The 144,179-nt window shown below is 41.1% G+C and overlaps 3 protein-coding genes and 1 pseudogene across 5 annotated transcripts; 1 reads left to right on the plus strand and 3 right to left on the minus strand.

The window, feature by feature from the left end:
• LOC111168209 (elongin-A pseudogene) overlaps positions 1-11,900 on the minus strand; it is an 18,859-nt pseudogene extending 6,959 nt beyond the window's left edge.
• Positions 11,901-29,604: 17,704 nt separating this feature from the next.
• Positions 29,605-69,323, plus strand: KATNAL2 (katanin catalytic subunit A1 like 2). Of its 2 annotated transcripts, none has more exons than XM_089895150.1 (14): positions 29,605-29,771; positions 31,076-31,118; positions 34,810-34,927; positions 36,046-36,144; positions 38,295-38,393; positions 38,603-38,680; positions 41,533-41,631; positions 43,998-44,061; positions 44,257-44,375; positions 49,857-49,948; positions 52,111-52,221; positions 67,602-67,764; positions 68,559-68,661; positions 69,175-69,323. In XM_089895150.1, exons 1-14 carry the CDS (start codon positions 29,699-29,701, stop codon positions 69,312-69,314), a joined length of 1,401 nt encoding a protein of 466 aa, XP_089751276.1. In that variant the 5' UTR covers positions 29,605-29,698; the 3' UTR covers positions 69,315-69,323. The 2 variants fall into 2 exon arrangements, with proteins under 2 accessions (XP_089751276.1, XP_089751277.1); XM_089895151.1 differs by having other exon boundaries at positions 31,079-31,118.
• Positions 69,324-75,536: 6,213 nt separating this feature from the next.
• HDHD2 (haloacid dehalogenase like hydrolase domain containing 2) lies at positions 75,537-114,010 on the minus strand. 2 transcript variants are annotated; one of them, XM_022561799.3, is made up of 7 exons: positions 113,852-114,008; positions 101,717-101,827; positions 99,024-99,232; positions 93,735-93,819; positions 83,031-83,247; positions 81,569-81,632; positions 75,537-76,916 (listed from the first exon to the last, which is right to left on the minus strand). In XM_022561799.3, exons 2-7 carry the CDS (start codon positions 101,815-101,817, stop codon positions 76,813-76,815), a joined length of 780 nt encoding a protein of 259 aa, XP_022417507.1. In that variant the 5' UTR covers positions 101,818-101,827; positions 113,852-114,008; the 3' UTR covers positions 75,537-76,812. The 2 variants fall into 2 exon arrangements, with proteins under 2 accessions (XP_022417507.1, XP_089751273.1); XM_089895147.1 differs by lacking the exon at positions 81,569-81,632 and having other exon boundaries at positions 113,852-114,010.
• Positions 114,011-118,394: 4,384 nt separating this feature from the next.
• On the minus strand, positions 118,395-133,486 carry IER3IP1 (immediate early response 3 interacting protein 1). Its single transcript, XM_089895148.1, has 3 exons — positions 133,323-133,486; positions 120,448-120,549; positions 118,395-119,574 (listed from the first exon to the last, which is right to left on the minus strand). Exons 1-3 carry the CDS (start codon positions 133,411-133,413, stop codon positions 119,519-119,521), a joined length of 249 nt encoding a protein of 82 aa, XP_089751274.1. The 5' UTR covers positions 133,414-133,486; the 3' UTR covers positions 118,395-119,518.
• Positions 133,487-144,179: the final 10,693 nt, after the last annotated feature.

Genomic DNA, 144,179 nt, shown 5'->3' on the forward strand with positions numbered 1-144,179 from the left:
TAAGTATTGCTACCCTGGCTTTCTTTTCATTTTAGTCTGCATGGAATACCCTTTTCCATCCTTTCACTTTCAGTCCATGTGTGTCTTTAGATCTAAAGTGAGTCTCTTGTAGGCAGCATATATACGGGTCTTGTTATTGTGTGCATTCAGCCACTCTGTGTCTTTTGATTGGAACATTTAGTCCATTTACATTTAGAGTAACTATTGATAGATATGTACTTATTGCCATTTTATTAATTGTTTTGCGGTTGTTATTGTGGTTCTTTTTCTTTCTGTCTTCTTTTGCTCTCTTCCCTTGTGATTTGATGACTATCTTTAGTGTTATGGTTGGATTCCTTTCTCTTTTTGTGTGTGTGTATCTATTATGGATTTTTGGATTGTGGTTATCGTGAGGTTTATATATACCAATATATATTTTAAGATGCTGATCTTTTAAGTTCAAATACATTTTAACAATCCTACATTTTTACTCCCCCATGTTTATTGTTTTTGACATCATATTTCCCATCTTTTTGTTTTTTATATCCCTTAAATACTTAATATGGATATAGATGAGTCTAGTATGCTTGTCTTTTAACCTTCCTACTAGTTTTGCATGTGGTTGATTTACTACCTTTATAGTATATTTGCCTTTACCAATAAGATTTTTCCTTTCATAATTTTCCTATTTCCAGTAGTGGTCTCTTCTTTTTCACTTAAAGAAGTCTTTTTAACATTTCTTGTAAAGCTGGTTTGGTAGTGCTGAACTCCTTTAGCTTTTGCTTGTCTGTAAACCTTTTGATCACTCTGTCAAATCTGAATGAAAGCATTGCCAGATAAAGCATTCTTGGTTGTAGGTTTTTCCGTTTCATCTCTTTAAATACATTGCCACTCCCTTCTGGCCTGCAGAGTTTTTGTTGAAAAGTCAGCTGATAGCCTATGGGAGTTTCCTTGTACTTAACTTGTTGCTTTTCTCTTGCTATTTTTATCTCTCACTTTATCTTTAATTTTTGCTATTTTTATTACACTATGTGTTGGTGTGGTCCTCTTTGGGTTGATCCTGTTTGGGAATCTCTGTGATTCTTGGACCTGGATGTCCATTTCTTTTCACGGGTTAGGGAAGTTTTCTACTATTATTTCTTCAGATAAGTTTTCTACCACTTTCTCTCCTCTTCTCCTTCTGGGACCCTATAATGTGAATGTTAGTACCTTGATGTTGTCCTAGAGGTCTCTTAAGCTATCCTCATTAAAATTTTTTTCCTTTTTCCTGTGCAGCTTGTGTGATTTCTACTACTCTGTTTTCCAGCTCACTGATCCATTCCGCTGTATCATCTAATCTACTGCTGATTACTTCTAGTGTATTTTAAAATTTCAGTTACTGTATTCTTTATCTTTGGTTCTTCTTTATGTTTTCTAACTCCTTATTAATAACTTCCACCTTCTCACTCTGCTCACCCAACCTTCTCCTGAGTTCTTTGAGCATCTTTACAGTTACTACCTTGAACTCTTTATTGGGTCGATTGATTACCTCCACTTCACTTAGTTCATCTTCTGGGGTTTTATCATGTTCCTTCATTTGAAACATATTCTTCTGTCACCTGATTTTACCTAATTTGCTGTTTTAATTTCTATATATTTGGTAGGTTGATTATGTTTCCCTGGCCTTGGAGAAGTGGACTTTTGTAGATGTCCTGTGTTTCCCAGCAATGCACTTCCCTCTGGTCACAAGAGCTATATGCTCTAGGGGTGCCCCCTATGTGGGCTGTGTGGGTCCTTCTGTTGTGACAGGCTGACTACTGTGGGTGGTCTGGTATGCCTGGCTGGTTTATATATAGCAATATATATATGTATTAAAAAAAACTGGTTTGTTGTCAGGCCCTGTCTTGTGCTGAAGCTGCTAGTCACTGGTGCGTGAGGCGGGGTCACAGGGCAGCTGGGTACAAGGCCCTGGTGTGTTCTGGGGCTAGTGCTGGTCTGCTGATGGGTGGAGCCAGGTTCTAGGATGGTGGTTGTGGGGCTAGGTGTCCCGGATCCACTAGATGGCCTGCTGGTGTGGGACCTGTTCCTGACACAGCTGTCTGTGGGGGCTGGGGTGTCCTAAAGCTGGTGTTGGCCTGCTGGTGAGTGGGGCTGGATCCTGGGGTTGGGGGGGATCCTGGGGCTAGTGTTGGCCTGCTGGTGGATGGGCCCAGGGCCAAGGGGTTCCCAGGACTAGTGGCAGCCTGCCGTGGGTGAGGCTGAGGCCCATGAGGTCCCGGGGCTAGTGCAGGTTCACTGGTGTGAGGGTTCTGGGGAACAGGACTGAGTCCCGGGGCAGCTGTGGGCTCGGGGGTATTAAGGCAGCTAGCCTACTGGTGGGTGAGGTTTTATCCCCGCCCATCTAGCTACTTGGCCTGAGATGTCCCAGTACTGGTGCTTCCAGGCTGGTAGGTGGGGCCAGTCCCAGCACTAATAAGCTAGAGGGAGGATTCCAGAATGGCATTGGCCAGCAACAGTGTCCTTGTGGTAGAACAAGCTTCCAAAAATGGCTGCCACCAGTGTCTGTGTCCCCAGGGTGAGCTCCAGTTTCCTCCCGCCTCTCTAGGAGGCTCTCCAAGATCACCAGGTGCATCTGACTCAGGCTCCTTTCAAATTATTGCTTCAGCCCTAGGTCCCAGCACATGTGAGATTTTGTGCGCATTTTACAGATGAAGTCTTTATTTCCCATAGCCCTCTGGCTCTCCTGAAAGTAAGCCCCACTGACCTTCAAAGCCAAACATTCTAGGGGCTTATCTTCCTGGTGCAGGACCCCCAGGCTCAGGAGCCTGATGTGGGGCTTGAACCCCTCACTCCTTGTGGAGAACCACTGCAACTGTAATTATCTTCCCATTTGTGGGCTGCCCACCCACGGGTATGGATCTTGACTATACAGCATCTCTGCCCTTCCTACCTGTCTCATTGTGGTTCCTTCTTTATGTCTTTAGTTGTAGAAGAACTTTCCTACTTGTCTTCTGGGCTTTCTCATCACTAGTTGCTCTGTAAATAGTTGTAATTTTGGTGTGCCCATGGGAGGAGGTGAGCTCAGGGTCTTCCTACTCCACCATCTTGGCCGTTCTCTCCTATTTTATTTTATATTATTTATTTATTTATTTATTTATTGCTGTACGCGGGCCTCTCACTGTTGTGGCCTCTCCCATTGCAGAGCACAGGCTCTGGACGTGCAGGCTCCGGATGCACAGGCTCCGGACGCGCAGGCTCAGTGGCCATGGCTCACGGGCCTAGCCGCTCCACGGCATGTGGGATCTTCCCGGACCGGGGCACGAACCCGTGTCTCCTGCATCGGCAGGCGGACTCCCAACCACTGCGCCACCAGGGAAGCCCTCCTATTTTATTTTTAATGACACTAACCTGTTCAAGAAACCATGCCAATTGTTTTGGAGAACATCTCCCTTTCTACAGTTGTCTGATTGTTTCCTCAAGGTTTCACCTGCTGTTCTATCCCTGGTGAGACTGTGGTGTCACCTTACTGTGATTGCAGTCTGATCTCTCCATCATGCAACTAGAAAGTAGCCTGTCCATAATCTAGTTCCATGTTTAATAACAATGGCATGGCACAGCAAGTCCCCTGTGTTTCAGTAGGCTTTATACTTCCCTGAAATACCCAATTCTATAACCAGTTCAATCTCAGGATTTACAACTAATGCCTCCCTTCATGGAACACTGTTCCTGAGCGTAGCTGACCTGTTCTGATTTTGTATTAAGTACAATAAATACCTTCCCTGGATCTGTAGATGCCCCTTCTGGTAGTTCTAGTGCTTTGTCAAGTTGTGCAGCATTTGGAACTTGGGAAGTTTCTTGGTAGAAACGGGAGATAATCAGGAAACAAATTAGAACCTATGGGTATATATATTCAAGCTTTTAAGTGAATATTAGATGCAAGGACTGTAAAATAGCACTATAATGAAAACATTTGAAAGAAGAAATGTGTCCTTTTTAACTGTTTGTTTTTGAGATGGAAAGCTTAATGCAAAATTTAGATCTTATTACAGAAATTGAAACGAGCTCATGCAAATTAATCTCCACTGCACCCATAAAAAAGAAATTAAAAGCACTAATGCTGTTTGTGGTGTATATACAGTAACATTTCCTAAATATCTTCTGGGTCTAAAGCTAGGAACGATATTCAATGTTTCTTTTCCTCAGGCTACAGTATCATAGGATTCGACTTTGGATCTGGTAATGTAGGCGCTTTTGTGGCACAGTAGCCCCACAAAGGAAATGAAGGAAGTAGAAAACAGCCAGATTATTGAAGCAGAGACAAATGAGACACCCCAGTTAGATGCTCACTTCTGGGCCTCCTTTCTTTGGTAGACAGAAACTAATTGAGCATCTAATTGTGTCCATTTCAGGGGCACACCATCTTTTACAGTTTAAATTGACCATTGGTGGTGGCCTATTCTCAGTCTTTTAATTCAGAAGACAATTTTCTATGATAATTTGAATGGCATGAGTAGAAAGGTGTTATAGATCTGGCAAACTTTATACTTTTAATTAACAAATTTATAAGACCGTACTCTGTGTTTCAAGTAACCTCACGCCTTAAATATTTAACACTAGGTGTTTGGATAGAGTTTTCTTATCTCTCCTTAAATTCTGAATTTCCATCAAACTTAAAGAAGTAGCATTATTATTTTAAGGCCTGGGCACCCCAACTATAAGCTGTTTCACAGTCTGCATGGTAAAAAGCCATTTTTGAAGCAACCTCATTATCAAACAATTCTAAGTCACTGAACCAGAGTATCCTTCAGTCCCCATCATTTGCTGTAGAGATCAGGACTGTTTGCCCAACTTTGTGATTCCAGCCATAAAGCCGTAGAAATACTCTTGATTGGAGTTGGGACAGCTATCGTTTTCCAGGAATATAATAAAAACTTTGCACAAGTCCCTCTGATAGATCGTTTATAGCCTTTCAAGAATATGATCAACGTTGCTCAGATCAGCTCAGGATCCGGAAGTCCATCCCAAGAATTAGAGCTTTGCCTTTCTATTCATCCTGATGTACCATGAGTTCACTAGGTCAGTGGTGTTCACTGTTTAAGTGACTCTCCAGGGATTCTAAAAGGAATTTGAGGGAGATTATTCTGACAAATCCTCCAGCTCAAGTTTGGTGAAGGCAGCTGTGAAAGCCAAAGCTCTCCGTATGGATAGTGGACAATAAGACTCCTATGTTTCCCTCCCTCAGTGTATATGCACATGGAGGGAGGGAGGTAAATTCAGGGGGACATGGGAGTAGGAAGTGTAGTGTGGAGGAGGAGCTGCCTTTGGGTGACTTTGTCTGGATCTTTCCCTCCTAGTGAATGGAACACCCAAGGCCAGCATCAGTGTCAGGACATTTCTCACCCCACCCCCATATCTACTGATGGAGGGGAGGGGAGGGAACCCAGATGTCAGAGTGGCTCATCTGCCAAGGTGATGATGGAATTCCTTAGCCTGGAAGTGTTTTGATCTGTGAACAGTTGAACCCAAGCCAATGTGTTTCTTTGCTCTTTACTTGCCAAAGTATTAAGTTAAACAATTCAGAAGTCTATGGATAAAAAATTGAGCCGCTGTGCCCCCATCCCTTTCCTCTACCCAGAGGTAACTACACATCTAGATTTTTATTCCTTTCTATTTCTATGAGTGAAAGAGTGTGGGTATGTATTTCTGTGATTTTTCACCTTACATATGTCTTAGAATTAGGTAGATTTGCATCTGCTCACATAGAAAGATGTTCAAGACATATTATTAAGTGGGGGAAAAAGCAAGATGCCCAACAGTATATACAAAATGATAAAATTTTTTGCAAATTTAAAAGAATTTGTGCATATACATGTTGATATATTCATAAGCCCCTTTCAGAATGATTACATGAGAAATTAACAATGGTGGATAGGGTGAAGAGAAAGACGTTTCTTTTTAAACTTTTTGTACTAATCGAAGTTTTTCTTTGTCAAATTTAATTACCTTTTTTTTATAGGTTTATTGGAGTATAATTGCTTTACAATGTTGTGTTAGTTTCTGTTGTACAACCAAGTGAATCAGCTATAAGTATACATATATCCCCATATCCCCTCCCTTCTGAGCCTCCCTCCCACCCTCCCTATCCCACCCCTCTAGGTTGTCACAAAGCAGCGAGCTGATCTCCCTGTGCTATGCGGCTGCTTCCCACTAGCTATCTATTTTACATTTGGTAGTGTATATATGTCAGTGTTACTCTCTCACTTCGTCCCAGCTTCCCCTTCACCCCTGTGTCCTCAAGTCCGTTCTCTACGTCTGTGTCTTTATTCCTGCCCTGCCAATAGGTTCATCAGTACCTTTTTTTTAGATTCCATGTATGTGCGTTAGCATACAGTATTTGTTTTTCTCTTTCTGACTTCACCCTGTATGACAGATTTTAGGTCCATCCACCTCATTACAAATAACTCAATTTCGTTCCCTTTTATGACTGAGTAATATTCCATTGTATATATGTGCCACATCTTCTTTATCCATTCATCTGTCGATGGACATTAGGTTGCTTCCATGTCCTGGCAATTGTAAATAGAGCTGCAATCAGCATTGTGGTACATGACTCTTTTTGAATTATGGTTTTCTCAGGGTATATGCCCAGTAGTGGGATTGCTGGGTCATATTTTTAGTTTTTTAAGGAACCTCCATACTGTTCCCCATAGTGGCTGTATCAATTTACATTCCCACCAACAAAGCAGGAGGGTTTCCTTTTCTCCACACCCTCTCCAGCATTTATTGTTTCTAGATTTTTTGATGATGGCCATTCTGACTCATGTGAGGTGATACCTCAGTGTGGTTTTGATTTGCATTTCTCTAATGATTAGTGATGTTGAGAATCTTTTCATGTGTTTGTTGCCAATCTGTATGTCTTCTTTGGAGAAATGTCTATTTAGGTCTTCCGCCCATTTTTGGATTGGGTTGTTTGTTTTTCTGATATTGAGCTGCATGAGCTGCTTGTATATTTTGGAGATTAATCCTTTGTCAGTTGCTTCATTTGCAAATATTATCTCCCATTCTGAGGGTTGTCTTTTGGTCTTGTTTATGGTTTCCTTTGCTGTGCAAAAGCTTTTAAGTTTCATTAGGTCCTATTTGTTTATTTTTTTATTTTATTTCCATTTCTCTAGGAGGTGGGTCAAAAAGGATCCTGCTGTGATTTATGTCAAAGAGTTAAACATTACCTTTGATTCACACTTTCTTTCTATTTGGGAGTGGACAGTAAGTGGGTGGAGAGAAAATACAATGTCTTCAAAATCTTTCCTCGTCAGTGTATATAGATCTACTTCGTTCTTTTTATTGGGGCAAAGTGATACATAGTAAGCCTGTATCATGATTTAGTTAACCACTAATAGACATTTTAGAGTATTTCTAATTTTGGAGGGGAATACACATAATGCTGTATTAGACATCCTTGAACATTTATTATTTTGCACATGTGAAGTATTTCTATAATATAGTATAATTGATCTAGCATAAATGGTGAGGTATGGAATTGCGGGGTCAGTGGGCATGTGCATGTTTCCTTTTGCTGTATAAAAGTGTTGTACTAGTTTACATTTCCACCAACTGTATCTGAGTACATATTCTTTCACACCTTGCCAACTATGAATATTATCTGGATAAAAATTTTTAAATTTCTGCGTTAAAAAATTTTGAGATTCTTTTTGAAAGAAGTTTATTTTTTTCCAAATGAACTGAGGAAATATTAACACTACTTAAGATGGTTTCTTCAACTTTTCTGTGTACTGCAAGTTGTGATAAAACCAGAAAGAAAACATAAAGGAAATATCTGCCTAGATGATTTTGTGTTTTCTTTTCTGTCTGGGGAGTCTACCCTGTAGCCACATTGACTCAGCAAGCTTGTTACAGCCAAGTCATCAGAGCAAGTAAAGAAGCATCGTTGCCGCATCCCAAGACATGACCAGGCTCTGCCATCAGGGTGGTGAGGAGGCCCTCACAGCAGTGTGGGTGATAAGCAGCCCCCCCATTTCCATTTTGAATAACTTCAAAATATTGCATGAAATCATTTCTATTTCCAGTCATATCATTTATTTTATATTACTCAAAACATTGCTCAAATTATTTACATTCATTTTAGCCTTTTTCTCCCTAACTCTCCCTGTTTTATGCATTTTAAAACAGTTTTATTGAGATATAATTCATATACCATGCAACTCACCCATTTATTTTTTTATTTTTTACTTTTCTAAGATGATTCTTTTTTTAGATTTTTTTTCTTGGCTGTGCTGGGTCTTCGTTGTGGCATGCAGGATCTTCGTTGTGGCGTGTGGGCTTCTCTGTAGTTGTGGTGTGCGGGCTCTCTAGCTGAGGCACACTAGGGGCTCAGTTGCCCTGCGGCATGTGGGATCTTATTTCCCTGACCACGGATGGAACCCGCGTCCCCTGAATTGGAAGGTGGCTTCTTAACCACTGGATCACCAGGGAAGTCTAACTCACCCATTTAAAGTGTGCAATTCTATGGCTTTTAAGGACAGGGGGTGATGGTTAAGGGGTGCAGAGTTTCTTTTTGGGGTAATGAATATGTTTTTAAATTATCATGGTGATAGTTGTATAAATCTGATCTGGGCTCTACCCAGGTGACCACCTTCAGGAAATTCAGGGCTGTCAGCCAAAGCCAGTGCAGTGTGTGTCGTACTGAGGAGCACAAGCAAAACACTCTCGGCTGTTTTTTCTCAGCATCTTAGTCATAAGGGACCATTTGCATTAGTGCGTGTTTAGATTAGGAAGAGGCATGTGCTTTCAGAGTGAAGGATGGAGGGTCTCTGAACTATATGAACAAAGCAACTAACAGCTGTTAAGTACCCACCAAACACTGACCTGAGGCTGGCAGAGCACCCCACAGTTTGCAAAACACCAGGTGGAAATGGACCTGGTCAGTGTCGAGTGCAGTCCCTCTGGGGATATTCATGGCTTTCATGGCTCTTTAATTCAAATCCTTTTGTTCTCAAAGACCTTTGCGTACAGATGAGATGGATGGGCTTCACGTACAGCAAGACTGTGTTTTTCAGGAATTAAAGGCATAATCTCCTACAAGACGCACTGCTCCTGGTGCCGCAGGGTGACTAACTAACTGAGGTCTAGCCAGTAGTTGCTTTGAAATGGTCACTAAAATTGTGAGATTATGTTTGAGGAATTGTAAGAGACACCATTTGTTGCTATGTGAGCTCCGCTAAGACTGGCAACCGCGGTTGTTTAATTTGGGCAAATTTGGCACAATTTTTGGCAGATTGGAACAGCAGCTTCTCTCTGGTCAGATGTGAATGTGCAGGGGCAGGAGTGGACACTGATGGGAGGGGTTAATGCAGGGGAGGAGTTGATGCAGGGAAGGGCACAGGCCGGAACCAGAGACCTCGGTTCTGAGTCTAACCCCCAAGCATGAGTTTGAGAATGTGGACATTTAGAAACATATCCCATCAGTCTTATTACTGCTTGTTTAATATGCAGTTTTATTTTGAAAACTTGATTTGGACTAAATTTTGTGATGATTGTCATCTTTTTTATTATGTAAGTAGTAATTTGGAACTACCTAAATTTCATGAAGTACTTCCCTTCCTCACACACTAGATGGCACTACAGGCGAGGCAAATCAACTTAGAAAAATAGAGACTGACTACCAAGGCTAGTTTTGGTAAATTAGAAAGGCTTCAGTCTTCACCAAGAGTTGTTGTGTCAGCATCTTCAGAAAGATGAGGGAAAACTGCCAGTGTTGGACATCTTAATAGGATGTCATTTTGTATAGTGGCTTTCAAGTTTTTTTTTACTGTGACCAACTGTGAGACGTCTTAGACTGGGATCCAGTGGACACACACACGCAAACGCAACAAAAGTTTCACGAAGCAATACTAAGCCTTCTTACCTGTTATGCATTCTGTGATAATTCTGTTGCATTGAACTATGCTGCTTGTAGCCCACTGATTTCATGACCTGTAGCTTGACAAAAACAGTTTTCTAGTGGACCTATCAAGAAATACCAGTCTCTGCTTAGCACTTGGCACCATGCCAGGTTCTTGGGGCGCCATGAAGAAATACTTAACTATACTTCTGTTTTCTGGGAAAGAGAAGAGTTAACTTGAGAAGCCTTAGAGAGCAACCCTGTAAGACACTGGAAAATTATGCCCCCAGACTAAAAAAACTGTGGAAGCAGATAATTGAAGTGAAGATATTATGGAATAGCTGGATCATGCCTAAGCTCTTACTCTGATATGAATTTTTTTTTTTTTTTTTTTTTTGCGGTACGCGGGCCTCTCACTGTTGTGGCCTCTCCCGTTGCAGAGCACAGGCTCCGGACGCGCAGGCTCAGCGGCCATGGCTCACGGGCCCAGCTGCTCTGTGGCATGTGGGATCTTCCCGGACTGGGACACGAACCCGTGTCCCCTGCATCGGCAGGCGGACTCTCAACCACTGCACCACCGGGGAAGCCCTGATATGAATTTTTTTGGGGGAAATTACATACTGTGAAACAAAAATAGTCACAAGAAATACATGTGTATTCCATTCATATAACATTCAAAAATGTAGAAACTAAACACTGTTTTTTTTATGGATGTATAGTTGGTAAAAACCATAAAGAAAAAGGGAGTGATGGGCATAAAAGTCAGGATGGAAGTTACCTCTGGTGGGAGGAGGGGAAACGTCCGAAAGGAACAGCACGAGGGAGTTTCTAAGACACCGAAGGTGCTCTGGAGCTTAACCAGGGTGATGCTTGTTATTATTATTAAAAATGAATGGATGTTTTATACATTCTTCTATATGAATGATGTATTTCATAATAATAAAAACATAGCAAAGAAGATTACTGTAATTGCCTTCTTGAGTCTTTAACTCATCTTGGTAAGTTGCTTTCCAGTTTTTTAACTCACTCGGACAAAAGGGGTTTCTTCAAGGACAGAGGTAGAAATGTACCAAAGGTCAGTTTTTAAGAATGACCTGTCATACAGTTTTAAAGCTCTCCAAATGTTATCAGATCTGTCCTTGAGGGCAAATTTGGATTTTAGAAAGAGTGAAAACTGCTGATAAATTGCGTTCTTAAATTTAGTGAGGCACTACTTCAAATAAGAGGACTCTCCAACAGCTGAGGGGTGATTAAGTTATGGTGCATTCTCTGCAGTCATTAAAAGTCATGTCTTAGAAAAGCTTCTAATAACTGGGAAAAATATTTACAAAGTATTGATATTTTTAAGAAGAAAAAGCATAGGTTATCAAAACACATGAGAAGCCTATTTTGTAAGAAGATGGAAACAATGTGACCAAAACATCTAATTTTTTTCTTGTGCCTTTATGCATTGTCCCAGTTTTCTACAGGGCCACATATTATTTTTGTAAATGTGGGCTGGGGAAGACTGTGGTCATTAATCTACATTGAAGACAATTTTAAAAGAGGAGTTTCGGAAATATTTTGAGCAATGGAATAAAAGCATGACCTGCTGAGGTAACTACATTGAAGGGTGACTCCATTTAAATATGTTAAGTCTGATATATTTGTTTAAAAATCAGTTAATAGTTTAAAAAATAGACATTTTTTAGAGCAGTTTTGGTTTCACAGCAAAATTGAGTGGAAAGGGCTTCCCTGGTGGCACAGTGGTTGAGAGTCCACCTGCCGATGCAGGGGACACGGGTTCGTGCCCCGGTCCGGGAAGATCCCACATGCCGCGGAGTGGCTGGGCCCGTGAGCCATGGCCTCTGAGCCTGCGCGTCTGGAGCCTGTGCTCCGCAATGGGAGAGGCCACAACAGTGAGAGGCCCACGTACCGCATAAAAAAAAAAAAAAAAAATTGAGTGGAAAGTATGGAGAATTCCCATATACCCCCTGCCCCACACATGCACGGGCTTCCCCAGTATCAACCTCCTGTGTCAGATGAACCTACCTTGACACGTCATTGTCACTCAAAGTCCGTAGTTTACATTAGAGTTCACTTCTGGTGCACATTCTATGGATTTTGACAAATCTTTAATGACATGTAGGCACCATGATAGTATCATATAGAATAATTTCACTGCCCTGAAATTCTCTGTGCTCTCCCTCCTTCCCTCTTTTTCTTAATGGTTAAAGCAGACGTACAATTTGTCTGATAGGCTACAGAACAGGCTATTCTATTCAAGCCAAATCACGTATATGCCAGAATGACTTCCCCATACCTCAATATGTGAAAATTTCTTGCATTGTAACCTTTTCAGATTGGCTTTTTTTACTGAGTAATATGCATCTAAGTTTCCTACATGTCTTTTCATGGCTTGGTAGTTTATTATTATTTTTTTACTACTGATTAATATTCCGTTGTGTGGATGTACCATACTTTATTTATCCATTCATCTACTGAAGGGCATTTTGGTTGCTTTCGGCAATTATGAATAAAGCTGCATCAGCAGCTTCAGTGTGCAGGTTTGTGTGTAAACCTGTTTTCAACTCTGGAGTAAATACCAAGGAGCGTGACTGCTGGATCATATGGTAAGGGTATGCTTAATTTTGTAAGAAACCACCAAACTGTCTTCCAAAGTGGCTGTACTGTTTTGCATTCCCACCAGCAATAAATGAGAGTTCCCATTGCTCTACATCCTCACCGGCATGTGGTGGTGTTAGTGTTTTGGATTTTCACCATTCTAAGAGGTGTGCAGTGCTATCTTCTTGTTGTTTTAATTTGTCATTCCCTGGTGACATACGATGTTGAGCATCTTTTTATATATTTATTTACCATCCATATATCTCCTTTTGTGAGGTGTCTGTTCATCTCTTTTGCCCATTTTTAATTGGGTTGTTTATTTTCTTATTGTGGAGTTTTAAGAGCTCTTTGTATATTTTTAATAATAGTTCTTTATCAGATGTGTCATCTGTAAATATTTTATCCCAGTCTAAGTCACTATTTTTTGTGTTATATATTTTATTACTTCAAGGATTATAATTTTCCTTTAATCTCCTTTTCTCTTAGACTTCTGAGAACTTGATTTCATTTATTTTAGCCTGAATTCAAAGCAAAACATTAAACTAACAAAAACAACAACAAAATGTGTATAAAACTGTGATAACTAAAATGCAAATTAATGTTTTAAAAAAGCAATAACTACCTTTTGAGTGGCAGAAACCAGAATACCTTTTCGTTGAAAAAGTGGTACTTACTATACTTCCTTCACAAGCTCTTCGAAACACAGGTTGCTTCATTTTCTTTATTTTCTGGCAGTGTGAGTAAAAACTTATTACCGTAAGCAACAAAACTTTATTTGAATCATTTTGGATGGATATCTTTATAAAATAGTGTTTTACCTGCCTACATAAACAGCAAATATTGAACATAACTGACATTGAATCATAAGAGAATAGTGCATTCAAAAAACAAGAACAAGGAAGTTCCTTGGCGGTCCAGTGGTTAAGACTCTGCACTTCCAATTCAGGGGGCGCAGGTTCTATCCCTGGTCGGGGAATCAAGATCCCACGTGACGCATGGTGTGGCAAAAACAAACAAACAAACAAACAAATAAATAAATATGGGGAAAATGGTATATGTCTTAAAAAAAAAAGAACAAGATGTTGTGAAAAAGGAATCAGAGAATAAGAACAAGCTCTTGGAAGTTAAAAATATTATCGTCTAAATAAATTCTGTAGAGTGGTTCAAAGACAAGGCCAAGGAGGTTGCCCAGAAAATAGAAAAAAGAGACAAAGAAAAGGGACACTATAGGAGAAAAAATCTTAAAAGATCAATCCAGGTTATATCCCGTTCAATTAATAGAGGTTCTTAAAAATAAACTGGAGAAAACATAGGGGAGTAATTTATCACAGAAATAATAGAAGACATTTTCTTTTAGATTGGAAGCATGAGAATGTCCAGCTTGACAACGGCCAACACAGTGAATGGAAAAAGGCTGGCACCAACGAGGTTGTATAATTTCAGAACACCAGAGTTAAAAATAAGATTCTAAAAGCTTCCTGGGAATAAAAGATCCTTTACCTGCAAAGGAATAAGAATGTTATGCCCTTTCAAACTATCAAATTTTTAAATAGAATAAAAACACTTTCAGGCATGCAAATTCTCAACCACATTTATCTCCGTGTACCTTTACTTTAGCGGATGTGTGCTTTACTAAACCAAACCAGTGACCAGTAAAGGAGAAGACTCCATTTCTAGGGGATCCACTGCAGGAAAGTGTCAAAGGGAAATCCCTGGATGAGCACCCATGGCAGGCCTAACAGTCAGCAGCCTAGATTGGAGAGGGAGGGTGGAGGCTTCAGGGAAGCCATGGCTGGGGGGAGTGTAAGTAACACATTGTCTGATGTATTTGATGTGTGGAAAGTGATGTGAGGGGCCTTTAGAGGTATGTTGGGATTTGAAAATTAGCAATAGGTATATAGAAAAGTAAACAAATTTTTAACATGAGGCAATTCTTCATTCCAAGGAAAATAATGTTGTCCAGAAATGGTAAAGTAACCACGGTACTTTTTGACTCAGCAACATTATTTACACAGTCATAATAATGTAATCACTGCATACTGCTATAACTGTAAGGGGAGGAGAGGGTGAGAAGTCTGTAAGGCAGCTTACTGCTCATCTACCTCAACAAGAAGTGAATAGTTTAATGTCTAATATTCATATATTATAAAACAGTGATATGTTTAAAAACATGGAGGCAAATATCAGAAGAAACAGCTAAAGTAATTAAGGTTGTTGCCTCTCAGGAGTGGGGGGAGGGGGTAGTGGAGTGGGACAGAGATTACTGTTTTTCCTTACAAATGTATAGTACTATATTACTGAGCCACACACATGCTACAGCATGGATGAACCTTGATGACATTATTGTAAGTGAAATAAGCCAGTCACAAAAGGACAAATGAGTTCCCCCTATACGAGGAACCTGGAATAGGCAAATTCACTGAGACAGGAAGTAGAATGGTGATGGCAGGGGTTAGGGGGATGGAGTTATTGTCTAAAGAATATAGAGTTTTAGTTGGGGAAGATAAAAAGTCCTGAAGATGGATGGTAGTGATAGTTGTGCAATTTGAATATACTTAACGCCACAAAACTGTACACTTAAAAATGGTTAAAATGGTAAATTTTATGTTATGTATATTTTATCACAATGAAAAAGCAACTTAAAATGAAAGAAAATATAGTACTATTTGATTTTTAAGTAACTATGCACTTTTAATTTTATTACATTAATTTTTAGAAAGTTTAGATGAATGCCTGAAAAATTTTTATGTCATCAATGTGTTTGTGCCTAGATTTTATGACATAATTTGGGCCACTCAAGGGCCTTTTTTGCTTTCATCCAGTTCTTACCTGTGTTCTCCTTAGATAAATGTAAGTTATTTTCAAGTAAGGGAAGTATTAGTGAAAGTAAATATTTTCTGAATACATTTCAGGGGAATTTGAGATACCAGGTAACGTAATGTAGCACATTAATACTGTGAATAAAAGTGCAAATTCATCCAGCTTGAATAAGCACATTGTTATGCAGGAATGTCCCCTTTATGGCCTCTGCTCCTCAGTGGATATTCTAAGTGCTCAGCTGCCGGGTCCCCCTGAATGGATTATTGGAATTCATCTCCACGTTTGTGCAGGGTCTGGGTGGGACTCCGAGTGAATTTAAGATGCAGTAGCAGGTCAGTACCTGTGATGGTACATCTTGATTTCTGGCTCATGAGTTTATCATCACTTTCCTTCACCTGGTCCAAATAAACGTGCATATATTTGTTTCTTTGCGGTGATAAGCAACAAAATGCCAGTTAGCTTGGCAGTAAGAAGTTAACTAGTCAAGTGCAATCCCAATCGAAATCACTGTACCTTCAGTTTACAATTGAGAAGGCAGCTCTGAGAAGAAAATAACAATGGAAAACAACTTTATATATCCTTAGAGATGTCAAACTGCCTTCCAGCCTTTAAGTTATGCTTCTTGCTTTTGACAGGTTACATTTACCATCAAGGGTTTATTGCTATAAAAGGAGTGTTATATTTCATTGTCGTCTCACCTACATTTTCTTTTTTGTTCACAGTGCGAGATGAGGACAGAAGCACGACGAAAAAATCTTCTTATTTTGATTTTGCATTATCTAACACAAGAAGGGTATGTTACATTACAAATATTTACAGAGATGATTCCTTTCTTTCTCTGACCTCTGCTTTTCCAAATACTCACTTTTAAAAACAGTTAATAACTTTATTTTTTAGAGCAGTTTTCTATTTCCAGAAAAATAAAACAGAAAGTGCAGGCAGCTCCCATACACCAGCAATACCCCGCCCTGCCCCGTCTCCCCTGTTACTAACATCTTACACTGGTGTGGTACATTTGTTGTAATTGATGAGTCAATATCGATATATTATTATTAGCTAAAGTCCATAGTTTACATCAGGGTTCGCTCTTGTGTTGTACAGTTCTACGAGTTTTGACAAAGGCATAAAGTCACATATCCACCATTGTAGTATCATACAGAATAGCTTCCGTGCCCTAAAATCTCTTGTGCGCTACCTATCCCTGCCCACCCACAGCAACCTAGACACATACTTTTTTTTTTTTTTTTTTTTTTTTTTGCTGTACGCGGGCCTCTCACTGTTGTGGCCTTTCCCGTCGCGGAGCACAGGCTCCCGACGCACAGGCTCAGCGGCCATGGCTCACGGGCCCAGCCGCTCCACGGCATGTGGGATCTTCCCGGACCGGGGCACAAACCCATGTCTCCTGCATCGGCAGGCGGACTCTCAACCACTGCACCACCAAGGAAGCCCCAAGACACATACTTTTATTGTCTCATTTACCTAGATATTTTTCACATTATGCATTTGAAAACTTCATTAACAAAGCTACCCAGTTCATGGGATACTTTCCCTTTCCCATTCAGGTTTGAAGATAGTGTAGGCCATTCAAAGAAGGTTTCCGGGGTCCCACTGCTTGCTGGCTAATGTACATAAAGATAACATTCTTTCTCCCCAGTTTTCCTTCTCTCGGAATAAAAGTATTGCATTTCCCTGGACGACCTGTGCTCAGATCTCTTTCCTGTGCGATGCCCATTCTATAGCTGGCAGGGGGAGGAAATTTGGAATCATTTGAGTTTGGCCATCTACCTCATGTGCGAGCAGTTACATGAAGGCTGCTGATATGCTGGGAGTTGCGAGAGCGAGAGAGACCACCAAGTATCCGAAGGCTACTCTTTAGAGTTTCCTTTCGTTTCAGTTTTCAGCCAGGAAGAAAATATTCAGGTTTCAGGGTTCGGGCTCAAAACTTTCAAGTCAGAGCAGTGGTTCTCAACCTGGAGAACCCCTCAGAGGACATGTGGCAATGTCTGGAGACCTCTCGGGCAGCACACTGGCATCTAGTGGGAGGAGACCAGGATGCTGCTAAACATCCTTCATATGCGCAGGACAGCCCCAAATGTCAATCACGCCAAGATGGAGAAACCCTGCCTTAGAGCAGGAGGAACCAACCAGCTGCTGTATTTTCCCAAAAGTCTGAAAGAGCATCTTTTCCTCTGATAAACATAGTAGCTATCAGTGCACTAGAAGAGCTACCGTAACTAAAAGCCACGTTTGAGAATCTAGCAACCCTAGTGCTGAGGTAGGAAGGAAAGCTGATGAGGGCGGGAGGGTAGGAGGCAGCTGGGACAAGAGTGAGGAGTTGATCCTTGTTTCTTGAGCTGTGCCAGCAACAGCTGTTTTAAATGAATCTAGTGCCTTCTTGAGGGGAATGACCGTTCTAGGGACCTTGAGGAATTTTTTCTGTTAAATTTTAAGGGAAGTAGTATTAGGGTCCCCATTTGAAGAAATCGAGGCTCAGAGGAGTCTAGGAACTTACCAGAAGTCTCCTGGCCCTAGGTGGGGGCACTTTTGAGGCCTGTCTCACCCCAAGAGTCTTCAGGGTCCAATTCCTCTGCTCCAGTGTGGAAGATTTAGTTTTGTTTGAGGGTCACCTCAGGAAAATCAGAATGTATGTGGGGCATATTTTATGAGTTTTTAAAAAAGTGATGGCTTTTTAAAGTCAGAAAATGAAATCACTGCAACTGTACTTAAGCATTCTTTTATTATCTAAGTCATTGAAGGATTTGAATTTTTTTGCCAAAATTTCAGAGGCACTGCATTTTGGGGACCAATTATAACACTGCACTTCTGAACAAACTTTGTTATTGAGTAATCTGATTTATTTTCTCCCCTGGACTGACCACGTAAGATCTTCAATTACAAAATGTGGCCTTTTTCATAATACCTTAACATCACAATTTTGGAAATGGCCCTTTTCTCAGGGTAAATATGACGAACTGTATCATCTTTAACACAAAAACGTTTTTCAGTCCACTTACTTTGAAACAGTTTTATCAGACAGTTCTCTTTTTGGTGTTGGGGATTTAAATTTTATTGAGAAAATGGCTCATTCTTTCCACATCACCACCAGTCCCAGACCAGAGAAATGAGTCCCTCTCCACCCCCCCATGGTTGGCAGGCAGGCCAATCAGGTGATACTCAACTGCTAAATCTCTGTGTCCACACACAGCAAGGGGGTGGAAGAGAGCCCGAGTAGAGAAAGGCTGACTTTGGTCCTGTCTGTGCCTTTTTTTCCCCATCTGGAATATGAGAGTGTTCCTGAAGTTGCTCCTCACTGTTCACCATCCATCCATGGAAAGCAGTTCCAAGGGCAGCATGGAGCTGAGTGTTTGCTCTAAGACAAGGGCTGGCGGGTTGGCGTGGTAGGGGGGCTTCCTGGGTAAGAACACAGACTCAGGAGCCAACCTGCCTTGGTTCAAATGCCCACTCTACTCTTTGCTAACCAGCGACCTCGGGCAAGTTACTTATCCTCTTTGTTCCTCAGTTACCTTGCTTGTAAAATGGAGTAATGGAAGATAGTATTTGTGTCAGGCAGATGTTATGAGGATTAAATATGTGACATGCTTAGAATAGTGCCCGGCACAAAGTAAGCGTATATGAGTCCTTGCTATTTTTACTATGGAGGAGGTAGGAATTGGATTTTATTCTTTTAATACCCAACCTGGTTCAGCAAAGGACTTGAAGCAGTGGGAATGTGGGTTTGGCACATTTTACGTTACCTTTTGATAAAATCTCAGCTCCATTCAAAAAACCCTGAGCTAAATTACCTCAAGGCAGTGTTTTCTAAGTGCGTGGAACACTGAAACAATCGTTCTGCAGAATGTTAATTGATGTAACTTTATTTTTTTATAAATTTATTTATTTTATTTATTTTTGGCTGCGTTGGGTCTTTGTTGCTGAGCACGGACTTTCTCTAGTTGCAGTGAGTGGAGGCTACTCTTCGTTGTGGTACGTGGGCTTCTCATCGCGGTGGCTTCTCTTGTTGCAGAGCACGGGCTCTAGGCGCGCGGGCTTCAGTAGTTGTGGCACACGGGCTCAGTAGTTGTGTCTCATGGGCTCATTAGTTGTGTCTCACGGGCTCTAGAGCGCAGGTTCAGTAGTTGTGGTGCACAGGCTTAGTTGCTCCACGGCATGTGGGATCTTCCCGGACCAGGGCTCAAACCCGTGTCCCTGCATTGGCAGGCGGATTCTTAGCCACTGCACCACCAGGGAAGCCCAATTGATGTAACTTTAAAAGAGCTTTATGGTCAAGTAAGCTTGGCAAACATTGGGTTAAACCGGGTTAAACAGGTTCTCTTATTTCAGGACTTCTCAGATCCTCTGACTTATTAATGTGCAATGGGAATATCTGTGCTAAAGTCACAGTATTCAGGGCTTTGCAAACCAATTTGGCCAAGGAACCCTTTTTTTCCTCAGGCCAACTTTAGGGACTAGTTTTCAATGGAACACTGAGAAATGCTGCCTTCATAGATTAATTGACCCTTTTAAAACCTGAACTCACCTTACAAGACCCCAACCTTGTGAGCATTGTATTAATAGATGTTTGGCAAATGTTATTTGAACAGCCATTAAATAACTTACTAGCGGGTAGATGGGTAGAATAATTAGAAAGCGACTCAGTCGTTTACACAGATAATTCTTGATTTTTATTGTAATGTATTCTGTATTTCAGAAACTGTATCAGAAAGGAGAACTGTAAAAACAAAAAGACAAAAGTCAGATAGATTTCCCTTCTCCTGCAGGTGCTATTATGGCCTCAAGAGTTTCCTATTTACAAAGCATGCATTTACCCTTTTTGCCACAAGATGGCCTCTTGAATCTAGAAACGATGAAAATTATACTAGAGTTGATCATTTTCCTGAGACCTGCTGGGAAAGGGACTCACCAGTGGATTATCAAGATGAAAAGTAAACTATAGGTATTTTTAAGGACATATCAGTGTCAGAAAAGTAGACCTTCCTTTAACGAAAAACTGAGAATTCACAAAGAGGACAGATTATTGTGGATTGGAATAAACAATCAGAGAAAGCTTTGTAGGGAAGGCGATCAGAGCTGGTCTTGAAAAATGTGTAGAATATGGATAGACAGATGGGATGGACAAGGACATTCTAGACAGGGGCACAGAGAAAGAAGGGGCAGGGCGTAAGTGGAACCACTAAGGAAACAGAAAGAGCAGAGTTCAAATGCATGAGGGAGAGTTAGTGAGATCAGACAGTGGAGGGTCATGGCTACAGGTTCTTCTAGGTCTGCATATGCATCTCCTCTGGCCTAAGTCCCTCTTAACAGCCTCCCTGTCTCTCCTACTCTGTCTTTCTCTTTACTGCTCATGCCTCTTTTTGAAGTCTCGTCCTGTCACTCTGTTGGTTAAGAATTTTCAGTGGTTCCACCTGCCAACCCTATTAAGTTCAGACCTCATTCAAGCCCAAACAGTGGAAGAGGAACACAGAAGCACTTCTGTTCCCCTGATCAGTTAATTTAGGAAATATGGGGCCTGCCATCATCTATTCTTTTTTTTTAAACATCTTTACTGGAGTATAATTGCTTTACAATGTTGTGTTAGTTTCTGCTGTATAACAAAGTGAATCAGCCAAATGCATAGGTATATCCCCATATCCCCTCCCTCTCGAGTCTTCCTCCCACCCTCCTTATCCCACCCCTCTAGGTGGTCACAAAGCACTGAGCTGATCTCCCTGTGCTATGCAGCTGTTTCCCACTAGCTATCTATTTTACATGTAGTAATGTATATATGTCAGTGTTACTCTTTCACTTCGTCCCAGCTTACCCTTCCCCCTCCCCGTGTCCTCAAGTCCATTCTCTACGTCTGTGTCTTTATTCCTGTCCTGCCAATAGGTTCATCAGAACCTTTTTTTTTTTTAGATTCCATATATCTGTGTTACCATACAGTATTTGTTTTTCTCTTTCCAACTTACTTCACTCTGTATGACAGACTCTAGGTCCATCTACCTCACTACAAATAACTCAATTTCGTTCCTTTTTATGGCTGAGTAATATTCCACTGTATATATGTGTCACATCTTCTTTATCCATTCATCTGTCAGTGGACACTTAGCTTGCTTCCATGTTCTGGCTATTGTAAATAGTGCTGCAATGCATGTTGTGGTACATGACTCTTTTTGAACTATGGTTTTCTCAGGGTATATGCCCAGTAGTGGGATTGCTGGGTCATATAGTACTTCTATTTTTAGTTTTTTAAGGAACCTCCGTAGTGTTCTCCATAGTGGATGTATCAATTTACATTCCCATCAACAGTGCAAGAGGGTTCCCTTTTGTCCACACCCTCTCCAGAATTTATTGTTTGTAGATTTTTTGATGATGGCCATTCTGACCGGTGTGAGGTGATACCTCATTGTAGTTTTGATTTGCATTTCTCTAATGATTAGTAGTGATGTTGAGCATCCTTTCATGTGTTTGTTGGCAATCTGTATCTCTTCTTTGGAGAAATGTCTGTTTAGGTCTTCTGCCCATTTTTGGATTGGGTTGTTTGCTTTTTTGATATTGAGCTGCATGAACTGCTTGTATATTTTGGAGAGTAATCCTCTGTCAGTTGCTTCATTTGCAAATATTTTCTCCCATTCTGAGGGCTGTCTTTTCATCTTGTTTATAGTTTCCTTTGCTGTGCAAAAGCTTTTAAGTTTCATTAGGTCCCATTTGTTTATTTTTGTTTTATTTCCATTTCTCTAGGAGGTGGGTCAAAAAGAATCTTGCAGTGATTTATGTCATAGAGTGTTCCTCCTATGTTTTGCTCTAAGAATTTTATAATGTCTGGCCATACATTTAGGTCTTTAATCCATTTTGAGTTTATTTTTGTGTATGGTGTTAGGGAGTGCTCTAATTTCATTCTTTTACATGTAGCTGTCCAGTTTTCCCAGCACCACTTATTGAAGAGGCTGTCTTTTCTCCATTGTATATTCTTGCCTCCTTTATCAAAGATAAGGTGACCATATGTGCCTGGGTTTATCTTTGGGCTTTCTATCCTGTTCCATTGATCTATCTTTCTGTTTTTGTGCCAGTACCATACTGTCTTGATTACTGTAGCTTTGTAGTATAGTTTGAAGTCAGGGAGCCTGATTCCTCCTGTCCGTTTTTCTTTCTCAAGATTGCTTTGGCTATTCAGGATCTTTTGTGTTTCCATACAAATTGTGAAATTTTTTGTTCTAGTTCTGTGAAAAATGCCAGTGGTAGTTTGATAGGGATTGCACTGAATCTGTAGATTGTTTTGGGTAGTACAGTCATTTTCACAATGTTGATTCTTCCAATCCAAGAACATGGTATATCTCTCCATCTGTTTGCATCATCTTTAACTTCTTTCATCAGTGTCTTATAGTTCTGCATAGAGGTCTTTTGTCTCATTAGGTAGGTTTATTCCTAGGTATTTAATTCTTTTTGTTGCAATGGTAAATGGGAGTGTTTCCTTAATGTCTCTTTCAGATTTTTCATCTTTAATGTATAGGAATGCAAGAGATTTCTGTGCATTTTGTATCCTGCTACTTTACCAAATTTATTGATTAGCTCTAGTAGTTTTCTGATAGCATCTTTAGGATACTCTATGTATAGTATCATGTCATCTGCAAACAGTGACAGTTTTACTTCTTGTTTTCCAATTTGGATTCCTTTTATTTCTTTTTCTTCTCTGATTGCTGTGGCTAGAACTTCCAAAACTATGTTGAATAATAGTGGTGTGAGTGGGTAACCTTGTCTTTTTCCAGATTTTAGAGGAAACGGTTTCAGTTTTTCATCATTGAGAATGATGTTGGCTGTGGGTTTGTCATGTATGGCCTTTATTATGCTGAGGTAACTTCCCTCTATGCCTACTTTCTGGAGACTTTTTATCATAAATGGGTGTTGAATTTTGTCAAAAGCTTTTTCTGCATCTATTGAGATTATCATATGGTTTTTATCCTTCAGTTTGTTAATATGGTGTATCACATTGACTGATTTGCATATATTGAAGAATCCTTGCATTCCTGGGATAAACCCCACTTGATCATGGTGTATGATCCTTTTAATATGCTGTTGGATTCTGTTTGCTAGTACTTTGTTGAGGATTTTTGCATCTATGTTCATCAGAGATATTGGCCTGTAGTTTTCTTTCTTTGTGACATCTTTGTCTGGTTTTGGTATCAGGGTGATGGTGGCCTCGTAGAATGAGTTTGGGAGTGTTCCTCCCTCTGCTATATTTTTGAAGAGTTTGAGAAGGATAGGTGTTAGCTCTTCTCTAAATGTTTGACAGAATTTGCCTGTGAAGCCATCTGGTCCTCGGCTTTTGTTTGTTCGAAGATTTTTAATCACAGTTTCAATTTCAGTGCGTGTGATTGCTCTGTTTATATTTTCTATTTCTTCCTGGTTCAGTCTCGGGAGGTTGTGCTTCTCTAAGAATTTGTCCATTTCTTCCAGGTTGTCCATTTTATTGGCATATAGTTGCTTATAGTAATCTCTCCTGATCCTTTGTATTTCTGCAGTGTCAGTTGTTACTTCTCCTTTTTCATTTCTAATTCTGTTGATTTGAGTCTTCTCCCTTTTTTCTTGACGATTCTGGCCAATGGTGTATCAATTTTGTTTATCTTCTCAAAGAACCAGCTTTTAGTTTTATTGATCTTTGCTATTGTTTCTTTCATTTCTTTTTCATTTAGTTCTGATCTTTATGATTTCTTTCCTTCTGCTAACTTTGGGTTTTTTTTGTTTTTCTTTCTCTAATTGCTTTAGGTGTAAGGTTAGGTTGTTTATTTGAGGTTTTTCTTGTTTTTTGAGGTAGGATTGTATTGCTATAAACTTCCCTGTTAGAACTGCTTTTGCTGCATCCCATAGGTTTTGGGTTGTCGTGTTTTCATTGCCATTTGTTTCTGGGTTTGTTTTGATTTCCTCTTTGATTTCTTCAATGACCTCTTGGTTATTTAGTAGCATGTTGTTTAGCCTCTTGTGTTGGTATTTTTTACAGTTTTTTTCCTATAATTGATAACTAGTCTCATAGCGTTGTGGTCAGAATAAATACTTAATATGATTTCAATTTTCTTAAATTTATGAAGGCTTGATTTGTGACCCAAGATGTGGTCTATCCTGGAGAATGTTCCATGAGCACCTGAGAAGAAAGTGTATTCTGTTGTTTTTGGATGGAATGTCCTATAAATACCAATTAAGTCCATCTTGTTTAATGTGTCATGCAAAGCTTGTGTTTCCTTATTTATTTTCATTTTGGATGATCTGTCCATTGGTGAAAATGGGGTGTTAAAGTCCCCTACTATTATTGTGTTACTGTCCATTTCCTCTTTTATGGCTGTTAGCATTTGCCTTATGTATTGAGGTACTCCTACGTTGGGTGCATAAATATTTACAATTTTTATATCTTCTTCTTGGATTGATCCCTTGACCATTATGTAGTGTCCGTCTTTGCCTCTTGTAATAGTCTTTATTTTAAAGTCTATTTTGTCTGATATGAGAATTGCTCCTCCAGCTTTCTTTTGATTTCTGTTTGCACGGAATATCTTTTTCCATCCCCTCACTTTCAGACTGTATGTGTCCCTAGGTCTGAAGTGGGTCTCTTGTAGACAGCATATATACAGGCCTTGTTTTTGTATCCGTTTAGCCAGTCTATGTCTTTTGGTTGGAGCATTTAATCCATTTACATTTAAGGTAATTATTGATATAAATGTTCCTAATTACCGTTTTCTTAATTGTTTTGGGTTTGTTTTTGTAGGTCTTTTCCTTCTCTTGTGTTTCCTGCCTAGAGAAGTTCCTTTAGCATTTGTTGTAAAGCTGGTTTGGTTGTGCTGAATTCTCTTAACTTTTGCTTGTCTGTAAAGGTTTTAATTTCTCCATCAAATCTGAATGAGATCCTTGCTGGGTAGAGTAATCTTGGTTGTAGGTTTTTCCCTTTCATCACTTTAAATATGTCCTGCCACTCCCTTCTGGCTTGCTGAAACATCATCTGTTAACCTTCTGGAGATTTCCTTGTATGTTTTTTGTTGCTTTTCCCTTGCTGCTTTGAGTGTTTTTTCTTTGTATTTAATTTTTGATAGTTTGGTTAATATGTGTCTCGGTGTGTTTCTCTTTGGGTTTATCCTGTATGGGACTCTCTGTGCTCCCTGGACTTGATTGACTATTTCCTTTCCCTTGTTAGGAAAGTTTTCGACTATAATCTCTTAAAATATTTTCTCAGCCCCTTTCTTTTTCTCTTCTTCTGGGACCCCTATAATTTGAATGTTGGTGCATTTGATGTTGTCCCAGAGGTCTCTGAGACTGTCCTCAATTCTTTTCATTCTTTTTTCTTTATTCTGCTCCCTGGCAGTTATTTCCACCATTTTATCTTCCAGCTCACTTATCCATTCTTCTGCCCCAGTTATTCTGCTGTTGATTCCTTCCAGAGTATTTATTTTTAATTTGTTTATTTATTTATTTTTGGCTGCATTGGATCTTCCTTGCTGTGCATGGGCTTTCTCTAGTTGCGGAGAGCCTGGGCTACTCTTCGTTGCAGTGTGTGGGCATCTTATTGCAGTGGCTTCTCTTGTTGCGTAGCATGGGCTCTAGAGCGCAGGCTCAGTAGTTGTAGCATGCAGGCTCAGTAGTTGTGGCACAGGCTCAGTAGTTGTGGCTCGCGGGCTGTAGAACGCAGGCTCAGTAGTTGTTGCGCACGGGCTCAGTTGCTCTGCAGCATGTGGGATCTTCCCGGACCAGGGCCCGAACCCATGTCCCCTGCATTGGCAGGCGAATTCTTAACCACTGTGCCACCAGGGAAGCCCTAGAATATTTTTACTTTCAGTAATTGTGTTGTTCCTCACTGTTTGTTTGCTGTTTAGTTCTTCTAGATCCTTGTTAAATGTTTCTTGTATTTTCTCCATTCCGTTTCTGAGATTTTGGATCATCTATACTATCATTACTCTGAATTGTTCTTCAGGCAGATTGCCTATTTCGTCTTCATTTATTTGGTCTTGTAGGTTTTTAACTCGCTCCCTGTCTGTAACATACTTTTTTGTCATTTCAGTTTTTTGTTTTTGTTGTTGGGTAGTGCTGTATTCTTGTCTTACTGGTTGTTTGGCCTGAGATGTCCAGCACTGGAGTTTGCACTCAGTTGGACAGAGCTGGGTCTTGGTGCTGAGATGAGGACCTCTGGGAGGCCTCACTCCAATTCATATTTCCTGGGGTCTGAGGTTCTTTGTTAGTCCAGCAGTTTGGACTCAGAGCTCCCACCACAGGAGCTTGGGTCCAACCACTAGCCTGGGAACCAAGATCCTGCAAGCTTCGCGGCATGGAAAAAAAAAAGTAAGAAAGAAAAAAAGGAGCAGTACAATATCAAAGAATAAAAAACAAAATAACATTAGACACATAAAATATATATTAGGAAAAATAAAACTATAATTGAAACAAGTACAACAAGGTAAAATAAAACCACAACAGAAGAAAGAAAATAAAAAGGGTGGGGGAGACAAGCCAGAAGGAGAGAACAATAACAAAGTATAAAGAATAAAAGAAAATTAGGAAAATAAAAGATTTATTAGGAAAAATAAAAATATGAAAGAATCAACAGCAATGAATCAACAAGGTAAAACAGAACCCCAATCTAAAAGAGGAAAAAAGGAAAAAAGGAAAATAAAAAGCCTTGGCTATGGGGGCAGAGTTTAGGCAGGGTGGAATTTAGGCAGGGGTGGGGTTTAGGGTGGGGTGGGACCTAGGCAGGTGGGAGGTGACGTTTGAGCATGGGGCGGGGCCTAGGCTCAGGACCCATGCAGCCAGAAAAGGCCTTGGGGGTGGGGCCTAGGCGGGGCAACGGTCAAGCGTGGGGCGGGGCCTCTGCTTAGGACCTGCTCGGAAGGGGAGAGGCAGCACGTAGAAAGGAGGGCCTCTGGAGTGTGGAGTTCCGGAGTTTGAAGGTAGGGCCCTGGGTGAGGGTGTGTGGGTGGGGTTTAGGCCCAGAGCGTTGGAGAGGGTCTCCGAGTGTAGAGGTGGGACCCTGTGTGGGGGTGTAGGGGCAGGGCTTGGGCTCTGCACAGCAGGAGGGAGGCTCCGAGGGCAGAGGATTACGTCCGGGAGCCCAACAGGCTTCCCGGTGCCTAAGTGGACAGGGAAAGTGCTGGCCCTGTTCCCTTCTGTTCCTTCATGCCCCTCCCCCACCATCTCCCTCAGGGTCTCTCCCGTCGCCGCTGGACCCCTAACTGTGGGTGGGTCCCGCTGGGTGTAGGAACTCCTCCCCTCCCCCAGCCACCCCTCAGGGATGCTGGTCCCGGATGTCTGGCCTTTACTTTTGCTCCCCCTTCCCTCCCTTCCACTCCCTCAGGACCCGCGTGGCTGGAGGGGGCCTAGGTGGGCAGAGGATCAGGCCTGGGATCTCAGCAGGTTCCTGAGGGCCTAAGTGGGCAGGGGAAACCTGGCCACGCTCCCTTTGGATCCTCTGCCCTCCCAGTGTTCCCCAGTTTTCCCCTTTGGGCGTGGGATCCCTTCCCCTCCCCCAGCCACCCCTCGGGCGCCGCTCCCGTCCCGCCTCCATTTCTCCTCCCCCTGCACTCCCCCCACGACCCACATCCTACCCGGTCGCTGGGGGTACCTCCCGTCCCCTTAGGTGTCCATGGTCCCCCTCCGGTGCCTGGTAGGTGCCCTAGTTGTGAGGAGACGTGAATTCCGAATCCTCCTAATACGCCATCTTGACTCCGCCCCTCATCATGTATTCTTATAATTTTTGTTTAAGTCAAAACCCTATGATCGGGAGGGAGACGCAAGAGGAGAGAGGTATGGGGATATATGTAGATGTATAACTGATTCACTTTGTTATAAAGCAGAAACTAACACACCATTGTAAAGCAGTTATACTCCAATAAAGATGTTAAAAAAAAAAAAGACTCGCCCCCAAAAGAACAAAAAAACCCCCTATGATCCTGGGAAGAGTTCAGAATGTAATGTGATGTCAGCAATCTTTATATTGCTGACAATAAAAGCAATCTTTATATATACAAGCAATCTATAGTGTAGGTTCCCACCTTTTTTTTTTTTTTTTTTAAACAAGTGCATATATGTAAGTATATGTGTTTTTAATCATTTAAAAAATGTTTGGAAAGAGAAAATGTTAACAGTCATTATCTCTGAGTAGTGGAATGTTCTTTTGACTCATCTGTATTTTCTAGTGTTTTCTTAAATGAACATGTATTACATCATACTAAACAAAAATTATTAATAAAAATGTATTTAGTTTTTCTCTCTGTAAAATGGTGATTAAGACATCGGGTAGAAGCGTGGTGAGCCATTAATAAGTATAGAAGCTGACAGACTACAGTCAATTGATGTTTGCAAATTCTTTAAAATTAGCAAGGTCATTGGAAATAGCCACGGCAACCTCTTTCAAGGAAGTCCAGTCTTCTAACTGATCTGAATCTGGGACAGGGAAGGAAGCATAATAAAAAAAAGTTTTCTCCTCTACCTTCCCAGATTTGAAATCAAAAAGAAAGAACTCTAACTGCAATGAGAATTTTTAATCTGAGGTCCTTGGATGAGCTCCTGGAATTGTATGCTAATTTGTGCATATTGCACATTTTTCAGGAGAGAATTTTTGGTTTTAAAAGAAGTTAGGGACTCAGATTAAAACCAGCGTGTTTTTCCACTTTCAGAGGATTGTGAGACAAGGAGCTTGCCTTCATTACTAAGACCACTTAAGTCAGATGGCCTTACAACTGACCACGTTAAAAATGAGTGAGAAACCTCTGGAGATGACACTACATGAATGCAGAGGCACCTGGTAGTATAATCTGTGACTGATGAAGAAATTATCAGAAATACAATACATCCAAGTAGATGACGTCTTCTTATACTAAATTTCCTCGGTGATATTGATCAACATATTTTTGGAATTCCCTTTAGAGCACATGACATATTCTTTTGAGTTGCCTTAGTGATGGCAAATCTTGCCTGTTGGGGTTGAATTGGGGTTTTACCAATTGTCAAATGTGACCTAAAATGAATACTGGTAAATAAAGAAGTAATCAAGTTGGGCAAATAATCATCTTTGGCTAAAAATGAGTAAAAGTAAATTACAAGACATTTTCTTAGTTGATCTAGTTATTTGACTTTTAAGTACTTCCAAAATGTTTTGAAAGACAATATTTGGATATACTTAACCTATGTGGGGCTTCTTTCTCTACAGGCAAACCCCATGTATTCTAGTTTTCATTTGATATACTCTTTAATATAAGCTTACTATTTGTATTGAGTCTCCTTGGACTTATGATACCTGTTTGCCTTTATTCTTTTTACCTAGAGTTAATTTTTTCTTTCTTCTATGAAATGGCCAGATATATTGATGCAGCCAATGCTTTGGAGCAAGAAACTAAACTGGGGTTACGACGTTTTGAAGTTTGTGACAACGTTGATCTTGAAACTATTTTGATGGAATATGAGAGCTATTATTTTGTAAAATTTCAGAAATACCCCAAAATTGTCAAAAAGGCATCAGACACAGGTATCTTTACGTTTCGTGTTTCTTCCTCATTTTATTTCCAGATAGATGATGTCCCCCACCCTACACTGAAGGAATAGACCAGAAGGATTGTGTAGCCTCTCTTAGTTCCAGTGCAGACAATTTAAACATGACATCTGGACATTGACGTCCCTTTTGTCACTTTGGCATTTGTTTGAGGACTGTATGATTTAGGGCAGTGAAAGCAAAACCCCAGTGTGTCACAGGTACTTTTTAGAAGATCAGCATTACTTTCATTTCTTTAGAGATGAAAAGAGCTGTTGGAAGACAATAAGTGACAGAAGACTTTTTTCTTGTTGGGAAGACCTATTATCCATCTTGAAAATAACATGAAAATGAGTATTGGTGAGGCTAATAGCTCATGTATAGATAATGAAATGCTTTTGGAAGCCATCAATCCAGATAATGATCAATATAATGCAAAGACCCAGTATAGGTTAACAGTCAAGGAGGCTGGCTGGAGGAAAGATCTAAAGTTAGGGCCCTGTGTTTTGTAGTGACATTGACTTAGAAGTCTGTAAGTGGGGGGAAGTAATTATAAACCAAGGGAGATCATTGTCCTGTTTACAAGGCACTTGTTAAGCCACAGACTTTAACATTTCATGTGGGGACCAGGAAACCAAGAGGAATATCAATTAAAAATAGCCAGCACTGAATCTCAGAGCTGGAGGTGTTCTGAGAGGGTGGTGTTTTATCTGAGCTCCCTTCCAATGCAGGGTTCAAAGCTCCACATCCTTGGCTGGTTGTTGGATCTGGGTTTTGGCAGAAAATGCACTGACTCCTAACCAATGGGCCACCAGGACTGTTATTGACATGATACCTAGAATGCTAGTTCTAGCTTGGAACCACACTCTCCTGGGATATTGGACACAATGTCTGTTTTTTTAAGGTAAACAGGCAGAATAGACTGGTAAGTGTTCCCTGCCAGGCTCATGCAATCATCCTGGTGTCCCAGGGACCACAGCAAAATGGTGTCAAGTTCATGAAAACTTAATAAAATGGTAACTATAAAGCTAGCCCACATTGGAGGTGCCACTGAGTCTGTGTTCTCCAACATGTTTAATATCTGAGGTCTTCGGGGTCCTTGTGTGGAAATGCTTGGGAAGCATGGGCTTCTTTCTCTTTGCCGGTAGGTAATTCCACTCCTCTCTGGATGAGAATAGCTTAGAGTTTATGGATGTAGCACAAATTTTAAGAACAATGTAAAAGGAAAAACATACCTGAAAAATCGCTTTCTCTTAAAAATTAAATCTTTCCTTTTCCTCCCAATATTTGTTTTGCCACAGCAGAGAATAATTTACCACAAAGAAGTGGAGGGAAGACCAGAAGGTAAAGTAAATGGTAATTCATCTTGACCAACTCAACTCTAGGAGTTTGTGGGATCTGTTTCCAGAGGATTCTCTAGTGCAGCTCCATGTCTGCCTACCAGCAATACCAGACTGGTCCTGTGACCTTGGTGGACCCAGCCACGGGTTCCCCTCATGTTACAGATGTTCAGGACATGGACCAACGTCTGTTGGTTCTCTGGTTTTACCACAAAGAATTGCGTCCACTGATGCTCTGTCTTTCTAGGCTGGGTGGTATGAAAAGTATGGACCTCAGAGATTAAAAGACCCATGTTCAGCTCCCAGCTCTGCCACTTACAAGCTTGGAGCAGGAGCCTGACACATAGTGAGTTCCTGCCACATAGTAAGCACCCAAGAAATATAATTTTCCCTTTTCATATCGTACCTGTCATTTCTTTGTGCACTCCAGATCACATGTCCTGACTGTCTGAAGGGAATCAGATCTACCTTTTCCTCTCCTTTTCTCATGCTCACCTTATATTTTTTTCTCCAGCTTCTCAAATCCAAGTCTCATCTGGCACTTGGGGTATCTGATTAGAGCCCCTCTGTCTCTTGACCGTCCTGGGTTGACGCAGGCCCCCAGTCTTGCCTCAGTGTCCATCCCATTCCTCTCTTCACTCCAGACCACATCCCTGTTGTCGGAGCCTGTTCAGAAATGCCCCGGACGGCACAGCTTTGGGGCATCAAGGCCTGTGGTATTACAATAAAGCCCAGACCTCAGGGGAAGGTGGAAGTGGGCTTCCGGCAGGGGCCACACAACCACTCAGGCAGTGAACAACATTTTTTAAAATCTTAGAATGCAATTGAAAGGAGTAAACTTAGATTGTGATCATAATAAGCAACTCATTAGGCCATCAAGAAGTGTTGTGAATTCCGCGAATCCCACTAGGCTCTCTGCTCTGTGACTCCAGTCCCTTGTCTGCAGCCTAAGAAGGAAGGGACTGAGACACCTCACCTTTTATGAGCGAAGGTGTTTGACATCGCTTATAGAAGAGCCGTGGAGCCTGAGCCTGCTTCCTGATGATACTCACGGTGATACTCAGCCTGAGGCTACCTTTGCTTTGTGCGATTCTTTAGGAACAGGTTTACTGTTTTGACCAAAGTGTTCTTCTTTTATTTATGGTTTCCATAAAGCTAGTCAGACTCTGGTAATAAATGATAACTACTTGGGAACAGAAATAGTGAGCAGCATTTTAAGAGGCAGCTTTGGAGCGCATTTGGATTCTGATTGCTTTTCAGCCACACATTCATGTCTGGAACTTCCTCAGCATTCCTTACCTGGCAGAACGTTCTGTGAGTGAATGTCCCTGGAGCCCTTTGCCTCCCTTTAGGGCTGGAGCATGGTGGCATCGGACAGCTGGGGGCTTCTTCAGCCCCTCTCTGGGTAGCTGTTTGTACATGGCAACCATCGAGGTTGGATGGCAAATGGTTGGCGTCAGGAAGGATAACTAGAAAAGTGATGCATGGTGTTTGTGTATAATTTTCTACTTAAAATAGTTATTGAAATGAGAGGTTGTGTCATGAGACTGGTTATTAACAAATGAAAGTGCTTTTTCCTAATTCCTGCATCTCACACCAGAGAGCAAGCTCCGACTTTACAGATTTGCAGATGACCCAAAGGAGGAAAGGTTACCTTGTGTGATGAATGACAGAATTAGGATGCCAAAAGATCTTGACAAATTAGGAGACGGGTCCAAAATAGCAAGATGAACTGTAATGAAATAATGTTTAAGGTCTAATCAAAGATTCACAACAAATAGCTCCATTATTACAAAATCTGAGACCTAGAAATCTGAGTGACAGAAGATGCAGTGTGAGTCAACAGTATAATGTGATTGCTAATGTGGTCTCGGGCCTCATCAATAGAAACACAGCGTCCAAAATGTAGGAAGTGACTCTATTCCAGTCAGATAACAGTGAACAAAGGGAAGATGACCAGGATGAGGACGACTCTGGGAGCCAGGTGACCTTAGGAGTGCTTGGAGCAACTGGAGGTGTTTAGCTTGAAGAACAGAAGACTTGGGGTGGGGGTGGGCGCCTAGAACAACACGGTGGCAGTCTTCACTTTCTAAAGAGGGATTGGACCTTCTTTGCAGAATTCCATAGGGCACACCAAGGACTGGTGACTAAAGTTAAAGCAGGGTGAATTTGGTTTCATATTCAGAAGAATTTTACAATCCTTAGAGCTGACTGGAAATGAATTGCATTGCTTGTACATTAGTGCACTTGTCTTTGGTCATGTCAAAGCAAATCTGTGAATCAGTTACCTCCAATGGGAAATCAAAGTGGGAAAATGACTCCCGGTTCTTCGCCAGCCTCACAAGGATGTTTAGGCACGTTTTATATATATATCACGTATATGTGTGTGTGTGTGTGTGTGTGTGTGTATGTCTCCTTCATTTAAATCAATGCTACTCATAGGGTTTGTACTTGTACAATGCTTGGCACTCATTTCATAGATAGTTGATTTTTGTGCCAGCAAAATGCCTAAGGGACAGACATTCTTGTTCCTTGGTTACAGATGAAAGACAAATGCCCTGAGAAACCGCCAATTGTCCACGTCTTATGACACTCACCCCAGAGGGCCCAACACTGGGATCACCACGTGCGGACACTGGTGTGGTATTGGCGTGGGTGGTCTTGCTGGCCAAATACATATGCGTTTATATTAGACACCAGCAACTTTTTCTTTCCTACAAAAAAAGTGGGGTTGAAATAGCAGCTCTGTGAGACCACTTAGAACATGGGGAGAAATACTTCTAGCGAACGTCCTGTAAACGCTCCTCACGTGAGGGACGAGAACCAAACAACTTCCCATGGGGGAGCTCATGTTCTGCCCTGCGAGCACACCCTGCCTCTCTCTGGATTTCGTCGCCTACCTGAAAATATTCCGTGTCTACTTATGCGGACATAGTGACAGGTTTATTTTACCTTTGAATTGATGTATGACATAAACACAGTCAAATGCATGCATACTCTTTGAACCACCACAAGTCCCACCCCCGGGCGGGCCCCCTTGCATTCAAGGCTCCCCGTCTCCACCGGAGTTAGCTACCACTAGGACTTCCAGCCCCATCAGTTCATTTTGCCTCAAGTGAACAATATTTGGTGAAAATTTGTTCTGCAAATGTGAATGATATGTGACAGCAGAGATGAGGGAACTTTGCCTCCTTTCCCCAAGCCACTTTTGATGCTGGCAGTGCGCGGCTTGAAAGGCAGTAGGCAGGGTGCACCCAGCACGATGGATTGAGACGATGGACAGATGCCCAGGACTTCCTAACGTTTCTTAATTTCAGCAGGAGGACCCCTTCCTGCCCCGCACCCTTCCCCTGGTCTGAGTGCTGTTGTTTAAGGAAGGTGGGAAGAAACGTCGGAAGAATGCTTGTAGAGCAGTGTGTTCTTAGGGATAGAAAGCTATCTGTAGAAGCCATGTGGTGTGAAGGGGAAATGAAGAGAGGGTGTCGGGGACCTCCAGGAGGAAGTGGACCCTCTAGCCCAGTCTTGGAGGAACCTGGATAGACTAAAGAGGGACAGGGCTGGGCTGGGCAGAGTGGGAGGACGGTGCAGACAGACTTGCATCTGCAGATCTTTCCAGAACTGCACTATGCCGGGTGTTTAGCTGCCTCGAATTCAGTTAAAAGGACTTCCACCACGGTCTTTGTTCCCTCCTCTAGAGCGACGAGCGACAGTTGTCAAAATCTTCCCAAGATCAGCCAGCAGAGGCCACGGTCCAAAACCACGGTGGGGAAGCCAGGGGGCGCCAAGCCCCTCCACAGGGAGCATCCTAAACAGGTCGGGCCGGCTTTACTTGACGTTGGTAAAATTGCAGGTGGCTGAGAAACAGCCCCAAGAAAAAAGTCACATTTATTTGTTTATTGAGCACAATTTGATTTTGTTAAATTGTAGATTTTCTTCCAGCACACTGGGTTAAAAGGACGGGCAGATCCCCGGGCTTCCTAACGTTTCTTCACTTGGAAGGAGGACTTCTTCCTCCCCACAAGCTTTCCGTTGGTCTGAGTGCTGGGTGACAGGCCTTGAGGGGTGAGTCCTAGGCCCAGTCAGAGCAGGAGGGCCTGGTCCTCACGAAGCACAATCCTCCCGCTTGAGGAAACCGTAGGTGCCAGCTCTACCTGTCCTGAAGCGTGTCCCTGGGGTCCGAAGTGTAGGCCAGTGTAGTCTTGGGTGTGGCTGGGCCTCACAGTCTCCTGCTGGGTTTCTCCAAGGCGCACATGGTGGGTCACCACCCCAGACCTCCACACTGGACTTTCTGGGGAAAGAGATGGGTAGCAAGAGGAGAGAGCCCAGCAGGCGGGTGAAATCCTTGCCAAGAACCTTCTGGTTTAGGACAAAACATACCAGGTTTCAAAGGAAAGAGAACTAATGGAAATGGTGAAGAGGAATGAAAGAATGCATGTCAAAGCGGTCTGGCGGGTTAGAGAGGCATCATCACAGAACTCAGTTGGTCGAAAGGTATCTCTCACCTGCAAGGAGGTTGTGTGGTCCTGGCCATCGCAAACTGGCTCAGGGGGAGGGGAGGTGAAGGGGGGCAGGATGAATCCCACAGGAGGCTGGCTAACTGTCGACTATGTTGCATCTCCAAACTCTGCCGCCCCTGCCCACAAATACCTCTGGTCCGAGGAGCAAAGACAGGCCAGTGAGTGGGCATGGGTGGAGGCTCAGCCATTTCCTCCACTGCTTGTGCTCTCAGAGCCCATGGCTTCCTGGGACAGCTCCTCCTTCCTGGCACAGGCAGAGTTTATTCATCTTGTTGGGTGTGCACAGAAGAGGTTGAATCACACGTGGGAGTCCCCGTTTGCAGAATGGTGTGGGACGACGGGACGGGCAGCTGCAGCCAGCATCTCGAAGTTGCTTTCCACAGCTGACTTTTCACTGTCTTCCTCTTTCTCCAGGAGCTTGTCAATCACACTCATAAGGAGAGTGCTGACTTTGGCTTAAGTATATCTGGAATCAACAAAGGCAGTGGAGAAGAAAACATCCGCCCACCAAAAGTAAGTGGGACTCATGAACTGAACGCTAAATGGGGGAATTCCCTTTTCTTTTTGAAAATGAAAAATTTTAAGTGTTATATTTGTCAAAGAGGAAAGGTAATATGTGATGATCAAAGGTTGGCTGTGGGGTGAATTGGGAAGGGAGTGGCTGAGGATGAGACCCTGAGGTGCTGGTCTGGATCTCCCTCCTGGGTGGATGGACTTGAATGAACGGCCCCATCTCCAAGGGGCTCCGTTTCCCATTTGTAAATTGCTGGGTTTGGAAGAGATGGCTTCTAATGTTCCTTTCAGCTTAAAAATTCTGTGATGACAGTAACAAAGTGCTCTGCATTACCTAAAGGAGTTGTGGCCTCGCACTCATTCTTTTCTGCCCTGTCAGTAGGAGTTGACTAGCAGTGTTCCTTTCTCCTTGGAGATATGGCTCCAGGCTTGAATGTAATTTCATGTGAACCAGGAAACCTCAGTTGATATAAGGCTGATCTTGTCCTCAATAGATATTTACCCCTTTCCTAATGAACCTCTTGTCCTGATTCGTAAATAACAGTCTCTCAAACAGAAAAGGCCCATATTGGGTAGTTGTAGGCCAAAGGTAGGTAAAAATGGGTCACTTGGAAATAAAAAGCAGCATCGACACCAACGTGTTTCTCTTGATTATAACTTTTCAGGGTTGAATATCATTGAGTCATCTTTCTTTCTTTGATCGTACGGGACTGCTGACTTACCTCTGGCCAGCTCTTCTCAGGCAAACCAAACTCTGGGTGTGTGTGTCTGGAGGGGAACTGGGAGCATCTCCCTGAAATCAAGGGGAGCCGCTTCATGGGCCAGAACTGGCTCCTGTTAGGGCCTCAATTATATGGGTGATTCCTGGAGGTGACACATTCGAATCACTGCTGCCCATGGAGAAATACTTCCCTGCTCACCGTCACTACCCATGTCACGTTTCTGGTCACTTGTGTGCCCAGCAATGCTCTCATGAACGTCTCATGTTAATGTGGATGGATGTTTCTGATCAGGTCAAGGAAGGGGCTATTTAACCCAGCACTTAACCTTTGAAAGAATCTGGCTATAAATTCTCTTTGCAGCAGAAATGTCCTCAGGGTAAACTGTGGACGGTTTTCTCCCTAGCATTTCATAAGCTGAATGAGGGCATATGGTCAGGGGCCTATCTCCAAAATGGGTTTTTCATCGCCATCTCAGAGCCCCTAGCTTCATGATTCCCAGGCCCCCGTGCAAATTTTGTAGATGTGCTGTTTCCAAAGGCACTAGCTTTGGAGTCAGCCTGCCTAGGTTCAAAGCCCAGGTCAGGCCTTCCTGGCTGTGAATCTTGGGCAAGTTGTTTAATCTCTCCAAGCGTCATTTCTCTCATCTGTGAAATGGAAATAATCATAGTGCCCACTTCCAAGGTCATAATGAATGGAGTGCCTTAGTCTTACACCCAGCACATAATAAACACTCAGTAAATGTTGGCTACTGTTACTGTCTTTTATTTTTTACAGGCATCCTTGCTTTTTCATTCTGCCTCTAGGGGAGACAGAAGGAGTATGGATAGGGGAGACAGATATCTGGGTTTGAAACCTGGTCTTAAGTCACTTGTTAGCTGTGTGGCCCTGGGCAGATCATTTAACTTCTCTGGCCTTACCTCCACATCTGTGAAACTAGGATGCCACACCCGACTAGCAGAAGTGTTAGAAGGATTGGAAATAATCCTCACAAGTACCTTGCACACCTGTTTTGTGCCAGGCAGTCTCCTGAGTGGTAAATGTACAGTGTAGTCCATAAATAGGAGCTATCAATATTCTTGTGCCAGTGAAGTCTTCCTGCGTGTGGAATGTTTAAAAAGGACAAGACAATACAGGGGAAGTAGACATGTAGGAAGCAGATGGTGTGTCAGGAACTGACAAATGCTTGGGAATTTTATCCAAACCAACTCCATTCTGAAGAATTTCTTTATAACTTGTTTCTTTTTCCTAGAGTGCCCCAACTTGATGAAATCATCTTGTTCATTATTAGTGCAGTTTCTTTTTGAGACTTTAAGTTTGCACTACATACCAAGGCACATAAATGTGTCTTAATTTAATGAAACTGAGCTATTAAGGTTAGTCTCCCCTCATGTTTCAATAGCCGTTTCAATAACTGTTACTCCCTTTCAGGGCCAAATCATTGACTTCCGAGGGCTGCTCACAGATGCCATAAAAGGAGCAACCAGCAAACTTGGCTTGAACAGCTTCGACTGTAACCCAGACCCTTCAGTAAGTGGCTAAGATGGGACACTCATCTTACAAACTGCCAAAATCCAGATGAACTTTGAGAATATAATTTTGAGTCCAGAGAAACCTTGAGATCAAGTTAAAGTTCATAGCAACCTGCCACCATTTGTGTCCTGGAGATCCGTGCTCTGATTTTCTTCCCAAGTGATGAAGTAATATTGTAACGTTAGGCTTTCTATTCCCATCGTCAGGAACGATTGTTGAAACCTCTGAGTGCATTTATTGGCATGAACAGTGAGATGCGAGAATTGGCAGCCGTGGTGAGCCGGGTAAGATCTGATATTCAGTTCACAAATTTACGGAGGCGGATTGGGGCTCCTGGAGCATTGTGGGCTGCTTCTTTTATTAATAACAATAAATATAATCATTTATTTATAAAGTGCCCCCACTTGCAAAGGCACTCATATTGTTTAGAGGCACAATAATGCATGATGAATAAATTATAGAATCGTAAAATTACAATATAAAAAGCCCACCATCTCACTATAGAGGCCAGGAAAACCCAAAGAGAAAAAGACTTAGAGTGGAAGGGACAGGTGAAAGGGTTTAGAGCCGAGCTAAGACTTAAGGAAAGAAAGCCTCTCAGAGAAGGAAAGAGCACGTCTGCGTCTTGTTTAAACAGTCGAAGCCTAGAAATAGAGATGTTGGGAGTCTGATTTCCTAATTGGAAATTTTCATGAAGAAACAGATTAGTAGGAAGGATCTTACCATCCAAACTACTGATTTTTCAAGATTGGCCCCCAGGACCTAAAGACAGTGAAGTCTAATGGTTAACGACACAGGCTGTGGAATAGGTTGACCTGGATTTGATTCCTAGATCCTCCTCTTTCTAGCTGTGTGACTTTGGGCAAGTTCCTTGGGAATAGAATAGATTCCTGAGTTATAGGAGGTTTTTCTAATTTCCAGTGATCTCGTATTTAATGAAAGACTGAAACCTAGACAGGCTCAGAGAGATGTTTAAAATGATGCAAGAACTTTACAGCTGCTCTGAGGTCATTAAGGTCCCCCAGGTCTCCTTTCAGCCCAGCATTTGTCCCCTGCACGCCTCTGATGTGTCAGGCATGTGCTGGTGGCTGGAAACACAAAGGTGAACGACTCAACACAGTCCTTGCCCATAAGGGTTTCTCGTCCCACGGGCAAGGTGCACTTTGGGAGCATAACGGATGGGTATTGTTGCGCCAAGGAGTGGGGAAAGTGTTAGGGAAGAAGATACGCAGGAAACAGCCACGTGAAAAAAGAGTAGAAGAGGGTGGGGGGAGGCGTTCTGGGCAGAGGTGCAGACCTGTGAAATTGTAGCGCTTGTGCAGTGCTTCTCAGGAGCCACCTGGGACGCAAGGAATGGTGGGAGATGGGCTGGAGAGAGAGGCCAGGGTTCCTGCATGTAAGGGTGCTGCGAACAGGACCCAGGGCTGGAGTCAGTCTGTGGGAGACTGGGAATCTTTGAAAGTCATCCATCAGGAGAATGGGGCAATCAAATGTACTTTTAGACAGTTTGTTCTAATGACAGTGTGGAAGGCTATCAAAGACATGGAGATAGGAAGACCAGCTCTGAAGTTATTGCCAGTGAGAGGATGAGGGATTGAGCCAGGCTGTGGTAATTAGGATGCATAAGAGAGCAGAGAAAAATATTTTTATACCCCCAAATCAATAGTCTTGTTAGTGTTTTTGCAAAAGGATACCAGGACTAGTGATAATAAAGTTGTAGAGTAGAAGTGGCCTGAAAGGATTCCATTTGGAACCCTTCCCACAGTACAGTGGGAGGCAGTCGTGTAGACCCTGCTTGAATGCTGACAGGGATGGGAGCTCACCACCTCCTGAGGCAGTCCTGCTGAGTCTTGAGAACTTTTGATTGATATAAGGAGGGACTTCCTACTGGGAACCTAAACCGTACCACATGGAATTCAATGTCAACTCTAGAAGAAGGCAAGGAATACTGCTATTATCTATGGATGCCTTGAACTCCAGGGTAGTTGAATCCCCACTGTGTGCCAAGCTTTTCCTAAGAAAGTGTGGTAATAAGAATGAGTGCGTGGTCCTTTAAAGACAGGGTGGTCCTCCCAAGATTTTGGAAGACTGAGACCTTTGTCAGCTCACCCAGGAATGGATCATACATATTATACACCATGAAAATCACCTGCATAAATAGTTTCTCTAATAAAATTTGTCACTTCTGGTGAAGGGAACTGGGAGGATGGGGGACAGAAGTGGAGGTATAACATCTCACCAGAATTTAAAAAATATGTTTGTATATTTTTGAACCATGTACATGTATTACTTATTTAAAAATTAAATAAATATAAAAGTAGTTTCCAGATTGTTCTGTAGTCACTCAGAATGACTTTGGAAAAGAGGTGGGTTTTTTGTTTTGTTTTGTTTTGTTTTGTTTTTGGCTGTAACACTCTAGACATTCAGCTTGCCCAAAACAGCTCCTACTGAGAAAGGCCCCCGAGTGACTGTTCTGAGCATCTAGCGAAATTGAAGTTTGGAAACTGTAAATTAGTATCAGTAAAAGCTACCTTAATTGATTGCTACAGGGCTCTGCTATGTGACGGGAAGACTTTCGCTTGGTTGTTGGCTTCCTTGGATTTTGTAGAAGCAATTGCTCCTGATGGAAGTAGGGAGCAATCACTGGGGAAAAAGAGAAATTGGTTTCAGAGGAGCATTATCTCTTTTAGGCAGCAAATTAAGAAAGTGTTTTTGAGATCAAGGAGCAAGAGAGAGGGCAGGCAACGGCTAGGAACTATGTTTCAGAGTAAAAGCTAATGTAATTTGTAGGCATATTCTGTAGCTTCTTTGATTACGGTTGTAAATCAGCATGGTTTGCTATTGGCCGAAGACAGGTATAGTCCCTCATTAGAAGATTTTTTTTTTTACCCTAAAAGTACCATATTATATCAGCAATGTCTTCTTCAGGGAATATCACTGAATATTTTCATGACATCCCTTTGGTGAACTAGCCTCAGATTACAATGTGTATATATACACATGTATCTAATATGAAAAGTGTTTATCACAAGCACTTTATGTCCTATTGTAAGTCAGGTATTCTGCTGCTCCAATGTTTATTACAGCTGTGGAGGAGAACATTAGTTTTAACAAAATGATCAAATGTGCATTGCAGGACATTTATCTCCATAATCCAAACATAAAGTGGAATGACATTATTGGACTCGATGCAGCCAAGCAGTTAGTCAAAGAAGCTGTTGTGTATCCTATAAGGGTAAGGACGGGAAGGAAGCCTCTTGGGAGAGATTTCTGTTCATTATCCATTGGACAAGCTATATGTCATATACCCATCAGGAAGAGAATGACAGGGTGCTTTTCTGTCCACAAATTAACTTTTTGCCTGTGTCACAATATTTTGTCAACACTGGAGCACCAAGGCTCAGTCCATTCTAGGCAATTTGAAATCATGTTACATATTGGTTGAAGGCAGGTGTCTGCTCTAAGAGGTAATTTAAGATCTAAGACTCTATAGTATATATGATTTGTCAGTTACTATAGGTTCAAATCAGCCTGCCTCCCTAAAAATATTTAGAGTAGAAATACCTGCCATAAGAGAGAGCATCTGACTTTGTTTGCATAGATCTTCCCCCTGCCCCCAACACCCCCATCACTGGGGGCTTTGCTTTCAGCTGGTTGTAAAGACTAGACAGCCCCTTCCAGGGCGCTGGCCAATAGAGCCATAGGGCTGTGCTCAGCTTATTCCTGACAAATTTTTGTGCAGAGTGGCTCACTAAATAGGAAGAAAAATAGAAAAACAAGACTCTTCATGTTTGGTTTACAGCAGTGGTGATGAGAAGGTCAGTGTACCACATGGCTTTTGCTGTATAACAGACCACCCCAACACTTAGTGCCTTAGAATGACAATCATTTATTTGTTTGCAATTCTGTGGGTGGGCTCTTTGGGCTGGGCTTAGCTGGGCCAGCTTGGCTCTTTTCCACGTGATGTTGGTTGGGCTCACTCACACGTCTGGGGCATCAGCCAGGGTGGCTGGAAAAGCTGGAAAAGCTGTGAAAGCTGGGATCACCAGGGCAGCTGAGGCCTCTCTCTGCCTCTCGTCCTCTGGCAGGAGAGCCCAAGTCTTGCTCACATGGTGCAGAGAGTTCCCAGATAGAAGCAAGAAAGGGCAGGACCCAATCCGTGAGCCTTTCCCATGTCTCTTCTTATATTCCGTATATTTGCTCGTCTCTATTTTCAAGTCTCTTCTTCTATTTGCTAATGTCCCACTGGCCAAATTCACAAGGCAAAATCCAGATTCAAGCGATAGACAGATATCCTCTGCCTCTTGGTGGAAGGAGCTGCAAATAATTTGTGGCCATTTTTTGTAATCTCCTGCAGTTAGGATTACAGATTTACTTTATTGAATAACCTATTTATTCTTACCACTGGGCCCTTGCAGCCCCTGATTTTTGGATACTTCTCTTTGAAATCAGTAAATTTGGACTGTCTTCCCTTTCTTCCTTCCTGTGTTCAGACATGGGGGTAAGAAATATACTGGTGTTCAGAATTAGTAGAAATGTATTTATTCCCTATTTCCTCTGAGTGGCTCTATTGTACAAGACTTCTTGTACGAAAGAATAGAACTGCCCAATCAGACTCTCTGGTTGTGTTATCTCCATGGTATTAGAAGTTCCACATGATGTCAACATTTTGACATTAGCATCAGCAAGAAACTAATCGCTAGTTATAATTTTACTATTATTTTTCCTTCTCCTTGGTCCTCTATCAACTCCAGATGGCTTGAGTTTGAACTAATGGGAGAGACTCACTGAAAGTCCACGCATGTCCAGTTTGAAGTCAGTGTCTCATAATGTATTCTGCACTGAATGTCCGCAACTTCCAAATCAGGCTTCACCATAGCTTTGAGCTTTATTCACATACACTTTTGTATGTTGGTTCTAGTATGTATGTATCTTAAAGAGCATACCTGCTTCACAACATTCAAAAGATTGCCAGATGCTCTGCATATATGTCGAACTGTGGGGGAAATAATGTTATGCATGTGAGAAATGACTATTGCAACGGAGAGAAAAGTACCTACATATGCCTTTCTTCTCCCTAAAATAACTGCTCTTTTAAAAAGTGACAAAAATTAAGCCATGCATCCTATCAAGTGTGAAAGTAAAATTGGGATAAGTAAGATATATATATATATATATATATATAGAGAGAGAGAGAGAGAGAGAGAGAGAGAGAGAGAGAGAGAGAGAGAGAGAGAGAGAGAGAGAAAGAAGGAAAAAGCCAGCCTTAAAAAAAGGAGGGCCTGGGCTTCCCTGGTGGCGCAGTTGTTGAGAGTCCGCCTGCTGATGCAGGGGACACGGGTTTGTGCCCCGGTCCGGGAAGATCCGAGCGGCTGGGCCTGTGAGCCATGGCCGCTGAGCCTGCGTGTCTGGAGCCTGTGCTCCGCAACGGAAGAGGCCGCAACACTGAGAGGCCCGCGTACCGGAAAAAAAAAAAAAAAAAAGGAGGGCCTGACGCAGAGTTGCGTGTGTTTCACCCTAGCTCCCCTAGCTTGCCTGAGCTCAGGGCGCGCAGGCTGACGTACAGATACTAAACCTCATCCTTGTTCCTTGCTCCCATAGTACCCACAGCTGTTTACAGGAATCCTTTCCCCCTGGAAAGGACTGCTGCTCTACGGACCTCCAGGTAAAGGGCTTTCTGTTTTGGCCTTGGCATGAAGCGTGTGTGCAGAGGACGAGTTGCCCCATCTGTCCTGTCAGGGCTGGGGCAGTGCTTGCTGAGTAACCACCTCCTGTTCTGCTTGTGTGACTGCCTTCTGTCTGCAGGCAGAGGAATGGAGCTCGAGGGCCGCTCATATATTTTACCCACATGTGATTCTAGGTACAGGAAAGACTTTGCTGGCCAAAGCTGTGGCTACGGAATGCAAAACAACTTTCTTTAATATTTCTGCATCTACCATCGTAAGCAAATGGAGAGGGGATTCAGAAAAACTTGTTCGGGTAGGGATTCTTGATTTTGGTTTTTTAGAATAAGTTCCGGCAAAATACCGTGGTACAAAATTAAGTTATATCTTATTTGTTTTAAGTGATTTGTATGTTCAAATTTATCCTGGATCTTAATTACCAAAAACCTGGTAGGTAGATTGACTACTATATGTGGCTATCAGTCATGCCCCTATCATCAAACATGATCTCCCTTCCTTTGGGAATTTGACCAACAGCCCTTTTGCAATTCATGCGACTTGGGAATAGAAGCTGGAAAAAATTGTCTCTGAAGTGGTCTATTATTTCTTCATTCAAGAAGCATGTGCAGTATATTTAGTTAACATTTATTGAGAGGCTACTATGGTATGCTAGTCCCTATACTAGATACTCTAAGGAAGAATCAAGAAACTTAAAACTTAATTATTCTTTCAGGTGTTCTGAGCAACTTTCCTTTGCAGAGCCCATAGCCTGTAGGGATTTTTTTCTTCCCTTAAGAGATTGTTTCCATCTTTACAATATCTCATTCATAGTATATGGTATATTTTATATTATAAAATTTTACTGTACCTTCCAGTCACCTTATGAGAACACTTGTTTTTTGATTTATGCCTCAGTGTAAGGTAGGTCCTGCTTAGAAATCCTGTTAAACTATTGCACTCTGTAGGATGACTGATAAGTAATCAATACAAAGTGGATATAAATATGATATATTTTCTGAAAAGAAATTACTCTAAAATATTATGCTTAAATTACATTACTTTGGATAGACTTATTTTCAAAATATTGTGGCTTATTTGGAAGTGATAATAAAATATTTTTAAAGGATTGATTTACCTAAAATAACCTATTACTTATTACTTTGTGATTGTTCTCAAGTTACTTCAAATGTGTAAGTTTTTATAAATTCTTATCACCCCTACCAGATTGTAATTCATGGAAATCTATGTTGACATCTTCTGTTTCATTGTTCTTCATCTTGAGTCTAACTCAGTGCCAGACAGGGTTTAATTTTAGCTGCTCCTAAATTTATGGGTTCCATGTGATTCTAGTTAGCTAGATTTCAATTAGCTTAAATCCAAAAAACTAGAATTCTTATCAGCCTGAAGACTTTTCTCTTTAACATTCCATTTCTGCGTGATGAGGAACAACAAAACTTACAAGGTGCCCCCAGAATCAGTTTAGATTCATCTCCTGTTATGAAAAGTGGTGTTTTGAACTATGAGCACAAAACACTGCAAGGTGCTCGGAGGAAGATTCCCTGGACAAGACTCACCCAGGCAAAGAAGAAATTCAGATGTTTAATGAATATTCTGGGTTTTTTTTTTGTTTTGTTTTGTTTTTGCGGTATGCGGGCCTCTCACTGCTGTGGCCTCTCCCACTGCGGAGCACAGCCTCTGGACACGCAGGCCCAGCGGCCATGGCTCACGGGCCCAGCTGCTCCGCGGAATGTGGGATCTTCCTGGACCGGGGCACGAGCCCGTGTCCCCTGCATCGGCAGGCGGACTCTCAACCACTGCGCCACCAGGGAAGCCCTAATGAATATTCCTAACAAAGATTTAAACTAAATGGACTTTCTTGTTTAATGTTGAATAGCCAGAAAAGTCATTTAACTAGAATGCTCCATTCTGTGTGAGCATTTTATTTAACTCAAGTTTTCCTCTGCTTCAGTATTGTTTTGCTAGACTTCTAAGAGTTAGGAAATGATTCCGCCCTCAATTTTTTCCCCTTCCTTTACCATACATTTAAAAAGTAGCCTTTCAGGGACTTCCCTGGTGGCGCAGTGGTTAAGAATCCACCTGCCAATGCAGGGGACACAGGTTCAATCCCTGGCCTGGAAAGATCCCACATGCCACAGAGCCACTAAGCCCGTGCACCACAACTACTGAGCCTGTGCTCTGGAGCCCGCGAGCCACGACTACTGAGCCCGTGTGCCACAACTACTGAAGCCCGCGCACCTAGAGCCCATGCTCTGCAACAAGAGAAGCCACCGCAATTAGAAGCCCATGCACGGCAACGAAGAGGAGCCCCTGGAAGAGTAGCCCCGACTCGCCGCAACTAGAGAAAGCCAGAAGGCCAGAAAGCCCAGGTGCAGTAGTGAAGACCCAATGCAGCCAAAGAAAAAAAAGTAGGCTTTCTGAAAAAAATAGTAAAAAAGACCCCTGAGCCCTCTCCCTGGAGGAAACTACTACAATTGCTTTCCAGAACATTTATTTATATCTACATTAACATCAACAACTGTATCTCGATCTCCCTCCTTTTAAGATACAAGTAGGAACATAGCACACATACTCTTCTGTACCTTGTGGGTTTTTTCACACTTAACAATGTAACTTGGATATTGTTCCACACTATTATAGATAGACAGAACATGTTTTTAATATGTCTGCATGACACTTCATTGCATGGTTGTACCAAAACGTGTTTAACCAATCTTTTCTTAATACACATTTAGGTTGTTTCCAGTCTCTTGCTATTATGAAGAAAGCTACAGTGAAGAGTCTTTCTGTACACGTGTCTTTGCATATAGTGTAGTGTAGGACAATTTCTTAGAAGTAGAGTTGCTGGGTCAGAAGAAAAGAAAACCACTGATTGCCAAATCCCCTGCCGACAGGGTTGCACCAGCTTACATTCCCATCAGTGGTGTGTGTGTTTGCTTCCTCACACCCTGGCCAACACCATGTAGTACCCAAATTTAAAAATCTTTGCCAGTCTGATAGTGAAAGTAATATTTAAGTGCTCAAACATGCATTTCTTTCATTCTGAATGAATTTGAGCATCTTTCTATAGGTTTAGAAGATATTCATATTTCTTATTTTCTATGAAATACATTTTTTGGATATTAAAAAATAACTCAAAAGGAAAACAGGACTTTCCTGGTGGCGTACTTTCCTGGTGGCGTAGTGGTTAAGAATCCGCCTGCCCATGCAGGGGACACGGGTTCGAGCCCTGGTCCGGGAAGATCCCATATGCTGCAGAGCAACTAAGCCTGTGAGCCACAACTACTGAGCCTGTGCTCTAGAGCTCATGAGCCACAACTGCTGAGCCTGCGTGCTGCAACTACTGAAGCCCGCGAGTCTAGAGCCCGTGCTCCGCAACAAGAGAAGTCACCGCAGGGAGAAGCCCTTGCACCGCAACGAAGAGTAGCCCCCGCTCGCCGCAACCAGAGAAAGCCCGCATGCAGCAACGAAGACCCAACACAGCCAAAAATAAAATAAATAAATAAAGTAATTAATTAATTTTAAACAAAAAGGAAACCAGATAACTCTGCTAATGCTAACCTGGAAGGATCTTATCTTCTGTCCTTTCAGAAATTACTCTTATTTTCTGAGCTCCTGGAAAGAGCCTCACCTGGAAAACCTTGGTCATGCTGTCAAGATTCTTACAGTGAAGCTTTCAGATAAAGAAAGCCCTTCAAGGCCTTCCCCTAAATCAGAGACGCTTTCCTACCATTTGCTTCTCTTTCTATTCCAATTGAAGAGTTATGTATAGGGAGCCCTTGGTTACGTTTCTCCCTCCCCTCCCCATGTTCATGTCTCTTAGGAGCGGATGCTGTTGCGTAGCTGAGTGGTCTCGTCAGCAAATGCACGCACCTGTTGTTGCTTTTACATCTTTCAACATTCCACCCTCCCCCAGCTGTGCGATTTAACTTCCCCCAAGAGCTTCTGAAAATTTTAGACTAGTGCTTCCCAAGAACTTACCCAGGGTTCTATATATTCTCTGGCGGTGGAAGGGTAGTGGTGTGGTTTATGTGGAGACATAGGCTCCAGACGTGGTTCTCCTTCCAGCAGGATGTTTGGTCTTATCGAGGCTGTTGGTCTCTCTGCACTTTGGGGAGCTCCTTAAAAACGTGTAAAAGTGTTCTAATATGCCATTTTTCATTGGGCGGATTGCTGCTGTTGCAATCACCCTTCATACCAGGTATATTTGAGCTTTTCTCTTTGTGACAGGAAGACAAATTACCTGCTGCTAATGAGTTGGTCTCTGTTGCGTCTAAAAAACATTTGTGATGAGTGTCCCGGCATTGACACTGTTCTCTCAAGCTCACTGGGCTGAGCCAGAAATAGGATTCTGTGAAAGGAAAACACTTGCGCATGAGCATGGAGGGACCACACACACAAGCAGCGGTGAAGGTGAGGAGTTTCCCATTCAGTGACAGGGAGGCCTGTAAGGGACGACCTGCTACTACTATGAAAACCACAATCTGGCCTTTTCTGAGCCCTTCCCCTCTTATTTATTCTGTGATGCTTTGCTAGTGCTAAGTGACACAGAGAATAAATCTCCTATGCCTATTAAAGAACATCTATTCTTTTCTAAATCTCTAATGCTTTCTCTGATCAACCAGGGAAGAATTGTATATGGTGCTCAAGAGATTAGTTTCAGGGTTTTTTAAAAAAAGGTATAGTTTTTTATACTCTTTTCATCACCACCACATCTCCCTTTAGAGCTCTCGATTTTGTTTTTATGGCTGTTCTTTTGCTGGTTGCTTTCCTGTTCTTATTCAGTCTATAATATTTTATTATGGAATGGAACATTTTATTCAATTGGGAATTGCCTTCAAGTACCTGAGCCTACCAAACAGCAGGGTTGGGGACCTCGTGGAGTCATTTGGGGAGCAGAAAGGGCAAAATTCTTTGGCCTTCTTGCCCATGACTGGAACTCTATCCTTTCTCTGCAGTTCTTCCTTCTGAGAATAACCTTATTGTCTCTAAGTGGTAAGGGAAAAAAAATTATTAACTGATTTTACGTATTCCAAGGCTTTTGTGTCCACGTGGAACATGTTATTGGCAGGGGGTCTCAAGGGTTAACTAACAAATTAGCTAACAAACTAACTAACAAAGTTCAGGAACTGAGTTTTATCTTAAGCTCTCCCATTTATGATTAGTAACTTTTAAAAGTAAATTTATTTATTTTTATTTATTTAGTTTTGGCTGTGTTGGGTCTTCGTTGCTGCGCGTAGGCTTTCTCTAGCTGTGGCGAGCGGGGGCTACTTTTCATTCCAGTGCGTGGGCTTCTCATTGCAGTAGCTTCGCTTGTGGCGGAGCACGGGCTCTAGGCGCATGGGCTTCAGTAGTTGTGGCACGCGGGCTCAGTAGTTGTGGCTCGTGGGCTTAAGAGCGCAGGCTCAGTAGTTGTGGCGCACGGGCTTAGTTGCTCCACGGCATGTGGGATCTTCCCGGACCAGGGATTGAACCTGTGTCCCCCTGCGTTGGCAGGCGGATTCTTAAGCACTGCGCCACCAGGGAAATCCTATGATTAATAACCTTGAGCTAACCACTTATTCTCTCTGGCTGTAATTTTACCAAGTGGTAAATGGAAATAATTGGACCATGGGGTAGTGCTAGGGAGAAGTAACTGTAACGATTATAAAGTTATTGTGAAATAACAAAGTGAAGCATAAATGCTTAATGTTACAGCTATCCTAAGCTTTTAATCTCTGGGAGCATCTGAGAACTTTAAGTATATGAATTAACAAGTGGTTGCTTTTCTCCTACCCAGGTGTTATTTGAACTTGCCCGCTATCACGCCCCCTCCACCATCTTCCTGGACGAGCTGGAGTCAGTGATGAGTCAGAGAGGCACGGCTCCTGGGTAACAGACAGGGTTTTTTTGGTCATCACTTCTCCCCTCTCGTAAGTGTGTTTGACGGTCGGAAGCCCATCGACATTTACCAGCAGAATGAGCCTATTAATAATCCCACAGATTTTCTGCAGACACATGGAAAGGTGTTTAAATTAGATCATGTTAACTGAATAGCTGATTTAAGTAGTTTTTATAACCAGAGGAAATGTCATCCTCCCTTGCCCTTTCCCCACAGAGTGGATTTCAGGCCTGAAGATCACCCAGCCCCTGATCCCAGGCTGCCATAACCATCCTGCTGGCTCAAGATAGCCGCCTGTGAACACCTCCCCTGGAGCCAGAGGGGCTGCCTGGGGGGAGCGGGGCTGCCGAGGGCTAAGCCCTGAGAGGCAGCCCTGGACAAGGCGTGTGAGGCCAGGGAAGCCGCCACTTCTCTGTGACACCAGACTGTGGCTCAGCCGGACCGATTTTAAATATGTCACATATGTTATCTCTAAAGATTAAGTGTCCACTAATGTCCCCAGCAGGCAGAACACATCTCAGACTGTAATGAGGTTGTGTGTGTGTGTGTGTGTGTGTGTGTGTGTGTGTGTGTGTTTTAAGAACACCTTTCTGTCTTCATCAGAGGTGTTATTCTTTGAAACATTTTACTAAACTTTGTATCCCTGGCTTGAAAAAACAGCTCTCAGGGAAAACTCAACACAGCTGCATTTATTGATGGCTTCTAATGGTCTATCATCAAGGCAGAACTAATATTAATAAAAAGTAAACAATTATCTTGTTGGAAGTATAACTAGAATGTAATTTATGAAATTTTACTTATTAAAAACCATTTTCCCAGCAGAGAAAAACAACCATCAAGATGCATCCAAGATGCATGGGATTCATGTCGTTGATTGAAATGTAACTGTTTCTATGGCTTCATGGGTGCTAGCCAGCCCCAGGCTAGGTGATCTGCCTCTCCAAAGGGGGCCTGGCAGGAACAGGCAGCTGCACGGGGGCCTGGCTGGGAGCCCACCAGGCTGCCCTAGTGGTCACTTCCTCTGCAATGCCCTGTGCTCCTGGCCTGCCTTACTGCAGTGACACTTGCCCTTACATGCACTCTGCCCATCTCCATCCCCAGGGCCCTCCACAGCTTTGATTGAGCTACCTTGGAAACTTCATCTACCAGCCTTGAGTGTGTCAGTTTCCTTGTCTGGAAGTTAAACACTAAAACGAGAGTCTTCAAAGGATAAGGGAATAAGGGCAGGTGGTCTGAAGACTTTGGGGGTCATGTTATGTTAAAAGAATAGTAATTATGTGTAAATGCTAGATAAATATATAACGATATTTATGTTTCCTCTTAGATAGAAAGGGGCACATTTCCTAAAAAACCCATAAGCCTAATTTGGGCTGCCACCATATACAGGCAGAGATGAGAAACTGAATGTTGTGTTGTGCTAGAAAGGCACTTTTTTGTCCTTTTAACTTGACCTACATGAGAGCCTGCTGGAGCTGGTCAGGACTTTGAGCCAGTTTTGATTGTGCTCGTCCTATGGTGTAGTGATCTCTTTCTTGGCTGGAGGGTCTCAGCAGTGAGGGTGGTGGGAAAATCAGAGGACGAATTTGCACAGAAAACTGCCTCTATTCTGCTGTGCAAGGAAAGCCTAGTTTCCGTGTCATTATCTTGTCTCTTATTAGAAGAGAATGAAATATTGTGTTGTGGTTCATCTCTTCTTGGACAGTTTATGTCCATACATTATACTAAAAGAAATAGTGTGTGTAAAGTACTTTCATGCCTGCTATATAAATGAAAAGGATTATTCTCAATGAAGCCATTTTTTAAAAGGGTAAATGATACGGCAGGTAGACACAGTGGGGCTGCCTTTTTTAATCTACTAGTGCCACTGTCTCCCCTTCAGTTATTTTCTGGTTCATTGTCAACCTTTGTTTTTCTTTTCAATATCATGATTATGTTCATTTACTTCCTTTCTGTTACTGTTTGAAAGTAGTACCAATTGCTTCTTTTCTCCAACCCTGGGATGAGTAGCTCCTGAGAATGCGGCAGGGAAGGGGTTAGTTGTCAGAAGGGAACCCGGTCTGCCGTCACTGAGTCCTTGCTATAAGTGTCACTCTGGTCATGGAAGCAAAGACTCTGCCTCTTGGGAGCATCTCACCTTCTCGTCTTTCTCTAGGGGAGAGCACGAAGGAAGCCTGCGGATGAAGACTGAGTTACTGGTGCAGATGGATGGGCTGGCCCGCTCCGAGGATCTCGTGTTTGTCTTAGCAGCCTCCAACCTGCCATGGTAAGAGATCTAGAGAGTACACTCTGAATGCATTTTCATGAGCCACTGAGTACAGATGAAGATATTATACTGAGCACTTCAGGAAAAGTCCTCTTGTTTGGTTCCAGCCCTGGAAGTTTAAGCTGAAGGCTTTCCTGGTCAAGTCCTCAATCCTTGCTACTTGTACCGTGAAAGAATCTGCCTTAACAGAAGGAACATAGGCCAGGGCTACCACTGACAATATTTAAAATGGACATTCTGAGTTTAAAGCCAAATTATTAACTGTGTTTAAGCAGGGGTTTGGCAGAGAACTGTAAAATACTAAAATCTGCAGGACTCAAAGAATATTCCAGAAATAACATGTTTGGATTTTAACATGTTAAAATTAAACTTTAAGTTGGGAGGAAAATCTTTACCTTAATGTTATGCAGTAATAGGAAGCTAAATAATATCTAATTGAAAATATAATCTACTCTCAGAGTCTGTTATTCAGACTGTATCCCAGAGTGGTTTAAGACCAATTCTAGAAGCAGAATTGGGAAATAAGAGATGTTGACTAGAGAAAAATAATATCTACTTGGAGAGAATATTTTAAAAAATAATTATAATCCCTTTATAGTTACAAGAATATTTTCACATACCTTGTTTCTTTTGAGCTGCAGATAAGACAGGAGCCAGATAAGGAAATGCTGCTCTTGCCATTTGCAGAGTGGGTACCAAGGTCAAGGGAGGTCAGTCCACCCAAAGTCAACATCCTATTTGCAGCAGAGCTGGGACTCGTGACACTCTTCCCCTTCCCCCTACCTCGTCCATTTCTGTTTCTACATTCCAAGGTGAAAAGAGACACCCTTCTGCCTGTGCATGCTGATCATCTAGGCTCCCAGAGAAGTCGTCACTGGCAAGAGGTGATGATGTTCATGTGTAATCTGTTATTTTAACTATATTCATAATTTCAACCCAGCTTCAACTCTTCTCAAATTTATAAGACTTTTCTAATGTGCTAAGGTGATCAGCATTTTACATTGTGAAGAGAGAGGTGTTTACACACAATGTTAAAGTTGAATCCACACAGAGAACCATCATTTAAATGTGGCGGTGAAATCCTTTAGAGAAAGAATCTCCATTCCTTCACCTGTTTGAAAGAGGGTTGATCATAACCTCTTTACTTATGACCCAGGGGGACTGTGAGAGTCAGCTAAGGAGGGTAGGGGCAAACTGGACAGCTTCGTGCACGGCTCTGGGAAGGGCTGTGCCCCGCAGGGAGGAATAGAGAGCCCTTACCTCCCAGCCAAACCTAGGGCTTAGCTGAGGAGGTTATAGTGCTGCCGCAGTTTCCCTGAGGTGATCAGTTGTTGGGAAACCTCACATAAAATGGTTCAGAGAGGAAAAACAAAAACCTAGTAAGCAATCAAAAATAAAGAAGCCTAGAAGGGTTTTTCTGAAAGAATTGCCTCTTGTCATGTCAAATGGCAAATACATATGTGCTTTTGAGCTTGGATTCCTTGACATCACAGATTGCATCCTTTCAGCATATCTGGGAACTGGTAAGTCCTACCCATTCTTGAACATCGCTGGGTTGAAAAAAAAACTTTTTATGATGAAAAATTCTAGACAAACACTAAAGAGAAAAGAGCACAATGAACCCACCATTTTCTAGTTTCCATAACTAGCATCTTGCCCAATTGATTTAATCTATTGCTGCCTCCTCTCTTGTTTTGCCGCAACATTTTAAACTGTATCCTAGATTCTTATGTTATTTCTCACATATATATACTTCAGCATACATCTTTAAAAAAAATAAGGACATTTTCTTACATTATCACAGTGTCATTATCAACCCCAACAAAATTAACAGTAATTGCTTAGTATCCTCTAATACCCGGTTTATATTCGGATTTCCCATATTGTTCCAAAAATGTCTTTTTACAGTTGGTTTACTGAACTGGTAACCAAACAAGATTTGCATTTTGTAATTAGTTGTTCTCTTAAGTATCTTTTAATCTAGAACAGACTCCCTCTTTTTTTCCCCCACTTGCTATTGACTTGATTGCTAGGGAGGTTGTCCTGCAGAGTCTAAACTTTCAGGATGTGGCTCACTGTATGCTCATGGTAATACTTAGCTAGTTCTTCATACCCTTATAATTACTCTAGACTGGAAGTTAGATTGGTTAGATTCAATTCAGGATTAATATAATTTTTCGGCGACATACTTCATACATGATGCTGAGTACATCACATTGCATCACATGCAGAAGCATGTAGTGCCCTGTTGTCCCGCCTGTGGTGGTACCAAGGTTGATCAGTGGGTTCAGGTGTGTCAGCCAGGCTCCTCTGCTCTATAGTTCCCGTCAATGGTTGTAGCATCCATTGATGATCTTTGCCTGAATCACTTATTTCACTAGAGGTGTGATTCTGTCATTCCTTCTGATTGATAGCTGGAATTATTCTCTACCATAGAACTTTGGTCCATCCAATAGGGTTATTTGGTTACCCTGAAATGTAGTTCATACTTGAAAATCAGAATTCTTTCTCTTTGATTTTTAGAGTTATGAGTTGCGCCCTAGCAACCTCCAGTGGTAACCAATGAGTCAGTCTCCCTCCCTCCCTCCCTCCCTCTCTCTTTCTCTCTCTCTCTCTCTCTCTCACTATGATCTCATGACTTGTTTGGTATAACATCATTAGTTTTTTTTTACAGCTTTATTGAGATATCGCTCACATACCATACAATTCACCATTTAATGTGTACAATTCATGGTTTTAGCTATATTTATATTTATATGATTATACAATCGTCACTACAATCAATTTTAGAATATTTTTCTTTACCCTGAAAAGACACCCTGTACCCATTAGCAGTCATCCCCATCTCCCACCCCCAGCACTAAGCAACCACTAATCTATTTTCTGTTTCTATAGATTTGCCTATTTTTATACCTCTGAGTGCAGTTATTATGGTAACTCTATGTTTAATTGAGGAGCGACCAATCTGTTTTCCAAAGTGGCTGCACCATTTTACATTCTTACTAGCCATGGATGAAAGTTCCGATTTCGTCACATCCTCATCAACACTTGATTATTCTCTGTCGTTTTGATTATAGTCATCCTAGTGGATGAGCAGTGGTATCTCCTCTCTTTGATTTGCATTTCCATGATGACTAGTGATATTGAGCATCTTTTCGTGTACTTATTGGCCAGTTGCATATCTTCTTTGGTGAAATGTCTTTTCAAATCCTTTGTCCGTTTTTAAATTATTGAGTTATAAGATTTGTTTTGTCCTCTATCAGATTTGTAGATATTTTCTTCTGTTCTGTGGCCACTAGTCTGTCTTCCCTCCCTCCCTCCCTCCCTCTGTGAATTTTTCGTTCCTCTTTCTCCATGCCTTTGCTAAACTTCCCATGTCTGTCCCATTTCCCAAGCTCCGAGCCTTTCAGAAGACCCTGTAACTGGTTTTTCTAGAGCAGCGCTGTCTAATAGAAATATAATGTGAGGCACACATACTTAAAAAATTTCTAGTAGCCACATTAAAAATTATCAAAAGAAACAGATAATATGCAATTTTGATAACCTATTTTATTTAACCCAGTATATGTAAAATACTATCATTTCCATATATAATCAATATAAAAATTATTGTGATATTTACATTCTCTTTTTCATACTAAATCTTTGAAATCCAGTGTACACTTTATACTTAGGGCATGCTTCAGTTTGGACTAGGCTTGCTTCAAGTGCCCAGTAGCCACATGTGGTCGGCAGCTACTGTACTGGACAGGCAGATCCAGAGCCTGACTGTCAGCCCCCATGCTGCTGTGGCAGAGATTGATAACTGCCTCCCAATATTTTTCTTTTTTTTTTTTGCGGTACGCAGGCCTCTCACCCCTGCGGCCTCTCCCATTGTGGAGCACAGGCTCCGGACACGCAGGCTCAGCGGCCATGGTTCACAGGCCCAGCCGCTCCGCGGCATGTGGGATCTTCCCGGACCGGGGCACGAACCCGTGTCCCCTGCATCGGCAGGCGGACTCTCAACCACTGCGCCACCAGGGAAGCCCCTGCCTCCCAATATTTACTTCATCCTTCTACTTTCATAACAGGACCCCAACTTTTGGATTCTATTTCTTAGCTTCCCCTTCTGTTAGGTGTGGCAGGGCCAAGCTCCTTTGTCATTTGCACAAGGTGACCCAGGCTCAATTTGTATATTCTGCTCCAGACCTGGAATCAGCCATTGATTCACAGAGCCCTGGTTCCCTTTAATGGGAAATACTATTTAGAGATCACAGTCTCACAGTTATGGGTGTTCCTTGCTACTGGATTATCATTGCTTCCTGGCCTTTTGATTGGGCAGAGCTAGGAAATACATACCTAGTTTTAAAAAGAGGCAAATGATGAGTTCATACTAATACTTACCGCTCAAATTTAAGATTACAAGGTTTTTAAATTATTTGATTTTATATTTGTGTCTTTTCTCTAATTGTGAACATTTTAGTTCTTAACAACATTAATATAATTGTTATTCACTTTATCCTAATATGTAGATATATTTTATATTTGTGACTATAACAGAATTTTCAGTAATAATACCAAACCTATCATAACAGTAAAATTTTGATGAAGAAAATGGTACAGACCTGGCATAACTAAGATGGAAGAGCTAATTCTGTATTTTTCATCTTCAACACTCTTGACATTTGGGGCCAGAGAATTCTTTGCTGTGGGGCCTCCTGTGCGCTGTACCATGCTGAGCAGCATCCCTGGTCTCTCCCCGCTAGATGCTGGTAGCATCACCCCCCGTTGTGACCACCAAATAGGTCTCCAGACATTGCCAGATGTTCCCCAGGGAGGGGGGCAAAATTACCCCAGGCTGAGGCTCACTGGACTAATGGAAGGAATGACAGACATTATTTAGAAAGACATTATTTAGAGACAGACTGTCACATCCTCCACAAATAAACTGTCAAGTTTTTTTTAAGAACTCCATAAAATAACTTGGTTTACTTACACAAAAAGCGGTATATTATAGAAATTGTTCTGTATTTTTATTTTTTCCATAACAAAATGTTCTGGAGATCTTTCCAAATAAGTACAGAAAGTTCTCCCTCCTTCCCTTTGTAGCTGCGTGTATTCCATCTTGTTCATATGATAATCTACCCCCGTCACCTACTGATGGGCATTGGGGCTGTTGCTACTCTTTTGCTCTTATAAGTAATGTTGCAATGAGTAATGGTGTGCATATATCACTTTGTGTGTTTGCCAGTGTATCTTTGGGGAAGGTTCCTGGAAGTAGAATTGCTGGGTCAAGGGTTAATGTGCATGAAATTATAGTAGAGAATGCCAAATTTCCCTCCATAGAGGTTGTACATTTTGTATTCCCACCAGGGTCCTGCTTTCATTACTTAACATTATAGTAAGAACATTTCCAACGTCATTAAATAATCCTTGAAAATTGGATTTTGTAATGGCTGCCCAAAATTCCCACATGTGAATATACCACAATTTAGTTAATCATTCCTTTCCTGTTGAACATAAATGCTGCTCCCAACTTTCTCTATTATAAATAACACTGAAATGAACTTCCTTGAATAAAAATCTTTGACCAAAATCTAGTTATTTCTTAAGTACAGATTTCTGGAAGTAGGATTGCTGTATGAAAGGGCATAGTTTTTATTTTTAAGTATTTTGCTACATACTGTCCAAGTCCTTAAATTAGGAAATAATATATTTTTATCAAGAGTATTGGGACCAAAAAAAAAAAAAAAAGAGTATTGGGACAGACCTTTATTTTGGCTTCAGGGTCTTAGATGAGGGAATAAACTTATCTGATTCAAGCAATCTATGCTTGTTGGGGAAATAACTAAATTATACCAAACTATGTAAAAATCCAGTCGTAAAATCCCCAAAGAAATTCTTTATGGTTGGTTAGTGGTATTTCTTATCTACAGCATCTTCCAAGGCATTAGGCTATCACCTACTGCTTGTTAACTTATCACTTTCCCTAGACAAATCCATTCTGTCTCAAAGGGCTAGTCATTTTCTCCCTTCTCAGCAGTGAGGTGGCGTGCAGCATCTTGGTTTATTCACTGCTTCTCCTCCGAGGACCTCCTTCCTTGATCTATAGCATCACAGAAAGGACAAGAAGGAAGCAAGAAATAACAGCTCATCTGTGTCATTTGATGTGTAAATTAGCAATGAGAAGAATAACGAATGTTGCATATTTAATATACCACTTAAAGTAATAGCCATGGAAGAAATGTTTAACAAGCACAGTTAGTATTGTTGAGTATTCACAAACTCAGGCCTAGGAGTACAGAGGGAAACAAAATACTGAACAGGGCTATTAAGGGCTATTAAGGCAAATGCCATCTTTAGATGTCTACTAAACTTGATGGTAGTTTGTACAAAGAAGGTATAAAAATTGTATGTGTGAAGCGTGTTGAAACTCATCTTTTCCTTGTTATTTGCAAAAGGGCTAGACATTTCACTGTCCCTTTTAAAAATCATCCACCTAGTATGACCACACTCTGGATTTAAAAAAAAAAAAATCTTAATATGTAAAGAAAGCATAAGATCCTAGAGATTCTGGCACTGGGAATGTGGAAGAATGTACCCATGTAAACTGACTTCTTCCCATATGGGCTCTGTCCTGTCTGGCGTGAGATTCCTATAGACGTGTATACATGTGATTGAAGGGGTCAGCAGACATAACCCTGGGTTTTTCTGCAGTAACTCCATGTGTCTCCTGGGCTCTAGGGAGAAGCTGTGCTCTCTGAGGTCCTACCTTTTGGCCTCGTGCCTTGACTATCATTACCCTCTAGATCAACATTTCTCCAAGAATGGTTCCCCACAGGTCATTATCCAAAAAATGGGATCTAGTGGGATCTAATTTAACTCAGAGATACTGAGTTACAGTTCAACTGATTTCCACCCTGGCAGGAGTTCTCAGTGCCTTTAAGATGCTATTGTGTGTTGTGACTCTCCAAGAAAAGCTATGAGAAAGCAGTACATTCCATATTTATTTGACCCCAGAATCCCTTCCTTAAGGAGCATCTCATCAGACCAATGTTCTATTTGAAAACCTTTCGGGAAACGGTGGTTTGCATTAACTCACTCTGATCTGATAATCGCATCTTTCATTGCAGTAGCATTCAATCATGCTTTCAGGCTTTTAAAATCTTTTATCATTTTAAAAAAGGGACAACAGGCCCCAAATGAAGTCACTTGTTCTAAGCCCACATCATCAAACTGAGACTCAATACTTAACCTAATAGCAGTTTCAGCCTCTCCCAGGAATGTAATCTTAACCAGTCAGTCTGGAATTACCTCGTCAGTACTAGTGAGGTAATCCACTGGGTAGACTCTGCTGTTCCCCAAAAGAAGGTGACCTTACCCAAAACAATCCACTCTTTGCTCATAACTTTCTTGTTGCGTCTCCTTCTGCCTATAAAACATTTTCCATTTTGTACGTGTCTTCAGAGCTCCTTTCTGTTTGCTAGATGGGATGCTCCTGGATTCCTGAATCGTTGAACAAAGCCAATTAGATCTTTAAATTTACTCATTTGAATTTTGTTTTTTAGCAATAGTATGTCTGTGCCTACCAGTGGTCAAATTGCTTTGCTTGAAATTGCTTCTCTCCATACAAAGCTTCACTAACCTGTACAATGATATCAAGTTCATGATCCTCCATATGTGGTTGATGGGTGATTCTGACACAACCAGGAAAAAAGTGTGGTGCAGGATTTGGTAGGTGCAGCGGGGCAGGCCCAGGACTGATTGGGCAGGAGGTTACTAGGAGTAACCTTGCCCTTGCCCCATTCACACCTCAGTTTTTTGGTTTCATCAGACATAAATTGATTGCAGCCTGGCCTGCTGTGGCATTACTTTATCTTAACAGGATGCAGGTTGACATGTGAACTGTAATTCTAAAACCAAATTTTAAAAAGTATAAAATTAACATAACCATTTTATAGAAAATTTGAGAATTAGGGAAAAACTACTCATAATTTCACCACTGTGACATAAGTATTATCATCTTTGTATATACCCTAATGGTGAAAATGGTTTGGTTATTTGCTATCATTTGTTGCCTTTGTATCCTTCTGTGGTAATTTTTTTCCCCAAGAGGGAAATCATTTTCACCATTTTGGCTATTTAGAAAAAGAATACATGTTCATTATAAAAGTCATATTTTATATGCTTTGGGGTTGCTTGAAAGTGCACAGTCCCCTATAACTGTTCACACAGACACCACCCCACGCCCCACACACAGAAACAAGAATGTGAACGTTCATGGATACATATTATTTTGTTCTGTGGCCTGTTTTTTTCTTTCACTTAATACATTGTGGACAACTTTGAAAATCTACCTAATTCCATATAGAATCCCACGTATGGGCGGGCCTTAATTTATTTGACTTTTCTTTTTCTTGAGGGTTTTAATATGGCACCAGTGCATTGGACCAAGCTCCTTCCACCATGACTCCCAGCACAGACACTCTGTGGGGGGCAGTTTTCCCTCTGACGTTTAGCTGGGGTAGGGCAGGTATTATCAAAAAGGCTTTGTGTCCTGGTGGACCTGCTCTTCCCAGCCGTTTGTTAGAGAGAATGAGCTTTTCTTGAGGCTTCTGTCTGTGCCTGTTAGCAGTTTGTCAGTGGGCTTCTCCAGCGCCCCGTGTGGGAGGTCTGAGGGAGGCAAAACAGAAACCTGAGAACACTGCCCTGTCGTTCGTTCCGCATGTCCCCCGCTCCCTAGCCCCTCGTCCTCCTTCTTTCCAGTGTCTTCCTATGTTTAGAAGCTGTATTACATGCAATGAATTTTAGTAGTAGTGGGTGGACTAGAGAAGGATGGGCTACTCCATCTTGGCCAGAAGCGAGTCTCTCTCATATTTTTGATTCCCTCTTTTATCATTTTATACATCTTAAACACAATTATTTTATCGTCTGTATCAGTGGAGTTTAATTCTGTTCTTAGTTTCTTCTGCAGACTCTCATTCTTGGTGGTTCGTTATATGTTTCAGAATTTGGGATGGTGGGCTTACATTTAGTGAGGGGAACTCTATCTGTGAGAGTCTTACACATGTCCTTTCACAGAAAATTTATGTCTGACAGGCTTTGGACAACTGTAAGCTAATTTCTTAGCATAGGGTTTCTTCATCCATGCCAGTGAGGGTAGGTTGGATTCTGAATTATCAGTGAAGACTTTTTCCCACCCCAAAGTATAAGACAGATTCCCTTGGTTCTTTCCATTGCTAGTGGGGATATTTTTCTAACCCATCCTTTCATAGAGGATGTGCCATCTGGTTTTTTGTTTTACGTGATGGGCCTTGTTTCTACCTACCATCTTGAATGGGCCCAAGGCCTTCTATGCTATGCCACAGGTAGACTTTAAAATCCAAACTTTTTTTTGTAACTAAGAGGCAAACACTCAGCCACAGCTTCAATTTCAGCTGACCAGTCTTGATTTTTGGCTTCCTCTTCATTTTTAGGGCTTGAGAATTTTGCTGCTTCCTGTGGACTCATTTGTTGTGTATACCAAAAGTGATTCCTATAATTCACCGAGCTTTTAAAGTGGCTTTATATCAAGAGATGTCTGAATATCTAGTTCATCATTTTGCTGGAAAAAGAAGATTCCCATTTCTTCTCTCAATTATTGGTCATACATTTTCTGGCAAGAATAATAGGAATATATCTCCTTGTTGGTATTCTAGTAACTCGAAGTAATTGTCATTCTTTATTATAAATATGTGATGCTCTTACCCTAACATCAGTAGGACATAGACTGAACTGATGGCTCTCCTGTTGGATCCCCTTGTCTCTTGCTTGTGAGCTCACTCTTCAGAATGAGAAGTGCAGTCTCTGGAGATGAGAGGCCCCCTATGGAGACTACATCTTTCACCTCATCTTCAAAAGCACTGCCCAGCCAAGTGAGCTGAATCATCATTTCCGTGTTTTTTGTTTTTTTTTTACTAAAGATGAAAATAGAATGCTTTATTCCCAAGTTGATGCTTGTTTTCTCTGTTAATTCGAACTAATGATGCTTATAAAATGCTAATTTTCAACAAAGCAGATTTACCTTCGTAAATAAAGACTGGGCTTTAAGGAAGCAGATCACTTACATGAAGCCAGTAGCCCTGAACTGAAAGTTTATTCATTCACTCAAGTAGTATCTATTGAGTACCTACTGTGAGTATTCTGCATGATGGAAGGAGGGGGAACCCAAGATATATGGTCCATGATCCTTGGCCTCTAGAGGCTGGCTATCTGATGGGACAATGGGTGAGATATAAACGCAAATAACTAAGAAGTGAGGATACAGCCAGCCATGTGGCTGGTACAGACAATAAGTAGAATAAAATTATATCGGGAAGAGGCCATTTCTGATTAAAGATATTTAAAAGAAAAGGAGGTAGAGAGCACTTGCACTGGACCTGTGAAAAGGACCTGGCTCTTGGTAGACCAACTGGAAGTTACAAGCAAAGAAAATGACCTGAGTACATGCTCAACTAGGATGGCAAAATGTAGATTCAGATAACGGCCGACAGAGCAGTTTGGCCCAGGTGGGAAGTGTAGGTAGGAGTCAACTTACACAGAGCTCAGTGCAGGAGACAAAGTAAACCTCAGCGCTTTATTCATTGACTCCCTGTCACCTACCAAAGAATACAATTCCTGAATCTGCTTTTCAAGGATTGCCACGATCTCTGACTTCATGTTGGTTAGGGACATACTGCAAAGACTTTGCCTACAAAACTGAAGGTTGCTTTTCTCTTGTCACACTGAGATGGTTTGAACTTAATGTTTTCACTATGGAATGAACAATCGAGAATGATGTTTGATTTCCAAATTCTGTAAAATTTGGAATGATCATTTATCCCAGGAACAACATGGTTTAACAGGGGAGACATGCCAGGGGCTGAGGAAGGGCCCCGAAGATTTGGCGCGGGAGCCCAGGTGCTCAAGTGCAAGGCCTCGTGGCCCATGCAAGCTGTCTAGGTGACCAGTGGGCGCTGCCACCTTGTATATAGCAGCGGGCACCGGTCCAGTGGCCAGGCTGTGAGGTCTGTGAGCCCTCACTGTGTCACAGTCACTCTTGCTGGTTGCTTTTGACCTTCGAGGTGATGGAAGTACCAAATGACCAAGATGAAGGAGATGTGAGAACAGAATAACTTGGGTGTGAAAATCAAAATGTAGCAGCTAAAGGGAGTGTTTTCTGGTTGCCGCAGGTTAAATTTTTTCACGTAAATATATTGGCATAAAGAATGATTCCTGGGTACATTCCATTTGTCCTTTGTTTCCTCCCTTGTATGATTATAATTATTGATGTCATTAAAAGTGCATTAATCAGGCCTGGCTGTCAGAGAGTTGCACTTATTTTGTGCCCACAAGCAGTTCTGAGGTAAATCTCGTGCCTTAGGGCATTAGCTGATCAATACAATCATCTATAGTGAGGGATTGTTTTCCCACCTCCCTCCGCCTGCCTGCATTCTCCTAGGGCATTCGGGGATCTGGTCTTCCTTTCAATAAGCAGTCCCCCTGGCTGGGATGAAGAGACCAGAGGTGCTCCCACCAAAGAGCCTTCCTTCTGCAGCCCCTGCCCTTTCAGGAGGGGCAGCTGGTCCAAGGAAAGGCCTTGGGGGGAAAAATATGGCAACTGCTCATCAACCCAGCACTGCCATTTCCCCAGCTTATTCTCTCTTCCTTCCTGGTTTTAGCTTCAGGTTCCCAAGTCTTTTTTCATTTTTAAAGTTTACAGGACCAACATTCCTGCAGTCCAAGGCCCAAACCTCCCAGTTATTGCCTATTATTTACATTGAAGTAAGGAGTTTGTCATATTCATTTCTGTGTATCGGAGACTCAGCAGTGACAATACACTTGGCGGGTGGGCAATGTTGCTGGACCGAATTCCTAAATGTGAGTCTAATGGTGTCTCTTCTCTATATCTCCCTGACCCCCTCCTTTCGTCCCCCCTCACTCACCTCCTCCTGCCACTAATCGAGGCCCATCTCTCTGCTAACTGTCTAAAACAGCTTTGGATTTACTCAGACATACCAGGTATTCAGTCAAGTTTATCTTCTTGGAGGCACATCTTCCAGAGCCTTCTCTCCTTCTCCAAAATAAGCGGATTGTCCTCTGCACCCTAGGCACCCCCTGCGTCATCCTGGAGGTTTCCTTCTCTCTCTGTCAGACCCTCCGTTTCTTGGAGCCCATGTGGCCCTTTGGTTTGGTTTCTCTCCCTTTGGTCCTCTAGTACTTTCCCGATAAAGGGTACATGGGAGGTAATATTTTTTAGGCTCTGCATATTGAAAATGTCTTTATTCTATCCTCCCACTTAATTGATGGTTTGATCAAGATACAGATTTCTACACTGGAAATTATTTTTCCTGGACTTCCCTGGTGGCACAGTGCTTAAGAATGCACCTGCCAATGCAGGGGACATGGGTTCGATCCCTGGTCCAGGAAGATCCCACGTGCCATGGAGCAACTAAGCCCGTGCGCCACAACTACTGAGCCTGCGCTCTAGAGCCCACGAGCCACAACTACTGAGCCTGCGTGCCACAACTACTGAAGCCTGCGTGCCCTAGAGCCTTCGCACTGCAACTACTGAGCCCACGTGCCACAACTGCTGAAGCCCGCGTGCTCAGAGCCCGTGCTTTGCAACAAGAGAAGCCACTGCAATAAGAAGCCTGCACACTGCAATGAAGAGTAGCCCCTGCTTGCCACAACTAGAGAAAGCCCGCGTGCAGCAACAGAGACCCAACGCAGCCAAAAATAACTAGTTATAAATAATTATTTTTCCTCAGAATTTTGATTGCTCTATTTTCTTTTAATATCTCACATTGATGATGAGAAATCTTATTCTCCATTCATTGGATGCAACCTGTTTTTCCTCTCTGGAAGCTTTTATGATCCTTTGTTCGTTCTCAGGGTTCTGAGATTTCACCGTGATGTGACTTGGGGTCTCCCTGCTGTTACTGTGCTAGTATCAGGCCAGTTACTGAGGCACAGTCTCCAGAGTCTCACTGTTCGGGTTCAAGTTCAGGGCCGCCATTCACTAGCCTTGACCTCAGGCAAGCTACTCGACCTCTATGCCTCAGTTTCCTCATCTTAAACAAAGATATTACCTACCTCATAGGTAGGTTCTGAGAATTAATATCTGAAAAATGCTTGAAACAGTACGTGCCACCTGGTGAGTGCTATTTAAGCACGAGCTTTTATTAATATTTCAGACGTAAAAAATAATTTCCTAGAGCTCTGCAAAGTTCCCTCAACCCTGTGTCTGGAATATAAATGTTGGCCCTGAGAGGGGATGTGGTTGTGCAGGTGGCTGTCTCTGATGAGATGAATTTCAACAGGGTGAAGCTGATAAAGAACAAAGCAAATGCAAAAAAGAAATAGGTACTTTTTATTGCCGGGAAAGCAGCCCTGGAGTGGATTCTCAGCTCAGGACGGGAGGAATAGTAGGTAAAGAAAAGACACAATCTTTTAAGAAACCTGGTCGCTCCGGTTTAGGACTCAGATATGCTCCCTGGAAGGGTATTTTCATGTTTTCAATTTAAAGGAAATATCATGACATAGATTCAGAATAAGAAAAAAGGGAGGGTGCTTTGGAAATTCTCGGTATCTTTATGAGTGAGAAAATCTGGTGATGATGCTTTTCACTGTTACTCTTTATTATCGGCTAAGCCAGACCAACACACAGGCATTTCCTAATTTCTGTGCTAGAAAATCAAAGAGATATTTCCCTCCTGTCTAGGAGCTTGAAATTTTAACATAAAAAGGGTTCACAAACTCACACTCAAAAATGATCTGTTTTTAATAGGAATGGTAACTCAAGGTAACCAAAGAGCCCCAGTTAATGAGGGAAAGCTCTACTTTACATGATCATTCTACATAATCATTTGGAATGGAAAAAAGTTTTAAATCACCGTTTTGCACCACTCTCATGAAACAGTTGATTCAAAGATCATCAACAGATGCTAAAACCACTAGTTGAAAGGGATGGGGAAAGGGGTATTCCCATGGCGCCAAAGTACTGTATGTAGAATATTTACCCCTTACAAAGAGATGCTTGAGAGATCGTCCAGTGAAGAGAGCTGTGGTCACCAGATGATCTCAGTAATTAAACATCACATCACTAGCAGTGAGGCACACCAACCTTGGATTCCAATGTAATGAATGCGAAAACATATTATCCATGAAATATACTTGCCAAAAATGTTTATCCTGATTCTGATTAAGCTTTGAGGTCTAACTTCCATCTTGGAGGACAGGAGATACAGGAACCAGTTACCTGATACCATGAGGAAAACATCAGACGAATCCAGAATGTGGGACATCGTACAACTAGCCTTACCTATTCAAAAAGGGGCCAAGGCAAGGAGACTGCTTTGGATTACAAGAGATTTAAGAGACATAATCATATGTAGTGCATAATCCTTGATTGAATGTTGGTTGGGAAAACTGTAAAAGGTATTTTGGGGGTGATTGGAGAGATTTTACTATGGAATGGGCATTAGACATATTATTCAATCTGTGTTAATTCTGTTAGTGTCATAATGGTATTATACTTATATAAGGAAATGTCCCTTTTTTTGGAAATGCATACTGAAGCATTGGGGGGTGGTGTTTCATGATGTAATTTACATTGAAATAATTTAACAAGAATAGATAAATACGTATGAAGCAGATATGGCAAAATGTTAACTTGTTGAATCAAGATGGTAGGTATGTGGATATTTGTTGTTTTATTCTACTTTTCTATTTGCTTGAAATTTTTACATTAAGAAATATAAGGAAATGGCTTGCAGATGCAAAGTGCATAAACCTGGCCTGACAGTGTTTTGGGAGGCCAGGAATGAGTGTTTCAAAGGGCCACATTTGCACTGGGCGCCCAGGAAGGAGCATTCGCACTTTACTTCACCAGAGCAATGGAGTGAGATAGTCATTCACTCCAGAAAATATGAGAGTTTTTGAAGAATTAGCGCACTTCCCAGAGTGCCCAAGTTATGTCAGGAATAATGTACTCGTTGGCAGGGTCAGGTTGAATAATTGATGTTACAACTGCAGTGGGAATGCTCACGTTTGGTTGGTGTTAGCTGGATTTATTCCCCCTCAAATTAAGTCACCTAAAACCACCTCCTTCACATGAGGTATCTGGGGGATGTATACTTTCTTTCTCTTTTTCTTCCTTCCTTCCTCCCTCCCTCCCTATCTCTCCTTTCTTTTTTTCTTCTTTTTAACCATTTGTTTCTCCCAAACAACATGAAGTAATGGTCCTACCCACTCAGACATAGATGTAGAGTAACAGTTAAGATGCAGGATTGGTTCCTGCTAAATTTGTTCTTCAAATATAGTTGTTGCTTAAGAAGTGAGTTACTGCCCCAACCAGTTCCTGTGTTTTGGACGTGACTCAGGGAGCTAGACTGTGCCATGTTGCGGCGCCTGGAGAAGAGGATTCTGGTGGACCTCCCAAGCCAGGAGGCCAGGCAGGCCATGATCCACCACTGGCTGCCGCCCGTGAGCAGGAGCTGTGCCCTGGAGCTGCGCGCGGAGCTGGAGTACAGCCTGCTGAGCAGGGTGAGCTGCCTGGGGAGGCGCCTAGGCCCAGGGGCCGCCCCGTGACCGTCTTCTCAGCTGTTCGGAGCCTCGAGTCACTTAGAAAAGATCCAAGCTGCCCCAACAAGCGCAACGGGCCTCTCCTTCATGAAAGACCATGCTCTTTGTCCCTCGGGAACATTCAAGCAGAGATGTGATAAAGTGGAATAGGGTTTAGACTCAGAGGACCTACGGTCAGATTCTGGCCCTGCCACTTATTAACTGTGTGCCATCAAGGAAGTCACTTGCTCTCTGAGCCTCAGCTTCTTCATCTGTAAAATGGGTAACAGGCCATAGAGGATTGCTGTGATGATTAAATGCAAGTCTTTCACAAAAGGAAAAGCATGTTACCCCCAGGCCCACTGGTGTCATTGCCTCAAGAGGACACTTGAATGTGATGTTCTCTGAGGTTCCTTAAAGGCAGGTTATAATCCTATTTACAAGAACAGAAGTGTCTACCAAATTTTGCCATCCTTGAATTTGGGCACAAGGGCCCCATTAGGCTGGCTTGGGTGGGCCAGTCGTCACCAGCATCTCACCACCTACGTTTGCATGGTGTTAGGAAGTTGTTTGTGGCCCAGATCCTTAGGTTATCCAAACACGTTAGCAGCCTCTCTCCCCCTAAACACTATTTATCTGGGAATCTTTATATAGTGTCCATGGGTGACGGATACAGAATCCAAACAGGGGATCTGACACCCTGTCCTGCCCGTAAGAATGTAACCACCACCAGCATTCTGCCTGCTGCCTAATGGCTGGGTTTGCGGCTGTTTCAGGAGATGGAGGGCTACTCGGGCTCGGACATCAAGCTAGTCTGCAGGGAAGCAGCCATGCGGCCTGTGAGGAAGATCTTCAATGCCCTTGAAAATCAGCAGTCAGGTATGGTGAGGATGACAGCCAAGGTGCTCTGGGAGAGAAATTTGTTTTTAAAAATTGGGCTTTCACCAGCAGGTGGCACCTTGCCCCTGTTCTCTGTGGCTTGTTACACTGGCACTCATTCTTTGGTCAAAAATCCTCCTTCTGCACCCAACTCCTTCCTCCTCTGCTGTTCTGTTTCGGATCAACTTTGTCCCCAGACGATAAACTCCTTAGGGCTCGGGCTTTTATTTCGCTGGCACACTATGTTGGGCTGGATCCATTTGTGGCACTATATAAATATTAAATAACACTTTATAATGATACATTTAAGTCACATTTTGTGTATGGGCTTCAGGGGCTGAGTTGCACATTAAAGACTTTTTTCCCCAGCCCTCTTCAGTCTTGCCTGTTGCTGCATTAACCATTAAGAATGCTGCATTGTGCATTGTCTTGAAAGAAGGTCTATTAACGTTTCAAGAGCATTGATCACCATTAGCTAGACTGTTGTGCTGCTCCTCTTGTGTTTTTATCTAGAGAGCAGCAGTTTACCTGGGATCCAGCTGGATACAGTGACCACTGCTGACTTTTTGGATGTGCTGGCCCACACCAAGCCTTCAGCAAAAAATCTGACTCAGAGATACTCAGCCTGGCAAAGTGAGTTCGAGTCTGTGTGAAACCACATTTACCCTGACTTGGCCACAAAGACAACTACAGAGGCCTCCTCATTAATTAGTGTAAGTGAAAGAAGAACATTATGCTTGGAATAGAAAACAGAAAATTATTCTTGAAGACTGGATTAATTTGGACAACTGTACCATTTTGGAAATATATATTTTCATGGTCGATGTCAGCAAAATATTGAAGATTCCAATTACAGGTATGTGTGCTATGAGGTCTCGCAACGGAGACTTTTCTCACAATGAGATCCCATAAAATTTAGATGAATAATTTCTTGTAGTGTTCCTCATTTGTGAACTGGCATTTTCATTTTTTTTTTTAAAAGATGTTGGGGGTAGGAGTTTATTAATTAATTAATTTATTTTTGCTGTGTTGCGTCTTCGTTTCTGTGTGAGGGCTTTCTCTAGTTGTGGCAAGTGGGGGCCACTCTTCACAGCGGTGCATGGGCCTCTTACTATTGCAGCCTTTTTTCTTAATTAATTAATTAATTAATTTTTGGCTGTGTTGGGTCTTCGTTTCTGTGCGAGGGCTTTCTCCAGTTGTGGCAAGCGGGGGCCACTCTTCATCACGGTGCGTGGGCCTCTTACTATTGGGGCCTCTCTTGTCGTGGAGCACAGGCTCCAGACGCGTAGGCTCAGTAGTTGTGGCTCACGGGCCTAGTTGCTCCGCGGCATGTGGGATCCTCCCAGACCAGGGCTCGAACCCGTGTCCCCTGCATTAGCTGGCAGATTCTCAACCACTGCGACACCAGGGAAGCCCTGGCATTTTCATTTTGAAAAAGATGTGGTAAGGAAAGTTGTGTTGGGATGCAGAGGGTGGTTCTAAGTTGGGGAGCCAATCAGAAGCTAAGCTTGACAGACCATCTGGCAGCTGACAGCTCAAGGGTGGATAAGGGTGGGAGCAAGGAAGAGAGCATCTGCTTCTCTTGACAATATTCTGAATCTCATCTGCCCTCCCTGATTCTGACTCCAGTCAGTTTTATCAGCAGAGCAAACCCCTACCAGACTAGCCCCACTCAGGAATATCACTGGCCCATCTCTGGAGATGAGCTAATAGCCCTGGTAACAAGCACCCCACTATCACTACGTACCAGTTGCAGTGTTTTGAGTTCTGGCCCCTAATAACATCTTCACATCTCACATCCTGTGTATTCTGCCCTTCTCTTTCCATTGCCACAGCTCCTCATTGGATCCAAAACTTAGGATGGGGTACCTGAGCTTCTAGAACAGTCTTCCCCGCGCTTAGGCTCCTCCACATCTCCTTACAGGGTTGGAAACAGCTAGAAACATCTCATTCAGAAACCCACAATCTGAGGCATCTACTTTCAACTCCTGGTAAATTTTGAAGGCTTCCACTAAGTAATGCCACCCCTCCCCCTGCTTAGAATTTTCCTACGGTCACCTTTTGTTGTCTCCCTTGCCTTGTTTTCTTCATCCCTGCAAGGCAGACTCCTCCAGAGAAGAAAACACTTCCAGGAAAAGGGACATTTGGGCTAAATAGTCCAAAGTATTTCACCCTTTTAAACAAAAACATTTGGGGTTTTGATTGTTTTGAATAGAATGTTCTCAGATGCCTCTTAAAATATCATTTTATGGAAAATGTAGTCAAATTGAATGAGTTTAAAAGAAACAAAAAGACATTTCATCTTAGAAGCTCAGCTGAAACTTCTTCATGGTCACTAGGTCACCCTGTGAGCACTGCCGATATGCAGACATGGAGGTCTCTAAACTCAATGGCCTAGACTGCTGTGCCGTTCAATTTCCAACATCTGCCGTCTGTGCTTTTGGGTTATTTTCTTTGTCAGGCTGTCAGCTGACATTTCTTATAGCTGTTAGTCCATTTGCTTGCGGCCTTTGCCACCCTTTCTGATTTCATAAAATCTCAAGTGGATGGAACCTCAATAATAGCTAATTTGCTGTGGTTGGAAAGCAGGTTAAGTGTGCACTATATGTGTACCTAAGAATGAACAGGCAGAGGAGGGCTCCCGTGGACAGCATGCTTTGTGACAATAGGGTTGGGCCCTTTTAGCTTACTGCTCTGGAGTTCCTGATTCCGTTCAGGTAAGTGTGGTTGGCCATCCCTCCCAGCACATACTGGTAACTAACCTTCCACTTCCAAAACCCACCTCCACATCCTCCCTCCATTCCTTTTAAGAATCTCCAAATTCATCTTTGTACATTCAGTCACATAGTCCATCCTTCTCTCCTCATTCCTTGGAAAGTTTGTCTACAAATGATCACACACATATGCTTTTAGGTCATGCCTTTATTTTGGTGGCTTCTTATCAGTTTTATACATTATCTAATGACTTCCTGCTTTGGATGAAATGAAATATATCCTTTTCAGCCCTTTGCCCCATCCCTACCACACACGTCTTTCCCTGATCATCCCCGAAGTTTTACTACAGTTTTAGGTTAACTCAATAATCAATATTTTTATGATATTGTTCACTGTACATTGTTCAATGAAGAGCCAACTAGTGGATTAGGATTACATTTCCTTGTTGAGTTTTGTCTTTCTTGGAATTAATAACCGCCTCATTGTTTTCATTTGCTTAATTTTCTAAGTATTTATTCTTAATTTTTGGGGCAACATTTTCATATCTGTCCGATATCCATCAGTATTGTCTTCTAAATGGCCAAACATATCAGATTAACTTTCAACTCCATTCCCACGCTCTCTGGTCCTGGTTGTAAGGGGAAGGGGACCAGACAATGGCTGTAGAACAAGCAGAGATTTCCCTAATCCCGTCTTCAGCCCTGCCTCTCAGCCTGGCCCACCACCATGTCCAGTGTCTCCAAGGCCTGAACGTTCACAGTTCCACTTCTCCAGAGCGTAACCCCCCCACCCTCTCCTGCCTGGCTGAGGGTGCGTATCTGGCTGCTCAGGGTGGGGAGGGTTTCTGGGGCTCCAGCCATTTTCCCAGCTTTGAACCAATTCCTTGCTTCTCAACCTTGCCTCACACCTCACGACCACTCTACCCAGTGTCTCCAAGCCTTGAGTCTTTGAGGTGATAATCTACAGGATGAATTTTGGTTTTTTTCTTTGCGTTGATTTTAGTTATCAACACTCCATCATCCTCTTTCCATCTCCTGAATTACTGAACCCTGTCATCCACTGCTGTCTTCTCTACCATTCTCTTGTGGGTTGTCCTTGTTGGTTTATAACATCTTTATTCCTTCCCTCTTCTTTTAGTGGGGCTTTGAGAGAGATCAACTAATACATGACTAATGTACTGTTTAGAGCCTCTGGTTAGTTTTTTAAAAGTAGACTAAAAGTATATCTAAGTTTATAGGGATATAGGAGATTGGCCCGTTAGTTGTTGGTGGAAATTTGAACCTAATTCCACATGTGGTATTTTCTTCTAAAGCAGAGGTCGTAACTCAAATGCTATAGGAACTTGGAATATAGTTACACATGGGTAAAGGAAGACAAGGAAGAGGTGGGGGACTGTGGCGAACTGGAGAGGCCAGAACTAGCTGAAGATAGCTCAATTTCCCAACTAGAAGATACGTATCTAGGAGTTGGAGCTACGTTCTGCTGTCTTCCTTAGTGATTTACTCCCAAGGGCATTTAAAAATATTTGGGAGACTTCCCTGGTGGCGCAGTGGTCAAGAATCTGCCTGCCAATGCAGGGGACACAGGTTCAAGCCCTGGTCCAGGAAGATCCCACATGCCGTGGAGCAACTAAGCCCGTGAGCCACAGCTACTGAGCCCGTGCGCCACAGCTACTGAAGCCCGTGCGTCTAAAGCCCGTGCTGTGCGACAAGAGGAGCCACTGCAATGAGAAGCCCGTGCACCAAAACGAAGAGTAGCCCCCGCTTGCCGCAACTAGAGAAAAGTCCGTGCGCAGCAACGAAGACCCAACACAGCCAAAGATAAATACATAAATAATTTAAAATAAAATAAATATTTGGTTTTCTCAGGCACATCAGCCAGTGAAACAAACAGGCATTGAGATGTGTATGACATTAAACACAGGAAAAAGATATCAAAATCTGTTTCATCTTAACAGATGTGGTTTGAATTATGATAAACGATTTCTGGTGCTCTGGCACCTCGCCTCTCAAGGACAGCAGCATGCTTTGGGTAGTAGGTCTTGATGGCTGGTGTAACACAAAGTCAGCTCAGCAAAGGCCCTGTGCATTTACGCCGGGAAAGGCCTTTTTGACTTATGTCAAAGAAACTCAATAACGCAAACATGGCTCTATGCAAACAACTGCTAACAGGACGAAGTACTCTGCTGCCCAAGGCAAGTGTTTTAATGAAATAGATTAGTGCAGTTTTAAAAGTTCTTTATTATAGGTGCCCAAGGACTTCAGTTTCATCCAACATGAACCACCACCGATCCAAACCAACTGAACATAGACTTTCCTGTCCAACTCGCTCCTGTAATTTTTCAGTGTGGGGTTAAGAGTGAGGTGACGACAGTCACTCCAGGGCAGTTTCTGATACCCACAACCGCAGGTGTTTGATGGAACCGTCACTAGGGAGGTGGGCCAGCCCCCTTCTCCTTTCCAGGCATTACAATCCGCTCCGCTCGGGTAGAGTGGTGGGTAGGTAGAGCCACTGCAGAACTAGCTGATTCTGGACGTGTGAGAGTGAAGTGGGTGCAACAACCTTGTCTCCCCACCAGACTGGTCCTTCGCCCTCCTCCACGCCCAGCTCACAGGAGATGCCCAATAACCACCTCCTGACCATGGGCATTCTCTAATGCCCTTTCAAGTCCTAAGATTCACTTGGTCCCTTTTCTGGGGCCAGGACAGGATTATAGTAAAGCTGGCACCAACACTATCCTTGGGGTCAGCACCACAAGACAGCCCCTGAAATGTAATGGCTGGAAAATAAAGTCCTTTACGTACTTCGGTTATTCAATCTCCTCCATGAAGCCCAAGGCAAACCAACCAGCTGAGCTGGGAATGTTTACAGTAACCTCGACCTAAACCAAGATTTCTATTTATCCTCACGAACTTCATACCGTGGACAGGTCAGTTAGAAAGTCCTATATAATGTTTATTAAGTAAATAAAATAGCCAACTAAGATTTTAATGGCCTAGAGGGCCAAGCGAGAATGGAGGAAAGTAGAGCAGCCGTTTCTCTTGACTGGCTCGTTACACGCAGCTGGATTACCCCCTCCTGCCACTCGCCCATCAGTGATGTCTACAGCTTGGCTTTAGCTCTAACGTGTCTCCAGAGCATCAGAGCCATTATTTAAGTGCCTAACGGGCCTCCCCTATGAGCAGCAAGTCTAAAATGAAACATTTTCTCCTCCCTACCCACAGCTATACCCTCTAGCATTCAATTCCTATAATATTTACAGCTAATTTTGAGTTGTCTGGTGACGGCCCGAGTGCCCATCTGTGTTGTAGCACAGAGTCCTGTCTGGTGGGGAGAAGAGACATTTGAAGACCTAAGTATAATCTAACAACTGCTCCAAGGCACGAAGGAGGGAGGGAACACTTCACTCCATCCTGTGGTCAGGACCACGTCACAGAGAAGGGAGACACAGAGTCTGCACACTGCCTTGGGTATTCTCCTTAGCTCCTCACCTAGTAAGGGCCCTCCAGGCAAAGTCCTTCTCTTAAATGTTTATTTCCTAGCAGGCACTTCGCACACAGCAGCTAGCAAACCGTTGATAACGCTTGGGCCAAGGAATCAGTGACCCAGGTGCCGGGGAACAGGCCACTGGTGAACACGCCCAGCAGCCCCTCTTGCCTGCACGCTGGGCTTTTCTGTGTGGCTCCGGCCTGAAGGAATTTAAATGTAGTAGAATGTCTCTCTTTTTTAAATTCTCAGGAGGACTTTCCCCACTGAACTGACTGTAGAGATGAATTCTACCAACCTTTTCCGGATTGTTATATGCAGGTACTCCTGCTACATCTGTGTCATCATCGCAAACAGGCAACACTTAACATTCGTCCGATTCTATTTAAAGTCCTTGATATATGGGTTGTGCATTTAACCCTCACAACAAGCCTACGTGGTGGGGTATCTCCACTTTACAGAGAAGGCAAAGGAGGCAGAGTGGCTAGGGGAGTTGCCCCAGGTCACCGAAGGGAAGTGCTGGCCAGGCTCCCTGCTCTGTGCCCCGGTCACTGCACTCCTCCTCCTGATCTGGGGTGGTGCCCTAGCACATCTGTCTTCTGCACTCTAGGATCGTAAGGACTAGGTTGGGGCATCTGCAAAAACAAGAAAAGTGTTCACCAAACGACCAGAAGTAGAGGAAGCGGCCATTTATTTAGCTTTGCTCCGTCCCATCCAAGACCAAGCTGATCTCTAAACAAGCATCAAAACCCAAAGCTCATTAACACTGCTGTGTGCTTCAATAAGGTGAGCACCATGATAATGGACAATTACAAGCTAATAATCCAGTGCCCAAGAGCCCAGTAAAACAATGGCAAAGGCCCAGGATCATCACAGTATGCAAATGCACTAAGAAAATCATTACCTATTTAGTCCCCTTCATTTTGGTGGGTTTAACATGAGAAGAAGAATCCATGCTGCAAGACGAGATTTCATTTTACAGCCGTAGTAACCAAGTACATAAAAGCTTGAATCTGTCCCAATAGCTTCTGAAAGATTTTTCCCATAGTGTCAGAGGCAAAAATAATGAAATCTTGCAAATGTACAGTTAATAGGACCCGGGTGGACACTAGCCTCAAAAATGCATGGTCTATAAGACATTAAAGGCTTGATTTTAGTTTCTGCACTGTTCCTGTTAATAACAATGTCTAATTAAAACATCTGTAAAATACTGATAGTTTTAATTTTACATAAAATTTCCAACACAACTGTTACACAGTATAATAGGTATCTGCAATGAATAGGTTATTAATGGAAATATTATTTTAAATTAAAACCAGGTTCTAAATTTAAACTACTCATCTCTGGCTAACCAAGAGAAAAAGAAGTCACCCGTGCTGGGAATAATACAGTAGCTAATCTAGTTTTCAACATCTGTTAAAGCAAATTCACTCCTTCACTTGGGCTAAAGGACACTTTATTCTGCTTCTTCTGTCCTGTACCCTACTTGGCACTTCTGATGGATTTCACAGTTGAACTCAATATTAAAACTACATACAGCCTAACGCACCCTTCAGTGCAGTACTTTGTAACTTAAAAAACACCATTCAACTTTATTCAGAGTCTGAACCCCTCCAATTTACCAGCGAGGAGACAGCAGAGAACAGGCTCCCCGCAGGAGACTCTTCCCCAGCGCCCGCTAACCTGATGAATATTTTAAAAGGAATGGCACAAAATCTCAGCTTTCCCTTTCTTTGGATCTCATCTTCTTTTACGAAAAAAACCAAAAGGGATTAGCCAGGCTTGGTGTCTGGCTGCAATTCAATACCTTTCTTTCTAATTACTGCCCAATAAAAGAGGGTTAAATGGTGACCAGGGCTGAGTGGTCTCTGTCTGTCATTAAGTTGTTGAGGGATTCTTTCCAGACAATGAAAAGCTGCGTTTCAAGTTGCTTCTGATTCACACAATGGTTCACAGTAGATGCTGCAGAATGTGGTCCACGGCATGAGGGAAGCTGTCACAAGTTAAGTAAGGAGCTGGATTAATTTTTTCTTCGTCTGCTGCTCGATATTTCCCTGAAATGAAAGTAAAGCCAGTGACAAAGCTAGAGAGAGGCATGGACACATATACACTACCAAACGTAAGGTAGATGGCTAGTGGGAAGCAGCCGCATAGCACAGGGAGATCAGCTCGGTGCTTTGTGACCACCTAGAGGGGTGGGATAGGGAGGGTGGGAGGGAGGGAGATCCAAGAGGGAAGAGATATGGGAACATATGTATATGTATAACTGATTCACTTTGTTATAAAGCAGAAACTAACACACCATTGTAAAGCAATTATACTCCAATAAAGATGTTTAAAAAAATAACAATAAAGCCAGTGAACAAAGGCTACTGGTAGAACACCAGATTAATCACACCCCATGAGCACCTGGGACACCAGAGACCACCCTTATAATGATGAGAGAATCAAGGTCTCCACAGCTCCCAAAGCACCTTTTATCCAGGCTTCAGGAATGCCATGAGGCAATTCAAAGCAAGGTCATATTCAGCATTTCCCAGGCCCTCTGGTCTTTCATGATGGACAGTCACAGGTACTGGGTCACCTGAGAGCTAAGGGTGCCTTCGAATCTCCTCAGCTGTTGAAATCATTTTCTTCCCCCAGCAGCCCTACAGATAGGGATGGTGATTAAATTAGTGCTTTTAAATGAAAGCCCAGACCCCACAGGGCAGAGGCCTTGTCAGCTTCAGAAGGTGACTGGAAACAGCATGAGCTGCTGCCGAACAGGAGCCCTGTGAGCGGGCAAATGAAGGCGCCCGGGGGTGGGAGGGGAGGAGAGATGGGTGCTCATGGTGCTCACAGGCGGGCCGGCAGGACAGGCTGCCCGGCAGGGCACCTACGGGTGGGCCTGCTGCTGAACTTTCCCTGGACCCTGCAATTCAAGGGCCACAACTGAACAGTGCAGCACGGTCACAGACTCTTACAAATGTAAATCAGACCATGCGTGGCCCCTGTTTAAACACCCTTAATGTGTTCCAATGCCCTTCAGAAAGAACCCTGTATCTCTGTTGTTGCCTACCAGGCCCCTCAGTCACCAGGCCCAGTACCCCTCACCTTAGCACGTGCTCCTCTCACCAGCTGCAGTCCTGTGCTGGACACATCTGCCACTCCCTTTGCCTGGAACATTCTTCTCAACTGACAACCTCCTTCAGGCTTCGGGTCAGTCCCACCTTCCCATCCAAATGAGATCCCCTCCCTGTAATTCTCTCTCTCTCTCTCTCCCCCCCCCTGTTCTTTGTCTCCACAATATTTATAACAATTCGTAATTATATACTTATTAGTTTAATGTGTGTCTCACATCTAAGACTATAAGTTCTCTAAGAGCAGGGACTATGTCTGTTATGTTCCCCAATGTATTCCCAGCACCTGACATAATGACTAGCACATGGTGAGCATTCCACAGCATTTTAGGAAGGAAGAAAGGAAAGAAGGAAGCGAGGGAGGAACACTGTATTAGACAGGGCCTTGGGGGAACGAGGCCGACTGCCCTGTAGTCTCAGCGCTGCCTCTGCACTTGCCCTTTCTCCTCGCTCCCTCATCCCCTTTTCTGTGATCTCTGCTATTTATTCTTCTGCATTTTTCAGTATTCTGTCTAAATCTGGGTTCCCCAACAACAGACCCACCACTTTCTACAATCCCTTCTGTTTTCTATTACTACTCTTTAAGAGGCTTTGTCCAGCAAACACCAAGCCTGAAAACCCCGCTTCCCCAACTTGACAATGTGGTAGTGAAGATGCTTCCTGTCCTGTCTTGCTGACTGTGAATTCCTACAGGAAAGGAGCCAGCATCTAACGTACAAAGCTAACTTACCTTAGGGTACTCAAAGCACCTGTCCACAGTATGGCCCACACAGCAAACTCTACTGCTAGTTTCTTCTCAAGCTTAAATCCCGTTGAGTATAAACTCCTCTGCAAGGTTTCTGCTTGTTCTCATAGGTAAGTTAATGACTAACTTTTGCTATACCACCCACTTCTTGGAGCCAGTGGTCTAAAGGCAAATGCGTGAAAGTCAGGTTTCTTAGCCATGAGCTTCCAGAATGCTTTTGCTTAGTCTGGCTCTGCCAAGTGGGGTTTCTACAAAGTACAAATTGACACAGTGGCTCACGAATGGGTGATAGTTCTAGCAACCTGCACTGTGTCTGGCGTAGAGCAGATGCTCAATAACGTTGGCTGAGTGAATGAAGCAGGCCCCCATCGCTCAGGCCTGACTCAGTGCGCCAGTCTGTACTCTCCTGGACGAATAAATGGTGAATGGAGGGAGAATGCAGGAAGCCATGTTGACAACAGTGGACAAAGGGTGATCCCATCTTTTCTAGGTGATTGTTTTACACGCTAAACAGAAACAGATTCTAGTTATGGCTAGTCAAAAGTCTTTACTGGGGCTTCCCTGGTGGCGCAGTGGTTGAGAGTCCGCCTGCCGATGCAGGGGACACGGGTTCGTGCCCCAGTCCGGGAAGATCCCACATGCCGCGGAGCGGCTGGGACCGTGAGCCATGGCCACTAAGCCTGCGTGTCCTGAGCCTGTGCTCTGCAACGGGAGAGGCCACAACAATGAGAGGCCCCCGTACCGCAAAAAAAAAAAAAAAAAAAGTCTTTACTAACAAATCGTGGAGCAAATGTATATTGAGCATCTATTATGTGTTATTGAGAAACAAAACTGCTCAAGACTATCACTGAATAATTTAAAATCTCTCTGGTAATTTTCAAACACTGGGAAACCCAGCAATTGTTCACTGCACTGAGTTCAAATTTATGAGGAGCCGGCTGCTCTGTATGCTTTCAGAACAGTGGGCTTACTTGGGACTTTTTTCTGACCAAAGATGAACAGTACAAATGGGCCTGTTTTCATGAGCTGGACTTAGCTATGTTTCTAAGTTAGACATTTCAGATTTGATGGTGTGGAGCTGCTGGCTTCTCTAAGACTAACTGGATGCCTCTGTGACAGGCTGACCACAACCAACTGCCAGTCAGAAAAGAAGGCAGAGCCAATGGAGACCAGCTAGGGAAGCTGGGCCTACAAGACCCTGGCATAGGACCAGTTTTCATCCTTGGTGCAAATCCTTAGTTATGTGACCTAAAGAAAGGAAATGTTCATGGGAACAATACCCGAGAGGAAAACAGTTAGCTGAGGGTTTCCTCAATGACCAGATCATAAAGTGATGAGCAATGCCAAGCGTCTGAAAATTCAGATACAGGGGAGGATGAGGAGTGTGGCTATTTTTCCTGACTCCCTGATATATCCTCTTTTTTGCTTCCATCAAAGGGCATGTTTCTGGGAAGACGGTGATCATCTTGAATTAGAAACGTGAAAACACAATACTATTAATTCTAGAGTGACTGGAGTTAGTATCTGCAAGGCTCCAATGGTTCGCTCCAGACGCCCAGCATGAGAAGACTGTTCCCATTCTTTGTTCACACAGGGCCTGGAAAATACTTCTTATTCAATTGTAGCAACATCTATGTTTTCTTGTTTCTGTTTTTAAATTCAAAATAGCTTTTATGCAACCACATTTTCTTGAACATCACAGTCATGAGTAAATATACTCTATCTAAAAAATTTCCCAGTGGCAGCTCGTCTGTGACTTAGTGTTTAAATCTTCCCTTTTCTGAACAGCCTGTATGAAGCCAGGCATATGAACTCACAGAGCCATCTATGGAACCACCTATCTGCTATTTAACTGATAAGAGCCCGATGACAATTCTTGGACCAGACTCCTGGCTGTCATCCTCAAACACGTGCTATTAGTTTTAAGCTCAGCAGGTGCCAGCTGGGGGCAGGTGCGGGGGAGACCTCTTCATTTTATCTGAAAAGGCTCATCAAGTTCCTAGTGCGACGGCACACAAGCCCACACAACTCTCAGGACTATTCTTTCCTTACCCTGAAAGGACTTCATTAATCACACTCCACACAGGAAAACTGCACAGTGTAATACTCATATACTGTGAGAGCCAGAAGGGACCAGTCCAGCCCCATCATCCGTGAATGGCCCAAAGAGGTGAAGGGCCTTGCCCAGAGTCTCACAGTCAGTGTAGAGCGGAGACCAAGACCCAGGACACCTAACTGGTCCACTGTTGCCATGATACCGTATTAGCTGAGTCTCCCCCATTAGGTTCTTTCCCTTTCCTTAAATTTATTCGAGGGACCACACCCGGTTTACCTAATTTTGGTACAGGAAATTGTTACTAAAACAGTAAGTGAAAAGACAAAAGGTTTTTGTGTGTTTTTTAAAAAAATGTAAACATTAACACAAAGTATCATATCACTTAGCTAGCCAGTCGCTAAAAAGATAAACATCTTATAGCTGGTGCAAAAAGAAAACATATTTTTACAGAGCCCCACTATCAATGGTCTTTTGGTCAACTTTGGTGATTTGTATATCCAGAAAATCATACAAATGCTAATGGTCAATTGTGTGTGGTTACCTCTGTGTAACTGTTAAAATACCTCTGAACTCTGATCTGATCTTCCTAGCTTTGCACGGCATGGGCCCTTTCACATTGTCTTTTTTCCCTGCAATCCTAAGCCCATTTTATTTTTGCTTTGTGGCAGAAAGAGAATTAAAGTGCCCAGTGGGCTTTTGCCATTTCTTCAAAGACTGTTCTTTAAGCAGCTGTGTATTCTACCATTCTGTTTTAGAGAAACAAAATATTATACTGAAGATACATACCAGTTTTGACTAAGATGCCCAGCATGCCGACATTCTGAGCCCCACCAACATCATCCCTGCAATCCTAGAAAAGCATAACAAAGCATTTAGTCCAGTGTCATCAGTGAGCTTGCCAACAAAACTGACCAATTGACCTGATTTATTAGGACAGGATGGCCAACTGTAACCCCATGTTTTTTTTAAAATGAAAGAGAAGGAGGTGTAGAAAAGGATAAAGCCATGTCTGAAGGAGCATACCACTGCAAAAGGGAAGCGTAATAGAGGTAGAGGTAAAAAACAGAGTAGTAATCCTAGTAACCAAACATAAAAAGCAGTTACAGTGCTTCATGTTTTGCCACATGTACATCTATTTCCTTTTAAAACAGATCATGGAAAAAAAGTATTCCATCATTTGGCAGCTTTTAAGGTAAATGATCCAACTGCAGGACAGTGAATGAACTAGGTTCAGAAGACAGCTCTTGTGCTGTCCATGTAACATCATCCTTACTTTCCATCCAATCGTCCCTAACAGGGGGAATCAAATCAGATCAGCGTACTTAAACAGATTCTGAGACTGTCTGATATTCACTTCACACTTAGGAATAACAGATCAGTTTCAAAGGGAAGCTTTTGTTTTCCAATTCTTACTCAAGATAGGGGTGAATATACTTGGCTAATTGTGATGACAAATGCAAGGTAATAAAAATCCAAAAACTGGAAGAAACATCATCAATAAAATCAATCCTACCATCTCATGTGTATAAGCAGGATTCATTCAGATCACACCCAAAGAAAAGTTTTTTCCTTAAAAATCATTCATATTATTCAACAACAGCCCTTGGAAATGAGTCTTAAAATGTCAAAATCTTCATTTAAGGTCTAACTTAAAACCTTTTCTGTGCATCTAAACTTGCCTTGTTGAAGCAGGGGAGATGGGGGAGAGGGACAGGAGGAAGGGAGGAGGGAAAAAGTGAACAAGGAAAGGGAGGGCCCACTGGGTAGGGCCCCCGATTGTCCAGGTTCAGCCCTGCCACTCCTAGGCCTGAGGCAATCGATATCTTTAGCTATTTGTGGCACACAGACTGGGAAGTTCTTCCATAAAGCATATACTAGCAAAAAAATCAATAATGGGAGAATTCTTTGGGTATAGGTGTTCTTTGCATTAAGGAATAGTCAAAAAAGTCTAAATCTATGTAGAAGTTTTCTTCAAAAAGACATATAAAGCATTTAGTTGCCTTGCAGTTGATGGTCTTTTGAATTGTATATATCTCATCACACTATGAAGAATGTCAGAAATAATCAATATTTCAGTTCTTTAGAATACCAGTAAACAACTACTGGAAAGCCTGTTTTATGGGTAGCCTCTTACTACCATCTGATATCACCAATAAGAGCCTGCTTGTGTTTCAAAGTAGTGCTTTGAAGTTGGCTCCTCCCAGCATGACAGGTAAGCCCAGGGCATTTCCTGGGCTCTTCTACTTACATCTCCAATCATGATGGCCTCCTCAGGTTTACAGCCAGTGCTCCGCAATGCCTCCAAAAAGAACATTTTCTCTGGTTTCCCCACGACTGTGGCTTTGGTATCTGTGGCATGCTCTAAAGCAGTCACAAATGGTCCGGGCCCCAGGGCTAAGCCATCTTGCCTCTTGTAATACCTGGCTTTGTGGATTGCTATCAGAGGTGCCCCATCCAGGAGCAACCTAGAGAGACAGAGAAAATGGAAATTGGCTAAAAGCAAGGTTTCTATGACTGGAAAAGAATGTCAGACTTACAAAGTGGTTTTATTCACACTCACAGAAATGAATAGTTTCTTATTAACTTTTAATGACTTGCTGATTCTAATGAATTCGCTAGGAACTGCCGAGAATTACACTCAGACACACTGAAGAAAGGCGATAGATTAAATTTGTGATTGCTTCAACCTTTTACCTTGAGTGGTTTCAGACATTTTACCCAAATCACCACGGAAAGAGAATTAAGGGAAGTAAAGCTAAATAAGACACTTGAGGGAAGAAGCTTAACTTAATGAGACAAGTTGCTTCAACTTCCCTAATGGTAAGCAGGAGGCTCCTGAGCCTTTTACAATACGACTCAACTGATGCTGCAGTGACATGTTCAGCTAGCTCCTAAAATACCTGGTTTCCTCTTTCCTCTGCTCCAAAATATGATTCTTTCGAATTCAGAAATTTCATAGACCATTTTACAAATACTTTCTGCTTGTATCTTTCCCTCTTCATTTTACCTTTTGACTGCTTCGGGCGTTACTTTGCAAATCAGGCTGTCTTCCCTGAAGGACACAGCAGTAAGGCTCAAGGGTGAGCCTATACTGTCAAGTTCTTTCCTTCTTCCTGATGTAGGACAAATACTCTCATACCAACCGAAAGGGCATAAAGAGTTTTCTTGTTAGAGAACTAAACTCTACATATAGTCAAGCATCCTCATTACTTACTCAGGCAAAGCGTAACAAATCTAAAAAAAACCCCACCAACCCCCATCCAAAAACATCTGCCAACCATCCCAACAGTGCAGCCTGTAAGTCACACAGCAGAGAGAGTCACACACATATCATCTAATCGAATGCAGGACATGATATTCTTCTTAAACTGCTTTTAACCAATGTAATAAATGATCTCACTTAGCTTAATTTAAGTCATCTACTTAGTTAAATATCTAGTATGTCCATCGAGGAAGAATTCATCACATCTCACCCTTCACAATTATGAGTAATTAAGCGCTCAACTATGAAACTGCTAAATTATTCTTGTCAGTGGGCATGGAAATGCCTGCCTGTGGGAGGTGCAGGATTCAGACATTTATGATTAAATATTTTATTAAGTAAAAACCAAATACCGGACTATTACAGGGCCTTATTGTTAGTTACTACGAATTGCTCACAGCACAGGATGGATCCTTCAAATTTATTCACTAATAGCAATACAAATTTATTTCTTAAAGTAGATCGTAAAATCCAACTGTTAGGAAACCTGATAAGGCCACTATGTTGGCCTTAAAGAACCCCAGCTGATAGCAACGAGATAATAACGGGTGATTTATCTATCTCCCCTCTTGTCACTCTGCCCCCAATCCCATTTACTTGCTACTCTACCATGGAACTGGAATTCTTTATGCAACAGACCTCAAAATTGCTCTCCACTTACATAGCTAAACTAAAAACTCATTTGATTTAGCTTTGTTAACATTTTATTATATATTAACTGGGGATGAGACTTATCAGCTTGATTGACGTGTGTACTTAATTCCCGTGCCTTCTCTGGAAGGGCTGAAACTGGGGGTTCCTCTACATTTCTCTAAATGGGAACTGGTTCTTCAGGAGCTTGGAGAAGACAGGCACCTCTCAGGGAAGTGGTTCTTGCTTCTGTCATTCTTCTACATTCAGCATAAGCTTTACTGACTGTTTGAAGAGCCAAGGCATGTTCAGGATAGACTGAAAGGTAAATATTTTCAAGGATACAGATTAAAAGATTTTTGTATAGTTAAACATTTTCAAAATGTAAGAAAATAGACACCCCAATACTTGGGACTGTTTTCACACTTCCTAGACAGGGCAAAAAAAAGTTGGTTGTTTTGTTACCAGAAGTAATGTATCGGGAAGAAATCTGAGAATCTTCTGTCTCTATTTAACTATAAGCCCATTGAGGTGCAAGATACAAGAAAAAAAGGCATAAAGAAGGCCTGATGCAAAAATCCATGGCTATAAATTCCATGTAGGCAAAGGAAAAAAACCATAAAAAGTCCTAGCCAGGGAGCTGGACCACATTATAAAAATGTTAGGCAGAGCAGTGAGAGAAAAGCTAAGGGGATGACTTAAATTCAGAGGCACAGTACGTTACTGAAAGGGACCGTAAAGAATACCAAGTCCAACACGCCCCATTTTACAGATGAGAAGATCACCTTGCGATGCTGGCCAAGACCAAGGAGAGCGGAAACCCAGAACTCCAGAAAACCAATCCAGCACTCTTCCAAATAAACTCACTTTTTTAGAAAAAATGATCAACTTTTCACCATTTCTGCTGAAGATGGAGAATGTGGAAATGAAATCACACGGCAGCTTAAGTAAGAAACCTAATATGCCTGACATCGAACGATTGAGTCCTTTTCTTCCCACCCCCCCAAAACGACCCTCCCCAATCTTTCCCAACTCAGTAAGTTGGCCCCATTGCTCAAGTCAGAAACTAGCAGTCATCCTTGATTTCTCACTTTCCCTCACCCTTCCACATCCCTATTATTAGTAAATCCAGTCACTTCCAAGTCCAAAACAAAAACAAAACTTTCTCAAAATGGTCTTACTCCCTCTGGCGAACCTCTGCAATAGTCGTAACTCATCTTTCTGCTTTCTACCCTTCCCCCGTTATTCCAACCCATCGTACATGCAATAGGGGGAGTTTTAAAAGTACAGATGGGATCGTGTCCCTTCCCTGCTTAAAACCTTTCAAGAACCTCTCATTGCAAAGAGTATAAAACCCGAAGTCCTTACCGAAGCTTGTAAGGCCTGGCCTTACCTGTCAGCATCTCCAATCTCAAGTCACCTTCCCCGTCACTGACTATGTACCAAAAATGTACACAGTCTTTCCTGCTTCAGCCCCCACACCTGGTGTTCCCTCCTCCTGAAACAGAGCCCCATACTTTGCACACAGCTATCTTCTGCTCACTTGTCAGGTCTCAGCTTGAATGTCAGCACATCAAAGAAGCCATTCCCAATCTCCCTGCAAAGTGGACTTCCTCCTCACATTTCATCTCTATCTCATCCCCTTTTTCCTTTATATCACTTCCTATAGTTTATAATCCTTACTCAACTGTGTTTGGTTTGTCTTCCTCACTAGCTTACAATCTCCGCTATGCCCATTAGTTTTACTCATCACTGTATTTCTTACTTCCAAAAAAAAAATCCAAAACAAAACCAAAAACAAACCCTGGTACCTTTCACTAAATATTTATCGAATAAGTTAATTAATGCATGAAGCACTGTATGCCTTAGTGTCCTGACGTATAAAATGCGGAATAATGCTAACCTTCTTGGGGAATAGAGATGATATATGCAAACTTTTTCGTACTATCTATCTGACAGTAATGACAATTATTTTTATTCATAAATATAGGAAGTGTAGTGTCTGTGCTACTTAAAATAGGTAACAGCAAATCACTTCACATTTGTGGGCCCTGGTTTCTTATCAAATGAAGGAACTGAATCAGATCAGGTCTTTTCACTCTCAACACTTCTGCCATTTTTTTACTGAAAAATGCTTTATGTGGGGGGTTCTGTCCTATACCTGTGGGATGTTTAGCCGCATTCATGGCCTCTACCCACTAGATGCCAGTAGCACTCTTCTTCCCCCAGTTGTGACATCCAAAAATGTCTCCAGACATTGCTGAATGTCCCCTGGGGAGGAAAAATGTCCCCAGTTGAGAACAAATGAACGAAGTGATGCCAAAATCTTGACATTCAATACATTTAAAACTAATACCAATCAACCTGACAAACACAACTACCAAAAGTTCAAATTAAAACAATAGCAAATCGTGAAATATATCAAGAGAAAATCCCATCAACACTTAATTGAAACCCCCAGAATATCTCCAGTATCATACTGACACAGCAATTTTCTCATTAATAGTAGGCTACCTACTATCACCACTTCTATCTGGTATTGTAGTTCCCAGAGAGTGTAATAAAGAAAAAGAAATGAAAATACAAAGATTGGTAGGTGTGAAATAAAACTGTCATTATTTATGGTTGACAACTGTCCATGTAGAAAATCCAATTCAAAAGATTCTATAAATAAATTATTAGAATTAACAAGTGAATGTAAGAAGGTCATGAATACAAGGTTAACATACAAAATCTCAATTATACTTCTATGTATTAGCAACAAGCAATTAAAAGTGAAATTTAACAAAATACCACTGATAATCGCATCAAACAACATGAAATACAAGGATTAATTCAACAAAATTTCTAAGACCTATACTCTAAAAACAGCAAAACACTGCTGAAGAATGTAAGACTAAAATCTAAATAAATGGAGACATATTCCATCTTCACAGACTAGAAGACACATTACTGTTCAGTAAATTCTACCCAAATCCACAGATTTAATAAAGTAGCAATCAAACTCCTAGTGAGCTTTTTTTGGTGGAAATTGACAAGTTGATTCCAAAATTTATATGGAAACGATGTAGAATCTTAAAAAAGATTAAGTTGAAGAATGTATACTACCAGATTTTAAGATTTATTATAGAGCTACAGTATTTAAGACACTGTGGAAGTGCACAAATATAGATAAAAAATCTAGAAACAGCCACACATATATAGTCACTTGACTTATGTCAAAGCACTAAAACATCACTGCAATTCTGTGAGGCTTTTGAAAGAATTGATCTACGCAATAAATGTTGCAGAAGCAACTGGATATCTGTAAAGAAAAAATGAAATTTACTTCACACAATTCACAAAAGTTAATTCAAAACAGACCTTAGACCTAATTGCTAAAGGTAGAACAATAAAGCTTGCAGAAGAAAACACAGGAGAATATCTTCATGACCCTGAGGTGGGCAAAAATTTCTTAGGCATAACAGAAGAAAATATTGACAAACTGAACTCCATCAAAATTAAAAACTTCATGTTCTCATACTGTTAAAAGAATGAACTGGCAAACCACAGACAGGGAAAGGACATCTGCAGTACATATATCCAACCAAAGACACGTGTGTACATAACACATACACAACCCCAACAAATCACTAAGAAAACTATAACCCAATCAGAAGCGATAAAAGACTTCAATGTGTAGATCACAAAAGAAGTTATCCAATAGCCAATAAGTATATGAAAAGGCTTCAACAATATTACTCACCAGGGAAATACGAATTGAAACTCAGTAAGATACCACTATACACACCAGAAAGAATAGCCACAATGATATAGACTAGCGAGAGACTGGTGAGAATGTGGAGCAACTGGAACTCTTGTTCATAGCTGGTGGGTCATAACATATGACTCCACATAATCACTGTGGAAAATTGTTTGGCAATATTTACTAAAGCTAAGCAAGCACTTATCCTATTATCCAGTAATTTCACTTCCAGATACAGACCCAAGAGAAATTTGTGGATATGTCCCCAAAAGACATGTAGAAGAATGTTCATAGCAGCTTTATTCTTAACAGCCAAAACTGGAAAAATCCAAATGTCCATTAACAATTGAATAAATTGTGGAATATACATACAATAGACTACTACACAACAACAAAAATAAACAAAAAAACCAAAAACAAAGTACTGCTACATGCAACAATTTGGATAAATCTCAAAAACAGACCAAAAACAAAACGCTACAACTGTGTGATTTCATTCATATGAAGATCAAAAACTGGCAATATTGATAGAAGTCAGAGTAGTGGTTACCTTGAGGAAGGGGTGGTATTGACTGGGATAGAGAGCCTTCTAGGGCGCTGGAAATGTTCTGTCTCGTGATCAGAGTGGGGGTTATCTATGTGTCAATTTTTATTGAGTTGTACACTGACAATCTGTATACCTTATTGTATGTTATATATCAATTTTAAAAGATCAGTAACAATATATTTATGTGGTTTATTCACCTAAAGCTTTTATTTAGAGTAGCAAGAGTTGCCTTGATCATAAAAGAATCTCCCCAGTTAATTAAATAATGAGTAGTGACTAATATTAAACTCAATTCTGTATTCTGTGATCTTCAAATTGGCATATAAAGTTGTTCTGCATATACTAATGGGACGCTTTAAATAACTCAAGTTCTTAAGTCTTCAACAATTTCTCATCTCCAGAGTGTTTTATTTTTATAGTCTGGACCTTAATTAAAAAGATTGCATAGCAGTCAGCCCTTTCAAAATGGAAACAGCTCACAGAAATATTTCTAATTTAAGCCCTACTGCCACACTGTTCTAGAATTCCTTATGCCCAGGACTCTTAGAAAAGATTCAGGAGCTGCTGTACAAATGCAGTAACTGAGGACATTATTGTTGATTTTCCCCCTCCCCTTCCCTTCTTCCCTTTGTAAGGAATTGAATACATTAGTAATTAAACTTTTTATTCTTTTCTTAATGAGAAGGGGAAAAGAAAGCAATCCAATATTCAACAGAAACCATTTACGGGAATAAGAATCTCTTCCCCAAACACACGAGAAACTAATTTCTGTGCACCTCTAAGACTTTTGGAGGATTCTCGTACCTTGTAACAATTATAGGAAAGAAGTCATTAGCAAAGCTTCAAAACATTATTCTTAAGCAGCCTTCATCTCTGCATTTAAATGTGAAAGTTATATGATGTCACTTATCTTCAATTTTAACAACATTTTAATAAGCTCCTCGAGAAGCTGGAGGGCAGCTGCTCTTAATGTAGAAAAATTTTCTTTTCTGTGAACTATTAAGTTAAGCAATTTCCATGAAGCTTTTTCCCAAAATTCCTTTGATCCAGCAACTGTACTTCTGAGAAAACATGTTATGGAAATATAAATATTGCTTAACAAACACATTCAGAAGTTTTTTATAAAAAACTAACTCATGAAACCTGGAAATAACTAACAATCAGAAATACATGGCTACACAATTTATTGCATTTTTTAAAGTGGAATATGCTCTGGGAATCAAATATGTTTTAGAAGAATATTTAAGAATATAGAAAAACATGCACAATATATTGTCAGCTTTTTAAAAGGCAATTACCGCATAGTATGTATACACTCTCATTTTTGTCTAAATATATATGTGCATGGAAACAAATCAACTAGCTATATGCTAAAATGTTAACTGTTGTTCTCTTAGGTGGAGAATCACAGGTAATTTTGTTTATTCATGTTTCTTTTTTGAGCATTTGAAAATTTCCACAATGAGGACATGTTAATTTTTTTTAACATCTTTACTGGAGTGTAATTGCTTTACAAATGGTGTGTTAGTTTCTGTTGTACAACAAAGTGAATCAACTATACGTATACATATATCCCCATATCTCCTCCCTCTTGCGCCTCCCTCCCACCCTCCCTATCCCACCCCTCTAGGTGGTCACAAAGCACCGAGCTGATCTTCTTGTGCTATGCAGCTGCTTCCCACTAGCTATCTATTTTACATTTGGTCGTGTCAATGCTACTCTTTCACTTCGTTCCAGCTTACCCTATCCCACGGCCCCGTCCTCAAGTCCATTCTCTACCTTTGCATCTTTATTCCGGGAGGACGTATTAATTTTGAGGTAAGATATTTTTTAGTCTTGTTAATACCAAGTTCATTTAGATTAAGTGATCTGCTTGCCCAGGTAGGCTTTCTCCGAATAGAATTTAATTAAAATTGGTCCCTTACTGAAATGCTCAAGCTTTTTTTCCCCTAACAGGTCAGAAGATGAAAAAAGACCTTGCTACAAGCTAGTACTACAACTGTGAAAATGAATGGAGTTATAGGCATTCATATTGATGAATCATACATTATTTCTAAGGAAGAAAGCAAACTGATACACACATAAAGTATAAAACATGCAAGATAATACTACATATAGTCTAGAAATACCTACATATGTGTTACAAGTATAAAGAAATGCAAGACAATGATAAACAGAAATTGACAATCCTGATTACTTTTGGGTCTTGGCTGACAAAACTGAGGAGGGATACACGGGATATCAAACGTGTTGATAACTTGTATTTCTTAAACCGATTGACAGGCATATGGGTATTCATTATATTACACTTTGTACCTTTTAGTATTAGGTAAAAGGTAAAAAGCCATCCATGGCTCTCAGGATTTGAATGTTTCATAGAATCCAAGCCCAAATCACGTCTATCCCCTATAAGTGGTTCACATCCTTCCCCAAAATCAATTCTTTAAAATTCAGTGTTTTCAATTTTATTCAGACATTTAAGACATTTTGTAGACAGAGCATACTATGCATTTCAGGGGGGCCTACCCACTCAAAATACAGTAAATAAGAGGAGTGTAATGTGGAAGGTTGATGTATCTGCCTGAAGGCAATATGCCCCTAAAGCTGGTATTCAAGGCAGATATGCAACGGGGTTTAAAATCCAATGTTTATCCTCATTAAGAACCTGAATAGTAATTTAACTAATTGGCGGTGCATTTGAGATGTCACAACCCAAACAGCTGTAGTCATTGGTTGGAAGGCATAGTCTCTGCGGAGACATCAATATGCAAAGAAGGGCAAGACCTAAAATCCTTTTGTTAACTTTCCACCCAGCTGTTAAGTGCATTTGTGAAAATAGAGTTGACTTATAAGTGCACTGTAACGCTTTAAAATGTAGTGCTAAAAAAAATCAATATGGTTAGGGAAGTGTGCTAATTAGACAGCATGCAAACAATTACAAACTCAGTATTATATCAACATACATTTTTATTACCCTGAGTCTAGTATTAATCTAAGACAGAGACCTCCCAACTTCCTATTAAATATTAGGTCCTTCCCAAATTACCAGCTAAAATCAATCAATACCTTCTCCTTGAATTCTGTGGTTCAGAAATGAATAAAATGTAGCAGGGGGTAAATTTGGAAGTAAGATATAATAGCAGGTTCTCTATTTCAAATGAAAACTGGTTTTGGTTATAGTTATAAACCTTAAGGAGCTGGTGAGATAATCCCTTTGTCCCCCTGTCCCCCAAGAAGCTAGAGTAGAAAACTGAAGTAGGTGAAGCAAAGAAATTTTAATACTCAAGCAATCTGGCACAATAGTGGATCTTTGGGAAATAATGTCTACTGAGCAATTATAAAAAGTGAATTTGTTTTTATTTAAACAAAGGCTTGACTGTCACAGTAACTAAGAGAGTCACAAATAAAAGTACATTCAGTAGCCATAGTTTTCATAACTGAGGATCTAAAATTAATGTGCAAATGGAAAAAAGGTGACTGTTCCCAAAGGGCTATTTCTGGCCACATAGATTGTACACAGGGTAGCCATCTTCAAGATCAAATAATGTGCCCAGATGTGTGAACCTTGTAGTGAGTTTTAACATTTTGATTCTAGAACATATACATCAAGAAGTGAATTCTACATCAAGTATAAGTTAGAATGATTCTTGAATATCTTCGTATTGGTAAGAAAATGATGTTAAATTCCAAAAATTTACCTAGCTATTAAAGAAATTTTTTTTAAAGTTAGTTCAATGTACATCTATGCAATATGTAGGACTACTTAACTTGTCATAAATTTAAAGGCAAATTACACTGTTTAATGTTCAACAAGAAGCAAAAGGCAAGATGAAAAATCTATAAAAAATGAAAAATCCAAGGGGAAAAAAATCACAATCTCGCTCTAGAGTAGACTTGCAAATGAATTCTGATCCAATTTAGTTTAGGAAGTATGAGAACCAGTATGCAGCCTGCCTTTTGGAAGTAGCAGTAGAAAGTTCATACCGGTAAAATGCACACACAATTGAAGATTTATAACATTTTACATGTCGGTTGTGGTTCCTCAATTTCTACCAGCAGCTGTTGGAACCCCTCCACTTATATAGCCCACAGTTCGAAGAGCTCCACCCTAAACTCATCACCTCCTGAACCCACACAGGGAGTGTTCTCTATCACAGGCACTTAGGTTAGATATCTAGATGTTGACTCACTGTTCTTCTTCACCCCCTTGACCCAACTGTCCATCAAGTCATGTTGACAATACCAGAATCTCATTTTCTTCATCCCTACTGCCACAATCACAGATCAGACTACCATTATCACTCGTCGAATAATTTCTTTGAAAGTGTGGTCAAACGTGCCAACTTTTTTCGATAGCCTGGATTCTCTCTGGAGGAAGAATCACATTTACTGTTTTGGGTGAATTAGCCTGGATCTTATTTTCCTTCAGAGATCATAGTCAGTGAAGAAACACAGGAGTGATAATAAAAGATAAAACTCCTAGCTTTAGATTTACAATTTGATTATGAATTTCTGCCCCAGAATATTGATCCTAAGAACCGGAAAAACCCCAGTGATCATCACATTTTAACATATTGATTATTTTAAAAAAACTAAGGAAGACAGTAATAAATATTTAATGTTGATCTTGAAGTGATCTTTAAGATATCTGTACACCTACAATCTAGGTGGCCAGAAAGTAAATTATGTATAACCTTACACGACAAAGACTTAAGAAGAGAAGCAGGGAGTATATGATCACATGAAAAATAAACAGCTCAAGACTTACCGGAATGCTTGATTCAGAATTTGATAATGAAAATGGTCTGGTGCCAATCCTATGACCACAGCATTAGGATCACTTGTTTGTATTCCTGGGAATGGAAAGAAAAAATTATTGAAAAATGCAATTAACAGTAATGTCACATTTTATGATAAAGTAGTTTTAGTCAATCAAGAACAAATTTTTGCTGTAGCAATAATCTGAAGTTTAAGAGATTATCCTGCCCAGTGTACTTTGGAAGTATCAGCTATAACTTAAAAAAAGAAAAAAGGTCTCCTAGTATTTATGTATATTCCTTTTGCATGGTCTTACAGCTACTGAGTAACTAGAAGATCTAAACTGAAACTTGTAACCTGATGTTCTCAAACAAGCAACAATTTCTAACTTCAAAAAGCTTTACTGATTAAAATCAACAAGAAGAGCCACAGTTCTCTATGAGCTATAAGATCAATAGCAACTGATGAGGGACTGAAAACCTAGCAGGCAAGGGAAATTAGACTCTCTAGGTGATAACAGCTGAGGCCAACACCATCATGATAAATATGGAATGCACTGTAGGGTCTACAGTTTTCTACATAATACCTAATCCACTTCTAGTTTCACAAATATTATTCTATAATTAAAGCATGTTTTAAGGCCTTGGTACCTGATGACAAGACTTTAGATACAAGAACCAAACAAGTACTTCCACCATCACAGTTATTAAAACTCTGATTGAAGTGTCTGTGCATTATCCATATGCCGATTCCTATTTGCCTCTCTTATTGCCTGCCTTTAAGCATTCTCATTATCGATTCTACCAAAATGTGAGGGGAAGAAGTAGAAAGAGCAGATACCCAAGATTTCCAATTTCCTCCTTACCAGCAGCCATGAGTATTGAGTAATTGGTTAAAGTTTGTTAAAGGAAGAAAATAAAATCAATGGCTACAGTTAAGAGTTGGAGTTTTATGTGTTCTTTTTATTATCTCCATCTACCACTGGCTAAGATATTCAATATTAGCCAAGATATTTCCATTCCCTTCAAAAACCTATCTACTTTGGGTATTTTCATGTATACAAACATGTTGCAAGTTTAGTCTTACATCAAATAACAAAGATTTCTTCCAGACCAGAGATTGTGCTTATAAATGTCAACTCCAGCTCACTACTGCACAACTAGAAACTTTCTTCAAATAAAGTAAAAAATCTGAATAAAAAATTGTTTTGCAGTACTTCAGCTAACTCAGAAATATAAATACACTGATTATAGAATGTATTTGTCATTGTTTTTCGTAGCCCAGTTTCTGAATACCATTTTCATAATTAGGGAATCCACTAGTTCATAAGGCTTAGTGAGGAGCAGAGCTCACCCTCTCCTGAGAGGGTGAAAACACCAGACACTTATTTTCCAGCCTCTGCAGCTACGGGTACTGGCCTGAGACAGAGGTTCTGCCAATCAAAAGCACCCCCCCACCCCGCCCCGGGCTTTAAACTGGGAGCTAGGAACATAAAGCAGCAGGGAGAACCTCACTGGAAATTCTGAGGCAGCAGTGCTAGGTGGAACTTCCAATCTCCAGTGCTACTGGGGTGAACAGGCAAGCTGCAGAGGTCAGTGTTCAGCAGGGACACTGAGGGCGCCGGATCAGCTCTGCATGAGATGTCACACGCCGCTCCTCAGCGCACAGCCCCCGAGGCTAACCTCCAGCTCCCCTGGGCAGTTAGTTCTGTGGGCTACAGGCTTTTTTCTTTTTGTCATGGACATGTAAAAAATATTAAAAAGTAGAAAGACTAGCTCATAATGAGCCCTGACGTACCCATCACCCAGCTTTAGCAGTCATCAACGTTTTGCCAATCTTATTTACCATTCTCTACATATTTTAAAGTCTTTTAAGTATATTCCAGTATCATCTCACCCTTTCATATTTCAGTATGTATCGCTAACTGATAAAGACCTAAAAAAAAACCCACCTTAACATTATTACACCAACAAAGTTAAAATAATTCTTTAATATCACTCAATACCTAGTCCACATTTGAATCTCCCCAAATGTCTCAAAATGTCTTTTTACATCTGATATGTAATTGGCACCCAACAAGGTCTATATATTGTATTTGATTGTTATCATTTACATCTCATTCTATAGCAACATTCCTCTCCACTTACTGGAGCAACTAGATCATTAATCTTGGAAAAGGTCTCACATTCTGGATTTGGCTGATTGCTTGTGATATTATTTAATTTATTCCTTTACTCTTATTATTTCCTTTAAACCAGTAATTGAATCTAGAGGCTTCATAAGTTCACATTCAATTACTAGGCAAGAGTACTTATAGGCAATGCTATGAATTTCCAATTATATCACATCACGAAGCACAAGAGTTCTGCGTGTTCTACTTCCAGTCATGTTAAGACTGATCAATAGGTTCAAGTGGTGTCAGCCTGATTCCTCCATTTTGAAGTTCCCCATCAACTCTTCACTTAATGTGTTTAAAATCTATTGATATTGTTGCCTATTTTACTAGGGTTTGTTTTGTTTTGTTTTTTTTAACATCTTTATTGGCGTATAATTGCTTTACAATGGTGTGTTAGTTTCTGCTTTATAACAAAGTGAATCAGTCATACATATACATATATCCCCATATCTCTTCCCTCTTGCGTCTCCTTCCCTCCCTCCCACCTCCCTATCCCACCCCTCTAGGTGGTCACAAACCACCGAGCTGATCTCCCTGTGCTATGCAGCTGCTTCCCACTAGCTATCTATTTTACGTTTGGTACTGTATATATGTCCATGCCACTCTCCCACTTTGTCACTAGGGTTTGCCAAATGGTGATTTTCTAATTCTGCCATTCCTTTTGCATTTGCTAGCTATAAGTCTTCTATAAAGAACTTACCCTCATCAAATGTTTAGTTACTATAAGTTAAAATAGGAAAGGCAGGATAAATGCTTGTTTCGCTTATCCATTTTCAGAATGAGTTACTGCCCTAACAACTTCCCATAGTGACCAATGAGTTTTGTGGGATGAATATCATTTTGAACTTTTTATACGTATGATGCATTGCAATCTATTGCAATCAGTATTCTTTTTGATGCTCAAACTATCCCTTCAAATTGGCTTCAGTGTCCTTTAGGCATGACCTTACTAGTTTTCGATAGTTTCCTTGCTAACAATTAGTTATCCCAGACTCATACAACGCCTGCCCAGATCTGGAATCACCCATTTCTCCAAGGAACTAAAGTGGGAAACCATAGTAGACACCAGTCTGACCACTGGGCTTCACTGCTTATATGCCTTTTTAGAAGATGTAGATAATATGTACTTTTTGAGAGAATAAGGGAGATGATAATATTTTTAATTCAAAATTAATACATACCTCATCTGATTTTTATGTTTCTATCTCTTTTCACTTACACTTAAAATCTGGAGTACTAACAATACTAGCGTAACTACTACTTTATCATATAATACATCTATAAGTACAAAATAACACTAATACTAGTGAATGCAGTTTTAGATTTCTTTGCAGTTCTTTTATCCTTAGAATGGATCCCCCCATGAATGAACTGTCAAAATACTGAATTTTAAAGTCATCTGAAGTAATTCTTTTCTCTGAGTGGTTATGTCACCAACTTTATATAGAGTTCATTTGTTTCAATCTGTTTTTGGTTTTCAGGGATTGGTTTGTTTTTAACTTTTTAATTGTCTTTTAAATATGTAAAATATTCACATGGCTCCAAAGTCAAAACTAGATAATAACGTACTTTTAGAGAAATCACCTCTCCTCTTCCCACCCTCCCCCTTTAGATAACCATTTTTACTAGTTTTTCATTTATCATCCTTCAGCTTCCTTCCACAAATATAAGACAAATACGTTTATATCTATTTTCCTCTCATTTTCTTACACAGATAAAAGCGTGTAAGGTTTTCTATAACATAATTTTTTCACTTAATATATCCTATGAAGATCACTCTTATCAGGATATAGAATTCGCCATTACTTATCTTTCAGCTACAAAGCATTCCATTTTGTGGACATTTCATAGTTTTAATCAGTCTCTTCCAATGAACATTTGGGCTGTTTCCAATCTTTTGTTATTACAAATAAGGTCATAATGAACAACTTACCTTATTCGTATGTCCTTGCACATTTTTGTTACTGCATCTTGGAGGTAGATTCCTACAAGAGGCAGTACTGCTTCACATGCAATTTTGAGAGCTACTGCCAAATTCCTCTCTGCAGGAGTTGTGCCATCTTATATCCTGTCAGCAGTCAGATCTTTTTTTTTTTGGTATGTGGGCCTCTCACTGTTGTGGCCTCTCCTGTTGCAGAGCACAGGCTCCGGACGCGCAGGCTCAGTGGCCATGGCTCACGGGCCCAGCCGCTCTGCGGCATGTGGGATCTTCCCAGACCGGGACACGAACCCATGTCCCCTGCATCGGCAGGCGGACTCTCAACCACTGCGCCACCAGGGAAGCCCTAGTCAGATCTTTTAATAAATTTACTTTCTATTTAATTCACCCAAAGTTGGTTTCTGTTTTTTGCAAATTCTGATTGATATACAGTTATATTTCCTGATAGTATAAGTTCTGAGGTTCTGCCTAACTATATATCCATGCTGAAGTTCTCTAATCATTATTTGTAAAGCTATCACATGGTTTTATAATGATGTATTTATACCCACTTTTTCTATATTGTGTATTTCACTCTGAGTATCACCTACAAAAAGCAGTGTTGCAAAGCTTCATAACACAAGGATATTTTTCCAGTTTGTTAATTTTTCCAAAGAGAAAAGTTTTATTTTCTCTTGATTGAAAATATTTCATGGTCATTGCAAAAACTTCAATCCATACAGAATGAAATCTATTTTTAAACAAGTTGACCTTGGTTTATCTCATATAATCAAACTAATACCGTGGCTCCAAGAATGACGATTATAATACTCAAAGAAATCTTAACCTGTGTTTTTTCAAACTGTGGGCCATGATCCATTAGTAGATTGTGAAACTAATCTGGAGGACTCTAAGCAGTATCAAAATCACACAGTTAAGTAAGCCAAATGGAAAATAGAGTACATCTCACAAGTAAGAGTACTGTTTAACATGTACAAATACACATACATACATCCTGGATTTCTATGTAATGTGTTTCACTTATTTTGGAGTGCAGTCAAAACAGGTTTGAGAAACACCAATTTAGATTCAAACTACTGATGACAGAGGAAATCTGACTAAATACTTCTAAACATCCAGTTTTAAGAATGATTTATAAGCAGATATGAAGAACCAATTTTTAAATCTTTCCAAATTTCTCTTACCTTTAAAATCGGGTAGGGCCCGATCATCAACCAGCAGCATGGGTCGGACTTGTTTCTGCTCTACCAAGTTTCTGGCTGCAGTCAGAGAAGTGAATATTTCATCTTCAGAGATATCAAACTGCAATTTTTTCAATCTTTCCAAGAGGTCTTTCTTGCTCTCTTTGGTTGTATTGGTCACAAACCTAACCATTACAGAAGTAGCACGTAACCTGGAAAAGTAAAATTCAGGTGTCAATAGGCAACTTTTACATTCCAGCTCCATAAAACCTAATTTGGTAGCACTTGCCAAAGGTCAGAAAATTAAGAGTAAGTCACTGAGTAAGTGTTTTTATGGCCAGTAGGTTTTATAATCTATTAAAAATTGCTTACAGATTATCCACACCCTGTGGACTGCTTCATCTCCAAAGGCTGTAAAGTCTACCCTTTCAAGGGCCTTCTACACTTTAACTGAATTTTACTACAGGGTTTTAGTAAAGAAGTAAAAAACAAAAATAAAACAAAAAAACTCAACACTTAGTAACCACCATACTCACAGAATATGAGAGGTGAAAGTTATCTTAGAGATTATCTACTAGTGTAACCTTCTGAAGATGAGAAAACTCAGGCCTAGAGGATTAATGACTGGGCTCAGCTGTACACAGCTGGGCAGCAGTAGGCCTGTGACAAGAACTCCAGCCTACGTCCTAGACAGGGTCTGACCCCCTATACTAAAAGAACAGAGGACATCTCAAGAGTTCTTCCTTCCTCTTAGCCAATTAGACACTGGCTAAGCCCTAATGTGCTACTAAGTTTACAAACAGAAACTACTTGGAGAAAGAAACATTCCATTTTTACAGACTGGAATGTGTTTTCCCTTTGAACTACTTTTGATTCCATAATCTGCTTTTGGAACCTAAACTGGCAATCAGGTATCAGAGAAAGAATTCATGATAATCCAGCTTTCTTTCAAAACAAAAATTATTTTCTTGGTCCCACAGTGCTTTAACCTAAAAATAATTTACCTACAATTTAAATTTTTATATTAATACCCTGTTGCTTTTTATCTTATACCTGCCCCAAACAGACACAAGGCATAAAGCACTATCCATAATTTAAAATAAGCAAGCAAATAAAACAGAAAAGAGATTTTTAAGAATTCACTCAAAGAGCATTCATAAATTTATATGATTAAATAGTTCATTATAATCATGATTACCTCTATAATATCTGTATGGTAGCTTTTCTGAAAAACACATTAAATTTGGTAGTTTATCTCTCAAAAGAAATTGAATACTTCAACGTAACTATTATCTTAAAAATGAACAAGTCTAAGTACTGAAATGATCATATCATTTTTAACGAGCATTTTAAAAACCTTTTCTTTTTGCTAGTCCCTCAACTTCCCTTAGTCTGTTTGTTTCTATAGAAACCAAAACTGGCAGTGACAGTATAGCAATCTCTCTGGGATGGAAACCTGCCAGTGTCAGTGAGAGAACAATCTGTAGGCTCCTGCCCCTCCAGAATGGCAGGCTCATAGTTTACAGAGGTACTTAGAGATGTCATTCATTGTTCACCAGAAATAAGATTTTTCTTTCCATCCAGAGCAGAAAGCTCATCTTTGAAGCAGTAAAAGCTCTTGTCCAACAGTAAAAGCTCTTGTCCAACAGGAGAGGAGACTGACCGACAGACATCCTTTTCCCTAGAAAGTCTGAGAGAGACCATGGCAAGGAGTCAAGAGAAAGTGCCCGTCTCCAACTGATTTACTTCAGGCTTTAAACATATTGTTGTCCACCTGTAAAATGAATGTCATGACTGCTGGCTAAGTCAACAGCTTCCAAATGACACCTACCAGATCTAAAATCTCTTCACACTCACTGAAGCCCCAAATGGAGAGTAAGCTCCTTGAGAGAGTGCCAAGTCAGTGTTGATCTCTTGCCATAATACCTGGCACTGTGATACTAGTCACCGGATTTCCTGAACAACAGCATACTATGTGAATATTGTAAGGTTTGAAAATGACAAAGCACCACATGCTATTGTTGATTTTGAAAACTCTAAATTATTTGAAGATGAGATGCTTAATAACATTACTAGTTCTGTTGTACTGAGGAGTACTTTTTTGAGGAACAAACATTCACATTCAGTTCACTTTACCAAGCTTTCATTATGTATTTTGTATCTAGACTTGTGGTGATGCATCAGAAATGTAAGACAATCTCTAACATTCAAAAGCATTAAGTTTAGTTAATGGAAATAATTCTAAAATTTCAAGTTCCTTAATTAAGCTTTCTTTGAGCAGCTGCACACTCAGTGTTAGATCTTAGATGAAGAAGAGTGCGCGGAACTATGGCTTTGTATATGTGTGTGTTTCGTTTTGTGATTCCAGGATTCATTTGTGATTTTTCCAATGCTACTTATTCCACATTTCAGAGTCTCGAGTTTTCATTCCCAAATTTACACTACCGACTTAGAAAAAGATACACATAAAGAACAAAAAGACTAAATCAAAAGGCCAAACCTAACAAAAGGCTTAGAGAACAATGTCTGGAAGATTATTACAATGCATACATCTTCTAGCTAAGCCCAAGGCAGTTCCTGTATATATGGTAAACTGGTGAAATGCCACCTTAAGGCCATCCATTCAGCTAATGATCTGCCTTGGTAAAACGGCACCTACAAACATATTTGTCAGCTGAACGTGGAGGATAGCTTGCCTTTGAAGAGCTTCCTGTGCGCCTGGCACAGCTGTATCTTCAATGTGAAGTGTGCCACTGAGATCCACCAAAACAGCTTTTAATGCACGGCATGCTGCCATCTTTCATTCCCTAAGAGAGAGCAAATGAAACTAAAAATACAGTTTAGGAAACAATGGACAATTAAAAACTGGTAAGTCTTCAAAATATCATTCACATCTAGACAGATACTTAGTGTTAAGCTGCCTCCCTTTTAGAAAAAAAGTTTTTTAAAAATCAAAAATCCAAATTTGATCCATAAAACTTTTATAATGGTTAGGGTTTTTTTTTTCAGTCTTAAAACCACAGGAAGGAAAAATGGTAAAAAAAAAAAAAAAAAAAAGGTTACTATTTACTTCAGGTTTCTTAAAATAACTCTTCGTGGAACAATTCATGCATTTATTTTTATTTTTTTAAATAGACAACCAGATTTATTTATTTATTTTTCGCGGTACGCGGGCCTCTCACTGTTGTGGCCTCTCCCGTTGCGGAACACAGGTTCCGGACGCGCAGGCTCAGCGGCCATGGCTCACGGGCCCAGCCGCTCCGCGGCATGTGGGATCCTCCCGGACTGGGACACGAACCTGTGTCCCCTGCATCGGCAGGCGGACTCTCAACCACTGCGCCACCAGGGAAGCCCCATGCATTTATTTTTACATATGAGAAAATGTACTCTGAAGAATGGGTGGATGGAAGGAAGCCCTAAATCACTGGCAAAATCTTTTCCCTCTTTGGTTATATACAATGAAATGTTCTAATCGCCCATCTCCACTGTTATATCCTGAAGCAGCATATATGGCCAAAGAGCTACCAGTATTTATACTGGTCAGTGAGGAGGAAATTTCAAGTTACAAAGCAACTTTAGTCAGGAGATGTTTTCCTTACCTTACAATGTCTGACTTTCCTTTTGCATATTTTCCCTTTAAAATATGTTTATTATGAGTTATATCATATATACAGTGGAGTATAAGGTATATCTGTGGTTTAAAGATAATAAGGGAGGGGGTAAGAATAGTGTGGAAGCTAAAGAGAATAGGATGGGACTTCATTTTTAGTTTTTTTTAACTTATTCTTTTTTCCATTTAAAAAATTTTTAGAATAAAGTATTTCAGACATACAAAAGGTATCAAGGATAATACAACCCCCTTTACCCATCATTCAGCTTCAAAAATAAAACATCATTGAAGGAGTTAGAGCACTGTGTGTACCCTCTCTGATCTGATTCCACTTCTCCCCCTCCCCAAGGTTACTACTTTCCTGATTTTGATGTGCTGAAAGCTTTGTATTACTGTTCTTCTACAGACACTTCATGACTTGCTTTACCACTCCACACTGTTTGTGAGATGTAGCCATGTTAACACATGTAGATATAGGTCATTCATTTTTCACTGCTGTGTGGTATTCCATTGTGTGAAAACACAATTTAACTTTTCTGTTCTCCTGATCATGAAGACTTAGGTAGTTTTGCACATTTTATTATAGTGAAGAGCACCTCTATGAACATCCTTCTGCATGTCTCCTGGTGGCCGTGTGTGTGAACATTTCTCTGGGGTCTTCCTCAGTCTGAGGGCATGTGCTAATCTTCACCCTTACAGGATGTTGCCACGTTGCCCCATTCATTGTATCTTCATAGGGCAAATGCGTACTAAGCACTTACTATGTCAAGCCCTGATGTGAGAGCAGAGCTGGAAAAGCCATCTTCTTTAAAGTGAGAAGCAGAAAGAAAAGGGGGAAAGAACCAGGGGAGATACAAGTAGTCAATGAACAAGAATTTGTGGAGAATTCTACCAGAAGAATTCTCAGGTGGTTTACGACATCCATGGGACGCACGGTGGATGGAGGGGAAGACCTCTCTCTCCTAACTAGCTCCCTCTGAGATGTCATTGTGAGAGCTCAGGACTGGCAGTCACCAGGCCCAGGTGTTGGTCTTGGTTCTGCCTCAAATTCACTGTGTGACCTTGGTCTAGTGCCTTCTCTGGTTTTAAGTTTCTCTTCAATATGTGGGGCAGGGAGGCAAGATGAGGCCTCAATCTTTTTTTGTTTGTGTTTTTGGCCGCGAGGCATCTTAGCTTCCCAACCAGGGATTGAACCTGCATCCCTGCATTAGAAGGCGAAGTCTTAACCAGTGGACCACCAGGGAAATCCTGAATCCTCAAACTTTACTGCCTGCAGTTGGGCAATCTGGGATGAAAGAATCAGTGTATCACATACCACTACCCCCCCCACCCCGATTTTCTCTTCTTCAACATCGGCCTGCTAGTCCCTGCTGGGTCCATCTCCCAAAGCTGCCAGTAGTTTCCAGACTGCCCAGTGTTACCCTTTTAAATGTTGCTCTCCCGTAGGTGTAGTCCTGTCAGGAGGCAGAGGGATAGCAAAGATGACCCCTGAATTCCCTCTCAGCTTCTAGCTTTTAGCTCCTTTGCTTCTCTCATTTTCCAGACCCCGCTCCTACTCCAAGTCAGCTATCTCTGCACACAAGGTATAAATACAAAAAATAAACCCAGCCTAAACCCAGAACTGTAGCCAATTGCTGGCAAGTGCTAGCTGCTGATCAGCATGCATAGAGGACTTGTCACCGGGCATACTGGAGAGAACTGCATTTTCCCACAGGGCCAGCTGTCAGCATGGTCCAGACTGGGGAGGGATACAGAGGGAGGAAGGCATAGAGACGGTGCTCCGGCTGGATCCAGGCCTGCTCTGTTCCTTATATGTGCTCCCCAAATCTGAGCGGGGTTTCCCTTCAGTGAGCTAGAACTTGGGTCCTAAGTGAGGGAGATGCAGCAGGTGGGGGAAGCAGAGCCAGGTGGTGAGGGTGAGGTAGGTCCAGGGTCCAGGATTAGCTGAGTAACCCTGGGCAAGAGCATTCATCATCCTAAGCCTCCATTTCTTCGTCTGTACGAGAGGAAGAATACTTGTAAAGACCCTGCGGGGATGTGAGGGCTCGCTGAGTTAAGGAGAATGCCTGGCAGTGATAAGCACATAGTAGGAACATAAAGGATGTGCCCTCTTCCTTCCCACTCATCACTGTGTAACAAGTACCTCCCTCCACCTGCCCACCTACCCCACCCCATGCATAGCCTGGGGTCACAGACCAGGAAAAGTAAAAAGCAAGAGAAGCGACTGGGAGGAATTCATAAAGAAAGAAGGGAAATAAGAACAGCTCATATTTATTGGACGCTGTAGGTGTTCTGCACGTGCTAAACACTCTGTAGTCTTTACTACATCATTGAAACTTCTCAGCAATCCTACATAGGAGGAAATTGAGACACTGAGAAGTTACTAACTTGCCCAAGCTTAGTTTTGACTTTGAACCATGTTAATGGTTTATAATATTCAAACTTAAACAAAACCAGCCCTAAAATGGAATACAAACACAAACTAATCTAAGACAACTTCTGCAGAGTGCTGACTCTAGCCCTGCCATAGGATATATGCAAAGGACAAAAGAAGTGCAAGGAAATCTTGAACTTTACTTAGTAGGTTTGTTGTTGGTAATGGTATGAGTTCCAAAATAATTCTGTGCATGTTATAGGACTGAGCAAATCAGTATAAATATACTGCTGATGTTTAAAAAAATTAGGGTTCTTAAATGGAAGAAAAGAGCTATAAACATGGAATGGGAGGACAGGAAGAAGCCTGTGTTGGTTTGGAATCAGAGGTGTCATTATGAATTTGCAATTTAAATACACATATATTTCTTAGCACCGCCCACCAAAACGAACAAGAAGCAACAAGACTCCAATAGCTATGAGCGCAGCTAAAGTGCACTAAACAAAACCTGGACTGGGTCAGCCAAAATACAAGGTGAGCCAACATAGTGTTTTACCAGGTCACAGGTGGACAAAAGGACACATGAACCAGGGGTTCCAACTAGCCAAATCTGGGGCACCAAAAAGAAAAAATAACAGAAATGCATAACACATGATAAAACCGTTTGATGAAAAATTGTTGGGGAATAGTACAGTTGACCCTTGAACAATGCAGGGGTTAATTCATGCATAACTTAGAGTCCACACTCCACATCCAGGGTTCGTCTGCATCCTTGGATCCAACCAACCAGCAACTGTGTAGCACCATAGTGTCTACTACTGAAAAATATCCAAGTATAAGTGGACCCATGCAGTTCAAACCCACATTATTCAAGGGTCAACTGTTTAATCACTCAGGCTCAAATAATCACCCACAAATTAAGATTCTCCACTAACTACAAAGGAGAAAAGATACTTTTACAGTGGAGAAAACAGCCAGGTACCCCCTTAACCAAATGATCAAAGTAACACCATTAATAATGCGAGAAACTGACATTATGTGCTTCCTGAGATAGACCATTGTAGTCGTCCTGTCTTTGTAGAATTTCTGCCAAAAATGTTTAACACAAATCAATCATGAGGGAAACATGAGACAATTCCAAATTGTATAAAACAACTAGCTTGAACTTTTCAAAAATATCAATGTCATAAAAGACAAAGAAGGGGCTTGGGAATTGTTTTAAATTAAAGGAATGTGAAAAGACATGACAAATAAGTGCAATGCATGAGAGAAACACAAAACAAATATAGCAAAATATTAACAATTAGTGAATTTGGGTGAAAGGTATATGGTTTTCATTGCAATATTTTTACAAATTTTCAACTCTTGGAGGAAAACAAATTTTATAAAGATCTCTCTTAAAAATGGGTTGAAGGCAAAAGAAAGACGTTTTCATACCTGATAATAATAGTAATATAAAAAATGAAACTTGTGTGCTTAGCCAGTCCCTAGTTTAAGATTAGAACACTGCCAACACTGCTGAGGGTCCTATATGAGCCCCTTCAATTACATTCCTGTCCCACCTCCCAGAAGTAATTAACATAATGAACTCTGTGATAATCATTTTCTTGCTTTTCTTTATATTTTTACCTGTCACACAGCTTTAATGTCTTTTAACTTTATAAGAATGAAGTCATAATCTTGCAACTTTCATGTTCTGCTCAACATTGTATTTCTGAGATTCATCCATGCTGATGACTGTTATTTTCCATCAAAACAAACACCAAAACCCCCCTTTTGGGATTCTGACTAGAACTGCACTGAATCTATAAAGCAATATTGGGAGACTGAGATCATTACTATATTGAGCCATGGAACTTCTTTAAGTTGATAAAAGAGTATCTACAAAAAGCCTATATATAGCCAACATTAGATTTATCAGTAATATACTGATATTTATCAGTGTGTAACTTATACTTTATACTATGATATCACTTTTCAGTAATATACTGAAAGCACTGAGATAGGGAATAACACAAGGATGTTACTTTCACCACTTCTATTTAACATTACAAATGATACCTTAGCTAGTGCAGTAAGGCAAGAAAAAGAAGGTACAAGGATTGGAAAGAAGACACAAAACTATCGTTATTCACAGATGATTTGACTGTATGTACAAAAAATTCAAGAATCTAAAACAGATTAACAAAGTAAAAAAGTATAGCAATTAAAAAAAATCACTATGTCACAAACAAATAATTAGAAAACTAATTTTAAAAAAGATATCACTTATAGTAGCATACAGTTACCAGGAAAGTCTAACAAAAGAAGTCAACACTTTTATGGCAAAATTATAAAACTATAATGAAAGACACATAGAAGACAAATATATAGATAGATCTATTAATGGACCCAATACTACAAAGATATCAGTTTTCCCTTTTAATGATCAACAGATTCAAAGCAATTCCAATCAATATCCCAAAAAGGGTTTTGTGGAACTTGATAAGCTGATTCTAAAACTTACACACCAGTGCAAATAGCCAAGACACTTCAGCCAAGATTGAAGAGAAAGAAAATGGGAGCCTTGCTTTCCCTAATATCCAGACAATTAATCAGGTCTTGTAATTAACTAAGATGTTATGGTATTAGCACATAAAGAGACAAAGTCAATGGAACAGAATAGGGAACCCAAAAAAGGACCCCCCCACCCCCTACCCCAACCAGTGTGTGGAAACTCGATATATGACAGAGATAGTGTTTGAGACCAGTGAAGAAAGAAAAATGGTGTTGAACAACTGACTATCCATAGGAGAAAAAAATGGAATTGGACTCCCATATCATACCTCATACACATTTTTTCCCCAGGAAGATTAAACAACCATATGTTTAAGGCAAAACTGTAAAACTTTTAGATAGGAAAGTATCTTCATGATTTGAGGGTAGGAATGGCTTTCTTATGATATAAAAAGCATAAAGGAATAAAGGAAAAGACAGATATTTCAAAAGTACTGTAAAGAGAGAAAGAGTAGAAATATACAGAGTGAAAAACAAATCTGCAACACATGTGAGAAAGGATCAGAATCCAGGAAATATAAACTGTAAATATTAAGAAAAAGACAAACAACCCAATAGAAAAATGGCACAGGATCTCAATATATCCTTTAAAAAGGAACAAATTTGAAACAAATGAATAACCATCAACATATCCTTTACAAAAGAGCACATAAACAAATGAAGATGTTCAAAACTCACTGGTAATCAAGGATATGTAAATTTAAAGCAGAATGAAATCACTACAACAAAAAAGACTGGCAAAATTTAAAAGTCAGAAAATATCAAAGGTTTTCAAAAGCAACTCCCTAGCCTCTTGAATAAGTGGTGCTGGGAAAGCTGGATAGCTACATGGAAAAGAATGAAATTAGAACGTTCCCTAACACCATACACAAAAATAAACTCAAAATGGATTAGAGACCTAAATGTAAGGGCAGACACTGTAAAACTCTTAGAAGAAAACATAGGCAGAACACTCCATGACATCAATCACAGCAAGATCCTTTTTGATCCACCTCCTAGAGAAATGGAAATAAAAACAAACAAATTGGACCTAATGAAACTTAAAAGCTTCTGCACAGCAAAGGAAACCATAAACAAGACGAAAAGACAACCCTCAGAATGGGAGAATATTTTTGCAAATGAAGCAACTGACAAAGGCTTAATCTCCAAATATATAAGCAGCTCCTGCAGCTCAATATCAAAAAAACAAACAACTCAATCCAAAAATGGGCAGAAGACCTAAACAGACATTTCTCCAAAGAAGATATACAGACTGCCAACAAACACATGAAAGAATGCTCAACATCACTAATCATTAGAGAAATGCAAATCAAAACTACAATGAGGTATCACCTCACACCGGTCAGAATGGCCATCATCAAAAAATCTACAAACAATAAATGCTGGAGAGGGTGTGTAGAAAAGGGAACCCTCTTGCACTGCTGGTGGGAATGTAAATTGATACATCCACTATGGAGAACAGTATGGAGGTTCCTTAAAAAACTAAAAATAGAACTGCCATATGACCCAGCAATCCCACTACTGGGCATATACCCTGAGAAAACCATAATTCAAAAAGAGTCACGTACCACAATATTCATTGCAGCTCTATATACAATAGCCAGGAAGCAGCCTAAGTGTCCATCGACAGATGAACGGATAAAGCAGATGTGGCACATATATACAATGGAATATTACTCAGCCATAAAAGAAACGAAATTGAGTTATTTGTAGTGAGGTGGATGGACCTAGAGTCTGTCATACAGAGTGAAGTAAGTCAGAAAGAGAAAAATAAATACCGTATGCTAACACATATATATGGAATCTAAAAAAGAAAAAATGGTTCTGGGGCTTCCCTGGTGGCACAGTGGTTAAGAATCCACCTGCTACTGCAGGGGACATGGGTTCAAGCCCTGGTCCGGGAAGATCCCACATGCCGTGGAGGAACTAAGCCCGTGCGCCACAACTACCGAGCCGTCGCTTTGGAGCCCACGAGCCACAACTACTGAGCCCACGCACCTAGAGCCTGCACTCTGCAACTAGAAGCCACCACAATAAGAAGCCCGAGCACCGCAATGAGGAGTAGCCCCCGCTCGCCACAACTAGAGAAAGCCCCCATGCAGCAACGAAGACCCAATGCAGCCAAAAATAAATAAATAAAAATTAAAAAAAAAAAAAAGGTTCTGAAGAACCTAGGGACAGGACAGGAATAAAGACACAGACGTAGAGAATGGACTTGAGGATACGGGGAAGGGGAAGCTGGGACGAAGTGAGAGAATGGCATGGACATATATACACTACCAAATGTAAAACAGATAGCTAGTGGGAAGCAGCCCCATAGCACAGGGAGGTCAGCTCTCTGCTTTGTGATCACCTAGAGGGGTGGGATAGGGAGGGTGGGAAGGAGACGCAAGAGGGAGGGGATGTGGGGATATATGTATACGTATCGCTGATTCACTTTGTTATACAGCAGAAACTAATACAACATTGTAAAGCAATTATACTCCAATAAAGATGTTAAAAAAAAAAAAGGCAACTCCCTTATACTGCTAGTGAGACAATAAAACAGTACAATCATTTTGGAAACTGGTTTGGAATCACTATGCTCTATAACCCAGCAGTTCCACTCCCAGGTATTATATCCTCGAGAGAGTCTTTCACACTCTACCATTAAACACAAACAAAAATGTCCAAAGCAGCACTGTTTGTAAAAGCCAGAACTGGAAACAATACAAATGTCTATCAACAGAAGAATGGACAAATAAATTGTGGTATACTCATACACAGAATGTGAAAGGCAGTGGAAATGAATGAACTACAGTTACATCATCCTAGGTAATGTTCTTCTACAGAGTGAAAGAATCAAGTCACAAAAGACTACATACCGTATGGTTCCATATTATAGCACACATAGGTGATAAAACTGGAAAGAGAAGCAAGGGAATGATTAACACAAGAGGATAGGGATTCCTCCAGGCGATGGGGAGGAGATACAAACCAGGAGGAGCACAAGGATGCCTCTAAAGTCTTCTTGACCTAGACAGTGCGTGCACAGGTGTTTTTTATCATAATTATTTAAAACTTACATATGTTTTGCATAATCTTGTGTAGATTACATATTTCACAATAAAAATTAGTCTTGTTATGTTTTAGTCAGTCATTTCTCATATATTTAATTTTATAAAAAACTAAATTAGTCCAATCATTATACATCAGTATAACCCTCATCAAGTATTTTGATTTTAAAATAACTCCCTGGTTCTGTTTGCCTTTTATAATGAATCTGCTGGGGGATGGGGGGAGAGTGCAGAGAAAAAAAAAAAGATATTAAGAGCTCTGGTTAATCAAGATTCCACTGCAAAATCTTTTCTTTTATAACAGTCCTCATATGTTATTCGATTTCTGATCTTTACTATGACCTTGAAATGGAGGATTACATCAACAATAGCATCAACTATTACCTGCCTGAGAGGGGAAACAGTTTGTTACTCAAAAGACTAGACTTTTGCTAGCGACTCTATTTGTATGTGTGACAAAGGATTCTTTAATTTAAAATACATTGCACCACAAAAGGTAAGGCTATGCAAAATGTAGACAAAGCATTCTCTTTTTACATACAGAAGAACCTAAAACTTCTTCTCTCAAACCCCAAGTTTTATTAGAGGCACCTAATATTCAATAAAAAAATGTTAACTCCGTTCGGAATTCCCTAGCGGTCCAGTTGTTGGGACTCGGTGCTTTCACTGCTGGGACCTGGGTTCGATCCCTGGTCCGGGAACTAAGATCCCGAAAGCCGTGCGGCCCAGCCACAAAAAAAAAAGTTAACTCCAAAGATGATTAAAGAATAAAATATAAACAAGACTAGAAAAACAACAAAAGAATTGTACTGTTCAAAAAAATAAAAAACTGTCCAACCAGAACCACTAAACGGTCATAAAAATATTGATAATTCTAATCTTTATTGAAGGGTCCACATAGACTTAATGTTACCAAAGCGCTTTCATCAGTTCCATAGAACATACCTTTTAAACTCTAAAATGCTCTTATAGAGCTTATCTGAGAGTGACTGAGGCCTATAAGAACATAACTGAGGTGTACCACTCAAACTTCAAAATACACTTCTTCAGTTAGCTCCACTACAGGCCTCTATCACTTCTGCCATGATCTCTTTTCTTGTCTAAATTTTTACAATACTTGTTACCGGAACTACAAGTCAGTACTTGATAAACTGTAATTGTAAACTATTAGTATCACCCCAGAAAACTGAAAAGGCTTCAAAGCTGGTCCATGTTTGTTTATATTGAGTCCACGTCCCACCATCTCACATGGCTTGAACAAGTTATGTGGGATATACTTTAGAAAGTCATAAACAATTGATATTGGTACATATTCAATGCAAAGAACAAAAGTAAATTCTCTCTCATCCCAAAAGGAACTCTTCAAGATACTTCAGAGGACATCTCCCCTTGAATATTCCAGGGGCATCTCAATCCAAGTCCTTGTTACCCTCTAAGCTGCTCTTCATCCTGCAACCCTTATTGAGCGAATGGCAGCACCATCAATGTAGATGTACCCACGACTCTCCCAAGCCTTCTTCCCAACCAGTCAAGGGCCAAATCAAATCATGTCAGTGCTACCTCCTGTACAGTCCTGAATCCACTCACTTCTCTTCACTGTTACTAAAACTATCTTAGTTTTGAAATCATCATCTCTCATCTAGCCTATTTCAACAACTTCCTAAATGTCCTCTCTGCTTCGACTCTTCTCCCTATTTCTAGCTCCAAATCCATTTTTTGAAATGCAACAGTGCAGGGGTTAAGTACAAGAACTAAGGAGTTGTACATGCCTGGATTTGTACTCACTAGCTGTGTGCACGTGGGCAATTTTCTTAACATCTCAGCCTGAGTTTCTTCATTTCTAAAGTAGAAAGAATAACACCTCTAATGGTTGATTGGAAGATTAAAGGAAGTAATACATATATTGTGAACAGTGTTCCACAAATAGAAAGGCTGGGTTATAGGTCATATATGCGTATTGGGGGTGGGTGTGTGTGTGCTGGCAGGGGGGACATGATGGATGTGTCAAGGGCTACAAAAATCACAGGATAAATATGATACAGTCCTAAAGCATTAGTATAATTTGAGGATATGGGAAAACATTTTATACCAAAATAAGGATATACTGTGGCCTATCATTAAGAACGTACATAAATATTTAAAACAGATTTCAATATAAATTTTCTCCTGGGAGGCTGGGGCTCTTCTCAATATGTCTCTGGACATATTTATACTCACCCCCTGGAGAGTACAAATTCTTTTTTCTTCCCCATATGCTTCCAGTGAAAAAGTCGGGAACCACACTGCATGCACTCCCTCAACAAATGCTATTATGCAGTCACTCCCCACTGCGCCCAGGATAAAATATGAACAATGTACACTGGTGTCCAGAGCCCTGGTTTACCTCTCCAACTCGTTTGTGTCTACTCCTGCACCAAAGTTCAATGGCACTGCAGTCGCCCACCAGTCCTATACGTTACCTCCCTCATCGCTGGACTTTTGTCTGAAACCTTTTTGCTCCCTGAATTCTACCACCCCTGTCGCCTACATCCTCCCTTCCCTGACCAATTCCTTCAGTCCCTGGGTCTCAGACAAATATCACTTCCTGTTTTTCCTGAGTCCAACTCCTTTTCTCCCAAGGCTGGGCCAGGACCCCCCAGCGTGCTCCATTAGTACACTCCTCACTCTGTTCCATCCGTGGAGCCTGTGAGTCAAAGGGCTGTTGCCTTTCCCCCTGTACTACTACTGATCGCTCAATAAAGAGTTTTTAATTAGCGAAACGCATGGATCCCGGCCTCCATAACTGGAAGGATTCCACGAACGACGCTCTTTCAGCACTAACTCAACTGCAATCCCCTCCTTCTCCCGGGTGGGAAAGGGCCTCAAGACTGGTCACGCACCCTCCCTCACCGCAAGTTCCAGCTCCTGGCAAACGCCAGACTGACCCGAAGGGACGCCGGCTTCGAAATACAGCTCAGGGGCACGTTAGGGGGAAGGACTAACACCCCACAGCCACCATCCGCCCCGCGCACGCGAGACCTGGCGGAAGTGCGGCTCGCCCCGCGCCGCGCACGCGTGGTGGCGCCGCGCCGAAGGCCGCGAGGGGTGGGCAATCCTCAAAGAGCGAGCGGCCGGTTGGTCCGGGCCCCAGGAGGGTGGTGGCCTAGAAACCCAACCGGTATGTCCCCAGCCAGCTCACAAAGAAATGTAGCCTCCAGACAGGCGGGCGCTCGCCTGTCCCAGTGCGGCTCCTCACCGGGCTCCGCACGCCGTCCTCAGCAAAGGCAAACGCCCCGCTAGCAGAGAAGCCAGCAGAGAAGCTCCGCTCCGCAGTATCCTTGGCGGGGAAAAAGGCGCCGGGGCGGCTGCCTGAGGACGCCGGAAACTGGCCCAAGGGCCGTGCCGGAAGTCCCGCCTCTCCGCACATGTCTCCGCCCCATCCGTCCAGGGCTACTTTCCGGTTTCGAAGACCAACTACGGGGTCTAGTACTGCACCTTCCTCACCGTGTAACAGAACGGTAAGTTATTATCGAGACCTGCTCCCTTAAGGGCGGGGCCTACTGGGCCTGGTTGCAGCAGGAAAAACAAAAACTTTTGCCTTTGCTCAGTAGCAGTTTCTCATTCCACTGCAGTGTTGTCAAACCAAGTATTATTACCTTTCTTTGCCGCCACCCTTGCGCACTCCACCACTTCTGTTTTCCAGTCCTCACAACAGGGCAAAAAGAGGTATTGGGGCAAGGAACGGTGACTTTATTTGGAAAGCCAGCCGACTGAGAAGGTGGCAGACTGGTGTCCCAAAGACCCGTCTGAGTTGGAATTCAAGACTTATTTTACACTGAAAGGAGGGTGGTGTGGCTGGTTGTTGCAGACTTCTTGGTGCCAGCCAGACCCCAGAGGGGATGTGATAATCCTTTGTTCTTTTAGCTGTCCACTTAAGTCAGGTCGCCATATTCCTGTCAACCTTCAAGAAGACAGATGTTATCCTCTGTTCTGCAAGTTTTTATCTTTACAGGAATAAAAAGTATGACACCTTTAAAGCAGCGGTCTCCAACCTTTTTGGCACTAGGGACCCAGTTTCCTGGAAGACAGTTTTTCCACCGACAGGGTGGCGGGGGACTGGTTCAGGCGGTAGTGCACGCGATGGGGAGAGGCACATGAAGCTTCGCTCGTTCGCCCGGCGCTCAGCTCCTGCTGTGCAGCCCGCTCCCTGACAGGCCAAGGACCAGGACCCCTGCTTTAAAGGATGAGCCTGGGAGGCAGAGCCTTGAGAATGGGCTCTATTTCAGGCTATGGGCAACATTCCTTTACAAAGGTGCAGAGTCACCATAACTAAGAACAGACAACAGAGCACACAGATTAAAGGAACAGATCCAATATGGAGTCAGGTTTGTTCTCCCTTACACGTCTCACCCATTCTCGAGGGCTATCTCAGAAGTCATCTCCTTGATACTTCCCTTGCAACACCCAATCTCTGAAGTCATTTCCTGCTTTCCTACTTGAACAGCATCTGGCACTTATTGCTGTCTTTTATTAACCACTACCACTAGCAGCAGTGTCCCTCTTTTCTTGCATCAGCTATTCCAAAACTTTACGCTGTCAAGTTTCCTACCCTGACGGACAGCTACCACAGGTCTTGCCTGTTATCCCTAGGGGAGCAATGTCTTGGGATACATAGAACCACCTCCCTCACTGCTCCCTTCCCACACCCATGTTGGGAGTCTCCACTTGTCTCCCTTTGATCCAAATAAATTAAACCCCTTGAGTGCAGAGACGGTCATCCTATGCACTCTATATGAAAATGACTAAATGAAAAGCTTTCAGGAGCAGTCTGACATAATAGAATACAGGCTCTAGTTTACACCTATGGAACCCCTTGACAAAACTGCTGATCTGCCCTTGACTGGGGACTCATTTGCCAACATCCCCTCTGCCCACTGCTGCAGTCAGCCATGTTGTAAGCTATAACACTTCCTGTTCCCTGGACTAGGGACCCTTTGCTTTTCCTCCTCACTGGGTCTGGAGGTTGTTTTCGTCTTATATTTACTAAGTCTAAGTTTTCTGTTTGAGGGCCTACTTGTTTGAAGGAAACGGAAACTGATCCTAGCTTCCCCTTCAGAATTAGGAGCTGTCTTTGACCAGATTAAAACACCACCGAAGGTGGGTAATATTAAGACATGCATTTTTCTAAATGTTTACTCTGGCTGCAATATGGAGAACAGATGGGAGAGGTGCCAAAATGTGTGTGAGACCAGATAAGAATCTATTGCAGGGCCACAGAGAGTTGCTTAAACTAAAAAGTGTGGAAACAAAGCAAACAAAACAAATTTAAGAAATCTTTAGGAGGTAAGAGAAATTGGTGGTAAATTAGATTAAGGGTAAGGGAGAGGAAGGCATCAAGATATTATTAGGTTCCAGGTTTGGGCAATTGGGTAGTATGGTGTCATTCCCTGTGATGTGGAATGATGGAACACGACTAATGGCTTCCTCCTTACCGAAAGACTCAAATGGCTTTGCCTGCCAAAGGGCAAAATGAGTAAAGATGGGATGGGACCTCAGAAGGAAAACTTGAGAAAGGAAAAGATGGGATAAAGAACCCAGAGGGAAAATAAATAAATAAATTAAAAAAAAAAAAAAAAAGAACCCAGAGGAGGAGCGGAGGTGTAAAAACAGTATCAGAACTGAAACAAAAAGAGAATTCCATAACTTACCTTGATCATTAGTATCGGTGGACACTGCCCACTGTGTGTCCCAGGTCCTTGCACAGATGTTTTCACTATATCTGACATCTAATGACCAATCAGGGGCCAAGGAAAATTTTAGCAAAAAAGATTTCCATTTTGGTTGGTATCAAAATTTTATTATTGGTAATAACTTTGAAGCTGTCAGTAAGAAAGTAATTTATTTCACCAAAAACATTTTACTTCAGAAGAACATCTCTTTGATCTAGGATCAAAGGTCAGTGACCTGGAAATTATATATATGTGTGTATATATATATATATATATGTGTGTGTGTATAATCTGGAGCAGACTTCTAAAACAGTTATTGACTAATTTTACAGAGGAAGGAGCCAAAAACAACTGAGGTCTTAAGAAGTTTATTTAAGTCATATGATAAAAGGTTCTGGCTAGCATACTAGCAATATCCTGCCTCCTATTTTACTCAGATGTATTGCTTTGTCTCAGGTCATTTCATGAGTACACACGCATATACACACAAGTGATTGCAAATATCTACAGAGCACAGATCACCGTGCCTACTCTACCTAAAGCAAGGACTTTTTTAAAAAAGATACTTCATAACCATGTTTTTGAAAGCTTAGGGTTTCGTGGAAGTGCCTTAGGAAGCTTGCTAAGAGTGAGGTGGGGGCTTCCCTGGTGGCGCAGTGGTTGAGAGTCCGCCTGCCGATGCGGGGGACACGGGTTCGTGCCCCGGTCCGGGAAGATCCCACATGCCGCAGAGTGGCTGGGCCCGTGAGCCATGGCCGCTGAGCCTGCGCGTCCGGAGTCTGTGCTCCACAACGGGAGAGGCCACAACAGTGAGAGGTCCGTGTACAGCAAAAAAAAAAAAAAAAAAAAAAAAAAAAGAGTGAGGTGGAGGCTGAACAGTGGGCCTATGGGTCCCATTCCCGCTTCAACTGATATATGGACCTGCTCCCATCTGTTAGATATCGGTTGATTACACTTCTATGTTACTATTCTTTTGAAAATCCAGTTCTGTTAACAACCAAAGTTTGAAAACCACTGTACTTGATTAAGGACTAGGGTATGAATTTGAGTATGTACACACTACAGCCAAGAGCCTTCACCACAGGTCATAGGCATATAGACACAGGGTCAGAATACACAGGACCATTAACACCACAGATATCTGGAGTCCAGAATAGTCACAAATTGTTAATCCTGATAATGGCTAAGGGGGAAGATGTTGGCAGGCAGGCAGGCACTTAAGTTACTGTCTACTAAAACAAGATGCTGTCGTTACTGAATTGCAACTTCTCTGGATAAACCAGGGTTAACCTGTGAAAGCTTACAGACCTGTCTTCAGGCACAGTAAAGCTAGAACTGTGTAAGAGTCCTTTAGAGATGAAATATTTTGATGTCCATGCTGTACTTTCCTCAGAACCACTTTGCTACAGAAAACTCTGATCCTGCCCTAATATGACTGCTCTCCATTGGAGTGTGAACTTGGACAGTATTCTGACAATTAATGAATATAAAGGTGTGTTGTAATGTCTTAATGAAAATGGTATCAGTCCAAGGTCTCTCTTTTCTTTCTTTTTAAAATTCTGTATGGCTCACTGCCTGTGGAGAAACAGGAGTGCCCTCAATTAACTGCTACTTTTCAATCTGTTCAGCAGCTTAAACTTGAACTTGTGCATCAGATCCTTCTAAGGCCAAAAGGACATTGCCTTTAAGTGCCAAATACATTAGTTACTCCCATGAGCCAAGTAATCAACTTAGGATCCCTGGTACATTTCTTTGGTTCAGCTGCAAGGCCCCCCTGCTCAGAGATCTTCCGCTCTTCCATCTCCAGCTCAGGCGTGGCCAATAGGCATCCAATACCTGCTCCAAAGTTTTAGAAGTAACTTAAGTCATAGAATCAAAATTGCTCGCGAGTCTTCCTGATATATGTCAGCAATTCTGTTAATTCATTGAAGAAAAAAAAAAAGGAATGTGAATGTTTACTTTCATTAAATCTGTGCTCAATGATTTTACAGCAAAGAACATATATAAGTGTTGCACACAAAATGAAATTAATTAACAGACAGGTTATATACTGAAGTACAAAAACAAGTGTTTGACTTGGAAATTGAACTTTATTTACAAATGTTCTCCTATAGACAAAGATTCCATTCCACCCCCTTTAAAATATTATAACTAGTATTTCCCAGAAAAATCATTTACATTGTTTTAATCTTTCTGCATAAAACAGTATTATGGGATAAGCAAATATGGGATGGTCTAAGACATAAAAAAACAAAAGACAATTTATCCACCATGAATGCTCTACTGACTGACAGAATGAAGAATTACAAATCACACCCCTTAATGTGCTACTCCAAGAAACGGAAACGTGATAATTTGGGGAGGTAAATGCTTCACAATAAAGTCTTCTTACGTAGTATGGTTTAATGGTGATTGTTTAGGATTGCTCCTGCAGGCTGCTATTTATGCTGATTTTAAAAAATAAGTCATCATTGTTAAAAAGGGCATAGACTTTTCTATACAGATTTTTTTTTTTTACCTATGGAAATATGTAGATACTGACCTGGTCTCATCATTCAGGCCAATTAATAAAATAACAAACGCATGAAAAGAACTTAAAACTTAAAAACACAACCATCATGTGACTAACCGACTTACAAAGTTAGAATTCTCCCAGAAATCAGAGTATTGCTCTTCAATAGTTACTATGAATTTGAATTTTTCATAGCTGAGACAGTATACAGACAAAATATTTAACCAAAGAGTTCAAAATAAAATAATCCAAATTTCCTATCTAACATTTTATATTTTTAAAATCCTTTAAATTTTATTTAGGAGGATAATCATTCTTACATCATAGCTAAGTCACAAGGAACTTTGAAAAAAAAATTCATCCCTGAGAAGTCAAAGAAAGAAACCTCTAAAAACACAGAAGTGACAGTCCTGCACCCTTTTAACAATCTTTACCATAGCATGAACTTTTATCAGCAGTCAGCAATCAAATGTATTCCAATCTGGCCTCTGATGATCTGATCTTTTTGCAATAAAACTATAAGTGCAACATTTAAAAAAATCAGATAAATAGGGACTCTGGTTTTATTGGCAGGTTTACATTTTTGTCAAGTCCAAGGTCAGCCAGCTAAGATACGTATGTTCCAATAAAGACTGAACTTCTGCTGGCAGCTCTTCTGAGTCTCCATTTCCCCCATTGATCTTCACCCAAATAGTAAAAGTAATATAATTGCAATTGAGTTTACTATTATCAATGGCACTGCAAAGAAAAAAAACAACAACAGTTTTTTATTATTAAAAAAATCAGAAAAAAATGAAGACATAGTTTTACTAGCATCCAGGAAGGATGGAAATACAGTATGTCATCAGAATCACATTGCAAATCCTTATAACAAAGTAACATTCAAACATGCATTGGATCATAAAATCCAAAACTTATTGTAAAGTGGGCTTGTGTGACTGGGGATAAGGGTCACACTGGTACAAGATCAATATAAAGTCATCTGTAGATAGTGCTGGTGCAGCTCTGGGAACACAGAAGCATACTGGACCCAGGCAGAAGTAGACCCACATGGCTGCCAGTGACAACTGACATTAGAAATACAGTGCAAAGAAGATTCTGTTGCTTCATCACTAAATTAAGAATGAAGCTTATCATTCTACCCAAAGCTGTGATGAAATCAGCTAACAGAGAGAGAGATAGAGACCCTAATTTTAATGGTTTTAAATAAAAGGTTTTGAATTCTTGAGTTGCTCTAAAATATTTTCTAATAAAAATAGCAGATATGGGACCTGTATTTTTCTCTTGAAAGTCTTACAGGACTCTAGATGACTTTTCTACTTAGAAGCAAAAGAATTTCTAAAAAGTAAGAACACCGTTGTCTTTCAACTCTGAGAGGTGACATACAGGTAGCATACAAATATTACATCACTGAGCATTCCATCTGCATCAAATGGCTTAGACAGAAATAAGAGGCAAGCTAGGAAAGAAGCTAGTAACTTTTAAGCAGTAAAGCCAAGTTAAATATTATAGAAAAAAGTTCCCACTACAAAAATGGCACTCACACTTGGAAGTTTTGCTACTTAAATCAAACCACAAAATTAAGAGCGTTCCACTAGTTTTTCTTCTTACCTCTCATCACAGTTCTCACAGATCGAATAAGGTTCATTAGCTGAGATTTAATTCCTGGCTCTTCTCCAAATCCACCAATTCCCTGGTCTGTTCCCCAGCCAACTGCATAATATAAAGATGATTAGCTGTGATAAAATTTATGACGCACTCACCTTGCTCCCTCATTAGTCACCTTCTAAAGATGATTTTGAGCCTTGTTAGACATAAATTATATGACTTAAAAACTTGAGTATATTTTTTACTTTTGATAAGCAGCACAAACTCATTTAATTTCGATTTTGATTTTATAAAATAAACCAGTCTAATAAATTCTTCCATGGCACTGTATTCAGTAAAGATGACCGTTGTGACACCCTGATTGTTTTCCTTCTCTTTTTCTAAACTAACAAACAATATTTTTCAGGTCAGAATTGAAAACCAAAGCATATTGTCAAGTTGAATAATTAGCTCAATTCAGAATTCATAAAACCCGAAGTAATGATCAGTATAAAAGCTTCACTATCTGTTCACCTGGGGAAATGTTAATGTAAACCTGGTCGCAGCTTGCTTATGCCTTCATAGCATGCTCTAACCTGACAGCAGAGGCACATCTTTTTAACTTGATCATTCCTCTTCATTTCTCAATTTTGAGGTAAGGGATTTAGCCTATTATCTAACCCTAACCCCACTTATTTTCAGTAAATGAGTCTTTTACCTTCTATCATTTTCCTGATAATATAAATCATTATTTCTTTACCTTTATCTGCTAATTCTTTTTTTATTGCCTTACGCATTCTTCTAGAGGCTTACATGTCCTCATTTCTGCAACGTCCCTCTCTTGTCCTCATTTCAGGTCCACTTTTCATATCTCACATGACTGTATTTTTTCACTCTCATATAACTACAGGGCTTAATTAATTCCTGACATGTTAACCCTTAAACTTGAAGACAGAACAAGTTTTTATTTTATACATGAAAGAACCATGTATCGGGTAACAAGATTTCACTTTGTTTAATCAACTTTTACTTGGTTGAAATAAAGGTTAAATAATGGTTGCTTGTTTTTTTTTAATTTTTTGGTCACATCAACACTGAGATATGTTGTGGTATAAAACTAATGTAAAATTCAAGTTCACAGCAGAGCTGATGTGTTTCACTCCCACTCGCCCTTCAAGGCCTAGCTCACTTGTGCTTACAGCCTTCCCCATCCACAGGGCTGTCACTCTTTTTTGAGCTCCCGCAGCACAACTTCTATCACAGTGGTTAATACCACAGCCTCTACTATCTCTTGCCAGACTCTCAACAGATGCCTCCGCAATTTCCTCTCGACTTCTTTCTCCCTTAAAGTGTCAGATCTTTCTAGCTCACAATGTGTGATGATTCCCATTGCCTACTGAGTGAAGTTAGAAACCCCTTAAATTGACATGCTAGCCTTGTATCATACTACAACCCTCCAAGTAACTAGTGGTTACTCAATTACCCACTAATTGCTATACATGTTAAAGGCAGCTTCTGAATCTAGGTTTGTCTGACTTCAATGTCAGGGCCTTTCCTAATTCCCTCCCATGTCATAATAAACCTTACTCTTTGCTCCCCAAATAGTAACTACTGATTGTAAGTTACATTATAAATTCCTGGAAGACAGGAACTGAATTTAGTCTGTCTTTACCTTTCCCCTCTCCCCCACCCAGAGCAAGTACTTAGTAAATGTTTGTGGAATTAAACTGAATTTATAGCAGACCAAGTTAATTTTGGAATAAAGAAAGATAAGGTAAATCCTAGAATCGCAGATAAAACTTCCAAAGAAACATGTTTCTTTATTTTTAAGACACACGAAGTGTAACCAATCATTCAATTGTAGCTTTGCGGGAGGGAGGAAGAAATCCTCCAATATTAAATGTACACATCTCTCCAAGATAAAAACAATCTCAGAAGATACACCTGCATCTTGCTTCCTACTTCTGCATCTACTGTCTCCGACAAGCAAATACACTTATGCTGTTTCTCCAACGCTGACTTTTACCATATAACAAGTTCTACTGTAAGTTCTTTCTCCCACATTCCTGTCTCACTCTTCCAGGGAGCTCAATCAGCATTCTCCACTACATGGCAGTCCTCTTTTTGTAATCTAAGTTCAAAGGTGTAGTACCAGCCTTTAACTACTTATAATGTGGTAAAAACTATTTCATAATAGTGTCTCTAGAAGGACATAAAACACAAAATCACCACCACCACCTGGTGTATCATTTTCCAAACCAGTTTAGTCTTACTCATATAAACCTACTTAACAACTCTGCACAATAAGAAAGCAGCCTGGTTTTGGTTAAACATATTGGTTACTGTAACGAAGGAGAAAGTTTTCCTTGACCCTCTTAGGGTCCCTGGCTATGTCCGAAAATTAAACTGACAAAGACAGATTAACAGGAGAAAAGCACACAAATTTTATTAAGTTTTTACATGTACCCGGGAGTCTTCACAAGAAAATGAAGATCTGAAAAACTGACCAAAGCAGGAAGTTTTTCTACCTTTTAGACAAAAGAACAAATTTGTGAAGAATTAACAAAACAAAGGGGTTTGGGCTATGGGTAGGAAATGCAATAATGTCTGTTTATACAGTCTTCCTGGCCCTGAATTCCCTGTCTCTGGTGATAAGAATGTCTCCTTTCCTCCTGGTACAGGAAGGATACCTTTCACGCGGGAGATTTATCTCCTGCTTTCAAGAAAGAAGGGCCAGGGGGGGAGGAGGGCGGAGTGACCTCTCTGATTCTGGTGTTTTCTCTAACTCCTTCAGCTTAAGATGTTCAACATGCCACGGTGCCTAATTTGGGGGTAGCACGTCCTGAACCCCATCAATGGATACACACTTTTATCTTAGCCTTCTCCTGAAACCCTACTAAAAATAACATTAGGGCTTCCCTGGTGGCGCAGCGGTTGGGAGTCCGCCTGCCGATGCAGGGGACACTGTTTCGTGCCCCGGTCCGGGAAGATCCCACATACCGCGGAGTGGCTGGGCCCGTGAGCCATGGCCGCTGGGCCTGCGTGCCCAGAGCCTGTGCTCTGCAATGGGAGAGGCCACAACAGTGAGAGGCCCGCGTACCGCAAAAATAAATAAATAAATAAAAAATAAAGGGAAGATAACCGACTTAGCAGAGAAGGCTGAAACCTAAACATCCAGGGAGCACACAATAAAAAACTGAGGTGAATCGTGCTGAGAACCCTGGAAACTTGAAAGGAACTGCAAAATGCCAGTGAGGGCGACAAAGCTGAGACACCGGAGGACTAATTGAAAAGTCTCCACAAGAGCAGTTAGCGCCGCTCCACATTCCCCTCCCATCCCATCCCCTTCCCTAAACTGAACTGATAGGAAGAATGTCCCTCTCTTACACCCTCAGAAGACAGGAGGTTTACTCTCAGCAGAGACTGAAGCATGGAAGCTCTGGACCTGGGGACATCTAGGGAGGGTGGATTGAATTAAAGTCTGCAAACCTGAATGTCAGACTCCTGCCCACTTTCCTTGCTTGTGTCTCACGTAATCCTGGATATAAGAACACTTATATTCTGTAGACAGGAAGTTGTAAAATTACTCTGGAAATTGACCAGCTGCCCAAGAAGACTTCAGATACTCGGGGCTTTAATGAAACAGCGAATTACAGAGAGGCCCACTGGTGAGCAAATCCCAACCACATACACGGAGCTTCCTAAGAGCCTCTCAGTGCTTTACTCTAGAATGAACTGACAGTCAAGAGGGAACAATTCTTAACGTGGAAAGACAGAACAAAACCAGAAAAGAAGACTTTGAGGAAGAGACAATGCAAGAAGTAGGAGTTCATTTTTTAAAAAAACAAACATCCTTAGAGAGAGAACAACTACTGTAGCTATAAACCCCAGAGAACAAGATGCCATAAAAAAAGGGGACATAAAAAAGAAGGAGTGGGACTTCCCTGGTGGTGCAGTGGTTACGAATCCACCTGCCAATGCAGGGGACACGGGTTCGAGCCCTGGTCTGGGAAGATCCCACATGCCGCAGAGCAACTAAGCCCGTGTGCCACGACTACTCAGCCTGCGCTCTAGAGCCCGTGAGCCACAACTACTAAGCCCGCGAGCCATAAGTACTGAGCCTGCATGCCACAACTACTGAAGCCTGCACCACGCCTAGAGCCCATGCTCTACAAGAGAAGCCACTGCAATGAGAAGCCCGCACACTGCAGTGAAGAGAAGCCCCCGCTCGCTGCAACTAGAGAAAGCCCATGCAGAGCAACGAAGACCCAACGCAGCCAAAAATAAATAAATAGATAAATCCACTATGTGATTTTTTTCTTGTACATAAAGCATCACTGTGGAGCACTAAAAGAAACAACACGTTCTCTGCACTATTGCCAAGATAATGGCTAACCTATGTGTATAAATATAATAGCTCTCAGGTCAGGAATCACAAGAATAAGACAATGGGAACATAAAGTTATTTAGAAAACATTCATTGACTGATGGAATGAATTGTAAAGATGAAAGGACCCTTGCTGTCAGTCTACTGGAGGAGACAGAAAAGAAACTGCAGTGGTATATTACCCACAAAATGGGTCAGAGATGGTTTCTGGGAAAGGCAAATGCCAGAAGTAGGCCTTAAAGGATAGGCTGAAGAGTTAGCCAGTCAAAGAAATGAAGTAAATCAAGGTCATCACAGGCAGAGAAAATAATGTGAGTAAAGGTTCAGCAGTGAAGAAGAGTATCATGGTAAAAAAGGTACACGGTAAATATTAGGGAAGGGTAAAAGAGCGGAAGGACAGACAGGAAGGGAAACATTATGGTGGGTTTATAAGTCACACAAGGGAGTATGAGTTTTACGTTGAAGGCTAGGGATACTAAAGAACTCAGAATTTCAGACACTGAGAAACACACTCAGCTTCCCATAGAAGGGAGAACAAAGAGAAGCAAAAATGGATGGAGTGTGACCAGTGAGGAGGTTACTATTAAAATCTAGGTAAGAAGAGTTAAGAGCTTATGTAAACAATATTTAACACAAAATATTTTAAAATTCTATCTTAAAACTATTCAGATATTTTAGAACAGTGGCTTATCCACTTAGTCAAGGCAATGTGGTGTTTTCCCTTAGTTCTGGAACCATATTCAAAACACATGCTCAAACAAAATATTTCTGTACTATTTCTGGATAAATGAGGAAATGTGGAAAGCAAAGTTCTGGAGGGCAAAGTACTAATAATTCTAGGCCATTCCAATAGTTTGTGGCAGTGGTTGTCATCTAGGAGCACAAATCTCAATCATCTGTAGAAATTCTGGAAAAGACACACTGCTCAACTTCACTTCTGGGAAATTTGAACACAGGTCTGGAGTAAGGTCTGGGCACCGTATTCTCTTTCAAAGTTGTTTTGGCTATTCTGGATCCCTTGAATTTCCTTTAGAACCCAACTTGTCAGTTTCTGCCAAAAGAAAGCCAACTGGGATTTGGATAGACATTGCATTAACTCTGTAAATCAGTAATATATTGTTATCCTAACAATATTTAGTCTTCCAATCCATGAACATGGAGTGTTTTTATACCCATTAATTATCTTTAAAAATCTTTATTCTTCTTTAATTTCACTCAACAATGCCTTGTAGTTTTCACAGTGTAAGACTTACACTTATTCTGTTAAATGTATTCCTAAGTATTTTGTTCTTTTTGATGATATTGTAAATGATGTTTCTTTAATTTCATTTTTGATTGTTCATTGTTCATGTACAGGAAAACAACTGATTGTTGTTCCTGATCTTGTATCTTGCAAACTTACTTAACTCATTTCTTAGTTCTAATAGTTTTTTAGTGATTCCTTAGGACTTTCTATATACAAGATTACGTCATCTGCAAACAAGAGATTTACTTTTTCAACCTCACAATCTGGATGTTTTAAATTTCTTTTTCTTGTCTAATTGCCATGGATAGAATCTCCAGTACAATGTTAAAAAGGAGTGGCAAGATCCTTTTCTTATTCCTAGCTGGGGAAAGCACTTAGTCTTTCATCATTAAGTCTGTTAACTGGGGGGTTTTCAAAGATGTTCTTTATCAGATTGAGGAAGTTCCTTCCTATTCCTAGTTTGTTGAACGTTTTATCATGAAAGGGTATCAGGTTTTGTCAAATGTTTTTCTGCATCTATTATATCATGTGATTTTTATTTATTTTATTAATATGATGAATTACATTAATTGATTTAAAAATGTTAAACCAACCCTGCACTCCCAGGGTAAATCCCACTTGGTTTAGTTTGCCAGTATTCTGTAGAGAATTTTTGTGTCTATATTCAGCAGATACTGGCCTGGAGTTTCTTTTCTTGTGCTGTGTCTGGTTTTCATATCAGGTTAATACTGGCCTCACTGCATGAGTTGGGATGTCTTCTCTCCTCTCTATTTCGGTGTTAAGTCTTCTTTAAATGTTTGGTAAAATCCAGCAATGAAGCCTGGGTTTTTCTTTGTTCTAAGTCTTTAAGTTACTAACTCAATCTCTTTGCATGTTACAGGTCTAATCAGATTTCCTAGTTCTTAAGTCAGTTCAGTAGTTTGTAGTCTATCTAGGAATCTGTCCATTTCATCTAAGTCATCTAATTTGTTGCCATACAGTTGTTCACAGCATTCCCTTATAATCCTTTTCATTCTCTAAGGTAGTGATGTCACCTTTCATTCCTGATTTTAGTAATTTGAGTCTTCTTTCCTTTTTTCTTGGTCTAGCTAAATGATTGCCCATTTTGTTATCTTCTGAAAGAACTAGCTTTTAGTTTTGTTAATTCTATTGTTTTTCTACTCTGTATTCCATTAATTTTCACTGTAATCTTTATCATTTCCTTTGTGTGTGTGTGTGTGTGTGTGTGTGTGTGTGTGTGTGTATGTTGGAGAGAAGGAAGAGCTGGTTGTGGCCCAAATGCCAGAGATTCTCACTGCTCTTACTGAGCTTTAATAGATTTTCTTGGGGGAAAAAAAAAAAGTTTTTTTCATTTGTTGTACACTCTTATGACAATTCCCAGAGACTTCAAATGTTCGTTTTTAAAATAATTTTCACTAGTTATAGTTGTTTTATTGGAAAGAGGGTCCACTGGAGGTTCTCACACTACCATTGTGGAGGTGCTTTCCATTAATAATTGCATTTCCAAATAATTTGATTAAAACTGGGCAGAGGACTTGATTAGGTATTTTTCCAAAGAAGAAATAAAAATGGCCAACAAGTACACGAAAAGGTGCTCAACATCACTATTCATCAGAAAAATGTAAATCAAAGCCACAATGAAATATCACATCACACTTGTTAGAATGACTATTACCAAAAAGACAAGAGACAATAAATGCTGGCAAGGATGTGAAAAAAGGGAACCTTTGTGCACTGTTGATAGGAATGTAAATTAGTACAGCCACTATGGAAAGCAGTATGGAGGTTCCTCAAAAAATTTAAAATATAATAGAACTGCTATATGATCCAGCAATCCCATTTCTGGGTACTTTTCCAAAAGAGATGAAGTCATTATCTCGAGGAGATATTTGCAGTCCCATGTTCACTGCAGCACTATTCACAATATCCAAGACATGGAAACAATCTAAGTGTCCAGTGACAGATGAATGGATAAAGAAAATGTGGTGTACATATATAATGAAATATTATTCAGCCATAAACAAGGAAAACCTGCCATATGTGACAACACAGATGGACCTTGAGGACATTATGCTAAGTGAAATAACTCAGAGGAAGACAAGTACCGTATTATCTCACTTATACGTGGGATCTAAAACCATCAAACTCATAGAAAGTGAGAGTAGTATGGTGGTTGCCACTCCAGGAGTGGAGTGGTAGGGGAAATGGGGAGATGTTGGTCAAAAGGCACTCATTTTCAGTTATTAGATGAATAAGCTCTGGGGATCTACTGTACGGCATGGTGATCCAACACTGTTTACTTGTAAGTTGCTCTGAGAGCAAATCTTAAATGTTCTCACCACAACAACATTAACAACAAAACGATAATTATGTGAGGTGAAGGATATGCTAACCAGCCTTACTGTGGTAAGCATTTTGCAATAAATACGTGTATCAAATCATCACATGTACATCTTAAACTTAGACAATGTTATTTGTTAATTAGATCTCAAAGCTGGGGGAGAAAAGAATGATGTCTCACATTTATAAACGGTTATATAGATACCTGCTTAATAGCCTCAGTTCTGCCACCTGGCCTGCAAAAGCCTATTTTTTTTTTTTTTCAGTATGCGGGCCTCTCACTGTTGTGGCCTCTCCCGTTGAGGAGCACAGGCTCCGGATGTGCAGGCTCAGTGGCCATGGCTCACGGGCCCAGCCGCTCCATGGCATGCAGGGTCTTCCCAGACAGGGGCACGAACCCGTGTCCCCTGCACTGGCAGGCGGACTCTCAACCACTGCGCCACAAGGGAAGCCCAAGCCTACTATTTTTAATATGGCCCTTTCAGAAAAAGTTTGTTTCCTTCTAGCTTTGTTTTACCTTTCTCATTTAGATCTACAATGCTCTTGCAATTGGCTTATGTGTTTAGCCAGAGGCAGACGGTCAAGATTCACTTATTTCTTTTTGAATATCCAGTTAACCTAGAATCATTTATTGAAGGACCATCCTTTCTATCACACTCTACTGTTAACTTTATCATAAATTAAGTGTCCATATAAATATGTGTCTGTATTTGGATTCTCCACTCTGCTCCATTGTTCTATTGTCCAACAACCTTTTAGTAAATTTCTTTCTGTTTAATCAGGCAGAGTCAGCTTCTATTGCTTGCAACCAAGAACCCTGACAGGAATGAGTAATCTCAGGACTCAATCCTTGAACCTCTTCTCCCTCTGAGAAATAGCCTTCATTCCAATGGTTTCAAATTACCAGCCAACACCAAAAATCCCCACGTGTAAATCCTTCCCAGACCTCCTCCCTTCTGGGCACCAGACCTGTATATGCAAATGCCTACATGATATCTCTACCTTGAAGCCTTAAAGGTACCTAAAAATAGGCTAATTCCTATTCCTATTCCAGGACTTAGCTTTAAATGCTATTTCCTTAGGAACTGATGCTGTTCTGATTCAACCAGGAGGTTATATTCCCATGGTTCTCACCCAGTTCTCTTCCTTCAAAGCATTTATCCTAGACTCAAGTATCTGTATAATTATTTATCTGTTCTACCATTAGACTCTAAGATATGAGAACAAAGATTCTGTGTTATGCGCACTGCTACATCTTTTCCACCTAGCTCACAGTGACTGGCCTATTTGTTATAAGGAATGAAGAAAAACTTCCTGCCACCAAATTTGGGAACCTCCTCCTTCTCCAGCTAATCCTTCCTCCTTTTTCAATGAAGAAAGTATCCCACCTCCCACTTAATGCCATCTCCTCCATCTGTGCCTTTGGACCCATCCCTATCCACCTTCTCAGAATCCTTGAGTTATCAATTACCTCATTTCTCTCCTGTACCTTTTATTTTTCTCTCATTACTAGATCTTTTCCCTTAGCAATTCCTTTTCTAACCTTTAATTATGAAAGTTTTAAAACATACCTATCACTCAGATTTAATAATTATTGATTTTTTGCCTACATGCTTCATCTTTCTTTCTGCTTGATTACTTTAAAAATAAATTACTGGTACTGAAATAGTTCAGTATGCATTCTTATCACACTAACAAGATGTACAGTGATTCCTTAATATCACCTAGTATCTACTCCATACTCAAATTTCTTCAAATGTTACCAAAATATTTTTTACAGTTGATATGTTTGAACTAGAATTCAATCAAGGTCCACATGCTGCATATGAATATCTCCCTACATCTCTCCCTCTTTTTGTCTTTTTTTATTTTGTATATTTGCCTCAGTGGTCACTTCCTCCCCACTTATTTCATGGCATTGACTTACTGAAGAGACCTGACTAGTTCTCATTGTCGCTGCTGAGACCTAAAAAACAAAACAATCATAAAACATATCTCTGGGGCTTCCCTGGTGGCGCAGTGATTGAGAGTCCGCCTGCCGATGCAGGGGACACGGGTTCGTGCCCCAGTCCAGGAGGATCCCACATGCCGCGGGGCGGCTGGGCCCGTGAGCCATGGCCGCTGAGCCTGCGCTTCCGGAGCCTGTGCTCCGCAACGGGAGAGGCCACAACAGTGAGAGGCCCACGTACCGCAAAAAAAAAAAAAAAAAAAAAATCTCTCTGCATCCCCTTCCACCTACCATTTCATTTCCTCCAACTCAGTGATACATTTGGATAATTGTGCTGTCTCCATTCTATGACTTTCCACTCGCTCCTCCCCATTCCAATGTGGATTTTACCCACTGTTGTAACTGCTCTTACAGAATCACCAATGACTTCTACTACCCTGAATCCTCAGGACACGTTTCAGTCCTTATCTTGCTTGGCTTGTCAGAACATTCCACTGTTGTATTCTCTCTCCTGCTTCAAACACTCCTTGGCCTCTGTGAAATCCCACTGTCTAGATTTCCCTATCTCTCTGTTTTGCTCACTCATCAATTTCTCCTGTCAGCTCTTCTGAACATTAAATACTGGAAGAGATTTTAGGACTGTCCTGGTCAACAATTCTCCTTTGTAGTCTATTCCTTCCCTGAACAATTTCATCTCTTCACATGGCTTAATTTATCATCTGTGGTTGACAGACTCAAATCTCAGTCTCCACTCTGGCTCTTGCTTCTGGTCTATGGACTTAAGTCCAACTGACTATTCTATATCTCCACTTGGCGTATCTCACAGAAATCTCAATCTCAGCATGTGCGAAACTTCTTTATCTCTTCACCTTGTTACCTGCACCACCACCCACAATTTTCCACCAGTGCCAACTCAGTAAAGCTACTACCCTTCACTCAGTTGCTTAAACCAGAAAACCAAGAGAGATCTTTGACTTTTTCCTCTCTCCTCATTCCCAATGTCCAAACAGTAAATTCTATCTTTTCTATGTTTAAAATATCTTCTGATTTGTACTAGTTTCCTAGGGCTATTATATCAAAGTGCCACAAACTATGTGGCTTAACACAATGAAAGTTTATTTTTTCACAGTTCTGGAGGCCAGAAGTCCAAAACCAAGGTGTTGGCAGAGTTGGTTCCTTTTCGGGGCTCTTGGGATAATGTCTATGCCTCTCTCCTAGCTTCTGGTAGTTACTGGCAATCCTTGGCATTCTCTGGATTGCAGATGCACCACTCATCTCTGCCTCTGTTGTCACATGGCCTTCTTCCCCCTGTGTCTGTATGTCTCTGTATCTCTCTCTCCCCATAGGGACACCTCATTGCACGTAGGGTCCATCCTTTTCCAGTGTGACCTCATCTTAACTTAATTTCACCTGCAAAGACGTTATTTCCAAAAAAGGAAACAAGGGTTAGGACTTTAATATATCTTTTAGGGGCATACAATTCAACCCACAATGTGATTCCTTCTACTTTTCTGGATAGCACAGTGGTGAAGAGATGAACGTGAGTCAGACTGCCTGAACTGAACCCTAACTCTGCTGCTCTCTAGCTGTGTGATCTTAGGAAAGCTACAAACTCTTTTGTGTTTCTGGTCCCCATCTGTAAAGCAGGAATGAAAACAGTATTTGTCTCATAGGGTTGTTGTGAGGGTTACACAAGTTAATATGTAGAAAGCACTAGATACAGATCCTGGCACATGGTAAGTGTTAAGTGTTAGGTATCATTATTGTTATTATACCCATTCAACTTATATTATACCCACCATCTCTACTTGCCCTATTTGGAATGGTGCTTTCCACATCCACTCTTCTACACTTCTGATCTGTTTGTTCTCCACACAGTAACCAGCAAATAACACAAATCAAGTCATGTTACTGCCCTGTTTTCCACACCAATTTTCACAGCAGCTCTTACTCATCACCTCCTGACCCTTCACCTAGTTAATGTTTACTGACTTATCTGATTTCGGGTTAGACACACTTCCTCCAAACTTTCAAAGATTCACAAGCTAGTATCTCCCAGCACTTCTGTTTTGTAACATTCTGCATACTTGTTATCGGTACTTGTTCAGTTTTTATTTAGATTAACTTTCATTAGGAGGGCAGGGCAACTGTTTTAACCTCAGTTTCGGCTGGCACATAATATGTGCTCAATAAATCTCTCCTGAAGGAAAAAATGAAACCAATAAATCTTGCTCACGGGTTTGAGTTTCAGTGATCTACACAGACATATTTGGTAAGCTGTGACAAGTGATGCACATCACGCAGTATCCTGCCTTAATTGTGCCTCACGCAGAAAAAAGCAGTCTGCCCAGGTGGCAGAGGTCGCTGGATTGTGAGATCCCGGTAGGCATAACTTGTCTTCTCTGTATTCTCAGATTCTAGCCTGGCACATCCTAGGCACCCAATAAACTGTGCTGAATAAACTTTTCTTGGAACATGGATGACCGTATGTCGTGATAACCTCAACACGTCCCCTTTCCTCTTATCCCCAAAGCCCAGGAACCCCTATGGCCTTCCATCAGTTCATTCTGATTACCTACGCTCCAAAATGAACCACGCCCCTCCCTCTTTCACTGAAAACTCACACCCCAGGTTTTTGACAATTAAAAGCGGTCACAGAGAAGGGTACTAAATTCCTAACCTAAACTGGACGCAAGCAGGGGCGTTTCCTGGCTCATCCCCGCCTTCCCCCATCCCGACACGCAGGGTCCGACACACAGTGGGCGTCTGTTGAACAATCTTCACCCCACTGAACAATCTTCACTCCACTGGTGAGACAAAAGTGGCTCGGCTTCCCCACCCAAGGAAGGGCCCCAAGAGGCGAGCCCTCGGCCGCCCGTCTGTCCCGGCCCAAATGGTCCACTCACGCGGCCCGACTCGGGTCCGCGCCCCCGGTGCTCGCTGCCGCCCCCTCGGCCCGCCCCCGCGGCCCCACTCACTGTTCTTGAGGAATCGCTCCTCGTGCAGCACGGCAATGGCATTGACGCACAGCAGGGCCGCCTGCAGCAGCGAGTACAGCGTAAAGGCCATGGCCAACCGCCCCGAGGCCCAACCGATCCCCTTCCCTCCGCGACAGGGAACGTGGCGCCACCACGGCCGGCGCTTCTTACGGCAGCCGACGAGGCCCAAAACGCGTTCTGAGAAGCTCCGCTCCCATCTGACTAAGACCCGCCCCACGCTCACATCAGCAAGGCCTGTAGAGCTGCGCTGTCCAATGCAGCAGCCAGAAGTACTGAACCCTTGAATTGTGGCTGGCCCGAACTGAGGTGTTGTAAATGTAAAATACATAGGACGAAAACAAGAACGTAAATAAAATCTCCCAATAATTTTAAAATGTTGATTACAAGTTGAAATATTTTGAATGTATTAGGTAAATAAAATAATTACTAACATTAATTTTTACTGTTTATTTCTATATACTTTTTTAAAACTGTGTCTATGAGGTTATTGATAATAGCATGTGAGTCTTGTCCAATACTTCTATTGGACAGCGCTGCATTAGATGCTCCTAAGCGCTGTATGAGATGTTAATAAGTAATTCCTATTTTACAGATGGAAAAAAGGAAGGCTTTGGCAAATAAAGTTTTTTTAAAAATTAAACTAGGGCTTCCCTGGTGGCGCAGTGGTTGAGAGTCTGCCTGCCGATGCAGGGGACACGGGTTCGTGCCCCGGTCCGGGAAGATCCCACATGCCGCGGAGCGGCTGGGCCCGTGAGCCATGGCCGCTGAGCCTGCGCGTCTGGAGCCTGTGCTCCGCAACGGGAGAGGCCACAACAGTGAGAGGCCCGAGTACGCGAAAAAAAAAAAAAATTAAACTAAAATAACATGTGTTGGGCTGTACCCCATAGTCCTGTAAGGCTGTAGTTGTCCAGGTTCAAGACCAAAGGAAGAGCCCGGAGTCAGCAACAGAGACATGATTTAATGGACGGGGGGTGTGTATGGGGGGGAGGATCTACATGTCGGAAGCAAGATCCTGGAGCGACACCCCATGGCAGGCAGGACATGGTGGCAGTTTTTGCTCTTGGGGTCGGGGTGGGGGAGCATGAAGATTACCAGTTATAGGGGGGCAGTGAGGCACAGTCACTAGCTGGGGAAGGGGCAAGTATGTAGGAAGATCAAGGTCAGTCATGTAAGCAGGGTATAGGTGAAGCTGGCACTGGTCAAGTAGGGGATGTACAGAGAGCAAGAGAACAGCCATGTTGAGTGGCCTGACCATACAACATGTCTTAAAATTACTCAGTGAGAAACATTCTCTCCTTGATCAAACTCTAGCAGGCCCTCTGAGCCCTCATCTCGACCATACTTCAACCTTGGCTTGTAAAAACTACAGATTCTCAACACAAATGATTTCATCCACTCCCCTACCCCCATGTTAAAAGACTTTAACATAGTTTCTAACAGCTCAAGTCATCCCTAGGATGACCCTAGACCCCCTTAAAGTGCCTGCCTAAAAAGCTCAAGGCTCCCCAAAGAATGTACTGTTTGTTCTACTCAACTTCTGAAAATAGGCCCCTGACCATCCTTTCTTAGAGCATTTATTAAAATATATTTACAATTGTGAATCTTTCCTCTATCCCTTTGAGATATATATGTAGCTCCTACAGTTCACGGGTGTCTTTCTCAAGGACCTGAAAGCCATTCCTTTAAAATGTAATCACCAGGAAGGATAGGGCCTCTGTCTCCCAGCCTCTGTATGAAGGAAGAATACTAATTTTGATAATTGCAGCTAATAGACACAGCATTTACACTGACCACCCCTTGGTAATTTTTCCGCTTCCCCAACTCTACTGAGCCCCTGCTCACCTCCCTTTCTACTCCCTCATTCTCCCTTTAAAATGCCCAGTCACTTCTGTACAAATCGAAATTGCAAGAGTATATTACTGATTAAAATCTGTCTTACCACTCTAACTGATGTCCAGCTTTATTTATCTTTGACAGCAGCACTAAGAGGCTGAGTCCAATCATGTTACATATTTTTTGAGAGCAAATATACAAAGTAATCATCTCCTGAACTTCTCAGTTTCCCCTAAAAAAAGGGGAAAAGCCGCACATTAGACCCAGAAAGGACTTTGGAAGCCTGTGTGTTGCAGCTGCTGGAAGAGACATTAGCCAAAAAAAAGAATAATTAGTTAAACTCCCAAGAAGAAATTAAGCTTAAATAGGCCAACTAGTTAGTGCCTACAGGGAAGAAGAGATGTATCGCTTCCCACAGATGTACATAAACACTATCTCCAAAATTGGCCCTAAGTGCAAATCAGGTAGCGAGAAACACAGGAGGACAAAGTAAAGGGAATAAAAGAAACAACAGGATGCCAACAAATCCTCTGGCTTTTCAAGGCCCACAAAACCCTAGATACTAAAGACAGAGAAGGAAGGTTGTTCTTGTAAGTGGACAGTGACAATTCCAGAATTTCTACACTGGGCTGGGTGGCAAGAGGGGGTACCTGGGGGCCTTGTTTGGAAGCTTTGGTTGAGCAGTGACTTACAGTTTTTACTAGATTTATACTTACTGAAGAGGGGATAAAGAGGGATGACTGGAGATTATGGGGATGGATGGAGCGGAGGTGAGAGAAAAGCATCCCATAGTCACCCCTTTCTGTCACCAGCCACTGGGTTACAGCTCACATGATCTGATTCTTTTATTGTCAAAAGAATCAGGTTAACCTCTGTGGGCCTCTGTTACATCATCTATAAAATTAGGCAATTATGATCTCTAGGGCTCCTTCAGCCCCCAAAATCTCTAGATCTAGCAAAAGCAGCTTAAAATATAAATAGTGTACAAGTACTTCTACCATGTTATCTGATTCATTACTCTTCAAAAATCCAGACTTGTAGCCTAAGCTAGTAGCAGCAGATTATATCCTTAAAAAGAATTGTTCCTCTGATCTCTGTACTTCCAAAAAAATTCAAATTCTAGAATTTGAAAATGTATTTATAAAATAGTTGTCTCAGTTAAAAAAAAATCCATCCCCAAACAAAGAACTGGGTAATGCATAAAATATTCTGCATATTAGTGGCTTGAAAAAAATTACTGGCTATGGCCTATTTAAAATTAGAGCTTGCTACTTGGTGCTGAGCTTCTGATGTCTGTATGATACGTTTTCATGCGTCCATGTTAGATAGCCTATCAGACAATTCTACTGAGGGTGAGTGTTTTTCCAGTTTTAGACACAAATGTCTCCTTATCATTTTCTTCTTCGAGTTTTGTTTTGCTTTTTTCTCTTCAGACTGTTAGATGGCACAAGTTGGCACCCTGGACCATCTTGCTTCAGACTTTCTTTGTAACTAGTAATATAGAGTCCATGTTTTTATTCCGTTGACAAGAATCAAAGAATGGATGCCTTCAATGAAGTTCCTTTAGGCAAGGGGGAGCAGTGGTTAAGATTACGTCTAGGTAATACATTTGGCCACTGATTAAATGTGGGGAGCAGGGTAGATACAGAATTCAAGCTTATCTTTTAAAGTTAAGATGGCTCAAGATGGAGTCAGTCCTTGGACTTGTGAGAGACTGCAATAATGAACTCTATTTTTTACCCTTTCCTGTATCAATGCCTTTGTCTTCCCATTTTGCTGGTCCTTGACTTTGGGTTCAACTATGTGACTTGCTTTGGCCAATAGAATGAGGCAGAAGTAATGCTGTGCCAGCTCTAACCCTAGACCTCAAAAGGCCTTATATATTTCTCCTTTCCTTAGGTCTAACCCTAGATCTCAAAAGGCCTTATATATTTCTCCTTTCCTTAGGTCTAACCCTAGACCTCAAAAGGCCTTATATATTTCTCCTTTCCTTAGGTCTAACCCTAGACCTCAAAAGGCCTTATATATTTCTCCTTTCCTTAGGTCTAACCCTAGACCTCAAAAGGCCTTATATATTTCTCCTTTCCTTCTTATGCTTCTGACATTGCCATGAAAAACAACAGCAACAACAAAACCTAGTCCACTAGTTCTAGGAGAAGGATGAGAGCCATTTGGAGCAGAACCAAATCACCCCAGTCTAGCCCAGCCTAGATCAGCAAACCCTCACCCAACCACAGATCCATGAGAATAAATGATTGTTTTAAGCCACTAAATTTTGGGGTTGTTCTTTCCACAGTATTTTTGAAGGAAGAGATCTCTATCTACTCCGTTGGTGATCTAATTTATTCTAATAGCTTTAAAACATTTATATACTCTGAAGACTCCCACGTTTATATCTGCTACCCAGAACTCACCCATGAACTCTTGGCTGATGTTTCCAGCTGACCACCACTTAGATCTAATACATATCTCAAATTTACCTTGCCCCAAACTGAACTCCTGATTTCCTTCTGAAACCTGCTTCTCCTGCATCCCATTTCAGATAATGGCAACTCCATTCTTCTAGCTCTTTCTCTCATACTCTATACACAATCCATCAGCACCTTCTTTTGACTTGAACTTCAACATACATATATCCAAATCTGGCTACTTCTCACCTTCTCTACCACTAAAACCCCGATCCAACTCACTATCATCTCTTGCATGGAGTACTGCAATAGCTCCTAACAGGTCTCTGTGTTTCCCCCTTTCCTCTCTACAGTTTATCCTCCCCAGAACAGCCCAAGTACTTCTTCTAAAACCAAGTTAGAAAAGCAATTTATTTGTTGAGAGGATGGGGTCATTTGTCCTGTAGAACTTTCCACATTCTGGATTTTTCTGATTGCATCCCCATCGTTCTGGATGACTTAAATGCTATGCACAGTACCCGAATCATTTGTGAAAAACAAAACACTTGCTGATTGAAGAAAATAGTCACTATATAAACTGACTAAAACCTTTACTAACTCAATGAAAAATATCAGGTATGTGATCAAGAAAAAAATTTCACAAGTCAGATCTTAGAATAATTCTTCAATAAATGTGTTGGCTACTCTCTTTCCATGTCTATTTTTAAATTTTAGCATTTCTATTTCTGCATTAATTAAAAAATAGCTCATTAAGATAAGGATTAAACATGTTATTTATTAAATATTTAGATTCACCATGAAGAATAAAAATGGATTATTGGTTTTTAACATTTTTATCCTAATATATTTTAATAGACATTTATTTTATTGTTTATGTCTGAGATATGAATCAATGATGGCTGAGGTAGGTTTGCTTTTAATCCTGCTATTTACAGTGGCTACCTTGAGTTTAAATGAGTTTATGGCAGCAGTATTCACCCAAATGGATTCTATTTGAGGTAAGCATTGGACCAAAATAGGAAAATCCCACAAGATGAGCCTCATTCATGTTTATGGATTCATACAAGCTATTCCTGGTATGAGACTCAAATAAAACCATTTGCAAGCTGAAGCCTTGTGCATTGTGAAGTGTTTCTGGAAATAGGGTTCTTGGAAATAGAAAGTTTCTTTAAAAAATAAAAATAAGTCACTGTATCTATTTTTAAAGGGAATTAATCCTGAATGGCTACATATAGTTGACTAGTTCTATTTTTAAAAATCTGAGTAAATGAAAGCAGCATAAAAAGACTAGAGAAACCAGTTACTCAAATGTATATCATTCCTTCCCTCATTCATTCATTTTTCATTCTTTTACTCAAGGAGAATTTATTGAGCTTATAAGATGTACTTTACATTGTACAAGGGCTAGGGTAAGATGCAGTGGGCTAAGCACAAGTAGTAATCAGATATCCTGCTCTGATGAAAATCATCAACCAGTAAGAAAAATGGGCCATAGAATGCAAGGAGTTACAAAGCATTAAGTGCTCAGTGCTTAAAATGAAGGGAAAGTGAGAATAAAAGATAGTTTGGAACAGTGTCTCCCAAATTTAGCAGATCATCAGAATCACCTGGGAGCTTTTAAATATATATGCATTTCTACTAGTTCAAGATGGCATGTAAAGCACATGTATTTCTCTTCACTATTTCCTAAACTCCATTAAATTATAAAGGAATAAAAAGGTGACATACATTTCTAACAGTAAAGATACAGAGGAACATAAGAAATTTCAACAATCTCTGGAAGACAAAAAATAGAAGGAAGCATATCAATGAATGACACTCAGTGGATAAAGCTGTAGCCAAGAACGAACCATGAAAGGGTTGCACGGAAGTGGGAGTTACTGTCCTGAAAATTTCACGAAAGCTCTTGATTCAGAGGTACACCAGAGATCCAGAAGGAAAATTGGGGCTGAAAACAGGTGGATTGACTGATGATCTATTTATGAAGTAGTCAACTTTCCCAGCCTGACTCCCAAACTACTTGAACAATATAGCGAACAGTCTGCATTCGCCCCTGGGCAAGACTGAAAGTACTTTCCTCTTAGGAAATTAAAATACTTGAGGAGAGCTAAGGCTTCTAATGTGCATAGTGCTGCTCTAGTGTAGGGCCATTCTTATTTTGACATTGGGGAGGCTGTTAGCTTGATGACTGATTCCTTAGTAGTTGGGTCTACAGCTGAGCTGCTGCATTACATACTTTTCCAAGTACATAGAGCTTCTAGTTAGATATTTCTCCCCACACCATTATGCAAGTAGTCACTCAAGTTCATTATTATTAAATATAAACAGGCAACCTGGACATGATGAAAACCAGCAACATGGAGAGGGAAGATTAAAATGAAAAATCAGTAAGACTGACTTCAGGAGAAAATGAGACAATTCAGTAAAAAAAGACCAATTAGTGATAATGAAAGTGATTTGAAAGGCATTTAAACAGAGTCTCCCACCCACCCACCTACACAGAAATTTCTATACAAAAGGAAGAATCAGAGGAAAAGAATGAATTCTTAAAGTTAAAACATGATAGCCCTCCAAAAGGGTTTAGTGGAAGATAAAGTTTCAAGAATATTCAAGAATATAGAAAAAAAATACCATAGAGGCAGAAAGTATGAGACAAAGAAAACATAGGAAAAGTGAGTTTCATAAAGACAGAAATGCAGGATAGGAATTAAAAACAAAAATAAAAAATTTCAGAGATGAAAAGTACATGAATGTTCAGACTGAGAAGACTTACTAGATACTTAATAGTTTAAATGCTTAAGAAAAACATGGACCCACCTTCATGAAATTTCAAAGCTTATTAAATCATAAATCTTAAATTTCAAATCCTATTAAAAGAAGATTCTAAGAGATTCAAGGGAGGGAGAATGTTATCTATAAAGAAATGAGAAACTGATTACCACTAAATTTAGAAGACAATTATGTGCTTCTTTCAAGGTTTTGAAAGAAAATAATTTGGAGCCTAGTATTGTATAGCCAATCAAACCACCTATTAATGGTGAGGGCAAGATAAAGATTTTAAAAACAAAGGCAAAACTAACATTTTCTAAACAAAACTCTTTTTAAGAAATATTTTTAAATGTACAAAAGACTCAGAAAGCTTTTGCCTAGTCAGTCAACAAATATTTACTGAGTATCTATTTTGGCATTATTTTAGGCAATAGACATACAACAATAAACATGACAGAGGCCCTGCCCTCAAGAAACTTATGTATAGATAATTTTCTAGAATCCTTTTGGAGAAAGTTATTTGAAGATGTACTCCAGCAACAGATTGGTAAAAAACAAAAAGTTATAAGAATTGACCAAGCTAAACTAAGCGGTCAACGAAAAAAACCTAAGATGAATGGTATGCCATAGTCCTAAAAAGCATTGATAAATTCTAAAAATAAATTCTATGTAATAGATAAAATGAGAATCAGCTGGAAGATAGAAGTGATCAGGTGTGGTATTGATCATTAGTGTTCAGCAATACCTAGTTTGATCCTTCCTAGGTACACAACATGTCTACATTTCTCAGTGTTCCCTACAGTTAGGTGGGACTGTGTAATTGAGTTCTAGCCAATGGAACTGAATTTCATTTTCAGGTCAAGGCAGTTAAGAGACAGGGGATTTTCTGTTTGATCTTTTTTTCCCTTTGGTAGCTGGATGGATAGACTGAAGCCAATGGAGATCTCCAAAGATCTCAGGGTTGTTAGAGCCACAGCATAGAAGGAAACTTTCTCCTGTTCCACTGTGGACTGTGATATGATCAAGAATTAAACTTTCATAATATTAATCCACTGGCCAAGTGAGATATCAGGCTTTTATTTGTTAGTGCAACATTTCTTAATCTATCCTAACTAAAAATATAGTGAAGAAGAAGGAGAGGAGGAAGAGGAGGAGGAGGAGAAGGAGGGAGAGAAAGAAAGAAAGAAAGAAAGAAAGAAAGAAAGAAAGAAAGAAAGAAAGAAAGAAAGAAAGAAAGAAATAGAAAGAAAGAAAGAAAAAGAAAGAAAGAAAGAAAAAATAAAAAAGAAAGAAAGGAAGAAAAAATAAGAAAGCAAGAGGGAAAGAAAGAAAGGGGGAAGAAAGAAAAGGTACCCTTTTCTCTCAATAAGAAATATAGTCAGAACTCAGCAAAATAAAATGCAGACCAACAAACTCATGATACAGTATAATGTCAAGTTGAATGTGGCCATTTGTGAGGGCAGAAGCTAGGTTCCCAGGAGCAAATAAATCTACAAAGAATTAAGAAAAAGAAATTGGGAGTGACAGGAAGGAGAAAGAAGGCAACTGCTTAAGGAAAAGGCAGAGTTCAAGAACTGTGGTAGGTTCATTTATTCTCAAATACGTGGCACTGTGCAAACTACCGTCAGAGTCATCTGTTGGTGTTGGTGGAGTTAACCTTCTTTGTATCTGGAGCAAAGCTCCATACTAGATGGAGGTTTGAAAGTCAAGAAGCATCTGTATGTACAAGCAGAGGACAGATAGAGACTATGAAGAGAATAAGTGAGGTGGGAGAGAGGAGTGGTAATAATGAAGGGAGCATGGCTCAGAAAGAAGATTAGCTTGGTTGGCCACATTTCTGTAAATTGAGGCTTCCCCAAATTCTGATAGTTCTCTACAAACCTATATACAAGTTTAGATCATTTAAGACATCCAAGTTATCTGCATTAGAAAACACTTATGGAGCAGCTGCATTTATCCAGCCAAGAGGAGTATGTTGTAGGATCAGGACAGTTTGCTCCTGCCCTAAAGGAGATTACAGTCTCATTGGGCACACATAAGATAGAGCGAGTAATAAGAAACCCAAGGCCGTACATAAGAAAGGCCAAGTGACTGGTGCAGAAAACCAACTACCCTTAAAGCTTTTAGAGGAGGGAGAAAATCTGAAGGTTCAGAGCCAGAGCCAGGGGTGGGCTTAAGCTGCTGAACCTTGAGGATTAGACAGAGTTTAGGCAAGAAGAGAGAAAGGAAGAAGGGTCTTTCAAGTGGAGAAATGGTGTCAGCAAAGGCAACAAGGTAGGAATTGGGAGCCAATGTAGGAAAACAGTCTTGCTACAAGATGGCAAATGTAGGTTGGGTCCAAATTACAGGTTTACCTCAGAGATATTGTGGGTTTGGTTCCAGACCACTGCAGTAAAGTGAGTCACACAAATTTTTTTGGTTTCCCAGTGCATATAAAATTTATGCTTACACTATACTGTAGTCTATTAAGTATGCAATAGCATTATGTCTAAACAAATGTATATACCTTAATTAAAAATGCTTTATTGCTAAAAAATGCCAACCATCATCTGAGCCTTCAGCGACTCATAATATTTTTTCTGGTAGAAGATCCTGCATCAGTGTTGATAGCTGCTGACTGTTCAGGGTGTGGTGGCTGCTGAACTTTGGGAAGGCTACAGCAATTTCTTAAAACAAGACAACAATGATGTTTGCCACGTTGATTGACTCTTCCTTTCATGAATGATTTCTCTGTAGCATGCATTTTACCCATAGTAGAACTGTTTTCAAAATTGGAGTCAACCCTTTCAAATCCCGCTGCTGCTTTATGAGCTAAGTATATGCCATATTCTAAATCCTTTGTTGTCATTTCAACCAGATGCTTATACAGCATCTTCACCAGGAGTAGATTCCATCTCAAGGAACGACCTTCTCTCCTCATTCATAAGAAGCAACTCCTCATCCGTGAAAGTCTTATCATGAGATGGCAGCCATTCAGTCACATCTTCAGGCTCCACTTCTAACTCTAGTTCTCTTGCTATTTCTACCGCACCTGCAGTTACTTCCTCCATTGAAATCTTGAACCCCTCAAAGTCATTCATAACAGCTGGAGTCCATTTCTTCTAAACTCCTGTTAATGTTGATATTTTGACTTGTTCCCTGGAAAATCATGAGTGCTCTTAATGGCATTTAGAATGGTGTGTCCTTTCCAAAGGTTTGCAATATACTTTGTCCACATCCATTGAAGAAATCACTATCTAAGACAGCTAGAGCCTTATTTTTATTTTTAAACACCTTTACTGGAGTATAAATGCTTTACAATGTTGTGTTAGTTTCTACTGTATAACAAAGTGAATGCATACATATATGTATACATATATCCCCATATCCCCTCCCTCTTGCGTCTCCCTCCCATCCTCCCTACCCCATTGCTCTAGGTGGTCACAGAGCACCAAGCTGATCTCCCTGTGCTATGCAGCTGCTTCCCATTAGCTATCTGTTTTACATTTGGTAATGTATATATGTCAATATTACTCTCTCACTTCGCTCCAGCTTACCCTTCCCCCTCCCCTTGTCCTCAAGTCCATTCTCTACATCTACGTCTTTATTCCTGTCCTGCCCCCAGGTTCATCAGAACTATATTTATAGATTCCATATATACACGTTAGCATACTGTATTTGCATTTCTCTTTCTGACTTACTTCACTCTGTATGACAGGCTCTAGGTCCATCCACTTCACTACAAATAACTCAATTTCGTTTCTTTTTATGGCTGAGCAATATTCCATTGTATATATGTGCCACACCTGCTTTATCCATTCAGCTGTCTATGGACACTTAGGTTACT

This window comes from Delphinapterus leucas, chromosome 14 (genome assembly GCF_059928025.1).
Source record: "Delphinapterus leucas isolate spDelLeu-1000000601 "Yukka" chromosome 14, BTC_Dleu_Yukka2, whole genome shotgun sequence".
In the NCBI taxonomy this organism is placed as follows: domain Eukaryota; kingdom Metazoa; phylum Chordata; class Mammalia; order Artiodactyla; family Monodontidae; genus Delphinapterus; species Delphinapterus leucas.

Coding starts and splice junctions, on each gene's coding strand:
- IER3IP1 (XM_089895148.1), bottom strand. CDS start 133,413: ATGGCCTTTACGCTGTACTCGCTGCTGCAGGCGGCCCTGCTGTGCGTC. Junction 120,550..133,322: donor GGAGCGATTCCTCAAGAACA/GTGAGTGGGGCC, acceptor TATATTATGCAG/TTGGCTGGGGAACAGACCAG. Junction 119,575..120,447: donor TGTGAGAACTGTGATGAGAG/GTAAGAAGAAAA, acceptor TTTTCTTTGCAG/TGCCATTGATAATAGTAAAC.
- KATNAL2 (XM_089895150.1), top strand. CDS start 29,699: ATGGAATATGAGAGCTATTATTTTGTAAAATTTCAGAAATACCCCAAA. Junction 38,681..41,532: donor TGGCAGCCGTGGTGAGCCGG/GTAAGATCTGAT, acceptor TGTGCATTGCAG/GACATTTATCTCCATAATCC. Junction 44,062..44,256: donor GCTGCTCTACGGACCTCCAG/GTAAAGGGCTTT, acceptor ATGTGATTCTAG/GTACAGGAAAGACTTTGCTG.
- HDHD2 (XM_022561799.3), bottom strand. CDS start 101,817: ATGGCAGCATGCCGTGCATTAAAAGCTGTTTTGGTGGATCTCAGTGGC. Junction 93,820..99,023: donor GGCCCTACCCGATTTTAAAG/GTAAGAGAAATT, acceptor TTCCATTCCCAG/GAATACAAACAAGTGATCCT. Junction 76,917..81,568: donor GGGCATCTTAGTCAAAACTG/GTATGTATCTTC, acceptor CTTTCATTTCAG/GGAAATATCGAGCAGCAGAC.